General features: G+C 45.0%; 2 protein-coding genes across 4 annotated transcripts; one reads left to right on the top strand and one right to left on the bottom strand.

Annotated features, from left to right (window-relative positions):
• Window positions 1-10,899: 10,899 nt before the first annotated feature.
• On the bottom strand, window positions 10,900-92,959 carry LOC126534009 (protein VAC14 homolog). 3 transcript variants are annotated; one of them, XM_050181221.3, is made up of 17 exons: window positions 92,789-92,959; window positions 86,677-86,827; window positions 84,271-84,438; window positions 81,587-81,649; window positions 77,448-77,555; window positions 71,250-71,359; window positions 63,322-63,428; window positions 57,184-57,348; window positions 55,943-56,256; window positions 50,012-50,077; window positions 46,759-46,985; window positions 40,757-40,931; window positions 36,286-36,404; window positions 27,894-27,973; window positions 22,304-22,475; window positions 14,492-14,610; window positions 10,900-12,915 (listed from the first exon to the last, which is right to left on the bottom strand). In XM_050181221.3, exons 1-17 carry the CDS (start codon window positions 92,896-92,898, stop codon window positions 12,866-12,868), a joined length of 2,304 nt encoding a protein of 767 aa, XP_050037178.1. In that variant the 5' UTR covers window positions 92,899-92,959; the 3' UTR covers window positions 10,900-12,865. The 3 variants fall into 3 exon arrangements, with proteins under 3 accessions (XP_050037178.1, XP_054928557.1, XP_054928558.1); XM_055072582.2 differs by lacking the exon at window positions 92,789-92,959 and adding an exon at window positions 88,406-88,505; XM_055072583.2 differs by lacking the exons at window positions 10,900-12,915; window positions 14,492-14,610 and having other exon boundaries at window positions 22,385-22,475; window positions 40,750-40,931.
• A 9,914-nt stretch (window positions 92,960-102,873) lies between these two features.
• Window positions 102,874-112,921, top strand: LOC126534018 (uncharacterized). The gene is made up of 5 exons (XM_050181231.3): window positions 102,874-103,215; window positions 106,020-106,149; window positions 107,922-108,067; window positions 108,407-108,539; window positions 109,658-112,921. The coding sequence occupies exons 1-5, from the start codon at window positions 103,155-103,157 to the stop codon at window positions 109,914-109,916; spliced, it is 729 nt and encodes a 242-aa protein (XP_050037188.2). The 5' UTR covers window positions 102,874-103,154; the 3' UTR covers window positions 109,917-112,921.
• The last annotated feature ends 13,845 nt before the right edge of the window (window positions 112,922-126,766 follow it).

Genomic DNA, 126,766 nt, shown 5'->3' with positions numbered 1-126,766 from the left:
TAAAGGCCGTTCCTGAGAAATTCAGAATCGCTTCAGATTAGGCAGGCTTTTGGATTATAACTTATTTGTTCTTACTCAGTCTATTCAAAATATCAAGAGTAGAAAGCAGACTGTTACATGTGGCCTTTTTAGACATTACAGGAGCGTATGACAACGTAGACCCCGACATATTGTGGGATATTCTGGAAGGGGAAGGCTTAGGTGACGATTGTCTACAGCTTTTGACAGAGATTTCCCTAGAAAATACCGTTTGCGTTGAATGGGAAGGGATGAGGAGAAAGTTTATATTCACAAGGGACTGAGGTAGGGGTGCCCTTCATCCCCACTGCTGTTTATAATGCACATGGTGAGGATGGAGAGGGCGCTAGAAGAAAGGAATATCGGGTTTATTCCCTCACACAAACAGGCCGGTACAGTAATAGAGCAGCAGCTTCCAAGTTTATTTTATGTGAATGACATCGTGTTGCTAGCTAACAAGCAAAGTGATTTTCAACTTCTGGCTAATAATGCCTCGGGTAAAAGAATAAAATACCTTCGTATATGGATAAACGAAGGCAATAGATATATGGAAACACAGTAAAAGAACAGTAAAGGGGAAGAGAAATGCAGCCATAATGAAGCATAGAGCGCTATGGGGATACAATAGGTAAGAGGTGCTCCGGTGTATGTGGAAAGTTGTAATGGTTCCAGGACTAACTTTTGCTTGAAATCATGGGTACAATCAGGACTCGATGGGAACCAAAGGTCAGTGGGACGCCCCGCATTGGGCGCTCGCGGGAAGACTACAAACGAAGCTGTAAAGAGTGGTATGGACTGGACTAGTTTTCAAGTGAGGGAAGCTTACAGTAAAATTGATTATGAAGAACGACTGAGGAACATGGAAGAAAGTAAATGGGCTGGGAGAGTGTTAAGGTATCTGTACAGGAAAAACATTGATTCACAGTGGAGGAAAAGAATTAGGAAGCCTACCAGCAAGTCTGCGGCCTGTAGGGTGGGCACCACAGCAACAAAGAACGTCAAGTGGAAAGTCGGATAGGCTGAAATATTCTCATGGGTGGCGGCAATGGAAAAGAAAGCTGCCATTAGTAACTACTTACGAGGAAAAACGAAATCAGGAAAGAACCAATTTATAACTCAAAGGGAAGCTCGTTAATTTTCGAAGCGAGATAAGGATGCCTTAGAACACGTACCTATAAAGCGAGATATAAGAAGGAAGAAGCATGTTCTTGCTGCGGTAAATCTAGAGAAACGATTGAGCATGTTTTATTAGAATGTGAAGACATCTGCCCAGCGGTCGGTTAAGGCACTACTGGCCTCCTTGAAGGCCTTGGGTTCATCGAGAGCAGGGGAAAAGTGAACATGTCCGCAATAGAGATTAGTAAGAGGCGAATGGAAGATTGTTGGAAGAAAAGTATGAAAACGACAAAAAAAGGAGACGTACAAAAGCAAAGCTCGCAATAGGGGGGCAGAAAATTTGGTTGTGGGAGCTCATTGTGTGTTTTTTTTTTCTTTTTCAATCTAGGTAGAACATTAAGCAGTACAACAGCAAGAGCTTGGTGGCGCAACCCACCGCCCCGTTCCAAAGAGGACACTAACAACATTCATCCATCCATCTGATGCCGAGTGAAAGGGTGATTATCGCCAGCGACTCAAACCTGGCTAGGTGCTCAGAAGCAATTGTGGAAAGGGTGAAAAGCGATAGAAGAGTGGCGGTAGGGACAATTCCAGGGCGGGCATGGGGAGCTGTCAAGTAGCGAGCAAAAGCAAAGCTTGCGGAAAATGCCCACGGACGCAACCTTGCCGTAGTAGCAGGTGGGCTAAGTGACGTCCTAAGCACAAAAATGTCAGGACTAGCCCAGCGCTTCGCCAAGAGGGTCGACGACTTACGCGAGCTGTCCCCCTCAGGGGCAGATCGTGGTGTGCACGGTGCCGGAGGTGCCTGTACGTGACAGTAACGTACAAAGAGCCATAGTGACTGTTAATGAGGCTATATGTACAATTAGCTGAGCGAAAGGTTTCGAGGTGGTAGAAGACAGGGAAGTCAAAGGTGTGATGATTTTCAGCGCGACGGGATCCACTTCAATCGCAGGCTTGGACAAGTGGCTGCCGACTTGCTGGTCGCGCGGTTGCTTTTTTTTTTTTTTGGGGGGGGGCACGGGCGTGCAGAAAGCCAGTGCAGGAAGTATTGAAGCAGGTACCCTAGGAGAACCTCAGAGTAGCATCGCCGTCAATATTAGAAAAAGGAAGAAAACAAGGAAGAGAGAAGTTGGCTGCAGAGCAAAGTCCCTCATCTTACCAAATGAAGTAATGCCCAGATTTTATCAGTGTCGCACAGATAAATTGTAACGCGTTCTTGTTTTCACGTGCCAATTTAACCATGAATGTCACAAGATTAGTGCCCAATATTTCACATTAATTGTTCACGAAATGGCAGTACACATCAATAGTAAAATACTGAATGAGGCAACACATTTCTGCATCTGTCGCAAGACATCACAATATTTTAAACAGCATCCAGGGATTAGGAAATCAGAGCAAGTATTTACTTGCAGTACTAGATACGGCTCTGTAAAAAGTATTGCGAGAGAGAGTTAGAGATAAAAGGAAGGCAGGGATGTTAACCAGTCAAGAGTCCGGTTGGCTACCCTGCGCTGGAGGAAGGCAGTATGGGAATAGAAAGAAGGGAGAGAAAGGGAGAGAAAGAGAGAGACGGGGGTAGAGAGACGCCCACGAACAGCACTACAGAGCCAAAGGCGCTCGCACAAGCCAGACGTTCTCAGAAAGCACAGAAGTGCCTTTAGTGCCTTCTGAGCCGATGATCGGTAGGGACGGTGTTCTAATATTGTCTCTTCACTCAGAAGACGATCATCTAGTTTTCTGAATGCGTTGGTCATAGATAGTCTTTGTGCTTCAAACTGAGGACAGTGGCACAATAGGTGGTCAATGCTCTCCTCGCAGCCGCAGACATCACATGCACGACTGTCAGCCATTCCAATGAATGCTGAATAAGCTTTCGTGAAGGTACTTCCCAACCACAACCGACACAAAAGAGACGCGTCGCGTCGGTGCAGTCCGGCCGGAGGTCTTAGTTGCAGCGAAGGGTTGAGTCTGTGCAGTCTGGTGCATCTTGCATGTGCGTTGCTCCGCTCAGGTAAGGAGAGTGTGAGTGCTAGAACGCAAAGCTGTCTTGCAACGTCTGTCCTTGAAAGAGGAATGGGGACACAGCGGTCTTCTTGGTTTGACGTCCGAGGTGCCTTATCTGCATCATCGTTTGCTATGATACCGCAACGGCCTGGTATCCGTTGAAAAGTGATACCATGGCCTTCTTTCTCTCAAGTAATGGATGAGTTCCACGATTTGGCATGTCAATTGATCGTGAGTTCCATGTCGGAGAAATGACTGTAGACATTGTAAGGCTGGCCTTAAATCGCAGAGTACTGCCAATTTTTCAGGACTCAGCGTTGATCACATGAAGTGAATCGCGGAGAGCCGCGAGCTCTGCAGCTGTAGACATGATGATATGGGAGGTCTGGAACCGTTGATCTATTCTTCTTGATGGTATAACTACAGCGCCATCGGAACTGGTTGAAGTAGTTGAGCCATCAGTAAAGACGTGTGTGCAGTCGCTGTATTTCTCGTACAAGAGGAGCAAAGTAAGTTTCTTGAGTGCTGATGACGGCTAGTCCGACTTTTTCTGAAGTCCTCGGACTGTGAGGTTTACACGAGTATGGCTCACACACCATGCAGGAATCGAAGGACTTGCAGCCGGTGCGTGCCCTCTAGAGAGGCACGGTGCGCGACGACAGTTGTAATGAATGTCGTATGGGGCGACACAACATTCGTTTGGTACTGAGAACTACCAAAATAGCATGGCGGTGTTGGCAGCTCGGTTAATGGAGGCAAGCAATACACGTTTTGACAGGTTGAGAACGGAGAGTCGGCTGGCCTTATTCCACAGTAAAAGCTGGTTTGCCGAGTAGCTGTGGTGGCGCCCCTGCCGGGCAGCCGCCTCACTTCCAAGAAAGAGCAGGGAACTATGACCCCCACGTGGAGGCCAGGCGAGGTAACTGGATTTCCCGAAGCGGGGACAACGTGTAGTAACGGACGGTCGCTACAATGCCCCCTCCCCCCTCCCTAGAATGCGAGAGGCCTAGACGGAAGACGGAATGAAGCGTTAATGTTCAAGGTGGACTGGTTTCACGCGGTTGCACGAAACTGTATCTTCTTTGCCGCGTACTTCAACTTCAAGGTTTTCTCTGAATGCAAAACCACACGAAAGGGGCCTTCTAGGAAGGCGTCCATGGTGGCTTGATAGAGTCGCGCCGCAGAAAGATGTGCATGGTTGCGTCCATTGTCGGTAAACTAAATACAGGCTGCCCGCGGGTGATACGTGGGGGTCTAGGTCGAAGCTGGTCAAACCCGGAATGTACCCTCTCCATGCGATGAGCTGACGCTGGCAGAATGCCTTGCTAGGTGCCGAAAAACTAGCCTGGAACGCGGATCGCTAATCCATAAAGCATCTCGGCTGCGCTGACTCCGAGGTCATCTTTCATTGTTGTTCGCAGTCCAAGTAGTAGTAGAGGTAGCCTTTCCACCCAGAGCTGTGTGTCGAGCGTGGCGGTCAATGACGCCTTCAGTTGTCGGCGGAGGCGCTCGACCATGCCGTTGCTCTGTGGGTCGTAAGCCGCGGTGTTATGAAGGCGCGTGCCGAGCAGTCTCGCCAGGGAAGAAAAAGCGAACTTTGGGATTGTCGGAATTGTCGGTCAGTAGTTATTCGCAAAGGACAACTGTTCCGCGACACCAATGTAGCAAGAATGCTTCCGCCACTGTTTCGGCCGTGATGTCTTGTAGAGGCGGCACCTAAGGCCACCTTGAGTACCGGTCGACACATGTGAAGAGGTATTTGAAACCTTGGCAGGGTGGAAGAGGTCCAACCAAGTCTAAATACACGTGATCGAAATGACTCTCTGGTGGACAAAACAGCTGCACCGCTTAACGCTTGTGCCGGGTCACCTTCACGGCTTGACTGGTTTGGCAGCCGAGCTTCGAAAATCTTTGTTGATCCCTGGCCAGACGAAGTGGTCTGTGATAAGGCTCTGTGTTGCACAGATGCCGAGATGGCTTAGCCCGTGCAGTGAAGCGAACATTGGCTGCACAAACTGATGTTGCACGAACGAGTGAGGAGCTGCCTGCGATGTGTCGCACGTGACCAATGTTGTTGTGTAGGCAAGCGGCACCTTCACAAGCTGGAGCGACGAGGCTTTTTTCCCCCAATAAGCGCAGCTCGGTGTCATTTTGCTGGGTGGAGGGTAGAGCTTGGAAATCCACAAGGCCAGCAGGCACAGCCCGGATTTGCGACAGTGCGTCAGCTGCCTGAATTTCGGTCCCAGAGATTGGCGGATGTCCGCAAAAAATTCGAAGGTAAAGGAAAGTTGCCGAAGGTCACGTTGTGAATATCAGAAACTGTTATTGAAAACGAAGGTTAACGGCTTGTGGTCAGCCAGAATGAAAAGCTACAGCCTTCAAGAATAATAAAACTGAAATGCCTGACAGCACATTATTAGATATCCCACATCTCCCTCCCAAAGGTGCTGTAGCGAGATTCTGTAGGATTAACGCGCTTTGAGAAGAAGCCCAGTGGACTCCAGTCTTTTAGAAACGGTTTTAGGCGCAAAAAACAAGACACGGACAACAGAATAAAAGATGCAGTGCGACTGTGCATGTCTTTTGTTCTGTTGTCCGTGTCTTAATTTTTGAGCCTAAAACCATTTCTAAAAGCCATGTACCAACTGACTAGCCCGGCAGCAGACGTTACTTAACTCCAGTTTGTGTCATCGTGTTGCTGCAGTACTGCACCCACTGCCGTGGTCGAATCATCTACCATAAGGCGAGTAGGGGCATCGGGCAACGGATGAATCAGCAACACTGCAGTCACCAACTGCGTTTTGGCTTCCTGAACGTGTTCGTGCTCTGAGAACCAGTGGAGGGTAGACGGCTTCTTTTTTAAGTCCCAACGCAGCAGGTCGGTAAGCGGCTGAAGAACTTGCGCAGAGGATGGTATGAAGCGCCTGTGAAAATTTATGAGCCCCAGAAACTCGCGCAACTTTCGGACGGAGGTTGGAGAGGAGGAGTCCTCGATTCCTACCACCCGTGATTTCAGTGGCTGGATGCTTTGGGGCGAAATGCGATGGCCGAGAAAATCCAGGGCTTCAACTCCGAAAATGCATTTTTGGGTCTTTAGGACCAGACCGTGTTCATCCAGTGACTCAATAGAAGGCGAAGGTACTCTTTGTGCTCTTCGTCTGTGCGACTTGCAACGAGAATGTCGCCAAGTAAACGAAAATGAATGGAAGTCCGCGCGTAACCTCGTCCATTAACTTTTGAAAAGATTGCGCCGCATTCTTTGGCATGCGCACAAACTCAAATAGGCCAAGTGGAGCAGTGATTGCTGTCTTGGAAATGTCACTGGGTTCGACATGCTTTTGGTGGTACGCGCTCACCAGATCAATCTTGCTAATATTTTGGTTCCTGCGAGATGTGCGCCGAAGTCATGTACATTGCGGAGGAGGGGATATTGATCCGGAGCAGCGACGGCATTCAAAGCTCGGTAATACATTTTCTCCTCAACTCGTTCGCCGAGTAATCGGGGCTAAGCTCTGCCTTCACTGGCTCTGCGTAATGATGGCACCTCGTGTCGTCGACTTCCGGTTCTCTAGGAGCGAGCGCGCGAAGCCTCTCCGAACTCTCCGCCAGCTGCTTGCAATCGACCCCAAGTGAGAGCTAACGAAGCAGCGTGCGTTGCAAGCATTCTGTCGCAGCGCCGAACGTGCCTGGTATTCCGGTAACCACAGGCGAGCTGGGCGTTTCGATGGATGGCTGGAGGCATAAACTGAAACTGATGAAGGTACTTTAGCGTAGACGTATACGTGAGCGGCCTGATCAGTCTAAAACCCCTTAAACTTCGTAAAGTAGCGCCACGCTTTGAAGAATGCCGCCTCCTCCTCGCGCGCTCTGGCCGAGGCCGACGCCGCTATTGGCCTAGTAGCATCACGTGGGCCCTCGCGCCGCGCTTCAGCGACATTTTCGCTCGAGAAACGTCTACGCAGTGGCACATGTTGTCGCCACTGCTACGCTCCAGCGGCGTAGGCGGCGCCACGGTCGAGGAGGGAGCGTGAAAGAGAAACAAGGAGTGAAGGCGGAGGAGGAAACTGTCGCTACATTCGAATGGGCTTTAGATCAATCTAAGGCCAATAATTTGAAGGTAGCGACACTCTCCTCCTCGCGGCGCTTTCCTCGATTCTCCTCAACCGCCGGCTGCGCACGGCACGTTTTCTCCTGGGCTCCCGCGGACGCGCCGCAGCATTCTATGGAGGAGTGTTATTTTGGGCCATTTGCGCGCCCCAGCGGTGTTCAAAATTTTGAGCAATGCTCATAGCAGCATGCTGAAGGCAACGTTTATGAAGAGGTTGGTTTTAAGCCGTACGAATGGGACATCCTGATGTAAAAAGAGCTTTGAGGAGAGTTCTATACATAGTACAGATATTTCTGCAACATGATGAGACGCTTTACTTTGTGCGTCTGATCAGGTATTGCTTGTGGCATATCCCTTTGTGTGGGGCTTAAGCGTCAGATATCTGTTTTAAGGTCGCGCTGTGAGCTCCAGAAAATATCACGTGACGGAAGGCGAGATGATATGAGATGATTACTGAGTAGCAATGTGAAATAATGATTGATTAGTGATTGGATTAGGGTGTATTAAATCGAACTAAAGTCAATGAAAGTGTATTAGGGTGAATGAAGGTGGATTAAGGTGCACTAGGGAGGAATGTGGTGTATTAAAGTGAATGAAGAGGAATTAGGGTGCATTAAGGGGGATTAGGGTGGATTAAGGTCTATGAAGGTGGATTAAGGTGCATGAAGGTTGATAAAGGTACATTAAGGATTGTGGTGGGCTAGGGTGTATTAAAGTGAATGAAGGATTATGGGGATTAAAGAGGATTAAGGTGCATTAAGGAGGATTAGGTGGATTAAAGTCGATGAAGGTGAACTAAGTGAATGAAGGACGATTAAGGTTAACGAGAATTAGGGTGCATTAAGGAGGATTAGGGGGGTTAAGTTTGATGAAGGTGGATTATGATAAATTAAGATGGATTAAAGTGCATTAAGGGGGATTAATACCGACTAAGGGGCACGGTGCATTAGTATGGATTAAGGTTTATTACAGTAGACCTTACAACCTTAATCCTCCCTAATCCTTGCGCATGCACATTAATCCTTCCTAATACGCGCTAACCTCCCTTAATCCACCCTAATACACATTAATGCTCCTTCATCCACCTTTATCGTCTTTTATACACTGTAATCCTCATTCACGCACCTCAATCCAGTTTAATCCGGCTTAATACACCCTAATACTATAATCCACTTCCATCAACCCTAATCCATCCTAATCGGTCTTAATACTCCTTTATCAACCCTAATTAACCTTAATCTACCCTAATCAACCTTAATCCTCCTTAATCCTTGTTCATGAACTCTAATCCATCATAATATATCTTAACACTTTTTGATCAACCCTAACCCACCTTAATCCCCCTAATCTGTCTTAATGCACTCTAATCCTCCCTAATCCACCTTAATTAGATCACTAAGACATTAATTAACTTGGCTAGTCATTCTCCTATACAGGGGTGGACATGTTTGCCAAAGGTCGCCTCTGGCGTTCCTTGGGTCACGTGATGTTTTCTGTTCACAACGCAACCTTGAAACAGAGAACTATAGGCTTTCGCCTTAAAACTAAAGAAAAACACAATGTGGACTAGCTAGCGCTCATCACCTGCAATGTCACGGGTACACTTGCCACTAATTTTATCAGGGTTGCACTCATTGTATCTGACTGACGCACACATCGAAGTAAGCAAGAAATGATAGCTCCTCTACAGGCCGCTATTTCAGTTTTCAGTAAAACAGGCAACGGATCCTAACAATCGTGAAAAGTGCGATCGAGAAGCTGTATCTTCGCCCATAATTGTTCAGAGGGGAAAGCAGAATCCATAGTGCTGCGTTTCCGACTGAATAGCAGTTGGCGACGTGTGAGGTGATGGAGCCGCCGCAGATTATTAAGCATACTTTGAACAACTGCATTTTTATGTAACGTACATATTGCCACAACAAAAACGCTGGCGAGTAGGCCGGAAGAATGAAAAAAGATGCTGCATTACAGGATGCTTTGCTACGAGCAATAAGAAAGACGCCTCGCCTCGCAAAAAACACTGTTCTTTGTCGGAACAAAGCAATTTGAAGCGTAGTGAACATACAGATACATATTCATTCTAGGCCTAGGCTATCAATACCTTTAAGAAAAACTTTTATTGGCTACCTCCAACTCTTTCAAAAATGTCATAAACTTTGTCCCGTGTGTATGTTTAAATATATTGGGTATGTGCATGGTGTTCACAGCATAAACTTAGAATGTTGAAGTGACAAAATATGGATGAGGCAGCTGCCACTAGTGCTTCTAATGTGTGTGTCCCCCTATTGCAAGGATTTGCAGAAATAAAGTGAAAGTATGAATTAAAAGCCGTGCACGTTCACACCAACAATGATGCAGTAAGCTATTAGCCCCAGTAAAATTTCAAGTGAAAAGGTCGAGGAAAGTCAATAGAAACCTCAAATGATGTGGGTGACAAAGCTCTGGTAATGGCCCTTTAGGTGTGCGTGTCGGGGGGTGCTTTGGCATCGCCCGGTGAGGGCTCAGCAGCGCCCCCCCCCCCCCCCCCCCCCGCCCCGGAAAACTCTGGAGGGGGCTCGGGCCCTAAAGCTCCGCTGCCTATGCCTTGATCATTTCATCGTTGCCCCTATGTTGTGCACAGTTGTCACTATGCTCACGGGCGATCTTGTCAAGCGAGTGAAATTAACAAAGTGGGCTGATACTGGAGACAGTGTATGTAGCACATAGCCGAAGCAATGAGTCTAAAAATGGCCACTACACATCTTAAATGAATGTGCCTTCACTAAAAGGGTGTTTTGCTAAGTTGCTTGAACACTAATCGTACTACCATCGACAGTCATCATGCGATGGTTTCGGCCGTAATTTCTAGCATGTTTTTCAAGCATCACCAGTTTCTGTGCTTTGCCTTCTTTTATACTGTGCACTCTTGTTTACAATGTTGTATTTTCAATTTCGCATTGTATTTATTGCCCCTCTGCTTTGTAATGGACTACTACGTATCTCGAAGGTATTACAAATAAATATTGTTGCCTTTTTTTAGGCACCTTTGCAAGGGCCTCTGTGCAATGCAGGGCTGACCTTTAGAACCACATGACTTCTTGGCAAAGGGAAGTACAAGCTTAGCATGCAAACCAAACATGCAATTCTACTTGTATTGGAAGCATGTAGCCTTCGGAGCAAAAGCTAAGACTGCACCACTATAAAAAAAAATAAGTGTGTTATGGCTGCGCCATGAAAGTATCCTTATGGTGCAGCCGTACAACATGGAATCCTCTCAGTGCACTCCATTGATCTAACACATGGATGTGGGCTGTACAACTGCATTTCCAGCTTTGTGCCTCGGCTGAGGCATGTTTTTTTTTTATTTTACATCAGCGATCTTCACACGTTTGCTTATGACTGCACACTATTTTCTGCAGCCACCACTGTGAAAGCATAGCAAAGTCAAGCAAACTGATACGAAATAAATAAACAATGTCCATATCAACACGTAACGAATACATGGTAATAATGAATATCGGGTATAGCAAAGGTGTTTGTGTAAAATTCAAGTTTGTTATAATGAGTTACGATTGCATTTCGCACTTTTTCTTCACAATGACATTGTAAGCACAAAATTCCATATAGCCAACTATGTAGGTGCTCAACTAAGAAATATGATACATTCATACAAACAAATAACATAACCTTTATTTATGCCACCATAAGTTATACACTGTGCACAAGTGTCTCAGTCCTCCATAATGCCCAATTTTCCACAAGGCAGCTGATAAATCCACAACAGGTGGATGCCATTCAGAGAAAGCTTTAACTTTTTACTACCTGTTCAAATGCAAGCAAAATGCAGATATGTTCTCCCTAATACAGTGCAAAACTGATCTCAATTGAATCTGTTGCATTTGAAGGAAAAGCTCAAATTCTAGTGACTGTTGGAAGCGGATCATTATTTAAGTCCAGAATACTACTTACCTTACCAAAATTTTAAGATTTTAGAGATAAGCATCAGATAAACAGCAACTGATGACAGTGCTCAAAGCAGGTAAATTGGTCATATTATTATAAATTGTGCAGTCAATTCTTCCTTTGAAAGCATGAGTGTTAAACTCCTATAAAAAATAGTAGCAGTTTTCAAAAACTACAGATGCAGTTTTAGAAATCTGTTTATGTGGTGCAGTTATGAGATTCAAGCATGATACTGCCTTTTGTTAAGTTTTGCAAAGCATCTCGGAGCATAAAATCTGCACTTGGTGGTTACTCGAATTTAATGCCTCCTTTGCAACGCAGCAAATTCAAATAATTTCGTAATTCACTGATGGGAATTATCTGCATCTCAAGGTGGGCAGGAGCTTAAAGGCCAATTGAAAAAGAATTTCACTGTGGCTGAGTTACTATGAGTATAGTGTGAGGACTTTAAACACCTCAACAGACAATGTGGGCACCCATGCTGTCTCAGCAACAATGTGCAGTGTAGCTAAGGTTAGGTTCGTGTCAGCCAATCTTCAGTTCGTATTGCACATTGTTTACCGCTAATCCTTTTGTGAAGCATACAAGCGGCCAGCGTGGCACGAAGCGCATTCGTATACGGACAACGAAGGGAGACCTTTCAATTCTTTATTCTGCTTGGCTGACAAAACTTCCAGCATTCGCTGCACTGAACACAGCTGGTTAGATAAAGCGTACTGGTTAAAAGACAACGCAGGTACTTTTACACGAACTCTGAGGTCGCCCGTGCACCTCGGCGGCCTCCCAATGTCAGCAGTGATGCCTAGACACTGCGTTAGTTCTCAACACTCTAGCTGCTGCGTCATTTCCACCAAGTGGCAATATCGGCATTCTTAAAAATTTTGGTATCAAAGACATCTACTTTTGCAAGCTTTTTGCGACGCATCCACTTGCTTCTTAAACATTAAATTTTGTATGAAGGCTGCTTACACGGATGCTATCTGAAACTAGGCTTTGTATGCAGTCAACAATCTCCATGTAGTTGGCCTTTGTGCTTCCTTGAGCGATGATAAAAAAACACCACATGTGGGCATCATGCAAAATGAAGGCTCATATTTATACATGTATGCATATGCCTTGGTGTGTCCTTGACCTTTTGGTCAAGGACACACCAAGGAAGTTTACATTCTTCCAGACTTCGCTCTATCACAATCATCAATTTTATGAATCAGTTTTTCTCGCAGAGATTCGATGCATAAAAAAATATTTGTGTTCCAGCCTTCGAGGAAAGCCATCACGGGCTCTTCTGCATGCAAGACACTTGGAACGGTCACCACAAGCTCACCATCACACTGAACACTCGGCTCTTATAGTCAACTCTGTGTGTCCGTTACTACAACTTGATCCGCGTGCGAAGGTGACAATCCGAAGATGGTAAAATGACTAAAAGGAACAAAAGCACCAACTAGAAAACGTACCGATGCTACGCAACGCTCAGCATTTTTTTTTTTTCTTTTCTGGCACCACTTTTACAAGTGGCTTCGAGGAATGTGTGGTCACAGTGCCCACGACAGCGCAAAGAATGCAACTGTTGAGCTTGCTCTCCAGTGTGACACATGAGCAGCGTGTGACCCTCAGCAATGCAGAGCTCGGTGCACTGATGAAAATTGCGACGCCTAAGTCGAAGTCCTGTCACGCCTGATGCCCAGAGTTCACTACACCACTCAGCCGTAGCACTTGGTCTGCGTATGTAAAAAAACACAGGAAAGCGGTAAATCAACTACACCTAGCCGAATTAATAAATATGCAGCGGCAGTAATTACATCAAGAGCTCAAGTCTACCAACACAACAAAAAATCATGCAAATTGAACACACTGTGGGAATCCGTACAGTGAAGCTTTGATGAGTCGGCAAGACAAAACAATCCGTCAAGATAAGAACGCCCAGAGAATATCAGCGGCAAACGCACCTTTTAACTTGACCGTAACAGTCATGAGCCATGGTGGCATACCCCAGTTAAGAGCAAGGGTAAGTTTAATTTTTAGGGATACTAGTCTCACGATTTTGAGGCCAGACACGTCAAAGTAAATAGCCGAAGGCATTCCTGGCACTATGTAAAAATAGCTTGACACAGCATCAGAAATGATGTAAGTCAAATACACCGACATGTCTGGTGCCGAGTCACACGAAACCTTGTCAAAGTGATCGTATTTCCAACAGCGACAGTATGATGGCTAGAGAATGACAGCTTTTACTCAATGAGACAGGTGACGCAATGTTAAATCGCAGAGTAGAAGGTAAAGAATGTTTTGCTTTATTACTAATATGCTCTAGTACTCCAAGGAACACAAAGATGCAGACGAAGATGAACGCAATGTGATCAGTGGTCATCAAGCAAGGAATGCCCCTGGAGCCAGTGTTTTGACAAGGGGACTTCTCTTTGCTCTAACGAAAGGAGCTTCCCTTGTAAAAATATTAGCTTCAGCAACATTCTTTGTTCGACCACTGTTGACTTCTGTGGTGCTGTATTCCACTAAAGTAGTTTGCTAAATGTGTTGGTGTGCAACTCGCACATCTTTCTAAACCAATGAAAAAGAACAATGCTAACTCAACCTATGATGCTACTGCACTTGCATGGACAGGTCTAGCAAAACCTCGGAAGCACTTAGAGCCTCCTTACAGCTGTCCAATTTTGCATAAAACTGTCGTATAAAAGGAGCTACATGCAGGTATGTTACCATGAGAATTACCAAAATTTTTTTTCTTACTTTGGCGTAGAAAAATGAGAGCGCACAAGGTTACACATAACAAAGCAGCAGTTTGAAAACTGCCCTCCTGCAATGACTCACTTTTATAACGTAATGTCTAAGGGCTCTTTTTTGAGGAATTAAACATGCTATAAGCAGTTTTAGAAATAGCACACAGAAGCATCTTAGCATGCCCAAAGCCCCACACATTCCTTGTGTTCTTTTGCCTACTTTCTATCATTCTTTTGTATGCCCATTGGTTTGCACACGCTAACTTTGGGGGCGCAAAACCTAAAGCTTCCTGTTGTGTCGATAAGCTGACCTTGTAATGAACCCAGATGAACTCTGCTCTCAGTACTGAATGCAATGAACTCAGTACATGGTTTTGAATTGAATGCAAAGTGATTTGTAACGCTGTCAATATTTTTTAACAAATGTACTTGTGCAAACACAGTATTCTCTGACCGCTGCGATGGCAGCGTCAACAAGTGGGATTTCAAGCAGCCGTTTTCTACCTGGTGCTGTTTCCATGGCCAAAACACGTCAGCAAGCGAATGAAAAGACACTTACTAAGCCTGGCAGCTGGCTTGGCTTTCTTGTGCGACTCCTGCACTTTCTGGAAGTGGTCCAGAAGCTCCTGGAAGTCTATCTCGGACTTGCACCGCTCTGCAGTGCTGCTCTCCACAGTTCTGAGTGCAGAAAATGCAGTGGGCAAAAGTGACAATTGTTGATAATGAGAAGACGATGAAATGATGATGACTGCAAATAACAGAGTTTCAGCACGTCTGCATACGCATCGCACTTCATGAAATACCGCATTAAAAGAGACACAGATGGCAGTAACCAAGCTGGTGCGACATCTTGTGACCTTTTGCTGAACTAGAGCATATTAGAGATATAACTGCATTGTGTGAGTGTCCTTGATGAAAGGAAATGGTAAAAAGACTGCATGCTAATAATTATGTCCCTGTCAATGATTTACATTAGAAGCTAAGTAAAATATGGTTGGTCACTGCAAATACAGCTGTGTCTTTTCTGGTGAAACAAGATAGCACAAGACGATGCCACCAATGTGGCTGCTTGCACCTGTGTCTCCAGTAACCTGGTACAGTCAAACATTAACGGAACGAACATGGATATTTAGAATTATTAAATATAGTGAAATTAAAAATTTTTCTCACTGATACAGTCAAACCTTGTTACAAGGAAGTCGCACTTGACACTAAGATACTTTTGTTATACAAGAGAACTTCGTTCACATGTTTTTAGAAAAAAGAAAACGTGAGCAAAACGCACTAACCAGAAAAACGTACCATCCAGAACCACTTAAAAATTTGACATTCAGCTGTAGTTCACATCCATGCGATGCAGCGCAAGACACGAACGTGCGTCGAGCTGGTTGGGCCCAAGTGGCCAGAAACGCACACTGTCTTTGTGGTTTTGGCAAGCTTACGTTTCCACTCTTGGAATTAAGCTTGGATCAGCAGCTTCCACGAGCAGGGCATTCCGGCAGGAAGTTTTGATATTCCCACTCTGCGCGAATCGCTGTGGCACTAGACACGGAGGGGGCATCGAGCTTGTGGGGCCTGAGCGACCTGAGACGAGGTGTGTTGTTTTCCTATTGCGCACTATTTCCTATCGCACAGTGTTCTGAAACAGTGACGGGAGACCAAAACGAAATCCAGCCGATGGTCAGTGCTGGAATACAATGCCTCCGAAACTGTCGGAGTGAAACGTGATGCTTACTGCGTAACCTGCAGTGGGTAACGGTGGTACGTTTGGGTTACCCTCTGTTGAAAAAGTGTGCAATACGCTTCCAATGGCACTACATCCCACGGTCTGAGGAATGGATAGGAGAAGACGCTTCTCTCAATAGGGATGGCGGCGATAGCTGTGAACGCAGCGTGCAATGACTCCGGAATGGGAAACTGAGTGTGCGCCAGCATTTTCACGTGAGACGGACAGGCGAGTATGCCTCGAGTCTTTTCTTGTTTGCAAGGGGTCTAGAGGCAGGAAAACATATCATGCGATTGCAGTTTGGCGATGTACTGAACTTTGGTGCCAGAAGATCGTGTTTCCCGGGAACGTATCAACTGGTAAAAAAAAAATAAGTGCAGCTGTATTGGGTCATTACCTGTTTTCTTGATCGCGAGCGTTGCATCTGGGAAATTGCTCGTAACAGGATCGTATCAACGAGGTTCTATGGTATATGATATTTAAGCAAACATTTGTTACATGCCGATATCAGCGATGAACTCTTTAATTTGCAGTTGTCACCCAATAATTCGGACTTGACGAGGACCTCTTAGAAGTACAAATAATCAGGAATCATAAATATCAGATTCACCAGAAAATGGGTGGCCTTATTTCACAAGTGGCTAAAAAAGGCGCTGTATTGTTGGATGATCACTTTCGGGGATACAGTACCCCCAATACTTTAACTTTCACGTGACTAGTACCAGAAGCATTGGCAGCTACAAAAAACAGCATCGCCGGCATAGTGCCAAGAACAACGTCTTTTCACAGTGCCCAGAACACTGTCACCCAATGACACATTTGGTGCTAGAGACGCATATCACATGGAAGTGAAAGTATTATCATAGAGAGTGATTGCCTGAAAATCCATTTCAGCAGCCATTTCATGCTTTCATTTACTCTCAATTACGGGAGAGCCAGTTTTTTTCTTTATCGTTTATGTGGTTTTTATTTTAAAGGCTCATGCATTTTCAGCCCCGCGAGAAGTCAGAAAGGTGGTAACATGTCTGATGGTGTACTGGAGTCCCTAGTGCTCACAGAGCAGCTGCTTCCTAAGAGCGATGAGCAGACCGAGACTGGAGACAACACAAATGTCCCCTCAGATTCAGTGGAAATATCTGTGGACCACGTTTCCTACGTCACCAAAAGAAGTGATGCCTGCCTCAACTATTACATAACTGGCTACGTGGAAAGGAAGCGGATTCCGTGCATCAGCTGTGAACGATGCAAGGCAGCTTGTCGCATCACCAAAGACAATGTGCCCACAAATCTGCCGGCGGATGCCTCTCTGCAGTGGGACTTTGGTGGACTCCTTTATGGTTCACGCACTCTGTACGAATTGATGCAGATGCTTGAGAACAAGCTAATTCATTTTTTTTTGGCACAGCTAGCTTCCGCGCCGAGCCCGTTGCAGACGTGGCGAAAGATTGGGCAGGCACCACAGGTCGGCTGCAGTGAGCATGCTGTTTGACTAACGCAATCTGCTGTACGCTTTTACTGTCTAACGTGGGCTCATCTCTCTTTGAAGGGAGTCAACCAAAAAAGGGATGAAAAGAAAGGCAAGCAGATTAAGCCCTGTGTTCTGTAGATTGCTTTTCGCTGCAAAGTTCAAATAAACTTGTTTCCTGCATGAATTATGGATTTTTTTCCTTAATTCATTTTTTTCTTTGTGCAGAGAAATCGTACACACAATTTTTAGACTAGCAGCCAATGGCTCGTAACAGGTGTAAATACATGTCTCTGCAAAGCAGCAGGCAAGTTTTTAACAATAGGAATAAGCATGAAAAACTGGTTTGAATTAGTTGCAGAGTCCTAATTATAATGGGAAAAACAGCAAGACATTGAAATTCAATGTCATTCAGTACATTGAAATTCAAATCAATGCTAAGCTGTTAAATCCAAATAAACCGTCTGGGATAAACCTTTTTCCACAGGAAAAAGTTTGGTTAATGAATTTCTCTATAGCTGTAACTACAATGCATACAGCTAATACATCTTTTCATTTTCACTTTTGATCAGTTATTTATTTTTTAGCAAAAGATGCTTCTGAAAAAAAAAAAGAAGGAGAAAAGGGACAGGCGGTGCATTCGACTCTTGGCTAAGTGTGTTACCTTGGAATCAAGGCGGAATGTGAAGAAAGTTTCGTGTTCCAACATTTCTGCACTTGAAAGAAGGATCTGAAGAACAGGATCCAACATGATCTCAATGAATGTGGAGCTCTCCGATGTACTTTCTCTTCTAAATCAGGCACTCTTTTGCAGGGTCGAACCGCGTCATCAAATACAGTTTCTCGTAGGTGTCTCACTCGTCTCACTCTGATTCCCTCTTGATGTGCATGCTTTCACGGACTTCAGAGAAGAACAAGCTACATGATTAGAGTCTACCATATGTTTGTGCACACACACAAGAAAAAAAAAAAAAGCTTAATGCTCAAAACTGAGGCGCACAGCACAAAGTAGAGCGAGCGAGATTCCTCAGGCACGAGAAACGCTACGCAGTACAGCGGATGCTCCACTCTGATGGCAATCTTGCGGACAGTATCACTTGTGGCACTAGTGTACTTTGGGGACTGGTTTCCGTGGCTGAGTTTCACACTTCCCAATTCTAGCAGCTTGGTAGTGAATGTTGAAGCAGGTGGGCCTAGTGTTGCCACGGTTGCAGCTACGGCTGCCAGTGGATCTGTGTGCAAGAGCACTTGTTCGAGACAGCGAGATAATCAAAATGGCGGTGGTGGTGGCTTCGATAACGCCATTTTGGATTCGTGGCCATGGCAAAAAGCCCGAAAAATCAGACTGCAAAGGGTTCCTGCGTCCGAAATTTCAGACATTGCTATACATTGACACTATGGGTTACGTGGTGGTGCAGCGAAGGCTCACAAATTATTGGGCATGTTCGAAAAATTGGCCGTCTTGAAGATCTGCCGTTGACTGTATTTTTATTACCCAACCTTTCTTTATGATTTAACAAAGTAATTGCCTGACAAGGTTTTGATTTAACGAAGTTTTCGGCTATTTCAAGCATGTACTTGGAGCTTGAATGGCTGGAAAATTTAGCGAAAAACTATAAAACGTCGGCGAAGGACAAAGTTATTTGCACGCATCGTTCCGCCTGAAAAGTTCGAGAGGCAAAAACGCCGTCAAAGCGGAAGCGCGCGCGACGCAGTATGCAGGAAACAGCACTGCGCCATTTATCGCGCAACAACTTGCAGAGGCTGCGGGGCAGCTCGAGGAAACACGACAGCTCACGGTTCCTTCAGTGCATTGGGGGTGGGGAAGGGGCGAGGCATGTGATCAAGCACATGCTAAAGGGGAGAGGGTCCGCTTGGCTGTCCATATGCGGGCCACGCGCTGTACCTTGAAGGTACCGTATTTACTAGCATAATGATCGCACTCGCGTAATGATCGCACCCCTGAATTTTGTCGTCAAAATTAGATTTTTTTTATTTCCCGTGTAATGATCGCACCCCGAACTTGCCGCAGCGATATGTCGTGTGCCATGTCTAGCTAATATTGATCGCGCTTACCATCTGTCGGATGCTATGCGAACGACTCTTCAAGACAAACCAAGTGGTCTGCACGCCCCAAACATCCTTAAGTAGATGCCTCATTTCATTACTTTCATCACTTTCCTCACTTCCATGACTAAAAAAAAGCTGCAACCAAACTTGCCTTTATTATGTGCAGGCTTTATAATGGTTGTGGTCAACAACAACAAAAAAGGCGCCTTTCGATTCTTCTCGTCTGCACTCGTGGGCACGCAACAAATCGCGAGCGGCAACAACAATATCCACGTTTACACTGATACGTTAAAAGTGTACCCTATTCATACGCCAGCGCTTGTAACAGAGCTAAGATATTCCCCCACCCTTAGCGGAAACGTGCCGTATTAGGGTAGTAGTGAAGATAGATGCCGCAGTTTCCGCAGCATGCCGGCCATGTGTTTCTATGTCACTGGCAGCTAAGCGCGCCCATCTGTTTCTGTCCCCTCAAAGTGGACATGGCTATGTTATTGCCGCAAACTTGCCGATATTATTAATTACTGATACGGAAAAACTGTTTGAATGCATGTAATGTACTCACGAGAAGAAAAAAAATCTCGTTCGGCGCGTTCGGCTTGCTCCGCCGGCCGCCATTATTGTTTTGGTAGCAAATGCGGGACAAAAAATTTTTTTTATTTTGTGGGAAATTTAGCCCGCGTAATGATCGCACCCCAGATATTGCATCAATTTTTCTGACAAAAAAGTGCGATCATTATGCGAGTAAATACGGCATCCACCAGGGATGTTCTGGGAATTTGTGTAATGATTTTAGAACACTGCTCTTAGGCGCCCATCTCTGTGGCGAGTTTCGGCGTTGTCCCTCATAACCAAACGAATGAGTACAGCAAAGCATGAAAGCGATCATGGAGCGCAACAGGATATGAACGAGGACGACACCGAAGAGAATGCAATGAGAAAAGCGGAGGAGGAGGGTTCAGGGGAACGACGAGGCAGAAAATGGAGGAGGAGAAGGGCATGGTGAAAGTGTGAGAAGAAATGTGTAGTGTCGCGCAAGACGGGCTTTCCGGCGACAATGGCTACGAGATGGGGCCAGAGTAACGCACGTGGTCTGCATAGAAACAAAGTGCTGTAGGAGCACAGGTCTGTCTGCGGTGGCTGCTGTGAATCGTGACCGCACATCATCCAGGTGCTCGCTGCCTCTTGTGCTCTCCCAATTAGCAAGGCAGTTGCGCCAAACTTCGCTCCGTTTGCAACGTGCTGCACGAGACAGACAGCAATTTTTTTCGTGTGCAGCCGTGAAGTTTGCAAAACAAGAGTTTTTCAGCACATCGTTGTCGAAAACACTGTGCCAAGTTTACAGTTCGAGTGTCAGTGTTCGTGCACTGTCGTGTCCATGCCATTGCCAAATGGCTAGGAACAAATTCAATGACGCTACCACGCATATAGACCGTTTGTCTAAAGTCAGATGACGCGAATCAAGCACAATCGGCTCGAGATAATCTCTGGGGAAACACCAGCTTGTGTTGACCTGCCATGTTGACAACCTGACTCGCCGCTGGCGGTGCTCTGATTTTTCATGTTTTCGGCAAGCTTTCAGTCGATTTACACCATCAAAAGTGCAACGAAGCTAGCGGCAGTGTTTTATTGCGATGCAGGCCGATTATGGCAAGCGGTAAGCAAATTTCTAGACCAGCTTCCCAAACGTAGTCTTCCCGATTTGTTAACGTAGCTCCTCACGTTGAACATGGCACTTATAATCGGAGGGACACTTCTTTTGTGTTTTTTGGCACATTTCAGCACCAGAAGTACTCTTTAGAGCGGTAAATCTTTGCTTATCGAGCGCACCCCATGGAATGCTACGGCGCAAGTTTGCCCACGGTCTTTTGGCCACTCTTCAGCATCCAAGAGACCGTGGTTTTCTCACATCACAAAGCGTCAGGAAAACTTTATTTTCGTGTGGATTCTATTATGGGGGACACTAGCGATGCGATTGCGACCAAGATGAACGGTTCAGGCGCGCTGCACCATGGAATTTGACAGCTATCGTTCGCTCCGCAGTAAACAGCTGGGAGCATTTGGCACTCACTTGGTAAGCGTTACTAGGAGGTCATTAGTCTTGGTACTTTTGTGGCCTGTTCTGTGCTTGCATGAGACTAATTCACCAGCAGCATTAATTTGACACTGCATGCGCAAAAGTGTGGCCGCCGCTCAGCAGCGGCAATGCCTCCGCTCGCCATTTCACTCTAAGTGGGTCAGGCTCTTCGTACGCTTCGAGTAATGCGGCTTAAAATGCATGCATTTGGGTCGGGATCAAAAGAAGTTTGCAATAAAGCGATACATAGAGTAGAGCGATTTCGTTATAATGAGGGATTAGTGTACCAGGCATCCTTGAATGCTGCCGTGATGAGGAGCTCTGCCAGTAGTGCAGCAGGCATCACACCTTGCTAATGCATAACACGAGACCGGGAAAAAAAAAGTAGATGTTTACCATTTGTTCCACCGTTGCACTCAGACCACTGCAGGCACCACAGTGTGGTATGCACCACACAGATGCACAGCAGTGACACTAATGTCCGTGCACACAGTGCTCAAGCCAGCAACGGAAGGGAAAACGCTGCTCTGACTTCGCTGCAGAGCCAAATGAGCACTGTGTGACAGCGCGTCCACTACGCTTACCATTTTTGCAGTCAAACCACATCTCCTTTCCCACAGACCTGCCTGGTTGGGTTTGCAATGTCAGTGTCTCTTCCCAACCTTTGATATCAAGCTTTACAGTCTCCTCTTTTCTTCTTGCACTCCTTTGATTATCAATTCGAGATGGTGAAATTATGAAATCATGCATGGGAGGTAGCCTTAGAAATGCTATCACATTTTATCTTAGTTACCTGTATTTGCTCTCAAATCTGCACCACTGTCTTCCTATCTTTAACACTATGCCTATAATTTTTAGTTTGACAGCTTGTTGCCAATTCCTAAACTTCTCAAGCTTCTTTGTTAGCCTCCCAGTTTCTGCCCAACATGTCAGTACCGGTAGCATACGTACTATATTAAGTACCAATAGGTAGTAATGAATGAAATGGACAAGCTTGGGTAAATGAAAACAATGAAGGTATTTAACAAGCACTCACTTGCGAATGGTGGTTCCGGTGTCCATCTGCTGCAGGGATGGGTGCGGCAGGCAGGCGAGGCGGGTACGCAGGGTGTGGAATGCCTCACTCTGGGGCAGCAGCATGAGCAGGCCGTACAGGGACTTGACCAGGTACGACTGCTGCGGGCTGTCCAGCAGCTGCAGTCGCAGGTCTGCACGCACGACCAGAAGTGGCCCGGTCAGCCCAGTCAACTAAATGAAACCCCAAGACTTGACCATTTCTGAGCCAATAAATCCTATAGGAATCATTATAATGTCTTGCAGAAAAAACAATAAAGCTAGTATTTTTAGAACTGTGAGTGTCGACAATGCTACTTGCATTATTTCCCGACTTTGCGTCACAGGTAAACATGGGTCTCAATAAAATTTCATCAATGTCCATGCTTAGCCTAACTTCTTTCTAGTCTTATCACATTGAGGTTAGGCCTCCGTGCTCTATTTTCAGAGCCTGCTACCTAATGCTTATAGCCTGCCTAGGGTAACGCAAAAGTGGTCCTTTGCATTACCCTAGGCAGGTTCTGAAATAATCTGTGGCCATGTGTCACTACATTATAATTGAAAATTAAGAAATTAAGAAAAAGAAGAATGAGGAAGGACCAAATACTGTTTACAACACTGGGTTCTTCGCATTTTATGAGAAAAACTTTAGATTTTTTTTATTTATTGCCCAGAACTCCAGTGGGAGGTCTTTTATTGATGCTAAACTTTTATCATTAAGATGCATGAAACATACACATTTCACTACATTACAAAAATTCAGACCAGGAAGGGCTAACACTCCAACCATTCTAAGCCCGAACCATACTTGTGCTGCCAATGTGTACCAATATCATATAGGTCAAATCTTACTCATATCAGTAGAAAAGTGTTTTTGCATTCTGCTGCCATTGTAATGTCGTTGCACAGCTGGGGACTGAGCTTGTGACTTCATGATCAGTTGCAGAACACCAGAGCCACTGAATGACTGTGAAAGTATAAAATTATAAGGGTGTGTAAATAGCGAATAGTAGATTTTGAGTTGAATATCAAATTGAATCAAGAAACAGAAGCCGAATATCGAATTGATAATCGAATATCAGAAAATTTTTTTCAGAAAGCAATGTTTACAAATTTTGGGCAAGAAGATATGGCGCATTGCTTAACAAGAATGTAGCAATCTTTCAGTAACTTTGATACATATTATAACTCAAGATATACAACAATACGGTCTACTCTTATTAAACGGACAACAATTAGAGTTTCAGCACTGATTACAGCTCAGTTCTAGTATTTAATGTCTGGAAAATATTTTTGTATCAATAGAAATTCTGTTCAATCAAACGAACTGCTTTTTTTCCTCTGAAATTAATGAACTCGTGACATTCCATTGTACTGAATACTAATGAGGTTCTCAGTGTAACAGTGAACCTATGTTTTGCGGCAGCCTTTAAATTATTGCATAAAAATAATTTCTTGCGAGTTTTTCTGCAAAATCAGGGTGTCTACCAAGTTGACATTTCCAAATTCCCTGAGTTCTCCAGGTTTTCCCTGAGTGCCATTGCAAATTTCCCTGAGTGATGCAGAACTATGTTTTATGTCAAGACGGACTGAAACCATACCGCCTGATGCGGTTACTCTCTAGTAAGCACATGAAAAAAATAACAATGCGACTTAATCCAATTTGAATACTAAGGAGCAGTGTGTATGTTATTCAAAAACAGAATAGAAGGCAGGGGTTAGTAAAATGCACAGCAAATAAAGTGTCTTAAAAAAAATTGCAAATGGGGTCGGACATTATCAAATACGAATAAAAAGGAGATGCATACTAAAGCAAATATTTTCGAATATGAGCTATGTCTATCAATTGATAGCAAGCTCAGTGGTATGAGGCCCGAACTTTGTCACAATTTAGATTCTCTCTCAACAGCTCGTAAGTCAACCTCAACTGTCCTGACATACTCTCAGCTCGCGCATGACGCCTCAGTGTTGTGTTTCACTGCTTTAAAGAGTTTATTTTGGCTTGGATGAGGGACACCTGTATCTCGGAATCAACCAACATTGTTTTTTGAGCTCAAGCTCCTTCAAAACGGTGGCAGCACGCTTCCTTTCCCGTTCTTTTCTCAATGCATAGGTCCTTTCTGTTCTTGTCTGCCTTCCGCCACTCGTTCGCCCCAAGGACCATTTGAAGCATCTTGATCAATTGCACAGTCCACGACCGATTTTTCGAACTCCCTAGGGGCCGCGAAAACGTCCGAAAAATCGGCCAGTTGGAAAAAGATAAATGCGTGTCATTTACTGCCCTTAGGGGCTCAAACCGCCACAGGCACGTTCGAAAACGCTCTGAAGGCCTGTCGGTACACATATTAGGCATACCGGTGCTCGCACTCTGACAGGAAATACCGGGTGCCCGGGTGTATAATTAAGGAATACAGTGTGTTCCGTGGCAATAGCCCCTTCCCACGCTTGTTATGCTTCACTGCAATACTTTTCCGTAAGCTTTACCAAGTAACATTTCTGTGCAGAGGCGAAGCTGACTTTCAGGAACCGGCATTATGCAGCGCACCGTGTTTTCCAAGTTTCTAAGCCAATCGCGAGGACCACTAAGGTGTAGTCCGTGCCATTGCTGACAGCAGCTAATTCTTTCAATAAAAAACTCGGCACCCAACGGTAAGAAGCTTCATAGCGAACGTCGAAGCAGCTAGGCCTAGCGTTGCCGCAGTGGTGGCAACGGGTGCCAGCGGATCTGCGTGCGAGAGAGCCGGTTCGAGGTGGCGAAGTAATCAAAACGGCAGCGGTGGTGCCTTTGATTATTGCCGTTTCGGACCTGCGGTCACGGCAAAACGTCCGGAAAATCGGACGGCAAAGAGTTCCTGCGTCGGAAATTTCACACGTTCTGATACGTTGACTCTATGGGGTACGTGGCGGTGCTGCGAAGCCGTCCAAATTATCGGGAATCCGGAAAGTCGCTCGTTGACTGTACACTGGCAACTCCTCCTGCCGACGACAGGGCGTCAAAGATGATTCATTATGATTCCTGTCTGCTACTCGAGCCAGCATTACCGCGACTTTCGACCCTTTCAATAAAATTGCCGCTAATTTTCCCTGATAGAGGCCCAAATTCCCTGAGTTTTCCCTGACTTTTTCTAGACTACTCAAAATCCCTGAGAATTCCCGGTTTTCCCGGTTGGTAGACACACTGAAAATACAGGTCTGAACAAAATTTACGGCTATTGGGTCATTGTAAGGAAAATCTGCACGACAGACAAAAGGTCTGCGCATCATGTGACTTGATCACCACTCCGTATGTAGCTGGCGCTGTCCGCTCTGTTTCACTGTCAGCTTCAGCGTGATTTGCCACCTGTCAAAGAATCCGAAATTTGCAGTCATGGCTAATTCACGCGACACTCGCTACACCCCCTCTGCTTCCCTTCCCGTTCATCCGCCATCTCTCGCTTTCATTTGCGAGGCAGTTTGTAGGCTTTCCGGGTGTCGCGTGGCTGCTGTAAATAGATGTGCATCAAATCGGCGCCAAACTGTAGCTTTAATGGCCAACGCCCAATGAAGCAGTGCCTATTAGGCCTAGCAGTGTGGCAGTGACAAACAATTCACCGACAGTTATGATGCTCCCTAACACGAATTTTGAGCGCAGGTGTTTAAGCGTTTTGAATTCGCAATATATTGTGGCAAAGAATTTCATTCTGAATGACGGGCTTCTCTCGGCGGCGGCACTGAGCCTCTGCTCGGGCAGCTCGTTTAGCAGCAGTGGCACATGAAGCATTTCCACCAGTTGCATCGCTCATTGTTCAGAAAGAAAGTGTAAACACGTGGCTCGTGTGGAGCGCATTCTCTAGCGGCGGCAATGCAGTCGAAGTAGCACACGCGCAGTGGTCCAAAGCCCACACAAGCGCTTTGTTTCCATATATGGTATTGGTCGACGTGCTTGCTGCATGTCTGGTCGCTGCTGCTGAGCAGGACACGTGTGGCACTCCACTTTCCTGCTCACCCTTTTGACCTACTGTCCTCTCCTACTTTCCTCCTCGCACTCTCTTTGCTATTGCTGTCTTTAATCCCCTGCTATGCTCCACGTTCGCTCTTTCACCCTTCTCTGGGCTCGTGCGCTAGGTTACGTCGACGCTCAAGGCAGGAACAGGCGTCTAGAGCTGCGCTCTAAGATTCGCCCCTGGCTGATGTGGTAACGAGACACAAGCCATCGCTGAATGCACAACATAAGCAACTATTTCTGTGCAAGCTAAACGAGGACGAAGAACACAAAAAGGACGGGCGCCACTGATAGGCTTAAATCATGAATCTGTACCAACTAGCTCAAACCAAGCTGAATGCTTGCCACTAATATGTGTATACGGGCAGTTCAACAGTGATTGTGCTAGAGATAACGCATGCAAGTTAGATTGCTGGCTGTTGGAGCAACCTGAACTTCATCGAAGCATATCCAACACGATTTACTTGCCCATCGGCAGCTAATCGGCTCGATCTTTGCCCATGCTTTCAGACTTCCCAAATTACATGCTTCTTGTGTTGCCGTTCCTTCTGTCCACATCTTGTTATCATTTCCATCAGTCCTGTTGATCCGGCCTAACCTTGCACCGACAGAGGTGGCCCCTACCAACACGGTGTCACTCTGTGAATTGCGGCGTTCGGATGCTGCATGTGTGCGATCCCTACATAGGGCCAACGTTTGGAAGCGCTCCAAGTGACAAAGTCCAATGCTGCGTCAGCCAGGGCAACCCATTTGTGGTGTGCTCAGCTCCCATTTTGTACTGAAAATGAAGTAAAACGCTCGCTTCAAGCACAAGTGGCTCCATGGCTTACGCAGAATTGCGTGGTTCTCTACAACGAATATATCGAATATATAAAAATTTGAATAGTAGATATCCGACTTGTGAATAAAATAATTCGAACATTCTCGATTCGATTCGGTGATATTCGATATTTGCATACCCCTAATAATTATAGTATGTTTAGTATACTAATGCTAACTGAATGTAGTGAAAGAGAGGATGCCACTTTTATAGTATCATCAAACTCGGTAGTCACAGACAGGTACCCATGTTCTGGGACAAGCTAAGCCAAGCTTCCATACTTGTATTTGCATATTTCCCATGTGCCTCCAGAAAGTCAAACGTACATTTCTTTATGTGGTCTGGGGGCAACTTAGCTGTCTCATGTTACAAATTTTTTCACTCTGAATAATAAGGCACCCTCAAAGCGAAAGTGCCTTGGCGGGCAGCCATATGCATTCACTACGCTGCAAAACACGATGCAGAGGATAAACAGTCACATGTGTTACCACAAAACCAAACACAAAATTTCTGCGATGGGGAGGACATCAACAGTTCCTTGCCCCTAGATGGAAATCAAAATCGCTCACATCATGCCTCTTTGAAACATTTCCACAAAGCTTCACTTAACGTAAACTCCAACAACTTTATTCAATCTGCCATAACATTATTTTTCTGGTGAATTCGCTTTTTTTACCCATGTAACTGAGGCTTCTGAGCTATCCCATTTTAGTCTAAGTATTAATCAGGTGTAGTGCAATCTACATAGCAGAACAAGAGAGGGTCACTCACAGGTGAAGATGGGTGACTCAATGAGCTGTACCAGCTTGTCGATTTCGGTGAGGAACTCGACCGTCACCTCCATGTCGCTGCTGCGATGCAAGCTGCAGCTAAGGAGGGAAGGTGCGCACTAACATTGCACAGTGACCTGCATGGTTATTTCAACTTCAGAAAGTTTTACACTTATTGCCTTTTCGTTGCAGGATTAAATTTTGCGAGACAGGATCATAGCCTTGGCCTGCATTGTTGAATAATGTGCATGACAAATTTGCTTGCCTGGCTTGTCTGGAAAAATGTAAAACACCACCACCATGCACGCCATCATCTTGTTATTAGATAAGCAAGTTTCTGCAAAGATATGGACAACCTAAAGTAAGTTTGAAAGTATAGTGAGACAATGACTATACATTCTGTTTCATACCACACACAGCAGGTAATGCACGAAGGCTACTGACACTTCTCTCATTGCTCGTATTCGAAATGAAAAAGTTGTGCATCACTACTTAAGAAAAGCTATAGATATGCATAATCTAATTTAACGTAGTCGAACTCTGCTGTATCAAACTTGAAAGGCATTGCAAAATAGTTGGATATATAGATAATTCTAAATATAATAATTATGCGTGGCTCTGCTATCGCAAACACCAGAGACCAGTGGAGCTGGGGAAAGTTAAGGCTTCAGAAAAATCCATGCCGTCTTCCTCTGTGGGGGGTTTCGGTTGGGACCGTTAAGGCGTTAAGGTGGCAATCGCTGCGCCTTAGCTCTGATGCATGCTATCTCTGACGCCCCGTAACTGGTAGCTTCTTGATATCCGCCGGAGCGAGTGTGCGCGCTTTTATCGGAGAGCAATGACATCACACCACCTGTGTCCCCGCCGCGCCGCTCCTTCTCCCCTGCTAAGCTCCACCCAACCTCGCCACGTAGCAATGCTGTGAGCTGCTATTTTTATACTCTGCTTTCATTCTCACTCAGCTCTCTCTCCCCCAGCTCAGCAAATTTTTCTTCATGCACGCAATGCTATTTTACACTCTGCGAACGTCAAGAGAAACCCAGTGTGGTTCTAACAGCTCCACTGCAAAATATACCTACCCGAAGCTTATCTGAGGCCTTCAGATGTCTCAGTCAATTTCCTGAGATCGCGAAAAGTGAGAATTTACAGATTTGCTCCTTCGACACTATGTCACATACACAAAAGATTATTTATTTTTTGTGTGCGAATGTCGTGAGTTGCATGCACTGTGGCATGGTCTACCGATTGCAACACTAAACCTAAATGCCTGCATCACCCAAATTAGTGACTGTAGTGCAGCTCGCGCACATTAAAGTGCTTTTTGCACATCTTCATTCAAGATAAGGTAGAAATGGATGCAGTGGAGATGAAAACCTTCCTGTATGGATATGCTCCGTGCTGCCATCAGCGCAATTGTACTGCGAATCACGTATGAACATGCCAGGCCCTGTGTATGCCGTTTAAATGGCCGATCGACACCCGTCGGCAACGAGTAATCCATTTAGAATGTTGTGTCAAGTTTCGGTATTGGAACAGTCCTTCAGTTGGAATCAGCCATCCTCCCTTCTCGTTCACCCTAAGGCCACCCGTCTCTTCTTATGTGCCACTTGGCACTCCGGCACCTTGCGGCTGCCTTAGTTCTTGGCCGTTCTGCTCTGGTCGCTGCGTCAATCAGTTACTGCCAACACTAAACAGACACTGCTAGAGCCTAAAGCAACTTTCAGCTTGCAAAATGTTCTAGTCCATTCCCACGTAACCTTAGCGAGAATGAATAAAATTCTTTTAGCACAGCCCAAATTGCACAGCGTGCACGAGTCTTACACACCACTGCTGCGATGGTGTTTCCGCAAAGTGTGAATGTGGCGTGCGGTGGTTCTGTTAAATCTGAACTGTAATGTAAAAAAAAACACCACCCATGTACCCTGTACAGATGTTAAACCAGTGAAGCTGAAATGTGTGGCCCCAATGTGTATGTTGACGTCGACGTTGTCACTGCTCTGCCTCATGGGCCCAAACCTCCGGATCCTCGGCGGTGTAACATTGCCACTTTAGCTCGGCCATTACCAACTAGTTCGGCCACATGTGCCGTGGATCCTGGCCGAACATTGCCAGTTGTGCTCCACATCGTGGACCCAGTCTTCTGCCAAGGGGTTGGCACAACACCAACGAGATCTCTCCCACTCCCTACTCTCAGCGCTGTTGCTCACAGGCCAGCTGCTCCTCAGGAAAACAAACGATGTGTGGCCAGAGACTGCTGCGCACATGCTCTAGTGCAAGAGAGAAATGACATCACTATCGGCGTAGCCAATGGCGCGCCACACCTTCCACTGGAAGGTTTCTGTGGTCGGACTGCGGGCATTTCGCCTAGGCATATTGACCCTTTCTTCAGCGATCCCGTGGGCGCTGCCATGTTTGATCATATGGTGACGAGTCCACTGCTTGCCTCAATTGCCTCCATTGCCTCCGTAGCTACAATGGATGTGTATGATGACGGTGTGGCATAGCAAACCTCCGTTTCGGAAGATATCGTAGATGACTGGGTGGATGACACCAAGCTTTGGCCACAGCTTCAGAGAACATGCAAAGGCGCCTTCGGAGCTCATTAAGCTATGTCCGAACAGTGCAATCAGCGTATATGGTTTTTGTTCTAGAAGTGGGGCTAAATATGTATTCCAAGCTATCCAACTTTTCCTCTCATGAATTTAATCAGGGTGGGTGGGTTTTGCTCTTCGCTGTTTATTTGGCAAATATTTTAAAGCAGTGGCTTGTCACATTTCTGAATCAGTAAATTTACTCTATGCAGTCACAGTCTGATTATTTCCATCCTACTCACTCGCGGGTGTGCTCAGTTCTAATGTATTTGTTCTTGCTGCACAGAAGGCTTGAAACGTAACTGTTTTGCCCACAGTAATACCTTGTAGCAAAGATGTATTATCTCCAGTAACTCGCTTACTCTTGTGGACTGTCACAAAAGAATGTCTCGGCCATTTGTGCACTATCGATGTAGTCCGTCATTTATTGTGCTTATATGATTCAAGTGTGTGCCCATTCGCTTATGGACATGTTGGCAATAGAGTGGGCGTAAGGTTCCGTGCCAGTTGGGGTAGATATGTGCAGATACTGTGCGCGAAACATACTATTAGAGGAAGCGGTGCTACTCTTTTTGTCATTGTTTAATGAGCGTCACTCCCTCTTGTCGACGTTTCGCAGCTGAAGCATTTTCTTTGAAGGTTACTGATACAATGCTGGTGGACGAGCAAATTTCTCTATACTCTAGGAAAACCGTACATCTCGAAGTGCTAGTAACATGTTCAGAAAATTGCAGCAGCAGGCCGCAAACTTGGCCACAATGATTTGTTCCATTCCTTAATATGCCAGTCACTATATTTGCAGCCAACTACAGCACACATCTTCAATCCACATGATTCAATCCCACATGATTGGAGCACAGTGTGTTAGTGAAAACTCAGTTGCATTCCTGACAGCTGATCGCACAAAAGCAAGGTGGAAGCGATAATGGTTTTGTATTCGTGCGCTCTCACTGATGCCACATCTGGCGCATCGCCAACAGCACCATGTTATATCTCTAGAACAAACTGCTCTGTGAAAAGAGTCAATACAGGTTTGCTGTAAAAATTCTCAGCGCCAAGCACACCAATGCGCTAGTGCCACTGCTCCCGTGTTCGTCATCGTTGTGTTCTTCCACAGCTGCCTCCGTTGTGCCAAAAACTATCATCATCTGCAATGGCTCGAGTGTCGTCATCTTCCACAGCTGGCTCCGTTGCCGCTCAGCATTCCAGCGTAGAATTTCACTTCTTTCGTCGTAACGGGAAGACCGCGTCTACATGGTATGAGCCATTGCTCAAAGGGGTTTCTGTGGTCGGACCACAAGCATTTTGCCTAGACATGTACAACTTCACTGTAAAATGTGTCCAACCGGTGGGTAGGGGTCGGATTCATTTCGGCCACCTGCAGAAATTTAAAATGGCATTCATGGAAAGTCCTGGTCTGAAAAGCCATGCAAACCCAGCAGGACATCTCATCTCCAGTTCGGCGTCCCATACTCAGTAAAAAGATAAGAGCGTCAGCCACGCTTTCTTGTGGAACGCATATTGGACTGGGAGGCTGTTCGCATTCTTGAAGCCTAAAGGCGATCTGCTCTTGCCTATAATGAACAGCCAGAGTTTGCACGAGCAAGCCATCCATCTCCGCAGCGAGCAAAACTGGCACACACCATGCTTTTTCCTCCACGACATGTACTGCCCATCAGATTCAATGCCTTGTTTGCAAGCATCTGCCATAATAATGTCATTTCAAATTCGTTGGCATTAAATATTTTTTCAGTGCAAGAAGTAATGGCATAGCCGTTAGGAGAAGTGCATTTGCAGGGGCCTGGTGCAGCACAGAGTTCTATATAAAGTCGAACTTCGACAAAACGAACAAGGATATAATGAATTATCCGATACAACAGAGTTAAAAAAATGTTGGTTGGCCAAGCTTTATTTCATGGCCTAACCTACGGCTATTATGCAACCAAATGTGCAGGATCCACTGCAATATCGGTTATGGCAAAGTGAATGTTTGACAATTCACAGTTCAGAACATGCTTCTCGGGAGGCAGGCACTCTGGAGCAGTGTTCTCGGCCAGTCATTTTTAGGGTACTATTGTATTCGCGTGGCTCAGCACCACGCGCAACAGCGTTCCTGGCACAGTGCCAAGATAGTGTGCTTGGCACGGTGCAAGAAGTGCTGCAGTGAAATCTTGGTATAACAAACTTCAGGGGACAGTGGCAAAATGTTTCTTATATTAAAAAGGTCATCATAACGAAAGCCCAAAAATTAATCATAACAATTACACTTCAGTACACAAATGTCCTACTTTTGCAACAGTACGTTCAACTCATTTCTCACAAAACTGCACATATGATCGTCACGTGATGTGATTTCGTGATGTCACATGAGACGTGATTGTCAGACAATGCATGCTTATTTGAAGTGGTCCATGATCTTTTTCTGAGGGATGCAGCACAAACAATGCCACACGAACGATCCCAGATTGTTCATATTCTTATGAACTGCTTCGGTTGCTATGCCGTTTTTACCTATGAATATGTGAAGCTTCCTTATTATGTAGTCCAATAAATCTGCGGCCAACAGGAACTCACAGCAATCTTCAGGTGCTACAGCAATACCATCATAAGTCAACATCGCAGACCATGTCGTTGTTGCTGCCTTCCTCATCCTGAATCACCATGCCGCAGACGCTCTGCAGGATGTCATCGATGGTCAGCTCTGCAGATGTCAACGTAGCCTTGCCACACTGGACTTTATCTTCAAATGTGACTGAAGGATCAGTGGCTAGCTACTTGCAACCTTGCTCCAGAGCTTCCTTGAAATGCCCCCTGTTGCCTATTCCTCATTCTATAGTTGGGCATCTGCTTTCATGAAGCCTGCTTTTTTTTAGCGGTTTTGGATGGTAGTCGACGTGACGCTCTACCGTGTGCTGGTAAACATTTCCGCAGACTGACGGACGTGCTTCAGGCACAGGTTTATAAGGAACTGCTGAATGAGGCGCTTTCGAAAGTGCAACATAACACTCCTTATGATGCCCTGGTCCAGTGGCTGTACTACAGATGTGCAGTTTGGCAGCAGGTACTCTAGATATGTATTTGTAAGCCATAAATTAACAATGCGCGACAAGCAATTATCAGCAATCATCAGAATGTTCAGCCCTCCTTCCTCATCTTTTTGTACACCATTGGCAGACACTTGAAAAACAGCTTGCGGGTCATCCAGGCACACTGGTTAGCCCAATACTCACACGGCAGCTACACTACATTCTTCATGCTTTGCAACTTTGAAAACTTCTGGATCCCAAGAGGCTTTAGGTTTTCTATGCCAGTTGCACTGCAGCAATACCGCACTCAATACCGCACACAATACAGCTCAAAGTTTCAACTCCTTGTCACCTTTCTTGTCTTCCTCCTTATAATGCATAGTCTGGACTGGGAGCAGCTGATAAAAATAGACCGTCTCGTCTGCATGGAATATATCAGCCACAGCGTAAGGCTCGACCATTTCCTGAAAATGTTCCTCCCTCCACGTGGCTGCTGCTTCTTCATCTGCTGCCTTCTCCTCACCAGACAAATTCTGCCAGGTTACTTTGTTTCAGTGGCAAAGACGGTGTAGCCAACCAGAAGACACTTCGAAGCTGGTGACATCCAGAATCGCAGCGAACTGGTGCACTTTCTACAACAGCATTGGGCCTGACATGGGCACATTGTGGGCTCTCATGTCTTTAAACCAAGTTAACACCACTACATCAATATTTTGGAAATCACCAAGCCACAGTCACTTCCTTGATGGGGCAAGCTGTGATTCGCACTCATGCTTCAGCCTTTTGTCCGTATCCTTGACAATTGTGGCGATCGTCAATTGCGCCACTCCGTGCTTTTTAGCCACGAGAGCTTGTTTTTTTCCTTTCCTCTGTTGCACGAAGAATGTACACTTTCTCGTTCAAAGAAAATTGCTTCCTCTATTTTCCGATAGAGCTGAACTCATGGCAACATAAATGCTGGAACGCACTTCCAATACACGTTGGTACATGATGCGTCACGTTTTTCCACAACCAAAGAAAAAGAAAAAAAATAAACCATCTTACTTCAGCATTTGCTTTTCTGCTCCCACATCGCCTCAGGTTTTCCGAGCGCATGCGCCCAGCTTTTCTGCAAGCAAAACCTGTTGCACTGTTGCATGCGCAACAGAAAAAAACAAGTCACCCGCTCACATTTTTCCCCTCCCACACCCTCTCAGGTTCTTGCGGGAAGCAAGTTGCAAGGCATCTGTTCTTTTCACTGCATTGCCTGCTAGCTTACAGCTCTCGCTGCTATGACGGATACACTGAAATTTAAGAATCCCCGCATTTCGGAATACAAGTTCGCAGCACAGTAGACTTCTATTAATTTGATTTTTCAGTTAATTCAATCCCGACCGATGGTCTCAACAGGCACCCATGCCTTTCTATTGGCCAAAACTTCCGTTATTTCGATCCTAAAATTGGCCTTCACCAGATAATTCGAACTTGACTGGTCAGCTTCACCGCAAGACAGTTGTGTTATTTGGCGAGACATAGGCCGTTTACTCCAGTGAAGCATACTACGAATGAAAAGAGGCAACTGTCAAGGGACATAGAACGCATTTGTTAATTATACAGGCATGCAAGCACCATCTCAAGTCATACTACAAGCGACTAGATGCCTAATAAGCATACTGGTGGCTATTCAGAGATGTTTCTGATGTTGCTGTGGCGATTTGAGCCCTTGTCTTGCCTTCCGTGCATGTCTCATATATATAAGACTGTTAATGGAGCCAATTATGCATTAATTATATGCGCACGCACGCACTGTGCACCGAAAAGCCGACAAAAACTATCTCTGCTTTCGGAACACTAACAAAAAGGAAGGCAGTAAAATGAAAAAAAAAATAAAAACCGCTCAAAGAAAGGAAAGGTTCAAAGCAAAAAAAAGGAGCAGTGGTCTATCTAAAACTCTGAAGGCCTGTTAATAAACGTATTACTGTTATTAGGCGTATCGGTGCTCGTACTGTGACTGGAGACCGCGTATGTGTGTGAGTAAATTAAGGAGCACATGCTATGTCCCGTAACAGCAGCACCTTTTGCTGTTTTATTTGCTTCACCACACAGAACGGAATTATTGTAGTGAAGCTAGCTTTAAAACCAGCACTACCAAGTGAATTAACAGCTTGTTTCGGCGCTTTTTCTGTCCTTTGTTTAATTATAACTGCACGCTAATTTAACCAGTTTCATGGTCAAGCGAGGATCAAATTAAACGAATTCAACCATACTGCGGTGTTATTAGCGTGACATAAATTAAATAACGATAGACATTCTTAAAGGTTCTGTATTCTAAAGTTCGTAGTCTGAAATATTTTTACATTCAAACTATGAGCAGTTGGCACAGAATTTCTTAAACATTCGTTAATCTGAAATGCTTGTTAATGCAGCATTTTTTGTAACGAAGTTTGAATGTATCCCCTGTAGACGCTGATGTTTACGGGCGATGCTAAGCGAAACAAGACAAAGTGAAATCCAGTTTTGCCAAATATTTTTGTGAACCCAACAACGATCAGGCCGAAGGGGAAAATTTGAATAGGTGCCTTGCTATGCTAGATATGCAAAGTTCACAATGCTAAACCCAGAAGATAGTCTGCGTATGTGACCTGCAATCCCTTCTCTTCCTGTTCATGTACACTGTCAATCTGCTATATGCTATAATGCACCCAAGGGCTTTGTGTGCACAGTACTAAACTCCCGCATGTTATATCCGATGGAAGACACTTCCCAAACATTGTTGTTATAATGCTGTTGTGGATACAAGAGATGCAGCAGGGAGCAGGTGTGCTCGTAGTTCTGGGTGAGCAGGCACAGGGATATCGTGGCAACCGGGTTGTGGCACCAAGACCGGTACAGGCAGCAAAATAGCGAGCAGCTCTCCTGCACACAAACACAAATAGAAGCATGGCATCTAGTTCAATACATGAACTTCATACATGAGAAATAAAATTCAATACACTGTGACACCCAAGAAACACCAGAGCAATAAACTAGTGGTGTGCGAACACTGAGTAGCAGTTATTGAAACGAATATTGAATAGAATTGAGAAGAAAAAATGTGTGCAGCTTGCACTAGTGGTGCAAGGCTGGACTCAACAGCGGAGCTTGTGATCCCCTAGCTTTTACGTGGAGTGCCTAAGTTGTTTGTAGGTTTTGCGAGGTTATATCAGGTTTTGCTCAGTTCTTGTCTCGGTGGGCTTGACGCTAGAAGTTTTTGAGCAGTTGAAGGTCGAGATCGCTTTCTCAGTGACATCAAGCGATCAGGCGCTGACTCTCGCGTTCCCTGGACTGAAATTCGGTGTCGTCGATTCAGCATTGCCTCTTATCAGCCGCAGCTTTGGTGCAGTGTTCCGGATCAGCTCAGCGGCGACGCATCACTTCTCACTTCGCAGTATGGCGCTCTTCCTGGTAAGACACTTCTTCTTTGGGCATCCGGCCTTTCTCCAGTCTTCCCATGGCCGTAGCAGGCACGCATGGAGTAGAGGAGGTGAGAGGTGTGTCCCTGTGCCGGCTGTTCCGAGCTTTTACTCGCTTGTGACGTCAGGCGTGTCAGTGCTTATTAGGCATATCGGTGCTCGCACTGTGGCAGGAGACGGCAGGTGCACGTGTGTAAATTAAGTAACAAATACCGTGTGCCATGATAATGGCCCCTTCTCACTCTTAATTTGCTTCAACGCAATGCTTCGCATATGCTTCACCGCATAACAAAATTGTATTGAGGCGAAGCTGACTTTCGTAAACTGGCATGTGCACTGCGTTGTGCTCTCTGAGCTTCGAAGCCATTGGCGAGCATTACAAAGGTGGTGTCAGCACCGTTACTCACAGCGGCGAACTCTTTCAATGAAAGGCACAGCACTAAACAGTAAGAAGCTTGGTAGCAAACGTCGAAATGGCTAGGCCTAGTGCTGTCGTGGTGGTGGGTATGCTTGCCAGCGAATTTGTGTACAACGCATATCCAATTAGGCCTAACTGGCTAGACAGTGTGGCTAAAAGTCTGGCTGTGACAAAAATTCACAGCTGGTCGGTGTGATAATGGACCACAAACCACCGCAATAAGCTTGTCGCTAATGTTCCTATAGGTGACTTATCAGTGATCGGTCACACGATCATATGTACGGGTTAGACTAACAGGCATTGAAGTGGAGTTCGGGTCTGTGGTCGACGAGCCAGCAACTACCGCGAGCCCGCATGCCTGTCTGTCTGCTTGCATGTCTGTCTGTTTGTCTGTCTGCTTGCATGTGGGTAGAAAACTGTGCTGCTCGATTCTGCATGCATGAACACTAAACTCACGTATCTGATACGATCAGCACGTCTTCCTGTGGCTAGTTGGCCCAATCTTTACACGTGTTCGTGCTTTCCAGACGCGCTGCTTTTGTTTCCTCCATTCATGTACGGTAAAACCCCATTAACTCGGATTTCACAGGACCGGAGAAAATGTCCGAATTAACCGAATGTCGAATTAACGAGGTTTCCACAATAATAACTCAAAAAATGCCTAAAACATCAACATACCTTTACTTCATGAAATAACTGGTTATTGTTGCTTGTTGCAAGCGAGAAATTTGCACGGAAAGCACAATTTTTCAGAGTTCTTGTAGGTGGTGCAGTCCGCACAGATTGTCGCGAGAAACGACACAGATGCCCTCCAGAACTTTAAGGGCGTCATCGGCCTCTTTAGCAGTGCGGCGGGGCACTTCACACGCATCCATGACGGGTGCATTTTCGCTATCAGAGTCGGGCTCTTCGTCGCCTAGTATATCCACTATTTCGTCGTCGTTGAGGCGACCGACAATGGCACCATCGATGTGGATGTATTGGTCAGGCGGGACGTCCAGGGGCAGAAGTCTGTCGAAGCGACTGTCATGTTCCTTGTAGTTTTGGTTAACATCCGCATCCCCGGCTTCCAAAGAATCACCGTCATGGACAAAGCCGCTGTGTCGGAAGCAGTTCGCAATTACTGCGAGCGGCGTGTTGCTCCACACATGCGCCACCACGTGCACTGCATGGAGCAGAGTTACATCATATTTTTTGTTTGCCTCCATACAGAGCAACATGCGCTCAAGCACTTGTCTTTTATATCGGTCTTTCACATACTGAATAATTCCCTGATCCAGAGGCTGGACGGAAGCCGTTGTGTTAGACGGCAAAAAAAAGTAGCTGTATGTTTGTCAGCCATGACACACTATTTTGCGCACTGCAGTTATCTACAACAATAAATGCGTTGCGCGATTCTGCACAAAAGCATGCAAAGCGCTAATTGTTCTAGATAGCTGAGGTTATCCATGCCATTCAATTCGAGCGACAGTCTACGGGAAGTTTCTTTATGCTTTTGAAGCATCTCGACTTTTCTGCTTTGCCGATTATCAATAGCGGTAGCCACTCCACGCCAGTCATGTTGGCAGCCAGCAAAACTGTTATTCTGTCCCTGCTTCATTTACTGCCAACGCAAGGGTCCCCCTTAAAGGTGATGGTTTTATCCGGCAGGGCTTTGTAGAAAAGGGCCATCTCATCTGTGTTAAAAATGTCGCAGGCATCATAAGCGGCTAGGCGCGCAGGCAATTCAGTCCTCCAATCTTCAACAATGCCTTCATTCACAGCCCCTTTCTCGCCACACACGCTTCGAAAGACCAGGTCGTGTCTTTTCTTGACTCAGTCGATCCAACCTGCCCATGCCTTGAAGTCTTTGATGCTGAGCTTCAGCACGCACTTTTCGGCCTGTGCACAGATAAGGGGGGCCACTCAAAGGCAACTGTGCGTCGCGCGAATCGGCAATCCATCTTAACAACGCTTCTTCAAGTTTCGGGTGCGCTGCCGTTCGTAGTCTCTTCCTGTTGTCAGCGAACTTGTCGCTGTCGTACGCCTAAAAAATCTCCGCTTCATTTTTCACGTACGTGCTGAGCGTGCTTCTCTTCACGTTGAATTTATTCCTTATGACTTTTCGAGGCACCCCTGCTTTCACGTCTTTCAATATTTCTACTTTCGCTGCCAAATCCTTCGCCTCATACTTCGCCTGCTTCAGTGGGGCACGAGAGCACATGGTGGCGCGGCTAGGCGCGGCAACGAGGCGATGGGTACACGCACGATGTCAAGAAAAAACAAAGTATAAACAGAAAAAAGAAAAGCGCAAACGAAATTTAAGACACACAACAAAAGTTCCGCTGTCCTCACACACGCACCTGACGCAAACCGATAAACACGATAAAAACGACAACGAAAAAAAAGCTGCACAACTCCGCAACCACACAACAGCACAAGCAAATGACAACGTCGGAAATGGCGGACAACAATACAAAGAAAAAACATGTATGTATAGATTAGGGTTGCTAGCATATACCGATAACTACTGTGCCGATAACCATAGCGATGCAGAGGTAGTGCCAAGTGCCAAAAGCGACTGCAAAGCCAGAAGTACGTCATTGCCGCCATTCCTTTTCAGACGTAGGTTTGTCTATTATGTAGCAATAAAATAAACATGGTGGCCTTGACATAGTTCCGGCCTTTCGGCACTCCCAGCACATGCAAGCAGGGCCTTTGAAATCGGCGCACGCTAATCGGAGACGGTGGTGGTGGTGGTGGTGCGATTTGAACAACCCCTAGTGCCACTCGATCCTATATGCCTCACATGCCTCTGAGCTCCGTGAACTGCCCAAATTAATTGAAGTACGACCAAATATGTCCGAATTAACAGGAGTTTTGTGCTATAGGGTTACGTACATGTTTGACGGGATCAGACAGCGCCTCCGAATTTCCGAATTAACGGGGACTGAATGAACGAGGTTTTACTGCACCATTAATCATCTCGACTGGACCGGTCTACCTGGTCGAACCTGGTAGTGACCGATAGATATCGCTCGCCCCGAGAACACTGTGATGTCAAGGCACCGACCACACCAACATCATTCCCTGTCGGTACCGGTAATAAAAAAAAAATAGAATATTCAAGAAATAGAATGATGATAGCTAGCTCTTTTTTCTTGATTCAATTCAAAATCTGCTATTCAGTATTCGCCAATCCCAACTTGTAACACAAGCATTGGCTAAAGCCAAACAAAAGCAGGCGTTTACATGCAGTGTGCCTAGTGAAGCAAATGTGGCCTCCGGTGTTTCTGGGCAGCACTTTATGTAGAGCCCTGTGACATCATTGGCACGTGACTCTCATGTTCAGAACACTGAAGAGGGATGCAAACAGGTTGCTGCATTTGTGCAGAGACACGCATCAACGCACCACCAACCTTGGTGTTGAGGTCCTTAAGCTGGTTGCGCAGCTCAAACAGCTCAGTGGAGGTGAGCAGGATGGTGTTGAGGGTCTGCACCATGTGTGCCGCAAAGCGCAGGTCCTCCCGGCCCAGCAGGATCTCCGACAGGGACTGGTAGATGTCCTCCGCACTCAGCAAAACACACAGCTGCCTGGGCCATGCATTAGATGCGCATAACAAGGCGGCAGTCTGGGAAAGCACTTCTATAAACAGAGCTCTTCCGCCATACAGTTGCCAACCGATTTTTTGGATGCTTGATTTCGTGGACATGCCCACAGCACCGCCATCTTGTTCACAGAACCAAACCAATGTATCATGGCAAGACCGGGTTTAATTCGGACGCCGTATGGTGCCTCGTTCTGTTACGAATCGAACTCTGGGATTTTACGTGCCAAAACCGGCCATTCATGTTGAGGCACGCTGTAGTGGGGAGCTCCGGATACATTTTGATCACCTCGGGATCTCTAACATGAACTTAAATCTTAGTCCACGAGCATTTTGTGCCTTGCTCACTTTTTCGAACATGATTCATGCACATCAATGATGGTGCAAAAATGGAGGTTGTAAACAAAGTCACGGACCATTCAGGTTGTCGTCATACACTCCCTTTTGATGGTGAGGTGGTTGTTTGGTTCTATGAGTTTAGTACAGCCACTGTGAACAGAACCAAACCGTGACTTTGCTCACTAACAGTGCTGGTTAGACCTAATTGCCTTGGCTGTATCCATGCGAAGAAAATTTTCTGCTGATAAGCGCGGCAGTGGGTGGGAAGAAGTTGCAGCAAGCTTGCCACTAATATGTCTGTACAAGTGACTTATCAGTGGTCAAGCGTGAGATCACGTGCAAAAGCTTGACTGATGGCCACAGAGGCAGTGTTCAGGTCTGCGGGCAACTGGCCAGCAATTATCTAATGCATGTGTACCTACCATGCTTGTCAGTGCCCTTCAAATGAAGTCCGTCAATAAACAGAAGTAGCACCATCCTTTGAACCTTACAATCCTTCGAACCCCATGCCGGCGCTCCACCATTCTCCCTTCCTTGTGCATAAAAGCTGTGTGCTTCCTCATTCCTAATGGACAACTGTCATCACGTGACAGTGCATACTATTTCTTTTTTTGTTGCTGGAAAGAAAAGTGGAAAGTGCAAAGAAAAGGCTCTCCGATGCCATTCCCATTGCAGTTCATGCATGTGAGTGGGCGCATTGCCCAAAACGGTGGGCTTTCTGGAGGCTCCTGTTGTCCATGATGAGCAGCCATGCATACGGTTGTCAGAAATGCTTTAGTAACAAAATCATTTGTTTTGCATTGCGGGTAACAAGGCGTACAGTGAAAATAATTCGGATACACTGGAGTGACTGCAGAAAATTTAACAGATCACCATACTTGGACAGTACAACCCCGTTGACTCGAAGTTGTAAAAACTGGGAAAAACTTCAAGATAAGCAGTTTCAAGATAAGCAAACTCACGAAAATATATGCCCCTGGCCGTGCATAGACCACACAGAGCCTTTCAAAATAGGCACCAGCAGCCATTAAATTTCTCACAAAAGCTCAATGTACCAGGAGCGGTGCTTCTGGCAGATCACTTTTGAGAGATATTGTGCGACTCGGCACCAAACACGTTGGGTGTCTATGGGCAACAGCGATCCTCGCACAGAGCCAAGAAAACACTGTCGCATGTACCATATTTACACGATTGTAAGTCAACCTACTTTTTTTTTAAATTTGAAAATCTGAAGTGGGAGGGTCGACTTACAATGGAAACCAAAACATGGCACCGCCAAAAAAGCGAGACCAACGAGATATCAGGGGAGCTACAACATAGTTACAACTTTATGTTTGCTCTACGGCCCTACCCGTAGATTTTCGCTATCCCTCGTGGTTGTTAGCTTTTCGGAAGGGTTTTTCAACATTTTTGAGTTTTACAGTGCACAGAACACTTATGGGGGGATGTCGATAGTTGATGGAAGTGCCGCTGTTCCATTCGTGGCGGCACCCTCAGAATGGCTGCGCTTGTGCGGAGTATCAATAGTTAGTGCAAGAGTAGAAAGCACTCCCGTGTTTCTCTTTCCTTGACGCATTCGACTTGACTGCTGGCTACGTGCTACCTTCATGCTTTCACAGTCATCATGCGCGCTCCAGGGCCACTAAACATTCGGCGCTTGTTTACAGCAGCGTTCAAGAGGGCTGCGGTCCTTTGGGCAGAAGAAACAAATCACTGCGCATCGGGCCGCAAGTTCGATGTTTCTGAACGGGTGGTGCGAGAGTGGCGGCTGCAGCGAAACAAAATTTTCACCTGTGACAGCAAGTGAAGAATTTCCCACGGGCCGAAGTCCGGACACTTTCCGGAGCTGTAGGCCAAGCTTGCGGCATACGTAGCTGAAATGCGTGATCGGTCCCTGCCAGTGAAGTACGACATGGTCATGAAACAAGCCCGGATTTTCGCCTTTTAAGGACCTGCTCCGCCGGAGTATGAGTGGCTGGCGGCACAAGACCGCGAACTTACACCAACTGGACCTGTCAAAAGATCCTCCCAGACGGCTGTGTGTGGTTGGGTGCATTAAGCGTGGGCTGCTGTTCTACAAGATGTCGTGGTGCAGTTGTTTGCCAAATGTGGAATTTTGCTAAACGACGACGCGCTGTGGAACCATAGCAGCGATGACGATGGCACAAGACGAGTAGTCCAGTGACCATGCCAGCTACAGATAAATTTTAGTTATGGAATGCGCCCTCGGGTATGCTTTTTTTTTTTTGTCCCTGTCACACGCGATATGGGGGGGTCGATTTACATTCGAGTCGACTTCATCATCATCATCATCATCATCAGCCTGGCTACGCCCACTGCAGGGCAAAGGCCTCTCCCATACTTCTCCAGCTACCCTGGTCATGTGCTAATTGTGGCCATGTTGTCCCTCCAAACTTCTTAATCTGAACCGCCCACCTAACTTTCTGCCGCCCCCTGCTGTGCTTCCCTTCTCTTGGAATCCAGCCCGTAACCCTTAATGACAATCGGTTATCTTCCCTACTCATTACATGCTCTGTCCATGCCCATTTCTTTTTCTTGACTTCAACTAAGATGTCACTAACTTGCGTCTGTTCTCTCACCCAATCTGCTCTTTTCTTATCCCATAATGTTACACCCATCAATCTTCTTTCGATAGCTTGTTGCGTCGTCCTCAATTTAAGTGGAACTCTTTTCGTAAGCCTCCAGGTTTCTGCCCCATACGTGAGTACTGGTAAGACACAGTTGTTATACACTTTTCTCTTGAGGGATAATGGCAATCTGCTGTTCATGATCTGAGAATGCCTGCCAAACGCGCCCCAGCCCATTATTATTCTTCTGATTATTTAAGTCTCATGATCCGGATCCACGGTCACTACCTGCCCTAAGTAGATGTATTCCCTTACCACTTCCAGTGCCTCGCTACCTATCGTAAACTGCTGTTCTCTTCTAAGACTGTTAAACATTACTTAATTTTTCTGAAGATTAATTTTTAGACCCACCCTTCTGCTTTGCCTCTCCAGGTCAGTGAGCATGCATTGCAATTTGTCCCCTGAGTTACTAAGCAAGGAAATATCATCAGCGAATCGCAAGTTACTAAAGTGTTCTCCATTAACTCTTATCCCCAATTCTTCCCAATCTGAATCTGAATACCTCCTGTAAACATGCTGTGAATAGCATTGGAGAGATTGTATCTCCCTGCCTGATGCCCTTCTTTATTAGGATTTTGCTGTTTTCTTTATGGAGGACTACGGTGGTTGTGAAGCCGCTATAGATATCTTTCAGTATTTTTACATATGGCTCGGCTACACCGATTCCGTAATGCCTCCATGACTGTGAAGTTTCGACTGACTCAAACGCTTTCTCGTAATCAATGAAAGCTATGTATAAGGGTTGGTTATATTCCGCATATTTTTCTATCACCTGATTGATAGTGTGAATATGGTCTATTGTTGAGTAGCCTTTACGGAATCCAGCCTGGTCCTTTGGTTGACGGAAGTCTAAGGTGTTCCTGATTCTATTTGCAATTACCTTAGTAAATACTTTGTAAGCAACGGAGAGTAAGCTGATCGGTCTATAATTTTTCAAGTCCTTGGCGTCTCCTTTCTTATGGATTAGGATTATGTTAGCGTTCTTCCAAGATTCCGGTACGTTCAAAGTCATGAGGCATTGCTTATACAGGGTGGCCAGTTTTTCTAGAACAATCTGCCCACCATCCTTCAAGAAATCTGCTGTTACCTGACCTCCCCAGCTGCCTTCCCCTTTTGCATAGCTCCCAAGGCTTTCTTTACATCTTCCGGCGTTACTTGTGGGATTTCAAATTCTTCTAGACTATTCTCTCTTCTGTTATCATCATGGGTGCCACTGGTACTGTATAAATCTCTATAGAACTCCTCAGCCACTTGAACGATCTCATTCATATTAGTAATGATATTGCCGGCTTTGTCTCTTAACATATACATCTGATTCTTGCCTATTCCTAGTTTCTTCACTGCTTTTAGGCTTCTTCCGTTCCAGAGAGCATGTTCAATTCTATCCATATTGTACTTGCTTATGTCAGCTGTCTTACGCTTGTTGATTAACTTGGAAAGTTCTGCTAGTTCTATTCTAGCTGTAGGGTTAGAGGCTTTCATACATTGGCGTTTCTTGATCAGATCTTTCGTCTCCTGTGATAGCTTACTGGTATCCTGTCTAACGGAGTTACCGCCGACTTCCATTGCACACTCCTTAATGATGCCCATAAGATTGTCGTTCACATCTTCAACGCTAAGGTCTTCTTCCCGAGTTAAAGCCGAATACCTGTTCTGTAGCTTGATCCGGAATTTCTCTATTTTCCCTCTTACCGCTAACTCATTGATCGGCTTCTTATGTACCAGTTTCTTCTGTTCCCTCCTCAAGTCTAGGCTAATTCGAGTTCTTACCATCCTATGGTCACTGCAGCGCACCTTGCCGAGCACGTCCACGTCTTGTATGATGCCAGGGTTAGCGCAGAGTATGAAGACTATTTCATTTCTAGTCTCGCCATTCGGGCTCCTCCATGTCCACTTTCGGCTATCCCGCTTGCAGAAGAGGGTATTCATTATCCGCATATTATTCTGTTCTGCAAACTCTACTAATAATTCTCCCCTGCTACTCCTATAACTCACGATTGTGAGTGGATTTACAATCATGTATATACGGTAGGCACCGACATGTCAAAAGCCCCATCACGCGAAATATCGTGAAAGTCACTCAACATCAGCGATGTGCACCGACCGCTTAGACATCACCATCCTTGCACAATTCTTGAGGTACAGTGGAACCCTGGTTATGTGCCCCCCAATTTTGCGATGGCCCGGGTAAATTTCACACGTCCATTGCAGAGTCTTACTAAAGTGAAACTATGTCCAAAAACAATCGCCTGGGAAAACTGCCTCAGCACAAATGGAAAGAGAGAAAGCAAGTCTGAGGATCAAACCTATTAGCCATCGGAAGGCACGCAGATCATGTTGGATACGTGTGTTCACGCATGCAGTTTTTAGCTTTATTTATGTGCGAACACACAAGACTTTACAAAGGTCTGGCATTGGGTTTCCGGCTTTGCACGGTCATCGCATCATGCCAACACTGCAATTTCCACACAAACGCTTAACACGGAACGCTAGTGCACTTGTGCACAATGCTCATGCCAACTGTGACAAGATCGCTTCCCTCACTCTGCTGACAAATTTGACTGAGCAGAGTGCGAAAGCACGTCTGCACACCTACTTGGCTTCTGGGTAGTTTTGCAGCCGAGCTGATAGCGCTTCACTCACGCCTCGGCAAGTAGACGCGAGCAATTTACACCGACAGTACATGACAAAGTATCATAAAGTTACTACAGCCTGCAATCTATGACAAAGAAGATATGACAGCACAATGCTTTCAAACACGTACATTCAACCACAGACATGTGCACATACATGCACATATCTACTTAAACACATATGCATACACACCTGATAATGAAGGAGCCCCTCTCTTCAAGCAGCTGCAGGTCAGACTGGAACAGGTCGAGCAGCGAAAGCATGAACTTGCCGAAGTAGCTGTTGGGCACAGCAATGGCATCACCAGCAGGCACACCGACACCACCCCCGCTGCTGGCAGCCCGTTTCGTGGCACCGCTGCCGCCGGCTGCACTCGACGATGAGATTTCTGCCAGGACCTCAAGGTCCAACAGGACCACCTATGCAAGTATTGAGGAAGGAAACACTGTGATACAATTCCACGCTGCTAGAGTAATGAGCGTTAGCAAAGTAAGAGAGTGGTGAAGTATATTCAAAGAAAACCTTGTTTTCATTCATTTAGAACAAAAAGGTAGATCATCCAGGCAGAAAATTAAGGCCGGACATTCCCTCGTTAATTTTGTGACACCATGGATCTCAAGGTGTCTTTTTCTATTCGAGCTATTTTGGCACGAGAAAAGTTCTTCAATCTTGTTACATTGAGTGTTCAGCTCTTTTAGAATGCAGTGCCTTTTAAAATGCAAACATTGCCACTCATTGGCAATGTTTTTAGAAAAACATGTACCCCACCCTAATCATAAAAGCTGTAAGAAACAGTGAAAGATGTAAGTTATAAAGTCGAATCTTGTTAATTTAAACATGCTTAATTCGAAATTCCGGTTTATTCAAACTGACACTGCGGTCCCATCAAAGTTATGTGTATGTGAATGGGCGAAAACACCCGGTAATTCGAACGCGCGAGCATGTGCAACGGTTAATTCGAACACGCCGCGCTTCGGCAATGTTCTCAGCAGCAGACCAAATCATGTGGCGGCGCTTCCATGCTTTGCTCCGACCTTGCCATAGAGGAAAAGCTTAGGAGAGACCCCTGAACACTGCATGCAAAGAAAAAAATTATGTAGAGGGTATTTCACGCTCTCAAATGGCAAGGTCTCCGTTTCTGCATCCCGCTGTAATGCCCCAGCAGCGCTAGCGGCAAGATGTGTGCCATGGGAAAGACCGGTCCTGGGCCGATTTTTCGCAGCGTGCTTGCCGCTGCGGTGAACCGCGAGCGGAGGAGACCAATAAGAGTGGCCCCTGCAGTGACGTACATGCGGGAAACTAGTGTCATGTGGACACGCCCGACCGCTCTATTCGTACTCGCGTCTGGTTCAGCCAGGCCGCTTGTTTCGCTCTATCATCTGCTCACATCAGCTCTCACTCGCGCTTGTTTTGGTTGGCTTCGTTTGGTCTCGTTTGCGCTTGTTTCTTTACAATGACAAGTCCAAATCGAGATGTCCCAATGGAAAGGTTGTTGGAGACAGTGGGCCACATCCGATTCTATAGGACAAGACAGACCCTGAATACAAGGTCGCGAAGGCGACACCCAGTACCTCATTCTCCTTGTCTTTTGAACGCAGCGACGCCACAACAAAGCGTAGCGCACCAATGTTATGAGCTGTGGGAATGACTTCGTCATCCTGATAAAACATTACCCTTGTTAAGAACGCAGGACAAAGAATGTTAACACAGCGCCGATCTGACGGCAGACTAAGGAAAAAGCACGCGAGCACGCAGAGGGAAGTAGCGGCAGAAGCCCAGTCCGGCCTCAGCAGCTCCACTGCCATCAAGCTGGCAGGAAAGCTAATCCGCCTCCCTACCGTTTTTCATTGAAACTACGCTCCCATCACCTTCCCTCTCAACTCCCCTCACCTTCGGCTGTTTCCGCACCGGTGCCGCCAGCCCCGCCAGCCTAGCATCATCTTGCTCCTTGAAGTTTCATTTTCTGCCGTCATCAGGAAGCGAGCGTTAGCCGGCATGGGCAATTTCATTGTCCTCACTTGCTGCGTGCTTGCACGCTGTAATATTCCACGACTTGCACTGTTTGTGCACCGTGCTATGGTGCAAAGAGCACTTTAAGAGCAAGTAATCCTTTTAAATTGAACTTCTTTCAATTCGAACAAATTTCCAGGCCCCTTCGAGTTCGAATTATCGAGGTTCAACAGTATTATGGGTTTCAACATACTGAGATCGCAAAGTGCATTATGAGGGATGACAAATAGCTGAGGACTCTGGATTAATTTTGACTATCTGTCCTTGTTTGGTGTGCACCCAAGTCTAAGTGAACAAGCATTTTTGCATTCCGCCCCCATATAGATGTGGCCATGGTGGCTAGGAATGAAATGAAAAATAAAGCCGAAGAAATCAAAAAGAAAGTGTGCACCGTATACACCGTATTTGCACGATTCTAATGCGCACCTTTCTTTAAAAAAAATAAAATGCGTGTTCAAATTTGTACGCGTGTTACAACTGAAACTAATTCTACTCCAAATAAAAAATGAAACCACTTTTTACTACAAAGAAAGAAAAGAGGACAAAAAAGCTCAATGCAATGTAGCTAGCCACATTGTCATGGAACGGACGTCGTTCTTTTTACGCCTTGGTATGCGGTCGCAATGTTCCAGTTTGCTGTACGTGTGGCATTTCTAATGAATTAGATTGAACTGAAGATGACTTTCTGTGGTCAGTAGACAGCGAAAAGGAGCTGTCGTCGGACTCCGATAGCCACTAGTCGCTAAGATTCAGCTGTGTGCGTGTCTGGATACCTTTGTATGTTCCATAAAGTCACTTCAACATAGTACATGTCGACTCGGTTTTTGTTACTTGATGTGTGCGGTAGAATCAGCACCGAGTTAGTGTTCTTTATATTTGGCCGGTAATATAACTGTGCATTACAAACGGCGGTGTGGTAGAATCATGAAAATATTGTAGCTTAAATAAATACCTACCAGATACACTGAAAACAATTTCACTCCTTGTGTAAGGAAATGAAAATGTTGTCTAAGCATGTTATTGCTCCGAATTAGCATGTGATGCCTCCTGGTCAAGCCTTGAGTTAACTAGTTCGTGTGCCTAAAAATGATCGCTTTGTTTTTAACGAGCGACTCTTTGCGTCGCAGCACATTTTTTATTCCCTTCTTTATACGTTTTGCTCCTGTTTTGTGCTGTTTCTGCGAAGCTTTTGATGTGTCTGATAAATAATTTTGCAAATTCGCACAGGTCTACTAAGAGATCGTGTAAGTGCTCTTCACGATATCTGAGTTGAGGAAATCAAACAGTCACTTTAGCTTCAGGCTTTCTTTTAATACAGCTTGGTATTGACAGTGATATTGCATGCGAAGCTTGACATCAATCTTGTGTAGTGCGCGTTCATGTCAAATTCCAGTCAGCATACAGTGCAACACCAGACCATAGAGAATGCCCTTACCTCATCTGAGGGATCCGAAAGTGTCTGCAGCAGCTTCGGGAATATCTCTTCCACATGGACAAAGATCTAAAGAAAAAGAAAATGGCAGCATAGTGTGAAGTCCTCAATTCAGCTGCATGCTTCAAGAAGATTGAAACTTCGATTAAATCTCGAATGGATCTACCATTTGAGATTTCCTATGTGCTAGAAAGTTCGACTGGTTACTTGTTCTGAGGCAGGGGTTCCCAAACTAGGTATACAATGGAACCCCTGGGTTCTGTGAATGGCATTTTAGGACTCCGTGAGCGGTCAGAAAGAATCTGACCCTACCTGTTTTCCCCCCTCTCTCTCAAATACAATAAATTTCATTAATATCGACCAAGAGATTATCTCAGAAGAGCACTTCCATGTTCCCATGTATTTGAATGGGCGGCATCGGAGTACGGCCCGAGCTAAATTATCGTAAGCATGTTTATGGAACACAGTGACATTTAACAGGCTGGCCATGTAGGCATATACAATAATTTTACCTTTTAATATGAACAAGTCTTTCATCCCACAAAAAAGCTCACTCAGTGTAGTTTCCAACAGCAAGTATGGCATAACGCCGACTCAAATGCAACATTGGGCACTCTTAGGTTGACTCGAAAGGCTGCTGACGACCTTGTTTATATGATTCAGTAATTTGTGCACTTTTTGTTAGCATTTCTACATAATATACAGTCTGCAGCCATCTGGTTGCTTTATTGCAACACTTATAGTGAATCTCTGTGTAAGCACATCAGTGGGAAGCGGGAGAAGGTACTGGTTTTGCAGCAGTGGGAAAGCTGGCGAGGTTTCCCAAAGCCAGACAGATTGAGGACCCCGGTTCCATGGTATGAACTGCCTCGGCAATCCTTTATAATTGATGCTCAAATGCTCACGAGCCTGTCAGCCTAACCCATGTAGAACCTGCGTTAAGCGCTGTGCTTAACAGAGGTTCTACAGGCCTCTTCACCTATCAGTGCCATCTCTGCACTATAATTAAACAGTACACAGAGGTGTACTGGTGTCCTTTTCGACTGCGACTCGCTGAGGACAATCGTGTTTTTTGGCCCATCGTAGATGCCAAAATCGGAAATAGCAGTGTCTACATGAACATCCAAAATCAAATTTGAGATGCGTGCCACGGTGACGTTCAGTAGGCAGATTGTTGCAGGCGTGCCCTGCTCCGCCATAGCCTTTGCAGTGCAAATCATCAGAGGAGGAGGGAAAGCAGCGTGAAGGGCAAACTTGATTGCAAATAACTCCGCTTCTGCTAAATGCATCGAAGTACTTTTCGAGGCAAAGTATTTCTGAAATGGCCTAGTTTAACTTCAAATGCATTTATTTACTTCAATTAAAAATGGTTCAGGGCCCCTTTAAGCGATTACGGCTTAAGTGGTCAGCCAGTACATTAGGTTCAATGGTGACAGGACGGGGGATCCATCGCGACTATATACAGTAAAAGCTCGTTAATTCGGATCTCACGGGACCGAGAAAAATGTCCGAGTTATCCGAATGCCGAATTAACGAATGAAAAGGAAAAACAACATTAAAATCAAGTTGGAGAAGCATACCTTTATTTACTGAAGTATTTTGCAATAGTCGTCTGCTTTTTCGTTCAGATTCCGGCTGACATCACAATTTTTCTTAACTCTTCCAAGTGACCAACAGCCCGCAGACTGTCAAAAGTGCTCCGGCAAACGTCCTCCAATATCAAAAGCGCCTCCGTGACTTCTCGTGAGGTGCGATGAGGTCGTGGCTGCACCTCCTCGCATGACTCTTTCATCTGAATCATGGTCTTCCCGGGTGCCCGTGGCATGATTAATAATTTCTTAATTGGTCAGGAGACCAGTCGTGGCGACACAATCATCAATCATGATGTAGTCCTGGAGGGTCACATCTGTGGGAAGCACAGCATCGAAGGTTGGGGAGTCATGATTGGTGGACTCGACTGACACCTCGTTGGCTACTGCCGCATGCTCGGGCCTCAAAAAACCGCTGTGCCGAAAACAGTTGGTGATGACTTGTAGAGGTGTATTTTTCCACAGGTGGGCGATGATGTGCACTGCGCTGAGTAAGCCCACTTCATGCAGCTTTCCAGCTTCTGAGCATAAGATAATTCGCTGTAGCAGGTGCTTTCGGTACTTCGACTTCACATAGTGAATGATACCCTGGTCCATTGGCTGAAGGTCACATGTAGTGTTGGGCGGAAAAAAAACTACCTTGACACTCTTCAGTTTGACTGTACAGTTATGTGCACTGCAGCTCTTAACAACCATAATTATCTTGCGGTCCTTAGACGTGGAGTGCCAGTCTAACTGCTGCAGCGAGCCTAAAAAAATGTCCGAGGTCAAGTTCGCTCTGCGCTTGAAAGGAAGGCTTTTGATGTTTTTAAGACAATGCAGCTTATGTGCCTTCCAGATGGCAACAAGTGGCAAGCGCTCCGTGCCAGTCATATTGGCAGCAAGAAGCACAGTTATCTTTTGCTTGAACTTTTTGCCACCAATGCACAGGGCCCCTTCGAAAGTCACCGTCTTGTCGGGCAGAGCTCTGAGAAATAGAACAGTTTCGTCTGCATTGAACATGTCCCTTGGTTCATATGCAGAGATGTGCTCAAGCAGCTTCACGTTTTTCCACTAGGTGGTCACGCTTTCATCAATGCTGGCCTTTTCACCGCACACTCTTCTGAAGCTCTAAACGAGTCAATGTTCATCATTGCAGCGTACTTCTCACCTTGTGCCATGATGAGAAGTCTGCTCAAAGGCAGATGCGCGTTGCGACAGTCAGTAACCCACTGGAGCAAAGCTTCTTCGAGCTGGGGATGAGCCGCGGTTCGCAACCGCTTTCTTGATACATGAAACTCCTCGCTTTCGAAGGCTTGAAGAATCTGTTCATTTTTACGTACGTTCCAAACGTGCTCTACTTTACGTTGTACTTGGTCATAACATGCTGTCGCAATTCGCTGTTCTTCAAAGCCTGCAAAATTTCCACCTTAGTCGCCAAGTTCTTGGCATAGTACTTCTGCAGCTTTGCCGGCGTTGCCATCACTGTAGCACACGATGGTGGTGGCATGCAAAACACGGTAACAACGAAAAAAGAAAACACCGCAAGACGAGATGATACCGACTCAACAACACAAGGGAAAATGGCATCGAAGGCGCAGTGGAGCGAAGAAAGAAGACACCACTGTTCGGTGATGCTGCGATCGCCCCCTAATTGATGACGATGGCGATGCCTCTCAGGTTTCGGTTTCACTCCTGTGGTGCCAGCGCTGCTTTACCACACTTTCGTGTAGCGGCAGCCGTCAGCATTTGTCTGAATTAAGCGTGCGGGGCCGAATTGTGACGAATTAACGAAGGTTTGGTCCCATAGACTAACATACACTTTGGCCAGGACCAATAGAGCCGTCCGAATTATCCAAATTTCCGAATTAACGGGAGTCGCATTAACGAGCTTTTACTGTAGTTACGGAGCATTGAGGCATGGTGTGACTATGAAAAAAGACAAATATTTGGCAGGGAGAGTGTGCGGGTGGTTCGGGCAGCCATCTCGTACATGCAGTGTTGCCACAATTTGTATACACCTTGTAAATGCACCTATGCTTTGCAAATTCTGTTCTGTGGCAATACTTAAATTGGAATTACGTATTAATTGGTGCGTATTAACCTTGTTCAGGGTGTCTACCAAATTGACATTTCCAAATTCCCTGAGTTTTCCAGGTTTTGCGCGAGTGCCTTTGCAAAATTCCCTGAGTGACACAGAACTTTGTTTTATGTCACGACTGCCTGACATCATGTCGCCCTATGCTGTCACTTTATAGTAAGCGTACTAAAAATTTTAAAAAAATAAATAAAAACGGCTTAATCCAGTTTGAATAGTAAAGAGTAGCATTTATATTATTCAAAAGGAAATCAGAAGGGAGGCATTAGTATAATCCACATCGAATAAAATATCTTCGAAAAAAATGGTAAAACTTATTGCAAATCGAGTCAAACACTTTCAAATACGAATAAAAAGGAGATGCATACAGAAACAAATATTTTAAATATCCCCTTCAGTCACGAATTACGATCGACTGTTGATATGTGTGTGAAACACAGATGGTGCTGAAGACTCCACTGAAAGTAAATCAAGACGGTATAATGACTCTGAGCATTTTACGATGAGACATCATAATTACAGAGTAACTAAATATTTGAATATTGTAAAGTCAGTCATGCTACGTTTCTTCATAAAAAGCATTGAATCCCCCACTCGAATTACACGCACAGGTTATTCATTAGCATCAAGCATTTCAAGAAAGAAAAAAAATATATTCCGAGGTTGCTATTGAAACGCCCCACGTCAAGCATCATGTAAAACACGGTAATGCCTTCACCTAAGTGGTACTCTGTAATGATACATATCCCTCAACCGTAAAATGAAAGTAATTTAGGTTATCAGCATGTTCAATTTACACTAAGCTTAATGTTTGTGTTCTATTCCTTGCTATCACTGAACAGAAATGACAAAAATAGGTCGCGTCTACAAATGTGGACGCTGTGATTGATGGGGATATGAGCTTTTCTATTAACTGATAGCAAGCTCATTAATATAATGCCTGAACTTTGTCACAAGTGAGATTCTCAATAGCTGGTAAGTCAACCTCAACTGTCCTGACCTTCAGCCCATGCACAACGTCTCAGTGTGGCATTTCACTGCTTTAAAGAGTTTATTTTGGTTTGGATGAGGGTCACCTGCATCTTGGCGTCAGCCAACACTTCGCTTTTTTAAGCTCAAGCTCCTTCAAAAAAGAGGCGGTACAGTTCCTTTCCCTATCATTCCTCAATGTGACGGTCCTTTTGGTTCTCGTCCTCGTTCTGCCTCGCGCTGACCCCACAGACCATTTGAATCATCTTTTTGGTCAGTTGTACAGCCAACGTCCTATTTTTCGGACTCCCTATGGGCCACGAAAATGTAAAAAAAAGAAAACAGACAGTTTGAAAAATGAATGCGTGTCTTTTACTGCCCTTAAGGGCTCAATCGCCACAGGCACATACGAAGAGGCCTGCCAGTACACTTATTAGGCATATTGGTGTTCGTACTGTGACAGGAGATGGCAGGTGCACGCATGTATAATTAAGGAATACATACTGCATCATGTGACAATTGCCCCTTCCTACTCTTGTTATGCTTCACTGCAATACTTTCTAGTATGCTTCACCGCCAACATTGCTGCACAGAGACGAAGCTGACTTTTGGAAACCAACATTATGCAACGTGCCGTGCTTTCTACGAAGCCAATCACGAGGACCACAAAGGCAGAGTCAGTGTCATTGCTGATAGCGGTGAATTCTTTCAATGAAAAACACGGTGCCGAATCGCAAGAAGCTTAATAGTGAACATTGAAGCAGCTAGGCCTTGCGTTTGCCGTGGCGGTAGCTACGGCTGCCAGCGGATCTGCGTGTGAGAGCGCCGTTTCGAGGCGGCGAGGTAATCAAAATGGCGGTGGTGATGGCTTTGATTAATGCCGTTTCGGACCTGCAGTCACGGCAAAAAGTACTGCAAATCGGACGGCAAAGGGTTCTTGCCTCTGAAATTTCATACGTGGTGGTGCTGTGAAGCAATGCGAATGATCGGGCGTCAAAGATGATTCATTACGATCCCTCTCTGTTACTCGAGCCAGCGTTACCACGACTTTCGTTCCATTTAATAAAATTACAGCTAATTTTCCCTGATAAACGCACAAACTTCCTGAGTTTTCCCTGAGTATTTCCAGACTATTCAAAATCCCTGAGAATTTCCGGTTTTCCCCGTGGGTAGACACCCTGAGGTTTTACTGTACAAGGCTTATTTCAGTGCTCTAAAAAAATTCAAGCATTTTCAAGGTCTCGAAATGGCATTTGGATACTCAGATCGCACCTAAAACCAAGTTCGTGAACCACCTACCTTATTAGGTATCTTGGTGAACAGGTGCAGGAACCAGCGCAGCACAGCAATGCGAGTCTGCATCGACACGTGCATCAGCTGCCGTGTCAGCACATTCACCAGTGGCGTCAGCTCCAGTTCAGTCACAACTGGCATGGCTGTCACGGTGACGCCATCCTGCTGGAGGTCGCCCGCAATTCTCTGGTGCGCGCCCAAGCGGCGTGACGTAGGCGAGTCGCTCTCGCTCGCCGCAGGGCTGTGGGATGGCTGGTCGTCCTCCTCGGTGACCAGCTGCATCAGCCGCGTGTTCACCGCCTTGGCTGTCTCCCGGATGTCTGGGCCACAAAGTGAACCCCTCAAGTGCTGATGACAAGTCAACTTGCCACGACAAAGCTTGCACTGTCACTTTAATATTTACACATAAATAAAAACACCATGTCTTCTTGCTATTTTTTTTCAACAAGAGCAGTAAAAAGCACTGTGAGCATTCCTGGTGCTATGGCCGTCAAATTAATTGTACAGCATGCCATTCGTTCTGAGAAATTATATGTTCAGAAATCAGGACGAATTCATTTTATTGTGCTATTTCCAGAGCATCAATCAATGACGACACTTTTGAGTAGTCATGTTGCTAAATCTAGGTAACGTTTGCTAAGTAACTCACAATGTGATACCACTTTTAGACATGGACCGGGGAGAGAACACAGGACATGCTGATTATCAGCTGGATTTATTACACTACTATCATTTTGACACTCAAAAAGATTATTTTTGTTCACAATGTACTGGAAACCATCAAACCGTGAAAGTGCGACAATAAAATAAAATTTAATTCTGGGGTTTTACACGCTAAAACGGTGATCTGATTATGAGGCATGCCGCCGTGGGAGCTCTGGATTAGTTTTGAATGCCTGGGGCTCTTTGACAGGCACCTACATCTAAGTACACAAGCGTTTTTAAATTTTACCCCTATCATAATGTGGTCACCACGGCCAGGGGCTCAGCAGCGCAAATGCCATAGCCACTAAGCTACCACAGCGGGTGGCAACAGCTACGACACAGCATATAAACTCACATTTAGGAAGAAGTTTTTTATTATTATCTTCCTCTTTCAAGATCCCCAAGTTGGTGGGGGGGAAAGAGGTCGTTTCATACCTGGAGTCCATTTATGTGCAGCAATATGTGGGAGTATTCTGACATTGAGTGCAGACAGTCACGTCCCGAGTCGCACAACAGGTACAGCAGTATAACATCCAACTCACCTGCGGCATGGGCGTGCGAAGGTGACTCGGGTCGCCGGGGGTCATCATACGAGAGGGTGGGCAGGATGGCCTCCAGGATGCCCGCTGCGTGTGGCAGCAGCGTACGCCCCGACAGCGCCACAAATTCACGCATCCAGCTGATGGCCGTGTACTGCACCAGCTCCTCTGTGATGAGAGATGCGCGTCGACTGTTGTACATCACAGAAGATGACAGCTGTAACTTTGAATACGCAGCACGAGCTCCCTGAATTATTAACTGAACCGCATTATTGCCAGTGCCCTGAAAGTCAACTTTGCAAAATTCAGCCGTGTTGTGCGGTGAAGCATACCAAGAGTGGAAAGAGGCTGCTGCTGCAGAACATTAGTGCATGTCCCTTAACTATAGGGCGGTGCGAATGCAAAACAGTAGATTTTGAATCGAATATCGAATCAAATCAAGAAAGAAAGAGCCCAATATTGAATTGGATATCAAATATCACAAAATTTTTCACAAAATTTTAAGCTACAAATTTTGGGCGAGAATATATGGTGCTGCACATGCTCGGGAGTCTCCTAGCATTGCATAACAAAAATGTAGCAAGCTATCATTAACTTAGGTACATATAAATCAAGATGTACAGTAGGGTCTAATTTTATTAAAGGAAACACTGAATTGGTAGGCTAGAAATGTTTACAGCTCAGTTCTAGTTTATGAAGGTCTGGAAAATAGCTTTTCTTCATGAACACAATTTCTGCTGAATACAATCAAGTGTTATTTTTTTTCTCTGAACCTAATGAATTAGTGACGTATGTTGTGCTGAATACCAATGAAGTTCCCAATTTAATAGTGGACCTGTGTTTAGTGGCAATCTATTTATTGCATAGAAAGTCTCGCTTTTTTGTTTTTCTCCAAAATGTGGAAGGCTTACCCAAATTTAAAGCAGGTGGGTTATTTTAAGGCCAATCTGCATGACAGACGAAAGAACTGCACTTCACATCACTCGATCACCACTGAACGCGTAGCTGACGCCTTCCGTACCGTTTCATTGTCAGGTATGGCATGATTTGCCACCTGTCAAAAAATCTGAAATCAGGAAAGTCACGGCAAGTTCGTGCGGCGCTCGCCACCCCCCCTCCCCACATCTCCCTCCTCGTTCATACGCTGTTTCTCACTTTCATATGTGAAGCAATTTGTTGGCTTTCTGAGTATCGTCCAGATGCTGCGAATAGATCTGCATCGATTGGGCACCAAACCGTAGCTTCAGTCACCAACACCCGATGAAGCAGCGCTGATTGGGCCTAGTGGCCTAGCAGTGTGGCCGTGACAAGAACTCGCCCCTGGCTGATGTAGTAATGGGCCGCTAATATGTTCATATGGGTAGCTCATCAGCGCTCATTCCTGAGATCATGCGTGCGGGATAGTTTGACAGATATCAAAAGTTAATCGAAGTTCGTCAGTGCGCGTATCCAACACAATCTGCATGCCTATCGGCAGTTATTCCGCTCGATCTTCGCACATGCTTTCACACTTGGCGAAATAATTCGGCAATGACTGCAATTATTCGCATAAAAGGTTGAATTTCAATGCGGTGAAATTTAATTACTATACAGTAAAACTTTGTTAAACTGTACCCACCTAAACAGTAGTTTCATTTTAAAAGTAGTAAAGTCCAATCGCCGACTCAGCAACTATTTAACATAATGCGTTTTGTATTCGTATAAACCGTACCAGTTTATTACGTACATATTGGTTACCATGCATTGTTTCCACTTTTCGTTGCGTAATCATGGCGGTAGGTCAGACCGGCAGAACAACGAGCCTCAGTGATCAGAACTGCCTCCGAGTGCAAACTCAGAGCACACTTGGAAGGGTGAAGCCACATTATCATCAACATGATTTCGGCACCGTACCAGAGAGTGCTGTGGCCTGTGTCATGGCATCGAGCAAGCTTGGACGAAAACTGGGTCCTCAGCATAGATGAAAAATTACACATCGTGCTATCAAACGAGGCACGAAGAAGTCGGCACTGGCACACAAGAGGGATCCTACTGTTGACTAGAGTGTGTGGTATTTAGAATGCAAAGAAGTTGCTCAGCAGTGCTGCTGTGACCACCGCAAAAAGATGTCGGCTACGAGGTTCGACTTTTCGAGGTTCGAGTTTTCACCATCCTTGCCTCTGTAATAGCCGAAGTGTCGCCTAACGACAGTGATGAGGACAACATGGTAAGCAACAGCATGGGTGATTCAGGCTCGACAGTGGCAAGAGCTGCGTGTTACGTCAGTGTCATGCGGGTGTTTGCCGAGAAGAGGGGGCTGGTGGAAAAGCTGGCTCGCAGCTTAATTAAGTGAGTTTGATGCTGCTGTCATCACTGCTGGGACGCTGCGATATCAAACGAAAATAGCAGACTTTTGTCGCATGAAGTGAATAAATACTGCATGTGTTTTGCCCTTTCATCCCACTCTCTCCGAATTCCGTTTTCGAGAGAGAAGCTGGCGATATGATACTATTTCGGTCAAGCAGTACAGTAAGACGTCATTTAAACAGTAGTTCCGTTTTAAATGTAGTAATGTCAAATCCCCAACTCAGCAGCCATTATACATAATGTGTTTTGTATCCGCATAAACCGTACCAGCTTATTGCGTAGGTATCGGTTAACGTGCAGTGTTTCCACTTTTGGTCGCGCAATAACAGCGGTGCATCATCTTCATTGGGCAACCCAGGCAGAACAACGAGCCTCAGAGATCGGAACAACGGCCTCCAGGCGCCCTGTGCGTTCGCGCGTGAAGCCACATCAACATCAGCATCATTTCGGCGACGTGCCAGAGAGCGTTGTGGCATCGCGTAAAAGCGAGGACTCGCGTCATGCTGAAGCTCGATAAAAATCACGCCGGATGCTCAGCATAGAAGAAAAATTAGAAATCGTTCGTGCTATCGAACGTGACACGAAGAAGTTGGCGCTGGCACGCGACAGGGATCTGCTGTTGGCTACGGTGTGTGGCATTTGGAATGCGAAGAAGTTGCTCGGCAGCGCTGCTGTGACTGCGAAGAGATGTCAGCTGCGAGGTTCGACTTTTCGCTATTGTTGCCTCTGTTATTGCCGAAGTGTCACCTTGCAACAGTGATGAGGACGACGTGGAAAGTGACAGCACGGGCGATTCAGGCCTGACAGTGGCAGAAGCTGCGTGTTATGTCAGCCTCGTGAATGAATCATCGTGACGAGAACAGCACCCTGCAATGAAAAAGGTGCCCCGCGACTTCTGCAGCGCTACCGTGCGCATGCATGGAGAATACGTAACACCAACGAGGAATCTGCCATGCCAGTGTTTGCCGAGAAGAGGGGGGCTGGCTGAGAAGCTGCCTCGCAGCTTCAGTAAGTTTGAGGCCGCTGTCGTCGCTGCTAGGCCGCCATGGCATCAAACGAAAATAACACTTTTGTTGCGCGAAGTGAATAAATACTGCACGTTTTTTTCCCCTTTCATCGCACTCTCTCCGAGTTCCGTTTATCACAAGTAAGTGGTCGATCTCATGTTATTTCGGTTAAACAGTACTACCGTTTAGTACATACTTTTTCCTAGCTCTGACAAAATACAGTTTCACGAGGTCTAACTGTGTTGCAGTAAAATGCGGATTTTACTGATTTCCTTATATCGAGGTTTAAGTGTAGCTCAGGTTTCTTAGCTTTACACAGTCTAACAGGTGCATATAAACAACTATGATAAATAGTAAACAACTATGATAAATAGTACAAACTTGTTCATACGTTGTGAAAAGAAAAAGAAAAGTGGGGAAAAACGTACTAACTGGAAAAACATACAATCCAAAGTAACTAAATAGTTAGACTCAACTATGGTTGACAACTGCGCAACGCAAAGCGTGGCCTGTATCACTGTGGCACAAGACGCCGACACATGCCGAGCTAGTGGAGCCTGAGGCGTGTTTTGTTGTTTTTCTATTGTGCAGTATTTTAGGCAACGGGAAACCGAAACGAAATCGAGCTAGTGCGAAACGATATCGAGCTAGTGGATGACACCAAATGCCGCCGGCGTGAAACCACACACTTACATTGCACTGCCTGCAGCAGAGAACGGCAGTGCGTTTGGGTTATCGCCTACTGAAAGCACACAGTACGCTTCCAATGGCACTACACCCAATGTGCTGTAAGACAGAAAGGTGAAGACTCTTATCACCATAAGGCCTGCAGCGATATCTGTGGATGCGACACGCAACAAACTGGGAGGAGATTTGCTGGTACTGGAATAAGAAACTGAGTGCAAGCCTACGTTCTTACGTGAGATGGGTGGGCAAGTATTGCGAGCAGCTGATGCGACGGGCTGCTACCGTTCTTGATCATGCCTGCCTCGCACCTTTTCTTGCTTACATGAGATCTAGCATGAGATCTTACAATCCCAGTCTGCAGCAGGGAACGTTGGCACATTTAGGTTATCGCCTATTAAAAGCATACAGTACACTTTCAATGGCACTGCGCTTTGTGAAACAGATAGTAGCCGAGGATGCTTATCGCATTAGACTCAGCGGCAACAGCTGTGAATGTGGCTTGCGATAGATCTGCTGGTACTGGAATAAGAAACTGAGTGTGCACCGACATTTTCGCCCGAGATGGGCGGGCGAGTATTGTGGTGAAGCTGCCATGGCAGGAAGCTACTGCTCTCGACCGCACGTGCCTTGTGCCTTTCCTTGTTCACATGGGACCTAGTGGTCGGAAAACATATTATACAACACCAGTTTGCTGATGCACTGAAAGTGGGTGCCAAAATTGTGCTTTCCGGGAACGTATGAACCAATAAAAAGTAAGCGTAAATAAATTTGGTCATTTTTTGTGTTTTAAATCGCAAACGTTGGCAGCGGGAAATTATACCTGACGGGATTGTATCAACAAAGTTCTGCTGTACAGTTAAACCTTGTTAATTCGACCCTCGTTAATTCAGAAAATTGGATAATTTGAAATCGCCCTTTGGTCCCAGCAGGTGTATGCATTATTTAATTCAATGAAACTCTCATTAATTCGGACGTATTTGGCTGCACATCGGTTAATTTGGACACCTGTCGGGGCTCCGCGAGTGCCGGAACACTGCAAATGTGCGACGCAAAAGAGCAAAAGTGGCATTAACGTTCATGGAAACAAAGTGGTGGAGTCCGCATCACCATAGTCATCAGTGAAAATAGCACGTGAACGACAGCAATGCCAGAACGCTTTGTGCTATTTGTGCCTCCTAAGCCTTTATTCTTGCGTTTACCGTCCCGCATAGCACTGTGTTGGCCCTGTGCCTTCATGACTGCGTAGTTGCTATACATGATTTTGTCGACAGCGGCTGCAGTTTCATCTGCAATGGTTGCATCAAACAGTACTTTCGTTTTAACAAGGTTTCTGAGGATGAACAGCACCAGCTACATCGCGACGGATGGTGACCAGCTCACTGGCTGAAAAACAATCAGGATGTGTGTGTGCATGGTAGTAAAAAACCTATCTCACATGAAGACGGGTGCCGTGGCCGCGCTGTAAAGTCACGAGGCTTTCACCGCTGCCAGCGCTAATCAGCCACGAGATGACGAGAACTGCAGCTTCCGCACTGCTTTTGTGCAAAATAGAAACAGGATTGGCTCGTTCATTCAGTAAGTAAAAGCGTGTTGACGTAGTAAACATTTGTTTATTGCTATCTTGGTACCCTCGATAATTCGACATTCGGTTAATTGGGCCATTTTTCTCGGTCCCTTGAAATCCGAATTAACGAGATTTTACTTATACGCATTTTATGCAGAGTTACGAGTATTTAAACATGGTGCATAAATTATTTGTGTAATAAACAATGTTCCACATTTCCTATAAAAAATGCTACCACCTAAGATCAAGCATCTGGGATTCTATTTTAGACACATGACTTCTGCCATGTTCACGTTTTGGGTGAGTCGGAGACGACGTAGCTGCTTTGTGAACAAATCAAACCTGACAGGATAGTGAATTCGACAACATGATGGAATTTGGCAGTATCCAGAAACGCACCTTCGCACTCAAAAATCATTCGAATTCAACTTTGTTGTTTAAAGTGCAACAAACTTCAAATTCCAGTGCTTCCTCAAAGAGTGTTCCAGTTTTATGTTGAGAAGCCATTGAGCAAAGAATGCATGCTGGTGTCCCTACCAGAGGAATGCGAGTGGACGATGAGGTTCCGGATCATGGCAGCAAAGTCCACTCGGTCAGGGTGCTTCACTATGTTGCGCAAGAACTCGCTCAGCGTTGTCTCGCACCTGCACACCGGTAAACCAAATTACTCAAGCACTGCCACTTGAGAAAGGGCCACAATTTCTACAGGACAGACCATGAAAGCATGGGGCACCTCCTCAGGCCCCACAGAAAATTTTGGCTGTACGCTAGAAGTTAGAAAGAGCCATCCAGTGATTGCTTTGTTCTACAGCAAGAATTTTTAGAAAGGGCATGATGGAATATCAACATTTTGGTTTAAAGTGAAGTCGAAGCAAATAGTTCGAATAGTTGAAAGCCTTGCACAAAATCTTGACACAGAGGCACAAGTTGACAAAAAGAAAACATGGAGGAGAGGAGCAGGAGAGGGGGGAGGGGGGCATACTATCTACGACATATAGAAGCAGTTTCAGGTCCAAAATTAGTTTAGCTTCAAAGTGTGGTTATTTAGATATTTTTGAGCAAAAAAAAGAAATCTGACAATTTTTTACAATCCCAGCAGTACAAAAATTCGTTTAGACTTTGCTCAGTGTTGTGGCACAGGCAACTTGAAATTTCATAATGCTTAAGCCGTGAAAGCATTTCGCATTTGCTCGTCGTGAGGGCTAATGTCTGTCGCGCAATGTTGGGGTGCCGGGAAGAGTGCTTTAGAGCTGCGCTGAACAAAATCTGCTCTTGTCGACAATGCTCTGCTCTTATCGATAACAACAAACGCCCGCAGTCTGCATGAGGCATCGATATTTGCAGCTCCCAAAACTAACACAAGCACCTAGCTTATGTCACGTGCTGCCCTTCAGATTCAATGTCTTGTTTGACAGCCACTATGAAAACAGTGTGGTTTCGTCGGCACTGAATATTTCCAATGACACAAATAGGAGAAGTGCACTTGCAAGGATCCGTACGGTGTTCAACATATAGAATGTGGTGGTGAAAGAGACTTTGATACATGCCTAGTACGGCACAATACTTTTACATGGCATTTCCGAAGGCGTGCAACAACTATAGTCAACATTCAATTTTTGTTTACTCCTAAGGTACCCAAAAACGTTTGAAAAAAACTAACGCATTCAGAAAATGCACCATTTTATAGGTATTTCTCGGTTGGAGAGGGTCAAGGATTGAATATCAGCTTTGCACAACTCTGCCAATTGATAGTTGAGGTGGCTTTGCAAAGAGCCACTTATAAAATTTTTTTTAATCCAACAGCAAGTAGCCAGTAAATCCGTCAATGTAGCCAGTGCTATCTTCAGCTGGGTCAAGGCTGCCTGTTACTGCCTTAGCAGCACGAAAAAATTGTTGATCCTCTTTTGCACGACGTTCTGCTTGAACATGATGACGCTTGCTTCAATTTAAGCCAGAATCATATTATCGCTGTACGCTGATGACAGCATCACCAATGCTCATGTCAACTCGGAGCTCATTGGCTGTGCAGGTGCTGGCTCTTCACTCTCAGTGTCGGAGATATCTGAATCCACCACCACTTAATGGACGATTTCGTCGTATGTTAACTCCGCACAAATTTGAAAGTTTTCTCGGCATCGGCGAATCCTTCAAAAGTTATCCCGGCAGTAATCGAAACGCCAACAGGGCGCGTGCCGGTCGTCGAACACAATGTCTGTGGAGGGAGAGCGATCACACATGCTGTCATTCTCTCAGAGAGAGCCATTTCGGTGCCGAGTTTAAAGCCAGCGTGCCGAAAGCAATTGCAAAGCATCTCTTGTGTAACTGCCTCTGTCTGAGCACAGCACCATGGGACTGAGCATGCGTAACCTGTGCGGAAACTCCAGGTTGCAGATCACGCCTTGATCCATCGGTTGCAGGATCGCTGCGGTGTTCAGTGACAGAAATTCCATCTGTAAAAATTCTAGGTCTTTGATGTTGCCACACGCAACGCAGTTGTCCACAAAAAGCACAACTTCTCAATTCTGCTGTTCAAACCTTCTGTCCAACTTGCGAATGTACACTTCGAATAACTGCTGTATTATCCAGGACTTCTTGTTGGCCTCGTACTGAACAAGTAGGATTGCCCCCTTAAAAGACGTTAGATTCTTCAATTTCCCTATGACGAGTATCAGAAGCTTCCCGCTGCCTGACATGTTGCTACCGACGATGACGGTCAGCCATACTGCGCTGCGTTTGCCGCTATGGCAGGGGTCACCAGCCAATGCATGCGTTTTCTCTAAGAGAAATTTGCAGAACAATCCAGTTTCATCGCAGTTTAAAATGTTCGCAGGCATGAACTGCTGCAACAAAGACCGTAGCTTTCCATTCTGATACTACATGACAGCTGAATCGTCGACAGTACCAATTTCCCCTCACATCTTCTTCAACTTGAGGTCATTGCGGTTCTTGAAATTTCTCAGCCACCCATCACTGAACTTGACATCCTCAACCTTCATTTGAAGCGCGAAAGCCTTTGCTGGTTGCTTCAATGGGTGACTCGAGACCAGGATTCGCTTTGCGATCATGGTATTTTGCTACACGAGGAGCACTTCCTCAAGCTTCGGGCAAACACCCTGACTTGCATTCTTTTTTTGAGCCCCTGTTGACTTTCCAGCCACATCCAAAATTTTCAACTTGTTTTTGAAGAAAGCCAAAACCGGTTGCTCCGAAATTCCGAACTCCTTGCCCACGTCGGCTTGTGACCAACCGCTTTCAACTTGCTTGAGCATGATGGCTTTCTCTTCCATCGTCAGCCTACGGTAGGACTTTGTGCACTTCGAAGCCATAGGCGTAGCCAGCACCACTGCTGTTAGCGGTGAATCCGCTCAATGAAAAAAGCGCAGTACCAAACAGCGGGCAGGTTCTTAGCAAACATCGAAGAGAGCGCACAGCAGCGCAACACGATCACGCCACCTATCACAAAGCTAAACAAACAACATGCAGACAAATGCAAAAGGCTATGGCCATAGCATAGCGGCTGGCTACAGCTGCCAATGGATTGGCATGCGAGAGTGTTGGTCTGATGTTTTGATACAATACAGTGGCTTCGGTGCTACGGCTGGCTATGGCTAGCAGATCAGTGTGCAAGAGTGAGGGGTTCGAGGCTGCAAGATAATCAAAATGGCGGTGATGGATGCCGCTTCGGGCCTGCACTTAGTGGTTGAAGTCCAGAGAATCGGACAGCAAAGGACTTCAGCGTCCGAAATTGAAGACATTTGTATGCACTGGCTCTACATGGTATGTGACGGTGCCACGTAGGAGTCCAAGTTATCGAGCATGTCCAAAAAATCGAGTGTCTGAGAAGTTGGACGTTGACTGCATTTGATATAGACAATAACTTAATACGGTCAGGTTTGATATACAATCAACAATCGATTTTTCGGACCCTATAGGGAACGTAAAAACGTCCAAAAATTCAGGCAGTCCGAAAAAATGAATGCATGCAAAAAAACGCACCCTTTTTATTTTTTTCTCAGATCTAGAGGTAAAGGGCGAAGTAACAGGCTTCTGAAACCCTGCCACAGCATCAGTGAAGTGGCTATAAAAAGAGGCGTTCAAAAACTCTGTATGCAGCCGACTGCCGGTTTATTATGTACATGTGCATCATCGGGCAGCCGGTGTTATTGCTGCAGTGGCTTGAAGAACTTGTTGATTGTTGTTTTGACGGCGTTCCGGTTGCATGCGATCATATTCGCCTCAATCTTAGCAAGGGTCATGTCAGCACTGTACACCGATGAAAGAGTCAACAGTGCTCACGTCAACTCGGCGCTTGTAGGTGGCGCAGGCATTGGCTCCTCATTTTCAACATCGGAGTCTTCTGAATCCCCCACAACCCGACGAACTATTTCCTCGTCAGTCAGTTCTCCGCGGAAGTCGAGCTCGTTGTCAGCGTCAACAAACTGTTCAAAAGTTATTTCCGTGGGTATGGAAACCCCAGCAGAGCGGAGGTCGTTGATCACGTCGTCCGATGGTACTGCTTTCCGCGCTTCGATGCCATCGGTGAGGACGACGAAGACGAAGTGGGCGCCATCGAAGGCAAGCGAAATCCTCAAGTTGCGAACAGTGGAGTTCGCTGACGAGCGTCGAAGCACCTAGGCATAGCGTCGCAGAGTACACTTGACACAACAGACAACCACAAACCACGCTAGCCAAAACGTGGCCTGCGCAAACAAACAAACAAAATGGCGCCGCTCCGGAAACTCCGCCGGAGGTGGAAGTGCGGCGATGAACATAGCCAGCGTGGCCAGACCAAATCGGTGTGTGACAACTAGATTCGGCTAGTTGTGGTTCAAAGCGGTGATATGCTTCGGCTGCAAGTGGATTTCCTTCTCAAGGGCGCTGCACGAGGAGCCAAAAGACCTTCCGTCCGTCAAAAAGTCCGGAAAATTGGACGGCGGGGGGTTCGAGCGTCCGAAACTTCAGATGTCCTTATACATTGATTCTATGGGGCTCGTGGCGGTGCCGCGAAGACGTCCGAATTATCAGGCATGTCCGAAAATTAGGCGTCCGAAAATTCAGTCGTTGACTGTATCTGAATTGACTGTAGCAAATTATACAATAGGGTTTCGACATAGCACTTCCTGTTTTATGCTTGCATACAGTGCCACTGTAGCTAAAAGGCACACCTGCAACGAGGTATAGACGTAAAACACTGTGCTACGTCAAGAAGATGTAGTGGTGGTGTTGTCGGGATTGACTTTCGCATGGTAGGCACTCCGACGCGGTGCCTACCTCAGAATCTGCTGGGTTTGACGGATGTTGAAGCAGTTCAATGTGTGCGGTTCTTATTCTATGGTTTTACAACAAAGGAAGTGCAGTAGGCCAACAAACTGCATTGCACCCAAAGAAGCAAGAGATTCAAATTTTCAAAGGTTTCCAGTTGATGAAAACCGTTGCCGACAATGGGCTGCCATGGTAGAAAGCAAGAGTTGTATTCCAATACCAGCTCATTGATTATGCGCCAAGCATTTCACAACAGTTAAGCTTCTGCGTTATTTCACATGGCGTGCCTTATTCAACAAGGATGCTTAGGATCGTTAATGCAGCAAAAGCTTGTTAATTCACAACCTGTGAATTCGAAACTTTTGATAATTCGAAGTAGCTACCATGGTATGTCCAACAATATAATGAAAGCAATTATGTAACGCATCCCGCTAATTCATGCTGAATCTGCATCGCCACCGATAGTTCAAACTCCACGCCATTGTGGATGGGGACAGTGCTAGTGCGAGGGAGCAAGTTGGCGAAGCTGGTGTCACCGCACAGGCCACGCAGCTTTGCTCTTTCCATCTGCGGCCCCTTTGTGTAGGCCTGACTAGTCAGAGAGAGACACACACTTGCGCCTGGCAAGGCATGGCTAATGCCTCTGCTGAAGATCGGTTCTCTCCTTCTCTCAAGACCTTCAAGATAAAAACACGGACGCCGCGCTGCGCGTTTCTTTTTTTTTCTTGTTACATCTTGGAGGCTGTGCTCTTTCTCTACGAGGTGTTCTGCCGAAAAGTGACATCAGGTAATGTCTGAAACATGGCTGCCGTGACGTTTATCGGCGCTCACAGTACCAGAAAAGCATAGCTTTTGACATTCATGGCTGTTACTTAAAGGAAAGAATCGCTGGAATGTGTTTGGACACCACCTATGTGTATAGTGTATAGTGTATAACTCAGCAGCGTGCAGCCGGTGCAGCTACGAGAGTACAACGGAGACCAGCACCGGAACAGGATCCGGTGCGTTTCGCAAGAGCATTTTAGATTGCAGCTCTTGTTCCTGTGGTGAGCATCAGCGGCGCAAAGGTGCGTTTATAGTCCAACGGCGTGCGTCGCTGGCCGCCAGTCATGCTATGCCACCTGCACTGTGCCAGCCGAAATGCCATCCTCTCTAATATGCACGTGCCGTCGGCTACTCTCTTCGGAGCATGCGCACAACAAACGCCGACCTGCACGCCGCCTTGAACAGCTGTCTGCAACCATCGGCAAAGCAGCATGGGCACCTTTTTTCTCCGCGTCATGCGTTGTGGGTTGGCGCAGTCGGCGCGACTGAAGCCCCCGATATTTTTCGCTCTTTACAAAAGCGGAAAATCTAGGGACTTTAGACGCGATGAACGTGTGGTTGGAGCAAGAGCCATCTCGACATTGGGCACGTCGGACCGCATTGGCCGCATCTGGTTACGTTCGCTTCACTGGTACGTCAAACTATAGACATTGTTATTCTTGCCAAAGTGACGTAGCGTGTGCGCACGTGTGTTCATGCTATGTTGGACTATATATGCGCCTTAACAGAGCGATTTTTTCTCTGACTTTCATTAGCTTGAATTTCACATAATTTGAACTTTGAAAGCATCCCTGTGGAATTCGAATTAACGAGCTTTTACTCTAGTGCGTCATTACAGTTTCTTACCACACTGTGGGAAGGCTAGATTAATATTAGCCTTGAATGTAGATTGAGCTAGCATATGCACCTCAGAGCACGTCACATTAACAGCGTGGATACCTAGCACACGTTCACATACGCAGGCAGCACGGTCACAGCTGCATTAATTTTAGTGTGGGTGTCATAAAGCCACATAAATGAGTTAACAAATTTCCGCGTGCGAAATAAAATGTACAGAATTGATACAGATTCGGAGCAATTGGATGGCCACAGCCAACAGCCTAGATTGCGCGGGCCTACACAGCCAGCGTTACCGTAGAGCCGGTACCTCACCAGTCCTATCATCCAGCTGAGGCAATTGCTCCTATCACAGCTCACTCGTCTAGTTTGTCTTTCACATTAAATAGTACATAATAGAAGAAAATTATGTCGAATGTGTGCACGTTCCATAAAGCAGCACCCGCACTAAACCACTCTTATGACCGCGAGCAACAATCTGACGGCATCTCGTCTTGCAGACAAAAAGTAAACACTGGCCCTCAGCAAGGCGGCTCGGCTACTGTGCAAGTGGCATGTTTCGTTTACTATTCGCACCGACAACACCGAGAAAACTAATTTATTTAGGCTCACGCTAATCATGCTGTCGAAAATAAGCACACTAAACTGAGCTTGTGGCCAGATCACAAGCGGTCGGTCACACTGCTTGTGGCGGTGAGCGAGTTAGGCCTACCATCGCGTTCGGCCATATTTCGATGGGGGCGAAATGCAAGAACGTGCATTGGGTACAGGCTAAAGTACCCCATGTTGTCAAAATTAACCCGGCGCCCTCACTACTGCGTGCTTCACAATGAAATTGTGGTTTCAGCACCTCCCCGTACCCACACCCCATTCAAAATTAAAAAGCGGCATTCCAGCATACAAGCGAGGGTGGTAAATGTTGGCGGAGCCTACGTGACGGTGCTATAGGGCCTAAAATATATCAACGGCACCTACTGCTGTTTGCAAACATGGTGTAGGTCTCCAAAGTTAAAACAACATAGCACTTTGTTCACAGGTGTTTCATTGTTAGTATTGCTTCTAATTAATACAAGCACAAATATTATTGCAGTAAAACATTGTTGATTATGAATTCATTGGACCACATAAAATGTCCAAGTTATCCACATGTTGATCATTCAAACGGACCAAGACCACAATAAGAAAATAAGCACGGTATCAACATGCTTTTATTTATAAGAGAAATAGTATATTACCCATGTTTCTATTCAACAGAAAACCTGCATGCTACTTAACATACCCAATAACTTGCACTAGCACATCATTCACATGCCACAGATACAAAATAATGTATAGAGCATGCGTAAAGATGAGAATGCTTTACCTACAAAATATATTTATGTTTTTGCACATACGGTGTTCTAAACCTCTGTTTTGCTCACAATCAACTAAAAGAGGCCGACTGTATGCTGAGGAACCCCACACAGCATTAAAACCACTTTCACTGCTCTAGGGACAGCCGACTGCAAAAGTTAAAAGGCCATGGCTTGACGTAAACTTACATTTTCTTGAGTTCAACCGAGGGATCTTCAAGTATGTGGAAGAGGCCATCGAGGATCTCGGGCAGGAAGATGAGCATGTCAATATCAGGCACCGAGTTCATCACTGACACCTGGAACCAAGGAGACGAGACAGAAATGAAGTTTGTTGTCAAAATGGCTCGTGTCAGCGTAGATTAAGTCAAAGTGCTTTGATGGTTGAATTTTATATTTCTCACAAAGTTTGCAGGAAAGAAATTCATAAAAACTTGAAATGCCTACTAGAAGCGACTCTTTCTAGGTAGCTCTCAAACATGCAGATTGTGCTTCAGTACAGTTCATCCACATGAATGCTGCTGGTGATGGAGGCATTACAAAAATCAAACCTTGTGCATGCTTGCAAGCCATATATACCACTATGGCATATTTATTTATTATTTATATAAAAATACTGTCACCCTCTCAAGGGCAAATGCAGGAGTCGGTATCATACAAATTTAATAACACACAAACTGCAATAAACACCAAATACAGTGCAGAAGCAGAGAGTACAGAAACCAACCAAACAGAGATTCAAAAATGAATGCAGTTAGACCTCTACATAATGAACTTCAATTTAACGAAATTTTTGATATAGCAGCTGACTGATTTTCCGGACCTTGTGGGGACTGAAAAATAGTCTGACAAATCGAACAGTTAGAAAAACTTGTTCAGCCAAAAAAATAAGGTTTATTGGGCTTAGAGCAGCTTTAAAAAACCTCTAATAATGCCCTGCTTCATACTACCCTTGGAGGTGATCATATTTGCATGGTGCAGCCACCTGGCGGCACAGAGCTCAACCAAACACAGTAGCAGTAACGAAGTGTATTCTTCTTTGCGGTTGGTGTAAATTTCTCGCAGGAGTGTAATCAGGGACACATTGTTTTTGTAAATGTTTAAGATGTTTTACCCTCAGTTCAAACAACATCAGCTCTTTGTTTGGCTCGCTAAGCTCTGCACCACCAGGTGGCTGAAACTTCCTAACCGATCAGGCCGCTCACGTACGTCTACGCTAAAGCTCCTTCCTCAGCTTGAGTTTATGCCTCCACCTATCGGTTGAAATGCACAACTTCTTTGTGGTTACTGGAATACCGGACACGCCTGGCGCTGTGACAGAATGCTCGCAACGTACACTACTTCGATAGCTCTCGCTTGGGGTCGACTGCCAAGCAGCTGGCAAAGAGGTTGGAGAGGCTTCGCGCGCGTGCTCCTAGACAACCGGAAGTAAACAACACGCTGTGCCATCATGACGCAGAGCCAGTGAAGGTAGAGCTTAGCTTTGATCACTCAGCGAACAAGTTGAGGAGAAAAAGCACAGCTATGGGGGAGGGTCCTTGTAATCGTCCGTAGCTCTCTTAATACGAGACACTTCATGCAGACTGTGGTGCTGTAGCTGTACCCTACACGTCTACAAAATTTGCCCGAACCATTTTAGGGACCCTTTAAGCAATGGCTCATACCCCCGTAAACGTGGCCTCCTAATTACGATGACAGATAGGAAGCAAAAGTCTAGGCCAGAATTATGAGCGGCAACGGAGCCGGCTGTGGAAGACGACGATTATGAAGCGTGAGCAGTGGCACTACCACAATTGCGCGGTTGGCGCCATGAATTTCTTTAACAGTTATTTTTGAAAAAGTTGTACAAAATAATTTTTCAAAAACATCTGTTCTTACCCTTGTGCCTGGGACCAATTCGGGTCCCAATTTGTTTAACAAAACTAAAGATCAGAATAAATATAAAGATTTTAAAGTTTATCAAAATAACTTGAACAAGGACTTAGTAAAAGCAGAATGTGAACATTATGCAAATCTTCTACATATTAAAACAGGTTTTGACAGATGTCACATGGAAGAGATTAGCTTCATTACTGAATTATAAGGCCTCGCCAAATGTGATCCAGAAACTCATTATAAATGGTACTGAACTAACAGGGAAACCACTTGCAGTTAATCTTAATATACCGTATTTACTCGCATAATGATCGCACTCGCGTAATGATCGCACCCCTGAATTTTGTCATCAAAATTCGCTTTTTTTTATTTCCCGTGTAATGATCGCACCCTGAACTTGCCGCAGCGATATGGCGGGTGCCAAGTCTAGCTAATAATGATCGCGCTTACCATCTGTCGAATGCTACGCAAACGACTCGTCTGCACGCACCAAACATTCTTAAGTAGATGCCTCATTTCATTACTTTCATCACTTTTTGCACTTCCATGGCAAAAAGACGTACAACCAAACTTGCCTTTATTATGGGTAGGCTTTATAATGGTTGTGGTCAACAAAAACAAAAAAGGCGCCTTTCGATTCTTTTTATCTGCACTCGTGAGCACGCAACAAATCGCGCGCGGCAATGATAGTAGCCACGTTTACACTGATACGTTAAAAGTGTACCCTATTCATACGCCGACGCTTTTAACACAGCTAAGATATTCGCCTACCCTTAGCGGAAACGTGCCGTGTTAGGATAATAGTGAAGACAGATGCCGCAGTTTCCGCAGCACGCCGGCCATGTTTCTATGTCACGGGCAGCTAAGCATGCCCATCTGTTTCTGTCCCCTCAAAGTGGACATGGCTACGTTATTGCCGCAAACTTGCCGATATTAACGATATTATTCATCACTGATACGGAAGAAACTGTTTCAATGCACGTAATGTACTCACGAGAAGAAAAAAAAAAGATCGCGTTCGGCGCGTTCGGCGTGCTCCGCCAGCCGCCATTTTTGTTTTGGTGTCCCGCACCCGCATCCCGCAGCAAACGCGGGACGAAAAAAAAAAATTTTTTTTTCTTGCGGGAAATTTAACCCGCGTAATGATCGCACCCCTGAATTTGCGTCAATTTTTCTGACAAAAAAGTGCGATCATTATGCGAGTAAATACGGTACAAGATACTGTTCACAACAACCTGGAAAACCTTCGATAAGCGAGGCTGAAGCCTAAATAACAGTAATAGCAACGATGTCGATGGTTTTAAAACTAAATGTCTTAAGTATATCGCTGATCTCCTTGCACCAGTTATAAAACATTTTTAATCTTGGTCTTAGTTAGTCAAGGTGTCTTTCCGCATAAAATGCAGCTTGCACAACTAACTGTTTATAAAAAGGGAAACAAAAATGACATGAACAATTACAGACCTATATCTATTCTACCTAAAGCATTCGAGAAAGTTACATTAAGTCACTTTAATAAATTTGAAGCGATACATAAGATAATAACTAACTCTCCGTATGACTTTCGGCAAGGGCTAAGTACAGAATTTGCCCTTCTAACACTAAAGGAACATATTTTAATGCATTTCGAGCAAGGTAATTTCGTACTTGGATTATTTCTGGACTTTTCCTAAGTGTTCAACCTCACTAGTCATGAAATATCTTGAAAATTTGAACGCTATGGTTATCGTGGCAAAGCCTTAAGTTTAATACAGTCTTACTTGGAACATCGGAAACAAATTGTTAAAATAGCTGACTCTATCCCCGAACAACTACAGGTTTCTAGTGGTGTGCCTCAGGGCAGTATTTTAAGCCCATTTCTGTTCAATATGTACATAAATGATATTACAAACGTTTCTTCTATAGCACAATTTATTATATACGCCGACGACACGAGCATTTTGCTAACAGAAAAAGATATAGAAGAATTATTTAACGGTGTAGAATCCACACTGCTTGCTTTAGAAGAATTGACTGAAAAAAACTGCCTGATGATCAATGTGTCCAAGACAAAATGCATATTGTCCAGGTCAAAGGAAGAAATATAACTGTCAATAGAAATATAACCTTACATTCTATTCGGATCAAATTTGTTTCTACGTTTAAAACATTAGGAGTAATTTTTCATCAAACTTTATCATGGGATCATCATATTAATAATCTAGCAACCAAACTCTCTCAAGTTATAGGCCTCACACACTGCAACCGTAGTATTCTGTCATGGAAGGTTATACTGGTAATCTATAACACTCTGTTTTTCTCAAGGTTAAACTACTGCCAATTAGTGTGGGCGTCTACAACGAAGGCAAATGTACAAAAGTTCCATACACTTAAAAAAAGGTTTATTCGTACAGTAGAAAATGTGCAGTTGTTTTCACACACACTAAATATTTCAAAGTACAACGTTATGCCTATTATAATGGTATACAATTACTGACTAAGTAAGCTTTATAAACAGGAAATAAATAATGGCGGCACAGTTTTAAAACCGTTAGCGAACCTACATAGTGACTCCCCTAGCCATGTCACCCATTACAACGAATATTGGAATGTAAAAACATACCGCACAACATATGGTCTTCAAGCACTGGAAAATCAGTTGCCAAGATTATTAAATAAGCTGAATAGAGAAAATATACAGCTGGAAATATATACATTTAAAGAACTCCGGAAATATTATACATGTATGTCCGAATGATCATGCCTTTGACTGTCCCTGACAATCTGCAATTACGGTACTTTTTTTTAATCCTTATCCCGTTATCCTTGTTCTCAACCTACTTCTGCTTTAATTAAGTCCTTTCTCCTTATTCCAAGCGACCATGTTTCCATTACCCACTTTTATTGTATAAGTGTGGATGTTATTTCCACCTGATGAGTGAATTGTATTTATGACTTGTAATTATGAGTTGTATTTTTGAATTGTATATTTTAAATTGTAATTTGAATTGTAGTGAGTGCTTTTTTTCTTGCCTTTGTATGAATTTTTTTTCTCTTTTTTAATTGGTTCAAGGTATTTGTTCTGTCACTACTTTCTGCCTTATATCACGATAATTTTTGCTTCTATTTATGGAAAATAGAATTCATTTATCAGAGTGTATTGTGTACTGTACTGTGTATTGTGTCTTTTTTTTTTCTTCTGATGTAAGCAATGCTGCTTTACTACTGTCAAGTGAGTGCATGGGGGCCTGCGGCTTTGTCAAGCTGTTATTTATGACAGCTTTTACTGCTGGCTTCCAGTGTCATGTACCTTACATGTGACACAAATAAAGGCATTATTCGCCTGAAAAAAAAAAAATAATAAGTGAGACAAGGGCAGTTCAAGAACAGTTCAAGGGCGTGTTACAGGTCCCCGAGCCCACAGGGGTACGTGCCATTGAGCTTGGACCCTTTGTGCACTAACACCAGGGTCAGCCCAGATGATGATTTGTTTTTGTCGACATCTTGGACACTCTTTTTTTCAGACCCTAGCCATAGGCAGCTTCGCTGTAAAAATAACTTTAGTTTTCTGCTGCACTGATGACAAACTAGAATAACAAAACAAAACAAACGTTATCACATATTACTGTATCATAATTTACCATAATGACCAGCTGACATTCTTTGATAATTTCCGCCGCACACTAGCGTGCTTTCTCACAGCCAAAGGGATGTCGCCAGTTTCAGTACAATAACCTTGCTGTACCTCGTCCTTGCACCACTATGACTTCTCTTCAAACGTTCCCGTGCAACCTGTATGATGTCACACACATTATATGCTCCCTGGCATGCAGTCGCAAGTGCCTTAAACATAGATGCTGGCACCTATAATGTCATGGCTGCCATGACCTGTCTTCAATTGTTGCATTCGCTTCTGGCACCAAGAAGCATGGTCTTCGAGGTTTGCTTTCAAGGTAACCGTCGCTGGGGGTGAGATTAGGACACCACCAAATGCTTGCATCCAATGCAGCATGAAAAAGCATAGCCTTTAAGATTGGTTAACTCCTGGTACTCAGGGAGAGCTGCTGTATGCAACCTATAGAGAAACTCAAGGAGCTTTTTCGATAATCCCTCCCTGGCAGTCTCGGACTGCCTGAAGCATTGATTTCAGCCAATGAGTGTTGTATAGGAGCCATCTCGGGCAGTCCTGGAAAGCCCAGGACGACAGGTCAAAGAGGCCCACTGACCATACGACATAATGTTTTCAGCTCCAGGATTTGCTTCTGTCGCTTGCAAAACACAAAAGCACGGCCTCTGAGACCTAACTTTTGGGGCTGTCACATCGAACAGGCCGTTGCAAGGTGTACAATTTAGATGCTACCTACACCAATTACCAAATGCAGCCAGAACGTAGCCAAGTCATCAACCAGTAAAGTAGCCAAAATTAGCCAATTTGGCGAGAAGTCGCCAAACCTGGCAACCCTGTTCCATTGCACTAAAGTAAGTGTGGCGGTGCACTGTTTCACGTGTAACACCACTTGTCAGTGCACTCACCCAGGAGACCACAAATGCCCGGGCAAAGTGGTTCTTGGTGTAGACCCGCTCCCGCAGCAGCGGCATGAAGGCCACCAGGTCGAACGACGAGCTCTCTGTCACAATATCCTGCACAGAGGAGGCAAGTCATGCTGTTGACCCCTCCTGGTTCAATTTGTCCAACGTCTCGGCAACCAGAGTCAGCAAACAAACGACACTCATGGTTTCAGTGACCTCCTCCACAACAGCTAGTGCACCTGCAGACTTGCAGCATTGACGGCACGTACGGTATCGGATTCTGTGTTCAAAAAAAAAAAAAATAATAATAAAGCTCCCTCAAATAAAGTGATATTTTTCACAAAGTGAGTTCAATATAATGAGAGTTTAGGCTGGAAGCAACTTTGCTCTGAGCTGCAACCAATCAGAAACAAAAAGGACACTCCATATGGCTGAGTAGAACCTCGTTGATACGTTCCCATTATGCATGTTTTCCCAGTGCCAATGTTCATAATCGAGAACACAACAGAAGACCCAATAGAGTTATGAACATTTTTTACAGGTTCATACATTCCCAGAAAACACGATATTTTGGCACCAACATTCAGTACGTAGCCAAACTGCGATTGTATGACACGTTTTCCGGTTACTAGAGCCCATTCAAACAAGAAAATGCGCGAGGCACGCACGATCAAGAACAGTATATAGCTACCCACCGTGGCAGTTTCACCGCTATACTCGCCCGCCTGTCCCACATGAAAATGCCGGCGTACACTCAGTTTCTCATTTTGGCATCAGTAAATCTTCTCCGGGGTTGTCGCACGTGGCTTTCACAGCTATAGCCACCAACTCTATTGGGATAAGCACCTGCACCTTGGCCTATCTGTTTCACAGCGCGTGGTGCCGTTGGAAGCCTAGCACACAATTTTAAAGGCGACAACCGAAACGTGCCACTGTTCGCTGCTGCAGACTGCGATCATATACATCTTGCGGCCGCTAGATCCCATGTGAACAACAAAAGGTGCGAGGCGCGCGTGTCAAGAACAGTATATAGCTGCCCGTCTCACATAAACATGATGGCACGCACAGTTTCTTATTCTGGTACCAACAAATATCCACCCGGGTCATTGCGTGCCGCATTTACAGCTACTGCCACTAAACCTATAGTGATAAGCATCCTCATCTATCTGTTTTACAGTGCGTGGTGCATAGTACCATTGGTAGCGTACTGCACACTTTTAGTAGGCGATAATCCAAACACGCCGCTGTTCCCTGCTGCAGGCGACGCATCACATTTCACTTCGCCACCATTTGGCATCGCCCACCTGCTTGATTTCGCTTCGGTTTCCTGTCGCCTTCTTAAAACAACATGCTATAGGAAAAAACAAAACGCCTCTCAGGCCACCAGAGCACCACCAGCTCGACGCGGGTCAGTGCCTCATGCTGTAACGATCCGTCAAATATGGCAGCGAAGACAGGTTTGCAATCACGGTCGTTGATGCACGCGAAACACTTATCAGCGCCGCATCAATCTACGCTAAACACGCGAACGAGGCGGAGGAAACCGCGATAGCCTTGGCTCTTCAAGCCACAAAAGGCCCGGCGTCCATTTTCTGCGACTCGCGCACGGCGGTCAGGGCTTTCTCGTCCGCTCTAGTTTGTAAACACGCAGCCGACATCGTTAACAGATGCTTTCGTATTATTAAGCAAGAAGAAACTGCAGGTTATACCATAGCATGGTTCCCGGTCCACATGGACGACGTAACTAACCGAGCGGGTTCCAATCCTAACGAGCGGGCCAACTGCCTGGCGCGTGAATTCACGAACCGCACCCAAGCTAGCGGTCCGGCTCTCCGCAGGATTGCCCCTTCAAAGATAAACTTACAACCTTTCACGAAATTACGTCACATTACAGACACAGCAGGAGAAAGTTCCCTCCCCCCAGCCCGAAACTGAACAGGGCTCAGGCTGTTACTTTCAGGCTTTTACAGACGAGATCGTACCTCACCCCGAGAGCGCTTAGTTGGATAGACCCGAACTTTCCGCAATCATGCTCCAAATGCGGTCACGCGTGCTGCTCCTTCGACCACATGCTCTGGCTGTGCCCGTACAACGCGGGCTCCGACTTTCATAACCAGTCCAAGTGGGACGCCTTGCTGAAGAGCTCGGATTTCCCAAACCAACTACAGGCCGTCTAGAGGGCCCGCGACGTCGCGGAGAGTCACCATCTCCCTGTCCCGTCGTGGGCGGAGCCACCAACTTGATCGGAGAACCTTCGATTCCCCCAACCAAGTTCCTCAGGACACTCTAATAAAGTTCTTGTCACTGTCACTGTCAAATTCTTTTTTACTTCTGATCGTACATTTTCCCTGTTAGTAAGTTTTTTCTCGCAGTCTTTTTTGAAATGTATGAATAAGGTTCTACTGTACAGTGATTTCTTGCGTTTCGCTACACTACTGCTGCAGCAAGGCATGCCAGTAGCAGCAATCATTAGCATGCTGAAGGGCGACCATATTAAGTGTGCGGTATTTGTACAATAATAAATCCACTTGCCACCCTCTCGAGGTTGAAAGGCAGGGAGGTGAGAATAGTCCCCTGTATTCAGAAATGCACCTTAACTTGAAGCCCATACTTGACTTGGTCAAGCCCGACTCAAGATAAAGATAACACCTGACGTGAGTGTGCCCAAAATGCTTATCACTTTCCTACGGCATGTTGATGTTAAGCATTAATTTGAGCCGGACTTTACTGATTTCAAAACAACACATCAGAGAAAGAGAGAAGGGAGGGAGGAAAGGCAGGGAGGTTAACCAGACTGAGTCTGGTTAACCTTTATTATAGACTTCGTTATACAGTCAATCCTCGTTACAATGGACCCTGATAATCTGACAAAAAACGTCCATTTTATCCGAAGACCATAATGTTCAAGAAATTCCGAAATTTTTATCGTGATGCCTACCAACTTTATTGCAAAGAGAGAGTGACGAATGTCCAAAGTAAAAAACAAACAAAAAAAGTCGCAGTTTCACCCGAAAGGCGAAGGATCGATTGCGATAGCAAATTAAGCAAGATAAGCATGGCAGCAGCAGCAAGCGAGCGAATTGACCTTCGTGCTGTCTCTCGCTTCAACGCGAACTAAATGTCCAGAGCACAGCACATACGAAGCTACCGGCACTGGGCACAATTTTTCCCCATCGCAGATCGCTTTCAAGATAAGGTGCCCGCGTGGCCGCGCCATTAACAGCAGCCACCAGAGTAGAACCCCCCCGCCTCTTTCATTTGCCTTGCCCCCCCTCGTGCCTCGCGTGCGATAGACGGTGCGCTTCCGCCCCGCTTTCCTCCCTCCCTTGCACGCAAGATAATAGAGAGATATAGCTTAGCGAGCCAGTGGGCGCAGCGGGCCAGCGTAAATGCCAGTGCGCATGCGTGGTACAAGTGCAGTGGCATCTACGCTGGGCCCGTCACTGAGTCATAACTCTGCATTGAGCTGCGATCGTTGGCTGACCCTCGCGTCAGTTGCCAGCCTGTGTCGACATGGCAAAAATCCGTTTTATGCACCCGATTTTGACAAAAATTGCCGCAAATTACGTCCGCTGTAGCCGGTAGTCCGTTGTAGCGCAGTCCGTTAAAAGTAAACTTCGTTGCACTGATAAAATAGGTAGAACAAACTAAGGCTGAAATATAGTCTGTTATGTCCAAAAGTCTGTTGTATGCGGGTCTATTGTAACGAGCGTAGACTGCATCTGTTACTTCATCATACCGACCATTTCCCTTTACTGCAATGTATGCCCAATGGTGTGCACAACTTTAAACATGGAAAGAAGACTACGGCTCCGCAGCCCACCAAACCGCTACACAGCCGTGTATGTGATGAAATTTGAATAATATTGTCTGAAAATTTTATCAGTGGATACAGCATCTATCAGTGATATCTACCGCATCATATCAGTGGATTTTACCGCATCTTGCGGATAATACACACTACGGATACAGGCAACATGCCTTATTGGGTTATGAGGATCTGTTGTAATGAGGTTCCACAGTATGTTTCCTGTTTTTCCAGAGTATAATGAGTTAAAAAAAAACATACCACACATAATACACTCTTATGCCTTAAGGCTTCAGGTGTTAAACCATGCAACATGAATTTGTGCTCCTCCAACCTTGAGAAGGCGATCGAGGAGCTCCGAGCCATTCTTGACATTCTGGTCAGAATCAGCAGCCAGCTAATGTGCAAAGGGAGAAACCAGGGCGAATAAAAAATTTTAGTGGCATGACACGATTCAATGCAGTACAACTTAGACATACAGCTTCGACTTCATTTACTTAACACATCATCACAGCACAGAAATGCACTACAGCAGGGAGTAGAACATAAAACCATGTAATCACATTTCAAAACAGAAGCATTTTTAAAGATAATGAGAAGAAGAGACAGCAAGAAGTGATTTTAAATGCACAAAACAACAAGAGCCAAACGTAAAGACACGGATGCAGCTGAACATCAAGAAGACGAACAGAGCTAGTATATCGTGAAACCATTGCGGCTCAGAAAAAAAGAGCATGAAATACTAACACAAGCAAACATTTGAAGGTGACGGCAACAGTGGAAGTTTTAAGCTTTATTCCGTACAGGCAATCCAGCCTTGAATAGTCACTGCCTACACTAGACGAGCAAGCAGACGTGCACTGAAATACCCCATTTGCATGATTCTACTGCACTCCCAATGCAACGCAGTTATTTTACCGCCAAAATGCCAAAAAAAATTACTTGGTGCCGATTCTACCCCGCACATCAAGTAACGAAACCTGAGTCGACGCGTAACATATTGAAACGATCTCATGGAACATACAAAAGCGCACAGACACGCACACAGCTGAACCTTAGCAGCTAGTCACTATCAAAGTCCGATGACACCTCCTTTTCCGTGTCTCCCGACCATAGAGAGTCATCTTCGCTTCTATGTAATGCATTGGAAGTTCCTTTGTCACTGCTAATTGTCGACTCATGTCTCAGGAACGCCTAAAACATGCAACCCTACACGGCTGCCCTGTTCTTCTGTCAGAAGGGTTACCTTACGTTTCAGTGATGCCTTGTAATGAAAACGTTTTTTTTTTTCCATCCTGCCACTAGACTACCTCCACGAAGGCAGCTGAGCAGAAGCGCTACGACAGGCATACAGCAAACTGGAAAATGGCGACCGCAAGCCAAGGCATAAAACAACATCTGTTCGATAGCAATATGGCTACCTACCTTGCAATTAGGTTTTCTTTTCTTTAGTTTCGATATTGTTTTTGATTCTGAGTAGAAATGGTTCTGATTCTAACACGCACGTGAATTTGAATGCACTTCTTATTTAAAATACATGAGTGTTAGAATCATGCAAATACGACACTCATTTTCAGGCTCCCATTTTCAGCCACGTGCTCTGAGAAACAAAAATTTCTCAGAGCACGTGGCTTTCAAACATTCATTCTAGACTGTACTACATCAAAAATAACATGACTAAAAAACGAAATGTTATCTGCATTTGCAGATTTACATTCAAGAACATAGCTTTCCTCCACAGCTTTTCACACTTTTCAATCGCCTCTAAGCTATGTCTTCGCATTTACTCTGCTACCGCAGCCAATTAACCCTTTGAAGGTCAATGACGTAAACATACGGTGCTGCGAAAAAGTCCAAAATGGTCGATGCCATATATTTATGGTGCCGTCTGTACATTTAAAACGCACGCTGATTTCCCAACTCTTTCTTTTCTGGCATGTGCTGCCACTATGTGGGAATACAGGGAATTTTTTTCTCTCGCCTCCCTTTCTTGGTTTTCGTTGCACGATTTGTTTTAGAGCTAGTTTTCTCCGGCGCGTCTATATGCTACCGCTCGCGTATGCTACCGCTCGCATATTAGCACGCAAGCGGTACCATATAGCGCTCGCGCTCACAACACTGATGGCTACCACGTTAATAATCGCTCAAAGGGCGACCGCCTGTTTCTCGCTCGTTTAGTGCTCACAGGGATGTGCATAAGAAAGATGCCGCTGTGCATGCGTTTCCTTTTCTTTTTTTGGAGACTCGCGAAAACTAATTGCCTCTGGTTGGCATGAAGATTACCGGAAGTTTGTCACACGTTTTGCTTTTTTGACGGGCACACAACCAGTTTTCTTGAGTGCGCTCACCTACACAGTTCAATCATGCTATGGACATAAATATTAGTGTAAGAGCCGGAACATTTGACACTTGCAAAATATTCTCGTGTGCGCATTTTCTAAGCCTGATGAGCATCAAATGCACCAAATTTTTAATTCTCACAAGTAAATTTTTTAAAATTGTTGTTATTCATGAATAAACAGTATATATATATATATATATATATATATATATATATATATATACCAAAGAAAAATATATTTTTCTCACTTTACAGTCACCCTAGAAAAATTACAGAAAATTTTTTTCGGCAGGATTGGAACCTGCAATAAAAAAGATCAGCCCTGGGCGGTCGCATATGGCGAAAAAAATCTACCCTCAAAGGGTTAAGCGATAGCGCATACTGAAACCCCGGGAACTGAACTCTGCAGCCATGGCTCGATAATGTCACTGCTTGCCCCGACCACTCGAGGCACATTACTTGCTCTCCACCCACTTTCCTCTTCTCGGTGCTGCCTTTCTCGCTGTCCCCACCCTCCTTTTCGTAGTCAAAGCATCACCACTACTCTAACAACCACAGCATGTACTGCAGCATCTAATCCCATCCGACTCCACACTTAGGAAAGCTTTGCCTCAAAAAGAAAGTGAGGCACTTTTGCAGGAACCTCCCGTTTCCCCATCCTGGCGACAGCGGCACACCTTGCTGAGGCAGTCAAAGATGTCATTGAAGTTGGGGAGGACGGCGCCACGTGCAACCTTGACGACATTGTAGAGTGCCTCACAGGCGTAGTACCGGACACGACTCTCGGAGTCGCTCAGGCAGGCCAGGATTGGCTTGACCAGCTCGTCCACGTACAGCGCCGAGTCCTGCGAGCAGGTGCATGCACCAGCAGCATGCAGTGTGGTGAGACAGAGATTTGCTTCCCAAGCAGTTTTGACATTTTCTGTATAGATGCATTCATTCCCTCGAAGTACTTGACTGTCTACTACCCAACCACGGACACCTAAAAATCCAGTTTTTCCCCATGCATAGAAGACTGTGGGAAATCCAAGAATCATTATCCACTTATTTGAACTCATTTTTCAATTGCACTTGTTGGCATTGTGTCCTCATCACTTCAAATTTGGTTCATAATTGCCACACATATTTTTCCGGTGCCTTACAAGTACACAAAGCTTTGAAAAAAAAAACGGACCGTTCTACGTGAACAAGGCAGTGCATTTTGTTCGGAATCTTGTTGAGAAACCACCAGTAATCTTTTAGTCCCTGACATCAAATTACTTAATTAAAAATAATTATCTCGCTTTTTGATTGCTGCTCTAGTTGTCCAGATGTCAATTAGGTAGTAGTATAGAATCGTATGAGACATCAAAACTATATGTTCCCAGCAAGTTAGACATCATGCATACATTTTTTTTATTTTTGGCAAACAGAGATAAGCCCTTGAAGTATGAAAAATACTGTGACTAGGCACACAATGCACATGGGGTAGCAGCACCATCAAACAGTCACCTTGGGAAATTTGTGGTTCATCTGAGGCTTGCCACTAAGGACAGCATACTTAAAATAACATAAAAGGAAGACATGCTTGCAAAGAAACCCAGTGCAAATATAACAGTATACACAAGTGATACTGGACAAAACAATTAGTGCATGTAGTAGGAAAAATTTGCACTTGTTACAAATGTTGTGTCTCTGTAACCTGTGCATTTAGAAAATTTTGACATGGTATCCCTATAACTCATGGGCTTTCTCTCTTCAGCAGAAAAATCAGAGTTATGGATCAGCAGGTTTACGGGACAGTGGGCCCAGCAGACAAGTGGAGACGACAGCGAAGTGTCACACGAAAGTAACAGTTTTTAGCTCAGCGATCACTCGCTCGGTTGAGCGGAGTGCTTTGCTGCACCACCTATCAAACAAGGTTGGAGTTATGCTGTGAAAAGATCAGCATGCTGGCTTCAGGTTCTCGATCGCGGTCATCCACTTTATATCCTCGCCAAACAGCCTCATTGCTGAAACCTCTGGAAGGGGAGAGGATACAACTGGGCAGAGGATACCAGTGAGTGAGCAGCCCACTCTGCAAAAAACGCTGGCTGCCCCCAGCATAGTGCACATGCGTAGTGGTGTCTCCACTTGCCCACTGGCCCATAAACCCGCTGAACTATAACTTTCTAATAAGCTATAACAGCATGCAGGAAACACCTCATTCTGACCTCTCAAGATTTCTACAACTGCCTAATTACCATTCCAACCATTAGAACGAATAAAGCTTAGCCGATTATTTTTCACTAAAATTTACTTTCAGCTTCTCAACTAGAGTTCACTCCGAACAACATACACTTCGTTCTCTTAGCTTAGAGTGATCCGCATATTTTAAAGCTTTGTGTATGACAGTCAGCACGCCCTGTGTATTAATCCATGTGTTACTACAAACTACAACTTGTTCTGTTAGCACTATGCTCCCGCTCAGCTACATTACTTCAGTAAACATTTTTGACCTCATATTGCCCAGCCTCGCAATAGCTTCTTCCATGGAGCTGTAGTACACATGAATAATAAAACAGCAGCTCAGTTCGTCCACAGAACCTTTCAACCTCAAAACAGATGGCTTGAGCTTGTGTTCTATATGTGCCTCTCCACTGCTGCTGCTGGCAGGATTCCAAGAAGAAGCACGCATAGGCTTTCGTATGAATTTTCAGCTGCAAGGTGTAATATTTCTCCAACGTTTAATACCTTGCACAAATGATTGTAACTGTGTGATCTACATACCACGCTCATCTGTTAGCAATGCCCAAGGAGCCCCTTAATGTTTCCTTGTAAGCCAACCAGAAAGTGGAATGACCTTTCAGATTTTGTTCGACTAAAACTAAGCCAGTTCGATGAATTTCCAAAAAGTACGCATGAAAATGAAGGGGGGAAATGATTTTCTTCAAAAAATTTCCTTCCACTGCTTCTTTTTCTACATATAGAAGCAACAAAATTTTCAGCATTCAATTAGAAAATTTTCCTATGAGAACACCCATAAAAAATTTGTGCTGTACAGATAATCTGAGAAAACTTCAGAGCAAAGTTGCACACATCAATGAACACACTTCTCAGCTGACCTTGCCTAGGGCAATGGCCATGGCAGCAAGCCCAATGAGACCTCCCTTGCGGCTGTTGGGATTGTGTGCCAGGGTAAAGTCCTGGCCGAGGAGCTTGAGCAGCTTACGGATCTGCATCACGTTGTCCTTGCTCATGAAGTCCTTAACCATCCTGCACGAAAAACCAATATTGTCCCATGACTGTGTTGTTCTGAATGTCAAAAGAAGCCTTCATCAAGCACCCTCTTGTGGCCATGCCCTGGCCTCAGCTAGATCAGATGATGTCACATGCATGCAGTTGACCTTCATGACAGGAGACTAGAATTTGATGCTTCGCTTGATGGTCACTCCACTGAGCTCTACCAATGTAGATTGCTGAAGCCAGCCTGCATTTGTATAAAATATGATCATACATGGTCTTTTCGCCACAAAAATCACCAAAGGCGTAGGAATGTTGGTGTTGATTACCTTAACAAAGAAAATTAGATTTGCAGTTGGACTGGAGATTACCTAGGGACACCTGCACAAGCATTACTGTTTTTTCACAATTATTTCATGCATAAGTCGAACTCAGCATTAAAAATTTAGTTGGTTGTTTAGCAATATGTTGTTTCTTTTTTTCATCATCTTCACTTTGTTACGCCTCTAATACCTCTGTCACACAGCACGTGTAATGTCATTCACAGTAAATTACATTCATACCGAATATCACTGTGGCCTTGCTTTCCCTGTCTACACGGGTATACAAAATGGCATTCGCAATCGATGGCAATGTTTATCAGCACCTTGCACACGCAGGCACTCTGCAATCGACCTACACACCTTAAGGTTGCACTTCACCCTGTGCAAGTAGGTGAAGTGGTCTTCCCATACTTTCAGCAGTGCGCGCGTCTCGTCGTCGTTTCAATGTGCTTTTCGCTTTTCATTCTCCCCTGACAAAGCTGCAGAGTGGGCTTCCGTGGTTGGTGTATGGGCTTTAGCACGGCACCACTTTGAAAACAATACGCAGCAATGAAAAAAAAAAAACAGACGAGCATTCGTAAACATGACCGAAAAGAAGGTGCCAACGTCCAGTCGGAGACTCGGTACAAGAATATATTTGCACAAACTACTTCAACTATCGTGCTGTATGTCATAAAATTATTTAAAAAAAAGTTCATAAAAGCAATTATTACAACCTTTACTCTGATTACACTTAATTTTCAATTATTGATTTCGTAAGCTTTTGTGAAGTCCCCGTCATCGAGATTAAACAAGTTGCATTTGCATGAGTTCGGGAAACTCATTCAACTGGCGAATGCCATTAGCTGTGAATGTCACTCACTATGCCAGTGTAGAAGCAACAGAAATGGCATTAATACGTAATCTCATTAGCTGAAAATGACATTACACATGCCATGTGACAGGGGTATAAGTTAGCTCCCGACCATCTTGGTATGCTCAATGTTTATATATAAACACATTAGTATTTTTTATTTAGGAGTGCTCAGTCTGACACCAAATTCAGTAGACAGCCCAGAAATGAGTCATACTTTTTTTACAGTTCTATCTTGACCACACAGCCTGCCTACTTAAAAAAGTGCTTTTGTTCTTGAGACTATTGTTGGGACGATGCGCGACGAGCACTGCTGCGAAATGTGCGTATAGCTTTCACTTTGTCATCGTCAGAAAAAGAAATGGCAGGTGACATAACAGCGGTTAATGTGCCACTCAAGAGAGAGAGAGAGAGAAAAAAAACATTTATTCGGACCATCGAGGTGGTTGCTCTTGATGTCGAGTCGGTGGTGTCCTCATTCCAGGACTCCACTGGCCATGGCTGCTCGACGTACTTGCTGGACGAGAGCTTCTTGTCCCGCCAGGGTATCGCCGGTCAGCTGTACCTCCCTCCGCTCAAACGACGTGCTAGGTGTCTTTAAGTGTTGAGGTTTGCCCCCACACCCCCACGAGATGTGAAAGAGTGTAGGGCGTGTGTCGCCGCACCAGGGGCAGATGCCGCGATATGTATGTGGGAACATTTTACTGTATCTGTGTAGGTTTGGAAATGTGTTGGTCTGAATAAGTCGGAGAGCTACGGCATCTTCAGTGCTGAGCTTTTTGTGAGGCAGAGGATAAATCCTGCGGTTGAGTCGCTGGATCTCGACAGCCGCAGTAATTGGATGGCAGGGGCATGAAAATAAAGGGCATGCTTAAGAGAGCATGCCAACTATAATTCATCATGCTTAGCAGTTTGGCAAAAACTTCTGAAAAACAGGCGCTCACAAACAGCACGAGATCTTGCCGAGACCTCGCCAATGGCCTACACGTAGGAAGTGCACAGGTCCAGTGGAGTACTTATTTGGCATTTTAATGAGGGTATGTTAGGAAAACTTGGAGAAAACAGTGGTAGCTTAAGAAAAATGTTGACTGACTGTGGAGAGAAAGAACCAGGAAACTAACTAGTAAATATCAAATTAATGGCGTGGACAGCAGTGTACTTATAATGTATCTGTAATAGAGAAAGGTGAATGAATCGGCAGTGGAGAATACTGAAAGGTGGCTGGAATATTGATGACACCAAGGTATAGGGAATACATAAAATGAAAGGGCACTACATTTCAGGGCAATAACTTACTCCAGGATTTGACGGTTCGTCAACAAGAATCACATATCTTAGGCGATGAAATTTGACACAGCACAAAGCTGAAAATTGTGAGCATGGACAGGATGCATATATGTTGCGTCCATCCAACTTAAGGACAGCAGGCACATTTAGGACCCGTACTTAATGTGGAACACTCAAATACCCTATTATCAGAGGCTTGAATTTTGAAATTTCAAAATGTGCCCCAGAGTGAATGTTACATTGCCCCCATACAGACTTCAAAAAGTGCATTAAAGAAACAAAAGAAAACAGTGTAAGGGTCTGTGCTATGCCTGTTTTAATTGGTGTCTGAAATTATTTTTGTCAGAGTACCTCTCGCAAAATGCTTTCCTGCAAAATTTTTCTGCCAGCATGAAAAATAAAGACCTACAAGCGCTTACACAATGCCCTCCTTTGAAGCTGCAGCATTCCCCCTCAACTTCTATTCCATGTGGCCACGGCTACGTCCTGCCTCCTTGGGCACAATATCACGTGGTGAATGTTGTCGATTTCTGGTTGTGTTGAACTGAGCATGCTCCCTCGCTTCTTACCAACACATTTTTTCTCATTGATCATCATCAGCCTATATATACGTCCACTGCAGGACGAAGGCCTCTCCCAGCAACCTTCAATAAACCGCCTTGTGCCAGCTTGTTCCACCTTATGCCTGCAAACTTATTAATTTCACATAACTACCTACTTTCCTGCAGTCCTCGACTGCGCTTCCCTTCGCTTGGATAAACGGTTATCTACCCTACACATTAAATGGCCTGCCCAACTCCATTCTTTCTTTCTTTCTGTTAATGTCAACTGGAATATTGGCTACCCTCATTTGTCCTCTCTAGTCCACACTGCTGCCTACCTGTCTCCTAACGTTACGTCAAACTTTTTTATTCCACCGCTTGTTGCGCGCTCCTACAAATTTCCTCAAGTTTCTTTCTTAACCTCCCATTTTCTGCCCCATATGTTAGTACAGGTATAATGAGATGATTGTACACTTTTTTTCAAGGATAGCAGTAAGTTTCCTGTCGTGACTTTGGTAATGCCTGCCGTATGGACTCCAATCAATTCTGATTCTTCTGAAAATTTCTATCTCATGGCATTTCCATCGATGATTCGCAGTCAGCCTCTAGAAACTGTGCAAGAGGAGGTTTATCAAGGTCAATTACTCACAGGGTACCCTGATCATGAGAAGGAAAAAAGCTTTTTCTTCTTTTTGTTATTGCAGTGATAATGACCCTGAAATAAAGTTTATGCGCAACGCTCACATTTTCTACAGCATGCAGTCACTATCGTTTACTCCCTGCACGCATCGGCGATGCAGGAAGGTGAGCGCAGTACAGCTATATTATCAGTCATGTTTCTGCTGCCAGAAGGAGCCATTTTCTCCACCTATATTCATGGCGACATAACTCCTCTACATCCCACCAGTGGGGGTTGCCACTCTGCTTTCATTTACCTTTGTTGAGTTCTTCCTTACCCCTCACCTTTAAATGTGCCACGCCATGAAACCCAGCGTTTTGGAGCAAACTCTTGTTCCACACCTTCCCTTGAGCATGCGCACATATGCATGTGCACAGACAACAGCTGTAGCTGACGATTTGCATTCTCAGGCGGAAGGAGAAATTTGAAGAAATGTCTACACTTACTTGTGTTTTGCTTTTTACAGGTACTGAGATTACTACGCATACATATGCTATTACAGAGAAGCTTAATGGAGCAGCACGCTTTATGTATTCTTACGAAATCAAGTGGGAAGCCAGTCCGATTGCTCGCTCAAGTGACCTCACTCGCCCGTTCTACGTAGAATGGCCAGACAGCTGGAAACTCTGGAAGTGATACTGCTGTGATCTGTAGCGATGCAGATGTTTAAAGCCTAATAATAAATTGTATGGTTTGCATAGGGCACCTACAATCGGCTCTTAATGATCACAAGCACCCAACCTATTGGCTCGGTGCAATTGTACAAAACTGTCAAGACTGTTTCTGGGTTCCTTTAAGCTGATTAATTATATACTCCTTTACACTTAGTTTTTGTTGATCCTGCTTCTCGTTTACAATATGCTAGTGCTGTACAGCATACTACTGCCTCATAAAAATTAAAGCAGACTGGCATTTTCCAGTTACTACAGCTTGAAAATGTGGAGTTTCCAAATGGCACTGTGAATCTGGTCTTACTAGAAAATGAGTCAACAAAAACCTTTTCTTAGGATAAGCTTTAATTACAGTTATTTGCAAGCCTTCAGTGGGTCTAGGTGTCTGTGGATTTTGCTACAAGAGTAACTTGTATCTTAAGATACACCATACTTGAAGCGTAGTATTAGAAATACATACTCATACAAGTTTCGCCCATTGTGTCGGCAATAGATAAAGATATACACAAAGAATATCTTAGCATAGTAACTAAGATACATTTATCTTTGATGCTGCCCAGCCACTTTTTTTCACCTTTCAGATCATGTTGGGGCTGTATGCAAAAGACGTGGGTAGATTTAGCGCGTTTAGGAATGTACTACATCATTTTAGGCGCCTGGTGTCATCCACTTGGCAGCTAGAGATTCTTCCAATACACCAGGAGAATTTACGATAAAGCGTCTTGATTATAGTAAGTGAACCGCGGTTGGTAGTAAACTGTAGCATATCTAATTGTGCGCCAGAGTGATGACAGCCGAGGAACCTGTTAGTTCCATGTGTTTTGCAAACGCTGCCAAAAAGCTGTACCAATCTAAACTTACTTGATTGTTTTTTTTTTGTATCATCTAGCGTATATTTTTTGTTCATTGCATGTGTTTGTGATAACTTAATTGTTTTAAGTTCCATTACTAGGAAGTAGACATGTACTAAATTTTGTACCTGCTGATATATGCATATTCACTATCGGCCCACACTAGCCTTTGGCTACGGGCCCAACAGTTTTTTGTGCAATTCATGTAACAATGAGAAATAGACGAATGAATGAATGAACCTAGAACGTGAGTGTAATGCCCGGAAACTCACGCAGAGTCAATTTTGCGCTTAGCGGCACTACTCGTTGGCAAACGCAGTAGTGACACTAATCAGCCTAACTGCTACAATCAAGCAATAGTACTGCGACAATGCATGTTCTTCCCGATCTGCTGAACTTTGGAATATATTATCATTACGATGCCATTGTCACACATCGATTTCGCGGTATGATGCCCGGCTACAAAAACTGTAGAAGAACCACACTGTGCCTCCTTCGCTTTTTCCCAAATAACAATTACTGCGTAACCATCGCGCGAATGTTCTTTTTGAGCACGCAAACAGCAGTGAGCTACGGTGATCGTGGGTCCTTGGGCAGCATGATCAAGCGACACTCCGACTAATTGATGATAGGCAAAACAGACTTGGGACTTTCATACTACGGCTGTGCGCTCCTCACATCCTGACATCAAATAACATCGAAGGAAACCGCTGCCTGAAGAAGCTAAACGAGAAGCACTGGTGCTACCGACGAGCAACTCCCATATTTCTACCGCGCTCGCAACTCACTTCTCAATCTCCAGTGCTGCTGTCTTGCGCTTCTCGTACAGCTTGTCGTTCAAGGCCCTCACGCAGGCCGCGCTCAGCGGTGCAAAGTCTTTTTCTGTCAAGTTAGCCATCGCGAATGAAACTTGGGAGCGCTGCTCACGCGCGTTCCATGGGAGCCATGACACCCACGAGCCATTCCGAAAGTCTAGAGCCGGATTGACTTGGATAGTAACATCTTTTTTTTGTTAGCTTCGAACATTAGTAAAACACGGTAGCAAAACAAATCAAGATGTGTTATAAAATTATCAACGTTTTTATTACGTGTTGTTGAATGCGACAAAATTTTGCTTATCTTGCTTGAGTTCCGAGATTTCAGTGTTCCGCTGTTGCACAGCGCGTTGGGCATGAATCTCAAAGGCTATGTTTTAGACATACTCACAGACCAGTGGACCGTCCTCCATGAAATGTGTAGTGAATGTAGGAGCCTTCTATTGAAGTTAATTTAAAGCGTCACAGTCGAATCTCTAAAATATGGCCGTCATAGCTTAAAATTGTTTCCAGCGCCTGCAGTAGCCTGAAAGAGGAGCTTCAAGACTTGCTTTTGCCATTATGAGGCAGAAGTTTCCCAGGAGAGTGACGCGCACGGAGGAAGGAAACTAAGGAGAGGCCCTACCCCCTCCGCGCGCTAGGAGAAAAGTGTGGCGGAAATGACGTAGTAGGTTCTCATATTTTTTTTTGTATGGTCACGCCTTTTGGGCCACAATGGCGGCGTTGTTATGGTTTTGAGCGCTCACACGTGTTCCTCTGGTAGGTTTCGGGCCGTGGCAAAGGCGCTGAGTGGGCGGGTTTGCGTTAGTCACCGTGTCTTGTTGTGCTGTGTTACCTGCACCGTGCTCTGCCAGATGTTGCGCGAGCGCGCGCGACACCACGCGCAGCGCGGCGTGGTTTCGCGAACGATGTAAACAAGAGAGGAGGGTGGCCCAAAAGGCGGAGCATCACCATGAGCAACGCCAAATTCCGGCTTCACTTTTGCTTCACAAAGAGTGACGTCAGGGCCCCTCCTTAGTTTCCTTCCTCCGTGGTGACGCGGCAGCAGCGGCCGTTCTTTAGGGATCAACGCCGACGTGTAGCAAGTTGCAAATGAATGTGCAGATCCCTAGATGTACGTTGTACTTCGCAACGTTTTTAGATTCCTTTCAGTTTAAAAGCTCCCCCGAGCCGCGCGATGGAAGATGACCCCCTTCCGTTTCCACTCACCACGCGGCGCTGCTGTCGCTATCGGTCCGAAGCACTCTTGCTCGGCAGCTGTTGCGAGAGCTTTCTCCGCCGGCCGGCCGGCCTTTTCTTAGCTGTCACGCTGAAACTTCAGCCTCATGGTTTAAGAACTACGGGTAAAATAAAGAGCAGCCTAATGCAAGGTCACGAAGAACTGATCGTTTAATTTCTTCGCGCTTTGTTTATCGCACGGATTTCCGACGTTTACTCCGAACATTTTATATAGCGTTTGTTGGAATAACGCTAGCTTATTTGGAAGAATGCACAAAACAGTAAGGAAAAGCTATAATTAGCGATGTTCTGTTCCGTTTCTAGACCAGAGTCACGAAATTCCGCGCTCTGTTGGCGACGCATGGAGCACCGCACAGACTATATATAGAGCAGGGTTTTACCTGTTAACTTTTAGAATGGTAATTTCAGTCAACAAAAACAAGCATTAAATGAAGACAAAATTAGTCGAAAGCATGGAGGGAATAGCTAAAGAGCTTTTTTATTTGCAATGGCGGCCTTTTCTCTTTTCCAGCCGGCGATTCACGTCTCGCATAAAAATGCACGCGAGATCGCAATGACGAAATGCCGCATATCTTGCATGTAAAAGTGGCCATAGGCTCTGCACATCCAAGTCGAGCAGGTTTAGCAACGCCACCTCGTCTAGCACGTCCCAAAAGATATCCCCCCAAAACAGACTTTCTCTTAAGGAAATAGAAACTGCTTTGTTTGCAGCATTTGTAAACTGTAGCATGTCTTTGGTGGGATGCTTTAGGCATGCACCCTTGCTTGAAGTTCTTGTGCACCGTAAGGAATGAGTCACTGCCAACAACTGGCACTGGAAAGCTGATATATCGTCCATGCAGGTAGGGCAATTAAGTTGAGCTCTTGAAGAATTTGTGCACCACACATATTTTTTAATTATTATTGAAATGAATATTAGAAGAGGTTCGCGCCTTTATGACGCCACCGCCTACTCCTTGTCACTCGGCAAAGGAAACAAATATGCGCAAAAAGGGAGAATTATGACACAAAATATGGCACTCAGTAGAACACCAGATGTATAAAAACTACACAGTCTAACAGTACATGAATCGCAAAGTTTTGTGCATGAGTTCAGTACACACTAGCATATATAGACAGATAATTTGAGTAGCCAAATCACACAACACGTGTAATTAAACTGCAAGCACAGACCACAATCACACACTGCGTAAAATCACGATCACCATATAAATCGGTTTTTAACCATGAACAACAGTCATATCACTCATTTAGCTTATTAGGATAAACTGAAAATTAATGTTTCCCCATAACGTTGGTGTCCTCGAAAAACTTCTTCAACGCAAGGAGTGCTCTTTTCTGAAGGCCCGCAGTTGGCCATGGACCAAGTATCTTTTTTGGAGTGAATGGTCTTCTGGCTAAGCAACAAATTTGCTGGCAATACCCTTCGTTGTGGATCGTACTTAGTGCACTCGAGGAGGGGATGATACACATCTTCGTCTGGATGGCCACAAGAACACTTCGGACTAGAGGCACGTTTTATCCTGTGTAAGAAGTGTCTCGTAAATGCATTTCCAAGCCGCAGGGGGTGTACCAATGTTCCAAATGTTCAGTTTTCTCTTAGATTTTCCGGAATTGATAGGCATGGGTATATAAAGTATAACTCCGAGTTCTTAGATTGCTGATCCAACCAGGTAGTTTTGCTGAGACGACAGGAAATCTGTCTCAGGAGCAGACGGACTTCACTACGCAAGACGGGAAACTTGATTGTCTCTGCGTTACTGTGCGCCCGATTCGCAGCTGCGTCCGCTGCAACACTACCGAGAATATTGCAGTGCCCGGGTATCCACTGAAATGCAATTACGTGATTCATTGCGCTTGCTTTTGCATGTTCTCTGAGCGTCTCATATACAATAGCAAAGTGTTCAAATAATTTTTATTATTGCTTTGTAGCAATGCGAGAGCGGCTTGCGAATCGCTAAATATAATCCATTTCTGCGATATATTTTCTGATGTTATGAAACGCGCAAAGCACACATGATCGCAAACATTTCGGCCACGGTCGAAGATGTCTCTCGGGATAATGTAAACGTTTGCTCTAGCGCCAAATGCGGAATGACGAATTCTGAAGTCAAGGAATTTTCATGACACGAACCATCTGTATATACGTGGATGTGCTGGGAATATAATAAGTAAATCTGGAAGGAATTTTTATGACACGAACCGCCTGTACATACGTGGATGTACTGGGGATTTAATGAGCAAATTTGGAAGCTCGCCTGCATGAACTGATCGAGTCCAGAATGCTCGAGTTAATTTCTGAAGCTGACTCGCCAAAAGACAGTGACAGTGACCACATTTACTCCAAGGGAGAAGTGTATGATAGCATCTCATACTACTTTTCAGGTTTTGCACCACATAGCCTGTGAGGAAGAAACCGTACAGGCACCACAAAGCAGAGCGCTTTGCTGCGCTCAAGGTTGGAGCTACTGTGAAAAGATCAGTACGCTCGCTTCAGGTTCTCGATCGCGGTCGTGCGAGAGGCTTTAAGAACGTCGCCAAACGGCCTCGTTCTTGAAACCCCTTGCAGGATACAGAGGTCCTCTTCAGTGGTGAAACACCTCCGAGGCTTTTTCGCCTGCAGGTGATCAAGCGCCGGGTTCGAAGACGACGCCGACGACATGCCGCTGTTCGTGCGGGGAGTCGCCATGTTTTCTCGCAATAACGCTGGTCCGTTGCGCGCGCCCCGCTGGGCAGTGGCAGCTAGTGTTGGTAGAGGATACGAGCGAGCGGCCTGATAACACGCCGGCCACCCTAGCGTACCGCGCATGCGCAGTGGCGTCTCCGCTTGCCTGCTGGGCCCGCTGTCCCGTAGACCCGCTGATCTTCCGTTTAACAAGTTTCGTTGAGGCTCTTGGCCCACAAGAACATCAGCGGTGCTTTTGTGGTGCGTAACGCGTAGGTGGTGCGTTGCCATGGGCCGAGAATGTGCTGCAGTTCCAAGTTCGAGTCCCGTTGCAAGTGTAGTGCCACCTTCAAAGACTGCCTCTCTGACCCGCAGCGGCAGCAGTCGCATAGAACATGTTGCACGTCTTCAGGGGCGTTGTATTCAAAGCACATTGACTAGCGAGTCCGTCAGTTGAATCTTGCACTTCAGCTCAAAGAAGTCGCACGATGGATCACACGGTGATGAGCCACATGACTGATCGACGTAATACACTGTGTGCTGCAACAAAATGACGTAAGAGACGACGTCTGCTACCGTCAGTGCAGCAGCCTGCACGGTCGGAGAATTTCACCAAAAACGGCCCTTGGCTGAACCTGTGGCCGAAACGCTTCGGAACTGTTTGTCGAAAAAGTTCCAATTTGTGTTCGTTTCTAAGATGGCGGAAGCAAATTGGTTAGGTTCAGTTCAGTGCAGCTGAAAATAACGGTTAAACTCCAGTTTTCGCTTCAGGTGCAGTTCGGTTTGACTCCCTGATAACAAGACGTATTTTTCTAAGGCCGGTAGATGAATTTGTTGTTCGACTGAATGGAATTGCTTTGTGTTAGGATATGCAGTGTTCTTTAATATGCCGTTTCATTGTGCGTTTGGTGCCTGCATAAAAAAATTTCCCTGCTAAATTTTTGACGTCCGGCGAAACAACGTACCACTTGAGCTGGATGATTCCACCACACGATTTGTTTCTCATCGCGCGCATTTTTTTCTTGAAGTTTGTTTATTTGAAGACCGAGAGCTTCCTGTGTGGGCAGGTGTTCAGGCATTCTTGCAACGATTTAGATGTCTGATACCGAAAAAAAGTTTACAGATCCAATGCGCGCATGTTGGAATCCTCGATGAAGCGAGGCATCAATCAAGCGGTGTGTATTAATAATATAGAACTAACGCTGACACGTTCAATTGCGTTTACTTTTGTCCTCATCGCATGTAACCTTACTCAACGTTTATGCTTATGCATCACGCTGATTACAAGTTTAATATCGTGCAATATTTATGTTTGTGCAGCTATATAGCACACATAAGCGGTGCCGAAATGAAAACACCGTACAGTGATACACAGCGATGTCACAAGTACGAAGGTCATATGTGTATTACGCTTGTCGAGGACAGAATGGCGACGGCAGGTGTAGGCACAGCGAAGTACGACAGATATGCTGCTACATTTAGGGATTCTGTTGCGCTTGTGCCCCGCACAGTGGCACACACCCGTTCTGGAGGATTGGCCGAGAATAGGCGCACACTCACATACGGAATGGCTAAATAAACGAAAATGAAATATGTCACCGAATCCCTGGTATATAACACGCTATTTTCATTATGAAGTTGGCGTGCTTTAGGGCACCTATGAACCGACATATACAGGGTGTCCCAACTATCATGTACCAAGATTTTAAAATATGCATATTCCACGTAGCTGGACAGACCCAAGGTAATATTTGGGGTCGCTAGGAGGTACATAACTTTTTGCCCTCCGCCTAATTAAATAATTCATCTTAACTATTTATGAACTTCTCAAATAGTTAGATAAAAATCGCTAATGGTCAATTTTTGAGCAACATGAAAAGCTCCTGATACAGCTTTTTGTTGCTCAATACGCGCTACATAAAAGTGTTTTTCCGAGCTTGGGAGAAGCCCGAGAATACCCGCAAATTGCCTCGAGCGGCCAGTCGCGCGGTAATTTGCGATAGCAATTGTTAGAATATTACACGAAGTGTAAAAACTCGTAGCTGTAGTGGCAGGCTGATCTGAAGTAAACGTGAGCTGAATAAGCTGTTGTGCGTAAGCTGAACGAGCTGTTGTGCTAGTGGGGAAGAGATCACGATTCCTAGAAAAATCTGAGCTTAGGCAACACGACGCACTCCTGCGAAACCCTCGCTAGTCATATTAAAAGGTCAACACATGCGTGCGCTCGCCATGCTAAGGTTTAAAAGTGACAGCTGTATTAACGGACGCTTTTCTACTTAAAAGGTCAAGTACACATTTGTCGGGAAGCAGTATTAGTTTCTAGGGAGAGAAGCCAATTTCGCAGTGACGATAGCAGCGATCCGCGCGACTTGTGTGTCCCGAGACAATACAGAATGAATTAAAATACAGCGAAATACAGACACGTGAAGACATGATTTTGAGAAAAAAGAATTAACCGACGATTACGATACTCCCTGATGCGACGTTTGAGCGCAGCTCTATACGAGTTTTCATTTTGCGATATATTGAGGCAACGAATTTGACAGAGAGATGTAGCAGAATCGGCGATCGTCGAACATCTGATCTGCAGGTCGAGCACGTCGGCTTTTATACATGACTCGTCGAAGGTTCCGATGTAATCGCCGGTGCCGCGTGGCTGCCAGAAAGTACCACACAATTAGCGTCGCGCATGCAATCAGATTACAAAACAATCGCAAACCATGACAATCAAAACAAGCGCGAACGAGTCCAAACCAAGCAAGCCAAGCAAACGCGAGCGAGAGCTGACGCGAGCAGACGACAGTACGAAACATGCGGTCCGGCTGAGATCCGCTGCGAGTACGTATCGAGTGGTTGGGCAGGTTTGCATGACAAGAGTTTCCCGCGCGCAGGTCACTGACGGGGCCGCTCTCATTGGTCGCCGCCGTTCGCGGCTCGCGTCTTTCATATCCCGCTCCGCGTTTGCTCTTTTAACATTCGTTGTGCTCGTTCGCTCGGCGCCGCTGCCGCCACCGACGCTCGCCGTAGGAACGGGCGCCTAAGTTTCCTCCGAAAGCTGCGCTCTCAGAGGAAAACATAAGGATAAGATCAATATGGCTTGAAATGCACAAAGTACGCGTTTTGTCTTATAGAAGAGCTTTCAGAGGGGGGAATCTTGCATGACAAGATAAATGCAGCCCATGAATGCCGCAAAGAAGCTGAAGACCGCGTGATTCCTTAATGCAAAACGTCAATATGAGTACAGACGTAGGGTTCCTTCTTTAAAGAGCGAGCACACAATTTACATCAGATGCTCTTATAAGGTAGCCCTGACCTTATCTTTCCTAATAGACACGGAAGGTGAATCGCAAGGATCTGCAAGAGGACCCCGCAGTTACTTTTCATGGTCCCTGTTCCAAGTCTCATGCGTCTCGTAGAGATGAAGAAATCGACGTGTTGTGGGACTGCGACTTCATGTCTGTTGTTGTTTTACTATTGTGGTGACTAAGGGGTTCCGATCAATATTCGCTTTAGTGTGGTTCTTTGGTCTCCTTCCGGCTGTACAAAGAAGGCAGTGTACAAAATGGGGAGTACCGTAGTGTTATCCGGTGCTCTGCATGCAACCAGTGACAAGACTGTTCGCTACGAACTCATCAAGAACACACCGGGAACATCAGCTGCAATTTTGCGTACGTCTACGGAGGCTGCAGTCCGTGATGCCAATCAAGAAAGGGCAAAATGCTTTGTGGAAGGCACCGTCTCCGGGGCAAAGAATCTGGCATGCGCCTGTAAAAAGGGCTGGAATGGGCCGGACTGCTCCGTTCCCGACGCTGTGTGGTTTACCGAGGCTCTCGAAATGTGGTACTCCAAGGGTCTCATTAGACGCAGATCGAGGCCACGCAATGTATTTAATGGTCTTCAACCACCAGCTAGACTTCCTGGAAGTCCGCACAAGAGAACTGAATAATGCTGTCGTCTACTTCGTTGTAGTGGAGTCGACGTACACTAATTTCGGCGCGATAAAGCCCCTCTATCTGCGGTCGTACCTGAGTGTGGTATTTATGCGGGAACATGCGCACAAGATTTTCCCGATAGTGGTGGACTTCTACAACTATACGGGGGCGATCCGTGGGGTCCCGAAAACTACTTACGCACTTCCGTTTGGTACGCAGGTCAGCGACTGCTCAAGGACGTTCGTCGCCATCATGTCTGATGGCGACGAGATAGCGAGCCGAGATGTGGTGCCTTTTCCTGAAGCATCACGACGGAGTAGCAACAGCTTCATTTGAGCCAGTTGGTTCGTCTTGAGTAAGACTTGAAGAAGTACGAAGACCGCGACGACAGTTATCGAAAACAAACGCAACAGGACGGGCGCTGTAATGCCATCTGGAAAATTTATTGAAAGATTGACCAGCTTCTATAACATGTTAAAAGAAGAAAATACCAACATAACCAAAACGGTTGAAAGGCGTGCGTACTGCCTCCAAGTAGAGGTGCTTATCTAGAAAACTTATCTCAGGTTTTGTTAGATTGAGTGACGCGGTCTTAACACATTTATCTCCTGCTTTGGTAATGTAATAAGCTTCTACCCTCTTAGGCAAAGGTACACCCTTTGAGGTGTATCTCTGCCACACAACGGTAATCGTCACCTGCCTTGCTTGCGTTTCCTTTCTTGAAAACGCCGCGCCCGCTACTTTCCTGTCGGGAATGCCATGTCATACTGATAACGCGCATGCCGTTCGTTACTGGGAAATAGCGGGCTCGCCGCGTTAAAGAAAGGAAATGCGGACAAGACAGGTGACGATTGTTGTTGTGTGGCAAAAGGGTGTGATTTTGCTTAAGAGTATACAATTTCTATTTCTTTTTTGCTCTTTGGAGCACGGATAGCCTGGTGGTATAACCCACCGCACCATTTCAAAGGGGACGCTCATAGCATCCGTGCATTCATCCATTCATCCATCCATTCGTCATGCAGGCGCTGACGACGACAACGAAAACAAAATGCAACATCCCAGTTTCGATTAAGTGCACGAGCTATCGACTGTTGCTTTAGTCGGTGTCTTTGTCTCGAAAGATTGTCACATGGCTAAGATTTTCGTTGACATTTGTACTTAGAAATTCGGTGGCCGTCCATGCGACCGGCCACTTCGCCATAAACATCTACCGGCAGATCGACCACCGATTATTTATTTATTTATTTATTTCACTACTCTCAGGGCCAGAGGCATTACAGAGAGGAGGGGCATACAAAATCGGCGGCAGTTTTCTTAAATTTGTTGACGTCGGTGATGGCAGCCATGAAGGGAGGGAGGTGGTTCCAGTCATTTCCAGTTCAAGGAATAAATGAATTTATACAAAGGCTAGTTCGGCATTGCGGTATTCCTACCTTGAAGTTGTGGTCATTGCGCACACCGCTAATGTTTTGGCCTAGCGTGATAGCGATCTAAAGAATATGCTGCACTGTTGTTTACGACGCTGTGTCACTCGTGGGGTGAGACCATGAAGAATCAATTTGACGTACATACCCTTCAGTGCTCCGCTTCAAGAACGACTGGTTAGGATCGGCTTAATGGCTATACCAATTGTATATTTTCTTTTGGACAGATTAGAAGAAAAAAAAAGTATGCATAGAGTATATAGCCTAATTAGGCCTGCTCTGGTGGATTAGCTCGGTTGCCACCTGACAGGCTCTCCCTCGCGGTGCCGGCTGCCGGTTCGACCTACGCACCAGGCCACTATTTTACGGTTTTCTATTTCTCCTTAGATCAGCAATTAATTCGCATCGCAAATCCTCAGACGAGTGTTCACATACAGCAAGCAAGTGAAGGCCAATATTGTTTCTTTCATTCCCTGCGTTCAATCTGTCAAATCGTTTTTCCTCTGCTTGCGCGGACGCGCGTACTGAACATTATGAATAGCTGCTCGTCTGTGGCAGAGGAATCACCGCGAGGGGTGTTTTTCTGTCACAGCGTTCACGTAGTTATTGAAGGTCGCCATTCGAACGCTTTATAGTTAGCACGAGAAGCAGCTTACGAGCAGCCTGGGAAGACCCGGTAGCGAGGGGAGGCTTGCATCACCTTTCCAAATAGAGACCTTGGTACGTACTCTGCAGCCTCGTCTGTAGCAGCGAGTTTTCGGGAATGTGCAGTGACACCTCTTCGCACGCCAAGTGCCTGATTCACGGGAAACGAGATAACCTTCCTGATTGTACATGGTTATTTTTTTTCTTTCCGCGAGTCTTCATGGCACGGCAGCCGCATACAGATTGAGTCTGCGCGGTGAACGGCCGAGAAAAGGATCCCGTGTTCGCTCCCCCACAACTACTCGATCTCGTCAGTTGTTTTTCTCACCTCTAGAGTTCTGCTTGCGATAAAACTGGTTATATAATAAAGCGGCGCCAATTCTGAGACCTGACATCGCAGGGTGCGTTGTAGCTTTCGCCAGAAGACAGTCGAGATGATGATGGCACCGCAACAAGTCGCCGTTGGTGTTATGCTGCTCGTGGTGTGTTTTACAGGTGAGCTGCTTTCTTACAATGCAGTACGCTTTCAAAGAGAGAGTAATCGCGAATAATACACAACTGAAAATACAAAAGAAAAGAGAAAAAAAGAAGATATGCTACAGTTCCTTCTAGGCATTCATTTTAAATGTTCATATCTTATTCTTTTACACGCAGGGGTGTATCACGTGTCGAACTTGCGGTCTAGGACTATATACATAGTGTTCTTCAAGCGCAGTCACCTAATTTAGCTTCTTATTTCACTGTTGTCGTTCGGGCTTCACGTTTACATGACGGCACACGCTTGCCAACGACATTAATTCAGTCTAAGTTTCAATTTTTCTTTGCGTAAATAGAAGATTTCGTGAATACAGCGTGTTACACATATTTCTGGAAGTTTGCGCCCTGTATATTTACTCGGCACGTATTTATCCATAATATCTTGTATGTAGTTATTAAGAAATTGATTTCTTAACAATACACTAAGTTGACCGCATGTGGCCTACACACATCACTTATTGCATAGGGTTTCATACAACAATTGCTAGAGGGAACGGTGGCGCTTGTGTACACAGAAGATGCAAGCGGGGGAGATAGGTTTAACCATGTTTATCTCACTTCTGCGCTGCCTTAATATAAGAAGTGCGCTGAGGGAATGCATGTAGCCACAAAAGATTCCGGGTGGGACGACATTTAATGTGCTAGTGTCTATTATTAAGCCTTGGGTGAGCGGCACGCTCCAGTAAGTTATAGCGTGCCAGCGCGCTCTGAACTCTCTTCTTTGCCGACGGTTTCCTAACATGATGGCCGGTACATCTGTCTTTCTTTCTCGCTTGCATCAAGTGGCACAGCCTCCGGACATTTCGAAACAACGTAGTCGACTTATCTTTACAAATGCCTTCATGGCGCTTCGCTCTATACGAGTGTCAACCGGTGTAAGGATGACTGTTTTGTTCGTTATGAGATGAAGTATAGTCGAAGCTTATTCAATATGTGCAGTGAGAGAGATTTTATTTACCGAGTAGGCAGTGAGGCTTACCTGAGCTGGTGCTTTCTGGTCTGCTGCCCTGCATTTGGGAAGAAAAAAAAAAGGGAGTGAAAGTGTACAGGGATGATTAAAGGTTAGGAGAATAAGAGGAGTTAATAGTTAAGTATGTCAGACAGCGACCCTACAAAGACGCTGGTCTAATTCCGTGTCATGCTGGAAGTTCAACAGAGCTTTCGTCGTCTGCTTTGCAGTTGAAGTATCAGGCCATGGGCCGAGAACAGCGCCCTCCGACCACGGTTGTCAGCCAGTGCTGGCTAGAAAACAATAAATTTTAATAATTTTACGCAAGAACATGTATGCACTTGTACCTTAAGGACTTAGAAGCCACATGAAATACGAACAGAAGACGCAGAAGACGAACAGACGCAGAAGAGCTTTACAGGAAAAAAAGAAAAGAAAAACATCCCGTGAGAGTATAATGCTTGCGTTGATTTGTACTACGCCAACATTCCTCTATATTTCAATTTTTTTTATGCGGGGACATCTGCGTTCAAGTTCTGTACAACGGTTTTTAAAAATGAAAAAGAAGAAAGAAAACAACAACAACGACGACAGCAGCAACAACAAGGTCACACAGACTTCCGGTTCACGTCACTGTAGGGCTGCTGTAACACGCAGTGAACGATCTAATCCTGCCCGTGAAACGACCAGTCTCGCTCATAAATATAACATTCCGCGTGCTTCGAAGGTCCTCGCTACGTTGGTGTGAGCGTCTGGGCTCGCCTGAAGCGGCTTGCGCGTGGAGCGCTCACCGGAATTGTTTACAAGTCTGGTCACGCAGAGCGCTTTCCCTCTAAGGGTCGATTAGAGACACTTCCTTTCTCGTCTTTGTGGCCATAACGTGCAACGCGAAGCAGCAGCTATGCTTTGAGGCTCCATGTCACACACCCATTCGCTCGACACCCCTCCATCTCCCCCAGTTCCCTCTTCCACTCTGCGTTTACACGACCATGAAAACCTTACAGGGGAGTTGGATCGTCGGGACAAAACCAGGCCGTCGGGTTCTCGCAAACTTCAGCATCCCGAGAGGTTTGGGCGAGATACCGTCAGATCGCGGGTTGGGACAGCCCGACCAGCTGATGTAAATTAAGCTCCTAGGTCGGTAGGGGTATGGATAGTCCCGGGCTGTTTACATACTGTCAGTCTACCTCGTTATTTCCCTCCATTGTGTGCATGACTCTTGGATTTGAGCCACCCGCCGTTTCTCTCTTTTGTTTTGTCTCTTATCTTTTTTTGCGCGGCTTCACATAATTAGTAAATTATCATCCTACAATACACAAAAAGCCCTAGTACCGTGATAGGAAACGGGATAAGCCAGAAAGGATGCAAAAATAAAAGGTGGGTTACGAAGCACTCTCAAGTGCCCGTACCGGATCGCCATGAGGTCATGCAATTAATTCGACGGCGTCTGCTCAAGTGTACGTAGTTGATTTATTTTCGGTAACGATAAGGCTGCATTGTATTCTCAAGGAGCCGTAGAGCGAAGTTAGAAATTTCGAGAACTTTTACTGTACCCGAATCGCCTAAATGCGAGAAATTACTTTGAAGTCCGTGACGTCATGCTGACGTACCAGTGCTAAGATTTTCACACAATAAAAAAATAAAATAAACCTTGACCTTCATTTTCTTTTACCTCTGATTGTGAACCTAATGCAGGGAGACTAACAAAAATTGAGTTCTGAATAGATATTTAGTCCGTTTAAGATGACCTATAGGGTTTCCTTTGTTGCCCCTTTGTAACGCGCCGTGTTTCCATCTTCCCTCCGCCGTGTAGGTGGGTGCCGAGCACAGCTCAAGGACGGCTGCAGGATAGAGACCCTGCGTGAGTGCGGCGACGACTTCGTGCCCTACGGCAAGCGTACGGAGCTTCCCGCCACCGGACAGCCGTTCACGCAGAAGTGCGAGTACGTATGGCGCCGCTGCACGCAATTGTGTCAGATCGTGGCAGTGCCGCGCGCGGAGCCGCGCAAGCTCTCGCAGTGCGATAGCAGCGCGGCAACTATGCGCCTCATTCTGCGCGCAAATGAAGGAGAGAGAGAGAGACCTACACTTTGCTTATCGAGTAAGCACAACGTTCAAATGAAGTCCATGGGGGAAACGGTTTAAACGAAGGATGACATCCTCCTGGATGACATCGGCAGGCAGGGGCCCGCGGAGCGGATACCTTCTTTAGGTATCTCTACTATCATATGTAGCTTTAGGGAGAGTAAGATGGAATTGTGAGTTCACGGAGCGAATGCGGGTATGGCCAGTGTTTTCGCTGGGGTAAGAGACATTTATTTGGTCCAGTTTTCATACGTAGTAAAAATGCGGGGCTACTCGGACGACAACGAGGGAGTTTTTTTTTTTCGTGCATACAAGTGACGAGTGTTCTTGCGTCTCACGTATTCGGAACAGTTGCGCTGCGTTTTCACCAACGAGGAATAGAAGTTGCGCCGGTTATGCAAAGCGTATCAGTAGCAAACCGGCGCTTTATAACAACGGGCCTCCGGTTACATATTGCGTTGCTGTGAAGGCCAACGCAGGGCACCATGAGAAATATGCAATACGAGACGAGCTGAAGTGCAAGACGAATGTTTATGTATGTATGAATTCCTGGGGCACGATTCCTAGATTCACACAGCGCGCAATTGGGAGCCAATTCCTCTGCTCACGTACAAATATTACTGCGGTCAATCCAAGCCTCAACGAACCGGTTACACAGAGCGTGAAATGATGCGCTTACAACGTGGCAGCATAAGTGCACGCCTTGTCATTGTAATCAACAATTAATCCCGGAAAATAATCCCTATATACATGCCGTCCCTGCTAACTTTAGCCAAAGGTTAAAAATACTCGAGTTCGCAACAAGAGGACGAGACCAAATGTATGTTTGTCACTATGTGGAGCAAATCACACAAATTTTGCATTTCCCTTAGTTCCTTAATTACCGTACAAAGCGGAATATAGGTCGACCCTGACCTCGACTTGGCAAGACGATGACTCATGATGTGCTAAAAATTTGGCTATTTAAGACGAGGGGCCACATTAACTGCTTTATTGTGGGAAGAAATCTCGGCCTATATTCAGGTTCATGCACTAGTGAAAGTTGCTTAAATAATCTCAAAAGGCTTCGAGTGAGCGAAAAAAAACCCATTGAGAGAGTTATAGAGCGCTCAAGAAAAACTCTCATTCAGTATTCTTTATCTTTGAACCTACAGAACAATATTTTCTCCGCGTCTAAAGATAGCCCGGAAACATGTGATTATCCGCTTGAGCGCCGCGATCGGAATGCTATCAATATGAACGAAGATAGATAGACAGACAGATAGATAGATAGATAGATAGATAGATAGATAGATAGATAGATAGATAGATAGATAGATAGATAGATAGATAGATAGATAGATAGATAGAGGTAGAGTGTGTACAAATAAATAAATAAATAAATAAATAAATAAGTAAATAAATAAATAAATAAAACTTTGGCTACGTTCTGTTCTTTAACGTGTATTCAAAACAGTGCACACGAGCAATTTCACATTCTGCTCTCATCGGATGCGGTCACTGTGGCCGGGTATCGAACCTGCAACCTCGTGCTCATGAGGTGAACGAGGTAGCCACTGAGTTAATGCGGTGGGTCATCAATAGCGGTTGCGCTTAACTTATGGTGTGCGCGTGTTTTTCTTTATTTCAGGAATGAAAAGCGACAGATCGAATGCAGCCTCAAGTTCGTCGATGACTGCCTGAAGCGTCTGCCAAAGACAGCTACTTCACTGGCGCTTAAGACGTTGAAGGAAGACATAACTGCCATCTGTACTCCGGGCTCCAATCTATACAATGGTATGTCAGCGCACAATTCAGGAAATAAGTTCGCATTAACATGAAAGCGCAGGATTAATTCGCCACAACAGGGCATATTTATTTCGTATTTGGCATGCAGCAGAATAACAACGAGAATTCATGGAATAGAACTTTCTAGTGCAGCTGACCGAAAGTACTCGGTAGCAATTCGCAGTTTCATTAGTTCCAGAAGCGTCTACAAAGGGCCACACACGGACAATATTTTTCAGTCAGGATTTCCTCTGGTGATTTGGTTTCCTGTACATTAATTCCCAATGAAACATTGTAAAGTATTGTCGTCTAATTGCATATTCTATTGCTTATTTTTGTGACACGCAGATTACCAGAAAGCCATCAGCTGCATGAACACCGTTGGTACAAAAATCAACGCCTGCTTGAGAGGTCTCCACGGCGGTTTGGAAAGAGCCGTTGTCAAGGCGCCTACCAAAGAAGTCATCCACTATGCCTGTTGGTCAGTATATGGAAAATACACGTTCTGGGTTTCTGGGCTCGTCATATGGAGTGGCCACATAGAATGAAAGACAGAAAAAAAAAGACCAAGACGGTCTCGAAGAAATGGTTTGATTGGAGGCTTATATCTGAAGCAAGAGCATAACTTACATTTAAAATTTTTGCTTGAAGCCATTACTATTACAACTTTTTATAAACTGTGGTGTGTGTGCATAGAAGGCGACCTTTTCACCGAGGCGCTTTTGAAAAATAGGTGAATAATCCGGCCACCACAAGTGCAGCGGGAAAATGAAACTGCGCTTGAGATGGCAGCTGTCCTCAAGCGTGGCAGGCGTTATGCGCGGGAATGGCCAAAGCGCACGCGTAAACTAGGCTTGCATACAGCAGATTTTCTTATTTTTCCTGGTTCCCAGCGGCATAAGGTCGGAATGAAATAAAATGTCACATGTCAGTCTGACAATACAGTCTCGTGGACTGTCTCGGTCCCACTATACAAGACCGAAGTATGTGTCCTATGTGAACGTCTTTGACTCTCTCAGGCCCTCCACGTGCGTTCGCGAGCTCCACCGCGGTTTTCCTCCCCCTCCCCTCCCTCTCTCTATCTTCTTTCTATTCCATCTTTCCACTCCCCAGAGTAGTGTAGACAACCAGACGCATTTCTGGGTAACATCCCTGCCTTCTCTCTTTATTTCCTCCTCCTCCTCCTCCTCCTTCTCCTCAAATTAGGCTTTCGACGCGTCACCTACCGCCGAATTAGTTCTAAGGAAACACGTTTGCTATACGTGACAAACTTTTGCGCGTATTGAAGCGTACGAAAAGCTACACCAAATAACGCTTCCTCAGCATTGCAGGACGAAGCGTCTATAGAAGAACATGGGATCGCCTCTTGCATTTAAACCCTGCAATTTGTGGACCCTTGTGTGCGTTGTCTTCTAAAACTGCCTCGATATGGGTCGAAGGATAAATGATCCCTTACCAACTTGCTTACTTTGCAAAAAAAAAAAATAAATAAATAAAGAACACTAATTGCCATCTTTGGTGACATTGGCCATTGAACTGTCCACTTCCGCAGTGGCCCACCGTAACCGCATCCTGCCCTTTCTCTCAATGAATATGCAGCTCGTATGGTGACGTGGAGGAATGCCTCGGCAAGGCCCTGACGCAGTGCGAACGTGTTGGCGCCAAGCAGCTCACGTTTGGCCTGCTGCAGCACGTTTTCGGCGAGACCCTGAGTCTGGTGTGCGACGACTACACCAAGGGATCGCAGGCTTGCGAGTCTCTGCCGAAACTGCCCGCGCTCGGCCCCACAGACCGCAAGGTCGAGAACTACATCGAGCTCCTCATCGAGGCTGCAAGCACGATCGGTCGCAAAAACTAGCGCAACGAACGAACTCCGACGCGTTTCGTGCAATTTTTTCGCTTTTGTTTACACAAATATTTTCTTTAGACTTCGTCTTTACATTACTTTGTTTGAGCCAGGACACCTATGCGCGGGGCACTCTTAATACTACGTTGATGCGACAATATTTGCACGCAAAGCACAGATCGCCGAAGAAACAGACTTGACCAGGATCGCTGCTTGCCTGCTGAATTTACGTTTGATTGTCTCTTAGGTGTTTTAATTTAATGCACATAGTTGCCTTAGAAGTATGCAGCGCGGGACGTATGTTCCCGAGCGTGGTGGTGTGAGGTCATCCGAATCTGGATATTCACCTTTTGCGCTATCCACGATAAGCTGGTGGAGCTCGGCACTACGAAAGAGGATTTGGAAGGTGCGTGCTGTGTGAATCTATTTCTAAATTATAAATTTAGCGTCTGCTTGGATTTATGTCCTATCTCTAGCACCGAAAGACTTTCAGTGAATATGGAACAAATTACTTTTGAACGGCAGCCAATTTTAGTCTACAGAAGCTGCAGAACTTGCAAAGAGGGTAATTCAGAACTCCGCGACACCTTTGTTGATTCCAACCAATAGTTTCTCCTGACGTAGACCGTTGATAAAAGTGATATCTTAATTTTGTCACTTTGGCCACTTTGGATGGCTGGAAAATCTCGCACAATATACAATGGCACATAGCCAGTGACCCATGCTGTGGACCAGCCACTCGGCAACTGAAAAGACAACTCGAAAGGCCGCTGTGCACCACCAATCATAAATCTCGTTTCACCGACAGCAGGCGCAACATTAGCTATCACATACTGCTGAGTAGTGGAGAAAATTCAATAGGGCAGACGGGAGAGTGTTTCAATGACGGAGCTCGTCAGCACAACATTAACGTAAAGAATGGCTATGAGAGTCATTTAGTGGGACATTGTAACAAGTGTTCCTGCACTGCCGTATTTGAAACAAAAAAATCATAGGGAGAGGTAAAGGTAAAAGGGAAAGGGAAACAATAGAGGCATATTGCATTAGAAAGGAAAGAGATAAATGTGTAAGTGCTACCTCTCTTGCCTTATCGGAAAACGAAATAGTTTTTTTGCATTAAAGATTATGATGCAGCTTATTTTGCCTATATATATGCGACGGGTGTACGCATGCCTATGCTGCAAAAGGTATAAAATGGCTGGACAGTTTCAAATAGACAACTGAATGTCGCTGAATAGGCTACTTCTAGTCGGATGCTGTCTGTCCGAACTTGCAGCCAGGATACTAGGCATGGGGGTGAGGGGAGAGGGGTTTGCTGTGGAGTTTCAACTGGGGTGCATTGACTACAGCAAGTTACACTGCGTCGTGGTATCATTCAGCATTGTGGTTGCAAGAGAGATTGCCGCTTTTTGTGTCTGCTCATGGGCCCGAAAAGCTTTGTGGTTCACGGGTAGCATGGCGACGTGCAGGACGGTTACACAAAAAAGCCATCGCTGATTTTGAGAATAATCTTCCATGACAGATATTTGGAAAAACTACGCACTCTTACGCAAGCGTGTAAACGCGTGTCACATAGTAATTGGAACGTCTACCCATCCATGCAGAATAATCTAAATTGCAAGAGTTCGTTGACTGCCATGAGGCATCTCTTGCTCTTTATGTATTGAGAATCGATGCAGTAGGCGTAGCACCCTCCTTTCATTTACGGAATCTTAATGTGGCACGGGCCACATTAAGCTTTAGCTCGGGCCCAACTACGATGCGGCCTAAGGAAATACATGTAAAACACAAAAACGCTTTCCTGAGATAACCCCAGGACCGATTTTAATGAAATTTGTTGCATTTGAGAGAGGAAGTTAAGTTCTAGTGACTGTTGGAAGCGGAAATTCGATTTAGGGCCTGAATTTTGTTAAATTAATTTTAAGGAATTCACATGTTCGAAAGAAATAGACGCACGATGTTAATAAATTAATAGCGCTGCATCAAGAACAGACATCGCGAGTCTGTAAACAGCATCCATTAGATCATTCAAAGCGGGCAAAGTAAATATGTCAATTTTTATCTTACGTGAAATTGTTACGTTGTGTACAAGGGTTCTGCAAAAGCTTTATTTCCTTATTATTGACTTCTTTTAGGTTCATGTGTAACACATAAATTTTGTCCGCTTTACATGTACTATCAGGTGCAATTCACAGAATTGTGATATCATATTTTCTTGCTGAGTTCCTGTTTTAAACTTGACAGTTTCGATATTTGCCAATTTGTAATAAAGAAATTGATGATCTAAATAAAAAAATAGAAACTAGCAAATAGAATAGAATAGAAAAATAAAAAATTGAAAATAGAATTTGGGGATGCCATTGAGTGCTCCCCTTAGTCATGTTACTCACATATGCTTCTTTTGTATGGTGATTTTCTTTCTCACATTTTGTATTCACCCACTCCTGCAATAGCCCTTCCGGGCTGCAGTATTTGTAAATAAAAAAAATAAATAAACACTGACTAGATTTTAAGTTTTTCTTTTAGATGCACCAAACTTCGATAAATTTGGTGCAGTGGTTGGTGAGAAAAATGAATTCTCCTTTTACGTGGGCTTAGAGAGGAGCCCTGGAGCTAAAGCTTCCTTTTAAGAAAAAACTGGGCACAGATATTGGTCGCATTCTGTCACAAGTTGCTTTTCTTGTTAAGAGTGTTGCTCTTGGTGGTAGCTTTGCCGAGGTTGAGTCAGTGGTCGCGTAAGAAAGTGGTGTCAAGCGAAATGCCGCACACCATTTCATTCTAGATAGCCTGCCGCAGATATCCGAGATGTTACCAAGGCAAGCCGTCGTAGGTCTTGCGTTTCTCAAGGCATTTGTGATCGGCAAGTTCTTGACTTGATCACTGTTTTCATTTACATTGATTTTCTTTCGTGCGGACTTTTTGAATGCGACACTGCAAGTTCTTCTTTTCTTTTGTCGTGCTGTTGACATCCTCTCCTCACTCTATGGAGGCAATAAATAAATTAGTTTATGTAATTACCTGGGCAGTATCTTTTCTTCTTCTTCAGCATTGAAAAGCGAAAGGAACTTCATCAAGTCTTCGGAAGATTGTACGTCCTCTGATTTTATAGTCAATAGATTAATGCCTACCAAACAAAATGTCGGCAATCAGTGGCCGACGCTTGGTGTGACAGCTAACACAGCCGCAGATAGTATTTAAAATCGTCACTAGCTAAGGGCAAAAATCTGCATATGTCCTACGTTTTCCTTGCATCGCGAGCAGGCGGCGCACCACCATTTTCACCACTGCAACGCAAGCTAAAAGACGCGCATTAACAATCCCCACATTGATACAAACAGTGACGTGATTATACCGCAGGACATCAATCCCCTAATTTAACCAGTGATGCAGTAACCAAGTAAATACCAAAGGGCAAATCGAAACACTGAACGTAACTTTCCTGTTATCAGAAAGCGACAAGTGCGAGCACAAAACCATCCAGTGTGAACTCGGTTGACTTTCTGGCGTGAGTACGTTTATAATTACCATAAAACATCCCCTACGATTTGCCACTGTGCTTTTGAAAATACGGCCCCAGGGAAAAAAGAAAATAAATATGCGCATGTGGTTAGGTTTAGGAGGGGAATCAGATGGAGAGGTTGGAAGCACATGAATCCTAATATCCATTTCACTTCTATATGGGCTAAAACGTTATGGGTGATAGCAATACTACTGGCTAACGCTTACAAACATGGGCAACAATGAAATAAGAAAAAGAAAAATGATTGCTAACGTAATGGCAGACTTGAGCGCGAGGTTGAAGAAAAAAATTAACTAGAATTCAAGTAATGCGCATATTCATTGCTTTGTTTCCTAGGTTATATGGAACCCGCCGTGGTTGCTCAATAGCTATGGTGTTGGGCTGCTGAGCACGAGGTCGCGGTATCGAATCCCGGCCACGGCGGCCGCATTTCTATGGAGGCGAAATGCGAAAACACCCGTGTTCTTAGATTTAGGTGCACGTGAAAGAACCCCAGGTGGTTGAAATTTCCGGAGTCCTCCACTACGGCGTGCCTCATAATCAGAAAGTGGTTTTGGCACGTAAAACCCCGCAATTAAAAAAAAAAGTTATATGGAGCAGGAGAGTTAAAAGCATATGTTAGGTGCGATGTGTTTCACTCCGAGCACATCAAGATTCAGACAGACAGGACAGGCGTTTGTCCCGTCCGTCTCGCCTTCCTGGGAGATTTAATTGAAAGTCTGTAATTGATTTCGCGGTTTGGTGTATACAGAATATATTTGCTGCATTGTCAAAGCGAGTTGCAAAAAACCATGCAATGTAAAACTTCTTCACGATCTGCTTTATACCATAGATGAAGAGCCGAATAAAGCATATTTCAGTTTGTTGGTGGGTCTGATTTTCAAATTGGTGAGACGTTCGCTCTCGTATAATGCAATTTAGTTGGAAGTACAACATGCGCATTGTGTAGGCGTGATTTTCTAAGAAATTGAAATTCCCATGGACTTACTCAAAGCACTCTGGTGATCTTCACAGGTTTCCACAGAAACATACGAAGCACGGGATGGAGCACCTACATCAAATGGCGTTTACTAATCAGACTTTTTACTCTTTGTATGCGGAATAGGTCGCAAATGCGCAGTAATCGCAGCAGAGATGGATTCTTTTAAGAAAATAGCTTCGAGTGAAATAACTCGTGTTCGCTGTCAAACGTTCTAGTTAGCTGATCGTTTTACGGCTGGTAGCCGATATGCCTGCTGACTTACCGGCAATTGTTGTTGTTGCAGGCACGTATCAAGTCGAACTGAAGACTGCGTGTAATATTGAGACCTTACGGGCATGCGGTGACGACTCCGTGCCATATGGTAATAGACCGCGCATGGAGGTTACCGGCGAACCATTCAATAAGGCATGCGCGTACGTAGAGGAGCTTCAGGCTTACTTAAATACTTCGTTATCACTTTAATCTATGCAACATTAGTAGTTACGTCAATCACATGCGGCAGAGCGGTTTATATGAGAGCTGCGGTGAACTTGTCGGGGATAGCGTGTGTACTAATTGCCACATGATCTCTCACATTATCGGCCAATAGCCTTGGCAAGCTGTGTCGGTAAAGTGATGGAGCGGATGGTACTGAGCAGACTAGAATGACTACTCGAGAAAAGTGGTGGACTTCCTGATTTCATTAATGGATTCAGAAGAGGCCGATCATCCATTGACGGTGTGATCGACCTAGTATCTTCTGTTCAACAGGAAAAGAGACGCCGTCGTCTGGTATGCGCAATATTTCTAGATATCAAAAGTGCCTACGACAACGTCTTCCACCATTCGATTCTTCAGGCGCTTGAGGATATTGGTGTTGGTGACCGGATGTATGCATGGCTGCAGAGTTACCTCAGTGGCCGCACCATTTTCATGTCCACTTCGGATGGCGAGACTGATAGACATGACGTTCGCAGGGGTGTTCCACAGGGTGGTGTCCTTAGCCCAATATTGTTCAATATCATACTGGTGGGCCTTGCAGACGAGCTACCTGAAACAGCGCGTATCAGTACGTATGCGGATGATATATATAATATATATATATAAATTATTTATTTATTTCGAAAATGACATACAAATACGAGCCTGCCCAAGCCAACAATGGGCTTGTGGGACAGCGCTCGGCAGAATGGAGCAAGCCAGGGAGCGGCACAGTAAATCAATTATGTACAAGACTCAAAATAAAACTAAAGAAAGAAAGAAAGAAAGAAAAAAAGAAAGGAAAGAAACGAAATTACACATACAAATCAAAAATATAAGATTTAACTTCTTTCCGTGTGCTGGAAGATAAAACTTTATCTGGCAGGTCATTTAACACATCAGGTACATAGGTACATACGTATTTGGTCATTTGGGGTCACACGTCCACAAGTGCGTGCAAGGCTCCAACGTGCGGCTACCATAACGGCGAAGTACTTGCCCCGTAGAGGCCTGCAACTCTCAGCAACTAAGTGTGCAGTCATGGCATTCACGCGCAAATCAATGTCAAATTATCCAATCGTTGTCGACGGAACGGCGCTCCCTTTAGTCACCCACCAGAGATATCTTGGCGTGATAATAGACCGCAGTAACATGTTACTGCGCTTAGGGCTAAACTGACCAACTTCATACACGTTCTTCGTGTAATATCAGGACTGAGATGGGGTCCCACTGAGCGAAGTTTGCTCCAAGTGTACGAGGCACTTTTTGTGGGCTACATACGCTACAGCATGCCTGTGTTATCTAACGTGGGCTCATCTTGTATACGCACGCTGGAGAGCCTTCAGGCACAAGCACTACGGATATGTCTTGGCTTGCCACGCTGCACGTCAACTAAGGGCACAATAGCGGTAGCACGGGCTTGTCCTATCGACATATACAGGTCTTGTGAACCTGTGCGAACCTATCTTCGCCTGCTAATTAACCAGACACTCACACCATCTACTGTCAACACTTCCAAGCACCAACCTTGACTGTGCTTTTTCTAAAGCTATTGCATGTCACGCAAGCATTGTACCTGCAAGATTCCAGGCCACCGACATCCCCGCGACACCTCCATGGACATTGCCAAGACCACTAGTGAAGCTTCAGATACCCGGAGTTAGGAAGAAATCTCACGTTTGCTCCATTGGCTTGAAGCAGCTCACCCTGTCCCATATATTTACATTATATAGTGGGACTGTACAAGTATATACCGATGGTTCGGTCACGCCATCTGCCACAACGGCCGCATTTGTCATCCCACAACTTGAAATTACTCAACGATTTCGATTAGACCACAAATCGACATCTACGGCTGCGGAACTTGCGGGAATACGGGAGGCTGTCCGTTTTATGAGAACGCAGACACCCCATCAATGGACGATATTGTGCGATGCCAAATCAGCGCTACAGGCGCTAAAATACTTTTTAAAGAAAGGACCATACTATCTGCTCGTGCTGGAAATCGTCGAACTTTATCACAGTGCCGAGTTAAGTGGCCACGTGATCACCTTTCAATGGGTGCCTAGCCATTGTGGTGTTTTTGGTAATGAACTTGCTGACAGTGAGGCAAGATCGGCCTCCTCTTCCTCTGATGAAATACGGATTGCCTACTCGCGACCTGACACGAACTCCATGATCAAGGCACTCATACAGGACCTTACAAAGGCTCACAGAGCCCACTCTGATAACATTCACAGACGTCTACATACGATTGATCCAGACGGTAAATTCTGTTTGCCCCCGAAACTTACACGGAGCAAAACATCATTGCTACACAGGATTCGGCTCGGCGTTGCTTTCGCCCGTCGCTACGCACACCTCATTGGCCAATCGAACAGCCCTGATTGTGTACACTGCCAGATGCCTGAAACACTGCAACACGCACTTTGCGACTGCCCAGCATATATGCTGGAGCGAAGGACGTTAGACAGTTTCCTAGCCAGCATTGGCAGACAACTACTGTCGGAGGAAGCTATCCTCGGCCCATGGCCTGACACTGCAATTTCAATGCGTGCAACAAAAGTATTGTTGAAGTTCCTGCAGGACACCAAGCTCGACGAGCGGCTCTAGCGAGGCAACTGTCTCATGTACATAAGCGCTCACCACTTCTCTTATCATCATCATCCATCCCAATACTTTCACTCCCCTTCCCTCTTCCCCAGTGCAGAGTAGCAGACTAGAGCGCACTAGCTCAGGTCGACCTCTCTGTCTTTCCTATCAATAAATTCTATTCATTCAGACACGACATTCGGTAACGGGGCTGTCTTTTTCAGGAAAAAAAAATAAGACACGTATGTCATGGCCACATTGGGCCACAAAGGAAACTGGTTCCGATGTGGCATATCACAGAGATAAGACCTTAAGGTCAGAACGTAAACTACGAGACACAGGGAAGAAAACGAACGTAGGGAAGAAGCCAAGTGGCAGACTGTACCTTTGACTTTACGAAGATCAGATGCTCGACTGCTCTATGCAGCTCCACTGTCGCTATTATTACTTTCTTTTTTGAGAATAGATATTAATGCCAGAAAGTGCCCCACACCTCAATAAAGGGGTCTACCCCGTGTCCCACCGGCATTAAGAAAGTATAATATATTGTTCATAGCGACTTGAAAATAGCCTATAAAGGAACGAAGAGAGAAGGGCGGTATAACCGGTATCAAATTTGGGACTTTGAACATCCGGACATCTTAGTCATAGGAATATTTGTTGTTTTTTTATTTTATATACAATAAACACTAGAAATGCAAACTGAACAAAACGTAAACAGGTAAAAACAAAATGCTATATGAAATCTGTTGGCACATCGTACGTACATACTATGTGCTTGCCAAAAAGCGATTTCAGGGATTTCAACATGCTTATCACACACCCTGCACGGTCAGTGGCTGTGAATAACAAGGCGAAATTTTTTTTTCTCGCAGAGGAGATGTTTTTTTTTTTCTTGCGGAGAATGCAAATTCAGTTTAGTGGGCCGGAAGTTCAAATTTTTATTAGTGCCCTCTCTGGAATTTCTCAAGGAGGCACTGCATCTTCACAATTCGTGCAACACTCAAAGGTTGCTTCAGGGCAGTCAAAGACAATTTGTCGATCATGAAAGAAATAATGTCTTGCCTAAAACCAAATGTTAAATGATAGGGTTGCTGAATTCACATCAGATAAATATGGTTCATTTTAGCAAATCTACAACCCATGGAACCTTTCTTTGCCTTTCTTTCATTTGTTCTTTTATGATTCACCCATTGCTTATATATGCGCCAATAAGTATATACCAAAGCTTGGCCAATCCTCGAAATTTGGCATGTGCACGGTGTATATAAGTGCCACAAACGTACATGCATGAAAGTGAGGGTTGGACGGAATCCCGGTCTTCTCAAACATAAATTTACCAAGATGTGCGTAGTATTCCTCCGTGCACACACATCTCATGACCTTTTTTTCTTTCGACAAACCTCAAACATTGGCTTTGTACACTTGACGTTGCTGCGCAGACGCCTCACAATGTGCTTTCCCCACAAGCTAGGCAGTTTGCTTTCGGCTTACCTTTTGAATGGCGCGCTGCGACAATATAAACATTGCCATATAAAATTCTGCATGAAGTCATTGTTGTTACATTTTGTTGTGGATGAAGGTAAAAAAAAGTAAACACAAGTGTACGCGTTGCCATCAGTTGTATAGAACTTAATTATCACCTTCAATAAAAGTTCGCTTTACTTAGATTTCTACATGTGCGTTGAGTATGCGCGTTTTTTTTTCGGTTTATCTCTCAGCATAAGAGAACTTCTTGCTGGGCAAGTTGGTATTGATTCATAATACCCATCTTCAGGCGCCAAAAACAACACATAGCACACAAGAGGGGACAATGGGACTGAGCGCCACTCCCAACTTTTGTCATGCTTTTCCTTGTTTCACTGAGCACAAAGTTCCACATGCACATCCAGAGTTGTTCTGCCATCTGGGAGGCCGATCTATTGACAGAACGAATGTTCTTTCCAGCAAGTCAGGCAGGACACTGTGTCAGGTAAGCGACGCGAAGAAGATCATTAAGCAGACGAATTTGGCACCACAGCTCCGACCTGAGAATTCTGCTAATTCCTTTCACATGTCCCCAAGATGGGAGCACCGAAAGTCGGGAGTGGTGCTCTCTCCCGTTGTGCTGTCTCGTGTACTGTTTGTAGTTTTTTGGCGCCTTAAGAAAGGTATAATGAATCAGTACCAACTTGGAACAGCCAGAAGTTCTCTTAAGCCATATTTATAGTACAGCGGGCCATTCTATGTGCGTGCCATCTCCATGTTTCATTGACGAATGGATTTCACGTACCGTCGTCAACACCTGTCGAGCAAAGAGCATCGCTTTCTGCATCAAGAATGGCTTGGTTCCCGTCGAAGTGAGTGCCCTCTTTCCCCCGGTGCTACCATCTTAGGGACATGTGAAACGAATCAGCTGAATTCTCAGGTCGGAGCTATGGCGCCAAATTCGTCTGCTTAACGATCTTCTTCGCACCCCTTGCCTGCTACAATATCCGGCCTGGCTTGCTTGAAAGAACATTCGTTCTATAAAGAAATTGGCCTCCCAGATGACAGAACAACTCTGGATGTGCATGTGGAACTTTGTGTTGTGTGTCGTGTGTCGTGCTCATTGAAACGAGGAAAAACAAGACGAAAGTTGGGAGTGACGCTCTGTCCCGTTCTCTCTTGTGTGCTGTGTTGTTTTTGGCGCATTAAATATAGGTTCACTAAGCAATAGCTGTCACATTCGTCGATGGCCTTTCATTGCGACACCCATTACGCACACTGTAAGCACGTTCGCACTGCCACCACCACCAGCGTCGTACTGTCCCCTCCGCAATGGCGCACGCGGTTAGCAGGTTGAGGAGTTAGAGCGCCCGTAGCCGTGTTGAAGCTTGGCGTCCGAGATTGTGCGCGCTGGCAGGGAAACCGACCAGCGCGCACGGAATCTCGGAAGCCATGTTGAAGGTCACGTGATTGGCTGGGCTTCCAAAGCGTGGTACAGATGTTGGCACCGTGAAAGGCAGCAGCAGCAGCACCGAACGCTCTTTCTGACACAAGTACGCAAACTCCCCGCTGTCGGTGTTTTTGACCGCGAGTGCTCGCTGTCCTCGAAGGAATTCTGCAAGTGTATGTCTATAGGCGCGTGACATTGAGTTTCTTTTGTTGGTGGGGGAATTTTTACAGCAAATTGTACTGCATACAAAACATTTGATCCTTACTTTGTGTAATGTTCTAATACAACACTATCGATTTCAACCCGCCATTATCCGGGTGACACAGCGGCCTTTATTTTCTGGCTCTCCTTTGTCGTGCTCCGAATGTGCATTGTTCTAATCAGGATGTGTTTAGCAAGTTCGGTGAATGGGTATTGCTCCATACTCCTCGACGACGTCGACAAAGTACTAGCCTAAGAAGTAGGCACGGCTCACGGGACACCCGTAGTGGATTGTGGCACAATGTCCTCTGCAGTAGTAATATGCCGTATGTCGGGAAAATAGGAAAGGTGGAGGCGTTTTGGTGTTTGTGAAAGATAGCTGGTTGTCATACAGTATTGAGGTAAAATTTGATAAAGCCAACTTGTCGATTAGTAAAGTGGACACCACGTACACTCTGTGTATTATCTATCGGCCGCCAAACTTCAATACACATAAATATATCGAGGAACCGCAGCTTTTACTAAATAAGTATATGAACGAGAAACACCTGATTTTAGTAGGCGACATATAGAAATATTCCAAGAGTCTCAAAGGACTGTAACTGATTAGCCTAATTTGCTAGCTGAACATGGGTTATACAACGCAATAAATGAGTACACAAGAGAGGAATACTTGGGCTCAAAAATTTCCAAATCGTGCATAGACCACATCATCCTTCGATTAACCAACCAGCGGTATACATCCGGAGTCGTTAAGCACGAACTGGCTGACCATTATTTTGTACTGTTAGCAGTTATGTCTGAAAAAGCAAAAAAAAAAGGAAAGGCTTTGGTTACAAGAACTATTATCGATAATGCAAAAGTTGACACAAAAATTAAAAATACAAACTGGAGTGCACTCTTACCGCTTGATCACTTAACCCTGTACAGTACTCTTATTGAAACACTCAATAGGATTTACGAAGGTTCCACTAAAATAGTAAAGGTGAAGAAGAGAAAGCCTGACAGTAAATGGATCACGCCAGATATCATAGAATTGTGCTACCTTAAGGACAAAGCATGGCAGAAAAGCAAGAAAGAACCGCACGATGTTACGAAAAGAGCAGAATACTGTTCACTAAGAAATCTGGTGACAGCGAAATTGCGACTTGCGAAACGAAGATACCGGTCACAAGAATTCTCTTTAAATAAAATAAAACTATGTAAAGAAAACGTGGGCACTGTTAAACGACCTGATGGGCCGATCGAAACACGCATGCGTTGAAGACGTGATAAAAAAAGAACTTCCCCACAGCAGACACGAAAGTAATGTGTGATAAGTTCAATGACTCGTTCTTGCATGCGGTGGAACAACTAAGAGCAACAAGTAGCGATAGGCACACCGAATACAAACCTAAACGCACATGCGCGAACACAGCTTTTCTGCCAGAAATATCTGAAGTCGAATTATGGAATATCATCAAGGGTTTGAAGGAGTGGAAGCCACCGGGTTTTGATAAAATTCGTTATCCAGACCTCCGTAGTAATGTTAAGGAACTAAAAGACGTATTAATAAAAATACTAAACGGAATATTTCAAACTGTAGATATACCGAAAGGAATGAAGATCTCTGTTGTTAGGCCAATATACAAAAACGAAAAAAAGAGTTACTTCGGAAACTACAGACCGATTTCTATCCTTTCAGCGCTTGCCCACATATTGGAAAAGCATGTAACATCCGTGCTGCAGTCATGCTGTGATCGATTTTCTCGGAACTATAATGCGCAATTTGGCTTTACGCAGAATAAAAATTAAGCTTCCTTGTGAGATGAGCTTTCCGATTACATCAACAGTTCGATAGAAAATAACCGAGTGGTCATGACTTTAATGTTAGATTTAACAAAAGCTTTCGATACCATAGACCATAATATTATGATAAAAAAGTTGCAATATCTGGACTTTCGGGGACACTTCATTAAGTTCTTCCAAGTTATTTTGCTCACAGATTTTAGTGTGTTAGGTTAGGAGAAACATATAGCAGTTTGGAGCCACTAAAATATGGAGCACCTCAGGGTAGTACGTTAGGACCCCTGCTTTTTAACATTTATTTCATTTCATTTCATTTATTGATACTGTGAATCCCATCAGGGATTGTAACAGGAAGGGCTGTATGTCATACATAGGAACATGGTATAAGGTGTTACATACTAAATCTTATACAATAAAAAAAAGATTTGGGCATATAACAATTTGATTACGTGATTATACAAGAGAATAACTAGAACGAAGAGGATATGACAACAATAATTGCATTTGCAGAAACCAGTCACAGGGTCAGTATTGAGGTAATAATAGTCACGCAACAATCAAGGTTACAATAATGCCAACAAGAAAAGAAATGTATTGCACCATTGCCGTAATTATAGTCAAGCACAAATACCGTTAAAGTAACAAGGAAATACGTAAATAATGAGAAAAATTATTGCTCCAGTGCGTATAGTTGATCCGCAATCAGGGTACCAAACGTATCTAAGGATGAGTTATCAGTGATGCCTGTGTTAAGATTATTCCATTCGCGTGTCGCCCTTGGAAAAAATGAGTATTTGGAAATATCAGTGCGGAATGAACATTTGCTTAATGTGTGTGTGAGTTTATGATGAGTTAATCTATTTGAGGACGATGATATGTATTTCATAATAGGAATTTTAAGTTGATTGTGTATTAACTGATACATGATTTTTAGTCTAGCAAGCTTGGCTCTTTTATTCATGGTTAGAAGTTCTGTCCGTTTCAGTAATGCTGTTGGTGAGTCTGTGATGGAGTGTTTATTATATATGTATCTCAGCGCTTTTCGCTGTACCCCTTCAAGTTTTTTAATCAGCTTGTTAGTAAACGGGAACCAAACGGTGTTGGCGTACTCTAGAACCGGTCTTATAAGTGTTTTATATGCGGGTAACTTTGTTTCAGATGGTGCTAGTTTAAGGCGTCTGTTATTGAAGAATAACTGTCTTATTGCGGTTGATGCGATATTATTAACGTGAGAATCCCACCTGAAGTCAGATGTTTGTGTCACACCAAGGTATTTATTCTCATGAACAGATGCAAGAGGAATGTTGTTAAGGGTGTACTGGAAGGCTGATGTATGTTTTTTCTGGTTATAGATAATAGAACGAATTTTTTTTAGATTGATATCCATCTACCAGTCCTTGCACCACTGGAAAACTGCTGTTATGGCGTTATTTAAAGTTCGATGGTCATCAAGGCAGTTAATTTCCTGGAAAAGAACGCAGTCATCTGCAAAAAGTTTGATATTCTGTGAAGCATATTCTGGTAAGTCATTAATAAAGATTAAGAATAATACTGGGGCTAAGACACTTCCTTGGGGTACTCCTGATGTAACGTTAGTTGTTGCGGACCTCTCGTTGTTAATTTCAACAAATTGTGTGCGATTACTAAGATAGTTTTTAATCCAATCGAGGATAGGGCCGCTTCCCAAAGTTAATTCTAGTTTTGCAAGAAGTTTAGTGTGTGACACGCGGTCAGATGCCTTCGAGAAGTCTAAAAATATGAGGTCTATTAGTTAATAGTTAATTAATGTTACAGACCTCAGCCTTCTACCATTACATTCTAAAATTTTCCAGTATGCGGACGACACTGCGATTACTATATATGTTGCCAACATTGATACAGGGTTCCAACAACTACAGAGTGATATTGTTAAATTATGTGATTGGTTTCAGGAAAATTATATTTTCATAAACAAAGGAAAAGCAAAGCTTATTTGTTTTAAGAATCCCCACAAAGCTATCACAATAGGAGGATTTTTTTTTGCATTCATCAGGCATGCCATTGCCTACCTTTGCCTCTCGAATCAACTGTAAAGTATTTAAGTGTACATTTCGATCAATGTCTTAATTGAAATAGTCACGTTAAACACATATGTAAAAAGCTAAGATCAAGTGCTGCCATGATGTATCACTTTCGAGGCAGAGCTCCATTTAATGTAAAGCTTACTGTATTTAAGGCGCTAGCTGAATCTTTACTTATGTATGGCATTACATTATACGGCACTTGCTCTGGAAACAAAAAACAAGAAATGAATCGTGTAGTTTGTAAAATAGTCAAGAGCATAACCTACGGTACAGCGTTAGATAGCGCAGCTACAAGGGAAAGATACCAAGCCCTGGGTATACTACCAGTGAAAGAACTATTTAATTATGTAGTTTTGAAGAATCACTACTTCAACAGAGAATTTAGGGTTGCCGTAAAAAAGAACGTGACAATGCGACAAACTGAGAGGTACGTGAAACCACGTGTCTACACTCACTATGGAAAAAGAACCCGGAACTACTATGTCCCTGCCGTATTTAATCAATTGAGTGATGAATTATGTACAATAAACACGAAACGAAAAATGAATAAAGCGATCAGAAAATGGTGTGCAAGCTCAATAAACACTTAGTAGGTAAAGCCAGTTCACTCATATGAAATTGTTTACCGGCTTTGTTTTCAACTTTTGTTTATGATCATGCTTCGATACCTGTGTATAATTTCGAAGTCAGCAGTTTGAAGAGTTGAGTTGTAGTCCCGTAAGTGACTGGTGTATTTAGGTATCGCTTGGATGATTTGACTTTGTTTTGACTTTGATGTTTTTCTTGACAACATTGTGTAATGAAAAAACAGGAACTCAAGATGCTTGTTATTTTTTGTTTCATGCACTGGACGGTGTTCAGGGTATATATGCGAGAGAATTTATTAATTGTGGTAATATGAATTTAATATGTTGTTTCACCAACTGTCTGGTCATGTTACAAGCACTGCGTGCTTAGATTGACCAGCAAATTCATCCTGTACAAAGAACTTTGGATAAATGAATGAATGAACTGGGAGCAAGATGCCATTAATTTTGAACAAGTTTATTCCGCTGATTGAAATAAGATTTCACTATATCCAAAGCAATACCACGAATACCGTAGTACTCTAGCTTCTTTAACAAAAGTTGATGGTTAATAGAGTCAAATGCCTTACTGAAGTTGATAAGAACCCCGAGCATGAGCAGCTTGTTTCCAAATTTCGCAATATTAGTTCCTTTTGAGCTAGTAACGCGAGCTGGGTTGACCGTCCCTTTCGAAAAGCATATTGACAGTCAGTGAGCAGGTTATGTTTTTCAAGGAAATCTGAAATACGCCGAAATATTATTTTTTCAAGTCCTTTTGAAAATACTGGAAGTATGGAAATGGGTCTGTAATTAGATATCACAGTTTTATTGCCTTTTTTAAACAGCGCAAGTACTTTAGCTGTCTGCATTTTGGCAGGAAACACCCCAGATGTCAGGCAGAGGTTGTAAATGATTACAGGTGTAATCTGTATGCGGTTTGCGAATGTGCGATGATCGCTTGCGTCTAGTTCGCAGAGGAAAGTTTTCCTGGTAACACGTGCTGAAAATACGCGGAAATTCCTCACGTGCTGATTGGGCATATTGTGTGGCATATACATCACTCCAGTCAAGTAAATCTGTCTGCGAAACGTTTCGAGACGGTTTGGTGTAATCACTTGGCTGGGGAATAGACGCTGTCCGTTCTTTCCGGTGCATCGTTTGAGACAGAAGAAAATAGGCATATGGTCGCTCAGGTTACACGAAAGAACGACGGATTTTATTATAGCCGTTGAAGCATTGGTGATAAACAAATCCAGGCAAGTTGACGCGGCATAGGTTACTCGTGTTGGGACGGAGATAACGCTTGAGCAACCATGCGACTGAAACAAGATATGAAATAACTGCACTTTACTGTTTTAAGTCATTGCGCTCGACATAGCAAGAAAATGAATTGCACCGTCGATTGAACATTGCATTTAACATTGAAATCAACATCGCATTGTCCTTGAGCAAGCACGCACATCAGCACATTCGAAACAATGCTTTATAAGTTATACGCGTTGCGTCGTTGAAGGGCCAAAAAGTGCGCTAAATTTTCTTTCTTTTTGGCAGCTATTTTGTGACTGACAGCTTCGTTCGGCATAATGTCACACATAGACAACAAAAAGGATGGTTGTATCTGGTGATGTCGCACCTTTCAAACCACTGCTTGACGTCGTTCTTCCGTGCGCACTCCTACCCTAATCAAGACGTCTCAAAGCAAGCCCCTGTGAGTGTTCGGGCGTCACCCTAGCTTAGTTGTGTTCACCCCACCAATTTATCGGCTCACCCGGGG

The sequence above is a fragment of the Dermacentor andersoni genome, chromosome 7, assembly GCF_023375885.2.
Source record: "Dermacentor andersoni chromosome 7, qqDerAnde1_hic_scaffold, whole genome shotgun sequence".
Classification (NCBI taxonomy): domain Eukaryota; kingdom Metazoa; phylum Arthropoda; class Arachnida; order Ixodida; family Ixodidae; genus Dermacentor; species Dermacentor andersoni.
Note: the sequence above shows the minus strand (reverse complement) of the source record. Positions and strands in the feature narration are given on the sequence as shown.

Bases quoted from the DNA above. Each gene is read 5' to 3' on its own strand.
- LOC126534018 (XM_050181231.3), top strand. From the start codon at position 103,155: ATGATGATGGCACCGCAACAAGTCGCCGTTGGTGTTATGCTGCTCGTG. The intron at 106,150-107,921 runs GTACGTATGGCG...TCTTTATTTCAG, and splicing joins CCGTTCACGCAGAAGTGCGA to GAATGAAAAGCGACAGATCG. The intron at 108,068-108,406 runs GTATGTCAGCGC...TGTGACACGCAG, and splicing joins GGGCTCCAATCTATACAATG to ATTACCAGAAAGCCATCAGC.
- LOC126534009 (XM_050181221.3), bottom strand. From the start codon at position 92,898: ATGGCTAACTTGACAGAAAAAGACTTTGCACCGCTGAGCGCGGCCTGC. The intron at 77,556-81,586 runs GTTGGAGGAGCA...TCCTCTGTGCAG, and splicing joins TCCTCGATCGCCTTCTCAAG to GATATTGTGACAGAGAGCTC. The intron at 12,916-14,491 runs GTAAGTGTCTTT...TTACATACGCAG, and splicing joins CAAGCCAGCTGCCAGGCTTA to ACCAAGTGCTACGGCTGAGT.